The sequence below is a fragment of the Camellia sinensis genome, chromosome 5 (genome assembly GCF_055761805.1).
Source record: "Camellia sinensis isolate YWXY chromosome 5, ASM5576180v1, whole genome shotgun sequence".
Classification (NCBI taxonomy): domain Eukaryota; kingdom Viridiplantae; phylum Streptophyta; class Magnoliopsida; order Ericales; family Theaceae; genus Camellia; species Camellia sinensis.
Genome location: NC_138965.1, coordinates 18,640,368 through 18,784,546, shown reverse-complemented (window position 1 = coordinate 18,784,546; position 144,179 = coordinate 18,640,368). Strand labels below are relative to the sequence as shown.

At 36.7% G+C, this 144,179-nt stretch overlaps 5 protein-coding genes and 1 pseudogene across 37 annotated transcripts in view; 4 read left to right on the top strand and 2 right to left on the bottom strand.

Annotated features, from left to right (window-relative positions):
* Window positions 1-56,685: 56,685 nt before the first annotated feature.
* Window positions 56,686-58,067, top strand: LOC145790462 (spermidine hydroxycinnamoyl transferase pseudogene; annotated as a pseudogene).
* Window positions 58,068-62,792: 4,725 nt separating this feature from the next.
* Window positions 62,793-71,548, top strand: LOC114308217 (kinesin-like protein KIN-7E). Of its 23 annotated transcripts, none has more exons than XM_082868325.1 (15): window positions 62,843-63,116; window positions 63,469-63,561; window positions 63,898-64,071; window positions 64,171-64,592; window positions 64,925-65,014; window positions 65,112-65,212; window positions 65,336-65,449; window positions 65,544-65,625; window positions 65,712-65,779; window positions 65,889-65,954; window positions 66,110-66,234; window positions 66,394-66,727; window positions 67,936-68,829; window positions 69,557-69,876; window positions 71,103-71,548. In XM_082868325.1, the coding sequence occupies exons 4-15, from the start codon at window positions 64,367-64,369 to the stop codon at window positions 71,422-71,424; spliced, it is 2,742 nt and encodes a 913-aa protein (XP_082724451.1). In that variant the 5' UTR covers window positions 62,843-63,116; window positions 63,469-63,561; window positions 63,898-64,071; window positions 64,171-64,366; the 3' UTR covers window positions 71,425-71,548. The 23 variants fall into 23 exon arrangements, with proteins under 23 accessions (XP_028109559.2, XP_082724467.1, XP_028109562.2 ...); XM_082868327.1 differs by having other exon boundaries at window positions 62,873-63,116; window positions 63,469-63,749; window positions 64,265-64,592; XM_082868324.1 differs by having other exon boundaries at window positions 62,877-63,116; window positions 63,469-63,749.
* Window positions 71,549-80,470: 8,922 nt separating this feature from the next.
* Window positions 80,471-86,916, top strand: CIB22 (LYR family of Fe/S cluster biogenesis protein). The gene is made up of 6 exons (XM_028266860.2): window positions 80,471-80,779; window positions 80,899-80,940; window positions 81,970-82,051; window positions 83,141-83,196; window positions 85,522-85,595; window positions 86,705-86,916. The coding sequence occupies exons 1-5, from the start codon at window positions 80,657-80,659 to the stop codon at window positions 85,564-85,566; spliced, it is 348 nt and encodes a 115-aa protein (XP_028122661.2). The 5' UTR covers window positions 80,471-80,656; the 3' UTR covers window positions 85,567-85,595; window positions 86,705-86,916.
* A 5,867-nt stretch (window positions 86,917-92,783) lies between these two features.
* SULA (NAD(P)-binding Rossmann-fold superfamily protein) lies at window positions 92,784-122,964 on the top strand. 5 transcript variants are annotated; one of them, XM_082868319.1, is made up of 13 exons: window positions 92,785-92,945; window positions 93,076-93,144; window positions 116,719-116,794; window positions 117,777-117,836; window positions 118,179-118,297; window positions 119,081-119,125; window positions 119,281-119,359; window positions 119,928-119,989; window positions 120,388-120,490; window positions 120,944-121,004; window positions 121,277-121,347; window positions 122,347-122,486; window positions 122,608-122,964. In XM_082868319.1, exons 1-13 carry the CDS (start codon window positions 92,868-92,870, stop codon window positions 122,716-122,718), a joined length of 1,074 nt encoding a protein of 357 aa, XP_082724445.1. In that variant the 5' UTR covers window positions 92,785-92,867; the 3' UTR covers window positions 122,719-122,964. The 5 variants fall into 5 exon arrangements, with proteins under 5 accessions (XP_082724449.1, XP_082724445.1, XP_082724446.1 ...); XM_082868320.1 differs by having other exon boundaries at window positions 122,590-122,964; XM_082868321.1 differs by having other exon boundaries at window positions 92,792-92,945; window positions 116,708-116,794.
* A 3,619-nt stretch (window positions 122,965-126,583) lies between these two features.
* LOC114319808 (ubiquitin fusion degradation protein 1 B) lies at window positions 126,584-135,587 on the bottom strand. Of its 3 annotated transcripts, XM_082868318.1 has the most exons (11): window positions 135,326-135,467; window positions 135,047-135,097; window positions 133,754-133,831; window positions 130,751-130,775; window positions 130,607-130,639; window positions 130,375-130,496; window positions 130,113-130,243; window positions 129,006-129,042; window positions 128,819-128,912; window positions 127,157-127,416; window positions 126,584-126,947 (listed from the first exon to the last, which is right to left on the bottom strand). In XM_082868318.1, the coding sequence occupies exons 2-11, from the start codon at window positions 135,047-135,049 to the stop codon at window positions 126,852-126,854; spliced, it is 879 nt and encodes a 292-aa protein (XP_082724444.1). In that variant the 5' UTR covers window positions 135,050-135,097; window positions 135,326-135,467; the 3' UTR covers window positions 126,584-126,851. The 3 variants fall into 3 exon arrangements, with proteins under 3 accessions (XP_082724444.1, XP_028122665.2, XP_028122666.2); XM_028266864.2 differs by having other exon boundaries at window positions 128,819-129,042; window positions 135,326-135,587; XM_028266865.2 differs by having other exon boundaries at window positions 128,819-129,042; window positions 135,375-135,567.
* Window positions 135,588-139,830: 4,243 nt separating this feature from the next.
* LOC145790459 (uncharacterized) overlaps window positions 139,831-144,179 on the bottom strand; it is a 5,117-nt gene continuing 768 nt past the window's right edge. The window contains exons 1-5 of one of the 5 annotated variants that reach the window (XM_082868316.1): window positions 143,359-144,179; window positions 142,436-142,512; window positions 141,422-141,469; window positions 140,206-140,254; window positions 139,831-140,080 (exon numbers count right to left, since the gene is read on the bottom strand). The exon at window positions 143,359-144,179 is cut by the window's right edge and continues 768 nt beyond it. In XM_082868316.1, the coding sequence (XP_082724442.1) occupies window positions 140,229-140,254; window positions 141,422-141,469; window positions 142,436-142,512; window positions 143,359-143,579 (372 nt within the window). In that variant the 5' untranslated portion in view covers window positions 143,580-144,179 and the 3' untranslated portion in view covers window positions 139,831-140,080; window positions 140,206-140,228. Of the gene's footprint in view, window positions 140,081-140,205; window positions 140,255-141,421; window positions 141,470-142,435; window positions 142,567-143,358 lie in introns of those variants that run through there. The other 4 variants (XR_014329198.1, XM_082868315.1, XR_014329197.1 and 1 more) reach the window with 4 other exon arrangements.

The window sequence follows — 144,179 nt, the reverse complement described above, 5'->3', positions numbered from 1 at the left end:
CCATGGATGGCCTCCATCAGGCGCTTCGATTCCTCGGCTTCAACACACAGCTTATGCATTCCCAGATGACCTCTCTTATACAGCTTACCCCCACAGATGACGAACTGAACGGCCATTCTTCTGATTGCCCTCTTATCCTTGGCATTTACCCCTGGCGGATATGCTTCCTTCTCCAAGAAATTCCAAATGGCATAATACCAGGGGTTTTCATCCTGAACCTCATCTATAGCAGCAATCGACTCATAGGCTGGCGCAAATTTCTAGTCAATGATGATTGGACGCATCCGGATTCCGAACGGGATGTCTATCATGGAAGATAGAGTTGCTAAAGAATCTGCGAACCTGTTGTTCTCTCTTGGAAGATGAGCAAAGTTTAGCTTCTCAAACCTAGGAATTAACAAGTCCAAGGTCTGGTGATACATCATCATCTTTTCTTCTTTGACTTTCCGGTCTCCTTTTGCTTGAGACACAACAAGGTTTGAATCCCCGATGACGTCCAACCGTCTTGCTCCTAGTTCCAGGGCTGCTTCTAGACCGGCGATGCATGCCTCACATTCTGCTTCGTTGTTCGAGACTTTGAACCGGAGTTTGAAGGCTAGAGGGATACGGGAATTGTCGGGCGCTATCAGCAACACTCCTATCCCATACCTGTACTGATTTGACGCTCCGTCAAAGTACATCGTCCAATACTCATTATCGATGTGTAAAATGGCTTCATCTGGGAATAAGTATTCAACTGCTTCACCTCCTTCCACTGGATGATCGACTAAGAACTCTGCTACTGCTCTTCCCTTGACTGACTTGCGTGTTACATATTTCAAGTCGAATTCGGAGAGCAACAACAACCAACGAGCTAGCCTACCCGTAAGTGCCGGTTTCTCGAAAAGATATTTGATGGGATCGAGTCATGAAACCAACATTACGGAGTGAGCTAACAGGTAGTGCCACAACTTCCTGGTAGCCCATACCAAAGCTAAGCAAGCCTTCTCCAACGGCATATAGCGAGTCTCATACTCTAGCATCTTCTTGCTCAGATAGTAGATGGCTCTCTCCACCTTGTCCTCTAACTCTTGTGCAAGCATACAGCCCATTGTGGTCTCGGTCACTGAAAGGTATAATATCAACGGTTTCCCCGGCTCTGGTGGTGACAACACGGGCGGGTTCTGTAAATATTCCTTGATCTGTTCAAAAGCAGCTTGGCATCGGCCATTCCATTGGAATTTCTTGCCTTTCTTCAGGAGACCAAAAAGTGGTTCACAAGTCAAGGTTAATTTCGAGATAAACCGTCTTATGAATTGCACTTTACCCAGAAAGACTCGCACCTCCTTTTCAGTCCTTGGTGGTGGCATTTCTAAGATGGCCTTGATTTTTGAAGGGTCGACCTCGATGCCCCTTTGTGTAATCAGAAATCCCAACATTTTTCCCGCTGTAACACTGAACGTACACTTCTGAGGATTTAGCCGCAACCGAAATTCTCTGATCCTTTGAAAGACTTTTGTAAGGCGGTGTAGTGGCCCTCTCTTTCTTTGGACTTGACAATCATGTCGTCCACGTACACCTCAACCTCTTTGTGGATCATATCATGCAATATTGTAGTCGCGGCCCGTTGATATGTAGCTCCAGCATTTTTTAATCCAAACGGCATCACTCTGTAGCAGTAGGTCCCCCACGGGGTGGTGAAAGCAGTCCTTTCCCTGTCTTCTGGTGCCATCACTATCTAATTGTAAGCTGAGAAGCCATCCATGAACGAAAGCAAAGCATGCCCCGCTGTGAAATCCACCAACTCATCAATATGCGGCAAGGGAAAGTCATCCTTCGGACTAGCTCTGTTCAAATCCCTGAAATCTACGCACACTCGGATCCTGCCATCCTTCTTCGGCACTGGGACGATGTTGGCCAACCAAGTCGGGTATTCGGATACCAGAAGGAAGCCTGCATTGATTTGCTTGGTGACCTCTTCCTTAATCTTCAGAGCCCAGTCGGGGCGGATCCTCCTGAGTTTCTGTTTAACAGGTCGGGCCTCGGGGTCAAGGGGGATCCGGTGTTGTACAATCTCAGGATCGATTCCAGGCATGTCTTCGTAGGACCACGCGAAAACATCTTTGAAATCTTTTAATAAAGCGACTAAGCGCTCGTGTTCCTCTGAAGACAACGTGGACCCAATCTGGACCAGCCGCGGGTCTTCCTCAGTACCAATATTTACTGTAGTGATTTCATCAACCAGGGGTTTAACAAATCTTTCCTGCTCTTGTTCAATTAAGCGTTGCAAAACCGAAGGAACTTCGTCCTCGTCGTTTTCATCAAATTTTTGAAAGCCTGAGTTAATGTAATAAATCAAGGGCACAGAAAAATACTCAGAAACCACAGCTACTTGATTCTCATTAAGCACATCCAAATCGTCCGATTCCTCGGTTACAACAGACTCGAAAGAGAAAGAAAAAAACGACTTGGACAAGACTGTGGCATCCGGGTTATCATCCCCAGGATTACCAGACTCAGACTCAGTCGAGCTGGAACGTGATTCCGACTCACAAGATTCGGTGGAATCAGATTCCGGCTCACTACCTGGCTCGGTACTGCTGGACAAAAATCCCTCTTCATACTGCCAAGTGAGAGAAGGTGCGATAGATGCATCCAAAATAGTTGCTAGCGGGCCCGCAGCCATTCCATTCTCGATCACGCATACCGAGAAGTTATCCCCCAAGCACTCCTAGTCGATCGAAGGATCTGAAAGTAGACATGCCAGTGCTACCCCCATTTCAAGTTCGGTGTCCTCAGACTGCACTTTCTTACTCTGTTCAACCTCAGCTGATGGGTCTGTCTGCTCTTCGGCAACATCATCCCCGGATAGTTGCAGGTCGAAGAAAATCTCGAAACCAGGCACGCGCTTCCTCTCCGCATTCATCCATGGCTTTGGGAAGCCACAAAATGGGAAGTCCTCCCCCTTCCGGACGAAGCGTCCGTTCAGGGTACCCTGAATGGGTCGATGCATTAACTCAAAAGGCTTCCCTGCCTTCTTTGCTTTGGCTCTCCCAGCCATCTCTTTACCCTTCCTTACCCAGTCCTCTTTGGTGGGCAGATAGCCCAAGCCAAAGGTATGTGGATTGTGCGGCACTTCGGCCAATGCTACGGCGCCTTTCCGGCCGCTCTTTCCCAATCCCATCCCGGGGATGTGTTGTAGCTTGTTCATGAGGTATACAGATTAAGCACTGACATATACTCCCTCATTAACAGCCATGATATTCTGCACAACCCGAGCCTCAGCTAGAGTGAACCCTGATAAAAATACATCCTCCATGCCGTGCTCGATTTCCAAGACTGGTGTAGGCACTTCTAGTGGTGGATAGATTGATAAACTCCCGAAAACAATGGCCACCCCCTTCCCGTGAGGGTATTTTAGCATTTGATGCAAAGTGGAAGAGACTGCCTTGACCTGGTGCAACCACAGTCGCCCCAAAAGCAGGTTAAAGGTTGCGAGAACATCCAAGACATGGAATTCAATGTTGTGTTGTCCTGGACCAACCTGGGTCTGAATTTTGACAGTCCCCATCACCTCCCTGCTAGTGTTATCATAGGCTCTGATCACTTGAGTAGTCGGCACGAAGTCCGCGGGCTTTAACCCGATCGCATATGCCGTCCTTGATGGGCATACATTAATGGCGGATCCCGTGTCGATGAGAACCACTGGCACCCATTTGCCTCTACATTCTACGGAGATGTAAAGGGGTTTGTTATGATTTGCGCCCTCAGGCGGCAGTTCTTTATCTAAAAAGGTTAGTGTCGGGGAACCTCCTCCCGAAAAAACCAATCCAACCAGCTGCTCTGTTGTGGTATCTATAGAGAGTTTGGCCTTGTCCATAGCAGATAGGACAGCCTGTCTATGCACTCGTGAAGCCATAAGCAGTCCCTAGATGGAGATGTCCACTTGTATCTTCTTTAACTGTTTGAGTACAGCCTCCTCTTCAAGCTGTTTCTCCTTCTGTTTCTCAGCTTCTTTATCCTTCCCAGATGCCTCTGGCTGGTCTAGGTGCGGGGGCTTGAAATACCGCCCGCTTCTCGTCATATGGTCAACCTCTCCGACATACCAGGTGTCGTCTGGCTGATGGTTTCCCCAATCTTCATCTGTGTGGGCAAGACATAAATCATCGTCTTCCCACCACATTCCGTCGGCGGCCGACAGACACCTGTCCGGCCCCGGTATGTTTGTACTCTCAGTACTTTCAGCCCATATGCCCGCAGCATCTTCTGTCTTTGTGCACACAACACTTTCGATCCCCTCATGGACTTTGGCTTTCCGGATTCTCTCAGAATCCCAAATCTTTTCTTGTTCTGACTGCGTCCGTGTAGTTTATTGTTCAACTTTCTCTGCATCCACAATGCTCAAGTCTCGAGCGAAATTCTTCATACCGGCGCTCTCCGACAATGTAATCTGACTTCCGGCCCTTCCGGCCACAGCTAATATTCCTGCCCCTGCTGGGCTCTATTCTAGTTGGGACTCTTCCACCACATCCGGTTGATCATCCAGCCATCCAGTGGCCTCTGTCGATTCCTCATAATCAAACCAGTTGACTGCCGCGCCCCCTGATTCTTGGTCATCGAAAAACTGTAGGTTGGCAAAGTCCTCCTGCACAACCGTCAAATCATTTGCCCCTTGCTCAAATCCATCCCCCTAGATCACACACAGCTCTTCCTTCTCTGGTAATTCTATACCCAACCCAATCTGGCCTGTTGACAAGATGTACTCACTCGGATCATAGACTTCCCCAGCAAAACTCTTAGACTGTTCAATCCCAGATCCAACAATTCCATTCTTTTCTGAAGTCTACCTTGCCCCATCTTCAATGGTCACCACCGTCGGCTCTGGTTGGGTTGTGGAGACGTCCAACATGCACAAAGAGTCGGTGCAGTCAGGAAGGAGCACCTCCGGCTTGGGTAGGTGGGATGGGGTGATATAGATACTAGGATCGTAAGATGCAACCCCAGTTTGGATAAAATTGATTCTATTGGGAGGGGGAGCTTGGTTATGCGGTGGGAGAGGATTGGTTGTGACATTGGGTTTGTCAGGAGGCGTAATCACCTGCTTGTCAATAAGATCCTGGATCTCGTGACGCAATCTAAAACAACAGTCGGTGTCGTGACCGTGTTGTTGGTGATACGCGCAGTATTTTGCTGGGTAATGAGAGGGAGGGAGTGGATTTGGTAGTGGCCTCGGCTCCAGGGGCTTCAAATGCTTTTTCCTGATTAATACCCCTAGAGCTTTGGACAGGGGCATGTATAAGGGTGTGAAGGTTCTTTGGCCTCTGGGTTGGTATTTGGTGGTCTGCATGTTGCTTCTAGATGCACCGGAGAAGGGCGTGGCTGCCATGGGTCTTGGAAGGGGAGGGGGAATGGTGGTGACCATGCTCACCTCTGAAGCTCTTGTAGTTGCAGCGCCACTCGGGCCTGCATTGTTGTTACGGTTGAAAGTCCTCCTTGGTTGCTCCCTATCTTGGTCGATCAGACCCTGTTTCATTGCATCTTCAATCTGTACCCCCATCTCGTGTAGATCTGAAAAAGTAGGGAAGGGGAGTACAATCATCTTTTGCATCAATTTTGGCTGGAGATTGCGCACAATCATCCTAATCTGGTCTTTATCGGTGTTCCTTAAAGTCATCATCGAGTCCTTCGCCTTCCACCGGGTTACGAAATCCGAGAAACTCTCATTGGGCTCCTGCCTTGTTGTTTCGAGATCACGAGTAATAATCTCAATTTGGGTGTTGTAAGAGTATTGCGCAACAAAGGCTTCAACCATTTCATCCCAACTCCGCTTGACATCATCCTCCAACTTTGCATACCAGATGGCGGCTACACCCGACAGGCTCCGGCCAGATAGTGAAAGCTTCTGGGGTCTGGTGAGGCCCATTGGTCGTAATATATCTGAGAATAAACGGAGGTGGACCATGGGATCCCCAGATCCATCAAAGCGATCAATTTGCGGCATCTTGAACCTATCTGGTAGTGTCACGGCCACATCGGTATATCCGTCTTCGATATCCGAAATAGCCTTTACCTCCTAGGATTTTTTGAATAGCTTCTCGAGCTTGCTCAATTTCAGTGCTGTGTGGTCTACCTCGAACTCGAAGGGAGAGTCCGGTTGATTGACAGGCGTGGGTGCCTTAGATAGCTGGGGCAGAATTGGGGGCGGAGCTGGCCCTGTTGGTATGTCCGTATCCGCCTGGACATTTGGTGCCTTCTTGGGTGTTGGGATTCCCGGTGGGGGAGGAACTGGGTGTGAAGTAGATGCCCCGGCTTGTTGCTGCAGCCTGGCAATTAATTCTGCTTGCTGGGCCATGATCTCGGCCTGTTGTTTGGCAAACTCATCCCGGCGAACAGCGTCCTGCTACATGGCTCTCATGGCCTCTTGCATCTGACGCATCATCTCCTCAACTCCTGTCGGTACCACCATACTGCCTTGATTTGTCTGAACTATTGGCAGGTCTATTTCTATAGCAACAATCGGGATCTCAATCTGACTGTCTACTGATGGGGTAATCCACTGCTCTGGCAACCTCTACTCGGATACACTGCGTTTCCTTGGCCTCCGTCTGATAACTGGGGGTAGAGAGTGAAACACTGGCTGTCCGTCAACCAGATCCTCGGATCGATTGAGTCGGCGACCTCTTGTCTAGGGTGCTTGGGGAATATCTACTTGGTCGGAAGCAATCGTGCTAAAACCTGCCCTAGTAAAAAGATAAATAAAGCAATAAGGAAATAAATAAACAGATAAACGGACAGCATAACAGCTTAAAGTAAATGCACAACACACAGCCGGGCATAACAACACACAGTCGGTAAGCTGAACACACACTGTCCTCAATCACTGATCATTATCCCTGAATCACTGTCCCCAAAGACCGAATCTAATACCCGCAGATAACTGATTCTCAAACACTGACTGATGCCCGCAGGCCTGATGCCCAAACTCATAAACTGATACATGCATCCCCTGTAGAGACACACTCTGGTAGCACATAACAGATAATTGAGAGCCAAAACACCCCTATGTTGGAGGAGGGTTTCCCTGTCCTATTTTGTCAGGAGCTAGGGTTTCACTACGCACGCAGCAGTTTCAAACAACCTATATCGGGTAAGCAACCTGTCCTAGTTTGGAATGGTCACTATGGATCCAAATATGCACTAGGTCGAATGGTCAAAAAGGGTGCCCCGGTAAAATCGGGGTTTGTGTTCCCATACTGGCAGAGCCCATAACCGGTCAGCCTTATGGTCATGCCTTGACAAGACAAGCCTCCGGCAAACCGTTCAGGAATAGCAGATGGCAAACACGGTGTCCTAGGCGCACCAATGCAAATGCAATGCAAAGAAACACATAAGTGTAGACAAAACAAGATATCATGAGTTCGAGTCAAGTTCTCTAAATTCCCCAGCAGAGTCGCCAGAAACTGTAGACGTCCCCGAACGCCCCGGGAGGGCGAGTCCCCCCCGTTCTGTTCGTATTGGGCTCACTACAGTTCAGGACTCTCAAATTGTCACGGTTCTAAATCTGAACCAAAGAGTCCAAATCCGGCAAATCGTTTTGAGAAAACAGATTTTGAAAGAAGTGCCAAACATGGACTGCTTTGCCAGATACAGAGTCGCCACCTAAATATTTTATTTTGGGGAAATTTAGGAAACCCTGACTCGTTTGCCTAAGGCCGCGTGTCCGTCATCACCAAAGTTGCCTCGGCTCGGGAACTTGGGTACGATTGCTGAAGGTCACTTCGTGAGCACCCCCGCTCGCCTGATCAAAGATCGGCCTCTACTAACCATGATATTTATTTTTGAAAATATTATGCGTTCTTATTCTGGTTATTAGCCTAGATTTACTATGTGATGCGCACAGCATACAAGTATAGACTGGATCGTCTGAATTGGAACAAAGCATCTCGTGTTTGTTTATTTGAAAGTGGTTTGCTACTCGCAAGTAGGCTTAAAATGCAGATTTTGCCACCCTCGAGTGGGCTTAGAAAACATGGTTTCGCCACTATCTAGTGGGCTTAAAACTCGCAATTGATGATTTGTTCCAATCCAAATAACCCAACCTTCACCTACAGGCATTCAGGCAGTTATATCACATAAGCATATAGCCTCATGGTAAGCATGCTATCATGGCAGTCACTCACACACATGCAAGGATGCTAAAGCATAAAAACTTACCGAGTACTCCTAGCCAAAACAGAAGCTAATTAGAAATCCATGCATGATCCTAATTATACAGAAATGCCTAATGCAACACATGCAAAAATGCAACTATAGCAGGCTCAGCTATTCTAGACATGGTATATGAAATGCTACAGCTAACATGTATTCAACTTGGAATTGAAAATACAATGCAGTTAGTATGATGCGCCGAGCCCAGTGCATGCAAAACAGATGAATGAATGCAAACATGCTATCATACTGTATGCTAATTGAAACATGCCCTAATCTAACCATCATAAGCGGGTAAATAAAAGGGAGAAAGACATGGGATTGGAAGACATACAGCGCACACACGCACACTTATTACATTTATGCCCTCGCGCGGAGTGTCTGAATAAATAATATACAGTCCCAAATGAATAATTACAGTCCAAATATGTACAAAATCCTAATTAATTAAAAAATTAAATTAAGAAAGCAATAAATTGGCATGCAAGCCAGGGACTGCCTCAAATCTGCTTCGGATGATGAATGATGCATGCTCGGGTTGCCTTGTGTGAAGAATCCCTCGCGATGCCCCGGTTTACCTCTGTTTGCAATTGTTCTTGGAATGCGTGTCAAGCTCCGGAAGGCTGCCGATTTCTAATTTGCTGCAACAGAGAGCAACAAAGGGGCATGGCAAAGTATTATAACATATGTATGCATGACTACTCTTTAGGGAGTGTAGTCCTCGATCCTCGTGCCAGCAATCACGCATATCGATGCATGATGGCTGAGGAGTTGAATTGTACGACTCAATATGAAATGAATGCACATATAAACACAACAAGACCTAAACTCCATCATGGATAATCCGGAGTCTCGGTGACTGGGAATTGAGACACGTTCCGTCACTCGAAGTACGAAACGTACCTCGTTTCCTGTGCTCGGGCTAACTCCTATCCCAAGCACAATGCAATATGCATGACATGCATGAATGCAACTAATATACAACCTAGCATGCACAATGCTATGAGATGGCATACACAATGCGACTAACATACAACCTAGCATACGCAACGCTATGAAATGAAATGGCATACACAATGCACAATGGACTTACACCAACATGAGTGGACCTCAGCCACACTCACATTAGTAGCCATCAGATGAAAATGAGACACTTGAAATGCGTGCACACATGCACGCAAACTGAGGACCAAGCCTAAGGCATCAAATGCCACTCTACCCAAAGCATGGCAAGGCATGGAACATGATATGCAAACATGCAAATTTCAGCGCTGAAATATGATACAAAACAGCCCCGAAACATGGGAACATGGCACCCGATGCATGGAATGAATCCCGAAATTCGAAACTAGGCACATGGAATGACTTACAGCTATACAAAGCATGCATTATTTGATCATGAAGAATGAAGACAGATGCAAGAAAGTCCCAAAACATGCATATTTCCAGTTTATAACAAACCTTAAAAATAAACACAAATAGGGCTAATCTATCATGCAAAAATGGCCCTAAAAGAAAGATTAAACACAAAGGGACAGCATCTGGCCCCAAATGGCAAAGAACCCTCAACAAAGTTGAAGAGGGGCTCAAAACAAGGCACTTTACAGTTTACATCAAGCCACGAAAATAATCACAAATAAGGCCAAACTATCATGCAAGAAAAGGCCTAAAAGAGAGGTAAAGAGACAAGTGGTAGGTTCTGTTCTCAAACAGAGGAGAGCCCTTCAACAAAGTTGAAGAGGGGCTCAAAAAACGATATTTCAAAGTTTATGGAAAAGTCCAAAACAGCTCAAAAATAGGCCTAAAATACTATGCAAAAATTGGCCTAAAAGAAAGATAAATAAGCAAGTGATAGCTGATGTCCTCAAAAAGAGGAGATCCCTTCAACAATGTTGAAGAGGGGCTCAAAAAAAGTTATTTTACAATTTATGAAAAGTCCAAAACAGCTCACAAATAAGCCTAAAATACTATACAAAAATTGGCCTAAAAGAGAGTTTAAGAAGCAAGAGGTAGTATCTGGCCTCAAACAGTGAGGAGTCCTTCTACAAAGTTGAAGAGGGGCTCAAAATAAGGCACTTTCCAGTTTGGCTCGAAGCCCAGAAATGCTTACAAACAGGGCTAACATATTATGCAAGAAAAGGGCCAAAAGAGAGATAAAAGGGAAAGGGACAGCAGATGGCCTCAAACTGAGAAAAACCCTTAATCAAACATGAATATTAGCTCAAAATAAAACTATTTTTAGTTTATGCCGAAGCCCAAAAATGCTAGCAAGTATGGCTTGGATACAAAGCAAAATAAGGAAAAAAAAAAAAAAAAAAAAGGAAAAAAGGGACTCACCCTTGTAGACCAATGGACCAGCAGCTCTTGGACCAAGTTTGGGAGCTCTTCACCTCTGGAAAGCAACCTCAATTTGCTAGAATGGAGGATGGAGGCCTTGTGCTATAAGGTGTAGAGTAGATGGTGTAGAGTAGATGGTGTAGGACTAAAGAGGTTTTGGTGCTTGGAGTAGAGAGAGAGAGGGATTGAATGCAAGAGCCTTAAACCAATTTTGTAACCCTCTAAAATGCAGCTGGGGGTGCTGGTTATATAGGCAAAGGAGAGGAGAAAAGGGGGGGAAAATCAAATTCAAGTTTCCCCCCCCAAAAGACCCCCTCTCGGATACAGGATCTGGGGGGAAACAGAGGGTGCAGCTGGAAGGAACAAGGTGTGGGGGTCATGGCTGACCAGGTTTTGAGGGTTCAGGTGGTCGGCTGACCACCTCCCATGGCCGGCCGACCAAGGGTCAAAAAGGTCAAGCACAATTACTGGTCGGCCACCTCAAAAAGGTGGTCTCCCATGTGTGCACAACACAACTATGTGGTTGAAACCCAGAAAAAGTGAACCAGGAGAGAGAAAAGACCATTTTTAGAGGGGGTCAAAAGGGTCAGGCACAATTACTGGTCGGCCACCAAATATTGGTGGCCTCCCAGGTGTGTACATCACAAATATGGGGTTTAAGGTTCAAGAAAGTGGCCTTGGGGTGGTCAACATTGGCTTTCAAGTGAGGAAAACGGGCGTCGGAGAGCGATGAACAAATAAAGTTGGCTTTTTAGAACAATTACTGGCCTCCCACCCTCCTACAAGCTTCCTAACTATGAAAATAAGGTCTCCACCAAAAATAAAACAAAACGGATGCAAAACGGAGGTTCAGGGACCGAAACGTGCAGCCCGGGGCCCCGAAAAATGGGCTGTTAAGCACCGGAGGTGGCGTTCGATCACAAAGTTGGTCTCTCGGGCCACAGTGTTCCTCAAAAGGGGGGAAATAAGGTGTATACCAAAAACCGGAGCAAACGGAGCTGGTTTGGCGATCCCGAACCGAGGCACACGGCCGTCGGCTCCGAAAAATCGGAAACCGGGCTCCAAACGGGAAAAATGGCCTACGACCACGAAACGTAGCCCACGGCCACTGAGAGATGATCTACGAGACCACTCCCTCCCTTCGGGAAGAGAAAACAGAGAAAACAAAGCCTGGTTCGCAAACCGAGGCAAGGCACGAAAGAGTCCGGAAGTCCGGAGGCAAGGCTTGCAGCCGAGACTCTGAAACTTTTGAACGAGCACAATATGCAATATCACCAAGCGCTCAATTGGTGACGTCTGAGTCTTAAGGTCGGTCAAAAATGGGGTGTCTACAGGCTCGAGACCATCTGGTATGTCATTCTAGAGCTGGAACATGTGTCATTGTATACCATATTTCATCCTTGTCATGCTTTGGTAGAGTTGCACTTTGTTCCTTAGGTTTGGTCCCTTGCATTTGTGCATGTTTGCATGTACCTTGTTGCCTCATTTTCATCATATTGGCCACTGATTTGGGTGTGGCCGAGACCCATCCATCTTGGTTTAAGTCCATCTTGCATTGTGTATGCCTTATAGTCCATGTTATTACATATTTGATCATTGCATTACGCATGCCTCGTCCATAACATTGCGTATGTTAGTGCATTGTGTATGCATGCCACATAATCCATGTGCATTGAATGCGCCATTGATTAGTTCATAGCATTGTGTATGCCATTTACATGCTTGCATGTCATTCCGTGCATCTTCGCATCACTTAGTTACATTGCATTTAGATCGCATGCTAGAGTTGCATTTGTCCATACATTGTTTGTTGTATTGTGTTTGGAATAGGAGTTAGTTCAAACACGGGAAACGAGGTACGTTTCGTATTCAAAGTGACGAAACGTGCCTCAATTCCCGGTCGCCGACACTCTTGACCACCCATGACGGAGTTGCTGGCTTTAATTGTTTGTTCATGCATTCATTTCACATTGAGTCGTACAATTCGACTCCTCGGCCATTATGTATCGGGATACGTGATTGGTGGCCCGAGGGTCAAGGACTACACTCCCTAGAGCTTATGCAATGACAGGGAGAGTAGTCATGCACACATATGTTGCAAATACCTTGTTGTGCCTCTCTTTTTCCCTTTGTTGCAGAAAACTAGAAACCAGGAGAGGAAACTGGTCGGCCGACCAGATTTTGTGGCTGGCCGCCCACTTTTTCTGGTTTTTCACCACAAAAGTGGTCGGCAGGTGGTCTCCAAGTTCAATAGTTGGTCGACAGCCCTTCCACAGATTCCCAGGGTGGAGTTTCATCTCTCTGGAGCTTTGTGCAAGTTTCTAAAATCAATTGCAAACAAAGGCAAACAGGGGCATCGCAACGCATTTCCCGACAAGGTGACTCGAGCATGCATGCATCCTTTATCATTCAAGGCAGAGCTGAGGCAGTCCGTAGTCATGTAGTTTGCATGCTAGTTTAATTGCTTACTTAGTTAGTTTGTTAATTAATTAGAGTTATGTAATAATTAGCTGTAATCGATTATTCATTTTGGTTGTGTAATAACTAGCTTAATTAGATTGGCTTAGATTAGCTAGTTGGTGTTGTATTATTTATTCGAACCCTCCGTCGAGAGGGCCAACTGTTGTAATAAGTGTGCGTGTGTGTGATGCATGTCTTCCAACCCCACGTCTTTCTCCCTTTTATTTACCAGCTTACAATGTTTAGTTTTAGGGCATGTTTCAATTAGCATCCTTATGCTTCGCATGTTTGCATTCATTCATCTGTCTTGCATGCACCGAGCTCAGCGCATCATACTAACTGCATTGTATTTCAATCCCAAGTTAAATACATGTTATCTATAGCATCTCATATGCCATCTTAGAATAGCCGAGCCTATCTTAGTTGCATTTTGCATGTGTTGCATTAGCCATCTTAACATGAACTAGGATCATGCATTGATTACTAACTAGTTTCTGTTTTGGCTCGGAGTACTCGATAAGTGTTTACGCTTTAGCATCCTTACATGTGTGTGAGTGACTGCCATAATAGCATGCTTACCATGAGGCTAACTGCTTATGTGATATACCTGCCTGAATGCCTGTGGGTGAAGGTTGGATTATTTGAATTGGAACGATTCATTGATTGCGAGTTTTAAGCCCACTTGGGAGTGGCAAATCATCATGTTTTCTAAGCCCACTTGAGGGTGGCAAAATCCGCATTTTAGCCTACTTGCAAGTAGCAAACCGCTTTCAAAAACAAACATGAGATGTTTTTGTTCCAACTTAAACGATCCAGTCTATACCTGTATGCCATGCACATCACGTAGCAATTCTAGGCGAATAAACCGGGATAAGAGCACATATGTTTTCAAAAACAAGATATCATGTTTAGTAATGGCCGATCTTTGATCGGGCGAGCAGGGGTGCTCATTGCATGACCTTCCCCAATCGTACCCAAGTTCCCGAGCCGAGGCAACTTTGGTAATGACGAACACGTCGCCTTAGGCACGAGTTAGGGTTTCCTAAATTCCCCCAAAAATAAAATATTTAAGTAGCGACTCTGTATCTGGCAAAGCAGTCCATGTTTGGCACTTCTTTCTAAAAATCAGTTTTTCAAAACGATTTGCCGGATTTGAACTCTTTGGTGATTTATCAATCTCGTATTGCACTTTGCGAGATCAGATTAAGAACCGTGACATTGAGTCCGAACTGTAGTGGGCCCAATGAACAAAATGGGATTTTCCCAGGACGTTCGGGGACGTCTACACACATGCAACTCTGTTGTACAACTGCCACAACTGGCATTTTTCACCATTTGAGGAACCACAAGATTCATGAGGAGCTCATTTCAAGCAACAATATGGAACAGGAAAATTCTACCATCCATGAAAGTGATTTTCATGTATAGTACATCAAAAAATATAGACCGTTAGATTTAAATAGGATGAATGTTAACCATTGGATGAATAGCTAGTAAAACTAGATAGAAAAAGTAAGGTAGTTTTTCAAAAAGTAGAGTAGTTTTAATAATTTCGAAATAAATAAAAAATAATTTTAACTTACTATTTGTTATAAACATACTTACTATTTGCTATTCACTCACTTACTACTTAAAATATTACCTGCTAAATAGGTCACTTTCATTTCTTGAAAATTGTATTTTATTTTGCATTTTAAATTAATTTTAAATAAATAAAACTAATGACACACCATATTTAACTATTTTTCCTCTATATTTTGTCTTGTTATGATTTGTAAAAAGTAAAATATGATATGTAAATATTAATTTATTAAAATTTACTAATTTTTTTAAATAGTTGTTATTGTGAAAAAATAATTTTTCATATAATATTTAAAATAAATTAAAAAGAAAAAAATTATAAGCAATTTTTTTTTAAATTGTAAGTTATTTGAATTTATTTTTAAAAAAATTAATTTAAAATAGTTACTTTTTTTTTATCTACAATACGTCAAAACAGTAATTACTATTTAAGAATTTGATATTCATATTTTTATTTATTACTTATTGAAAAATCTCGAAATCCACTAGATATTGATTTGTGATTTATGTATCAATTTAAAACAATAAAACAATCTCAATCAAACAATCAAGACAAATCGACACAACGATTTTAACGTGGAAAAATCATAATTGGAGTACCTCCAATTGTGATAAAAAAAACTACGGGCAACAGCCACAAAACAATCCACTAAGAAGATATAAAGGAATTACACAGGTATACTCTCAATTACCTAGCGAATCCACGCCCGAATTGCACCAACCCCTTGTGCCTCTTCCAGCCCCGTCTTCACCTTGGAATTGTCTTGACGATGAGCCACTCCAGAATCCACCAAAGCTTCAGGCTCGAATTCTTCAAAATCCACCGAAGAACAACTCTCTCTTTTGTATAGTATGAACAAATAATCCTTTGATGTATCCTCCTTAAACCATGAGCTGAATACTTAATGAAACATCAAAGAAAACTAGCAAAATAGCCCCAGATATAAACCCTAGAACCCAAGAAAAAGATCCGGAGGCGTAACCCTAGATTTGGACTGAAACACGTATTTATAGAAAACTGTCCCGCTATCTCTGCTCGAGCGTCAGATTGGCCGCTCGGAAAAAGCAACATCCAGTATTTTTGCAGGCGAAAAAACTTCTGGAACTCAACATTCTCCGCTCAAGCGGGGGAATGTCCGCTCGAGCGGATAGGCAACTTTGAATGCATTTTTGCATTTTGCTTCGGGAGTGCTGCCCCTTGACCCCGCCGTGGCGCTGCCCCGGACCCGCCAAGGGGTGCTGCCCCCTAGACCCCCGCGAGCTGATCGGGTAACTCGATCCCCGTCCTAATCAGCGAAGTGGCAATCTTGAAAGAATTAACATCACAAACTTCTCTGCAAGGCACAACTCAGGTTAGATTCGCATATAAAAACTCATAGTCTCACTGAAATAAAAAGTGCGAAAACAAGTACAACCGAAAAGAGTTTTGTCAAACAAGATTGCCAAGAATAAATACCTAACACCTATAAATTTTGTATATTTTATATAGTAACATATATGAATTTCTTGTGAAAAAATCTTTTAGAAACTTTTATAAATTCATAATTTTTTTTTATCAATTTAATATCAGTAATTTTCTTCATAAAATTGATAATTTTTCTTTATAATATGTTTTAATATCTAAAATATTGTAAAGCATAAGTTAAAAATAAAATATACTAAAATAACTTGGAAAGATTTCTCATTTGTCAGTATTTATGAATTGTAATAAATGAATACTTTCTTTTACAGACTACACTTGAAAACAATAATAGGTAATATAGTTAATTAGGAAAATATAGAGGAACTCTCAACTCATAGTCATACATATAGTGAAAAAGATTGTGTTTTTTTCATATTTTTTCACAAAGAATAAGTGAAAGAGAGTGATTTATATTTTACAAATTGAAGATAATTTACAAGTAATAATTTATATATGTCTCTGTCTCTCTTTTATTTTAACATTATGTGATGTTTTTAATTTATAAATTTTAAGATATTGTTGAAAAATCATTTCACTTAGTTAAAGGAAAAGTAGAGCTTTTAAAATTTTAAGGCAAGTTTAATAAAATAATAAGTATAATTTCATTGCCTAGTAACTTAAATCTATTTTATTTATTAGTAAGTCATGTTTAATTAAGTAGTAAGTATAGTTTAATTGAATAATAAATGGAAACTCATTGAGTAATAACTAAAGTCTAATAGAGTAATAAGTAAAAATTTATAAAGTAGTAAGTTGGGTTTAATTGAGTAGTAAGTAAAGTCGAATAAAATAGTAAGTGGAAGTTAATTGAGTAGTAAATGAAGTATTATGTAATAATAAGTAGAAACTCATTAAATAGTAAATGTGGTTTAACTAAATAGTAAGTGAAGTCTAATTAAATTATAAATAGAATCTCATTGAGTAATAATTCAAGTCAACTTATCACGAAGTAGTAAGTAGTAAGTCAAGTCTAGCGAAATAGTAAGTAGAATTTATTTAAGTAGTAACTAAATAGAGTAGTTAAACCTCATTGAGTGTCGCGACCCAAACCCACCCCTATAAGTTTGGCGTCGTAACCGGCCAGTAATCTGAGATTACCAAAGACCTTCCTGTACAATCATAAATAATCGGGGCTAGCGAAAGCAATATACAAAAGCACTAATAGTCTAACGAGTTATGCATCTATATGAACAAATTTTTACATGCAAAAACGTTAATTTACCCACATTCAGTACATAACTTATAACTTAATATCTTATACATAACATATGCACATAATAAAAGTTTATTTCACAATCAAAAGCTTGGCAACGGCCTTCCAGGCCTAACCCCAACTTGGAGACACTCAAAACAACTTGGTAGGCTTCAAAAGGGTAGCTCGGCTAAAGACCCCTTCTAGACTTGACCTCCAGAACGTTCACCTATACATATATATAAAAACAGTGAGTTAAAACCCAGTGAATAACATTAAACTAAAAGGGTTAGTGAACAAATTCCAAATATATCATATCCGTAAAACAAATCTTGACACAATCATTCATATCAGTCTTATAGTAGAACATAACATAATGGTACATCTCATAGAACATATCATATATCGTCTTCCAACTAAAGTAATCGGTTCCGGACCCCGATTAAACACATATCACTACAATGAAGTGGCTAACGAGATCTCGTAATCACATATATGTCATGGACCCGCATTAACTTGTCATCCCCCATGACTTGGGACTTTCTATGGATGCCATAATAGATTTCAAATACAGGACATTCGTTCACGTAAACAAATATCATTTCAGAAATCATACCTTATCAAATCACATTTGGAACATAATGCATATGAACATATCTTTACAATAACGTTACTCACAATGGGCTTCCAGAACGGTTGGTCAAGCAGTCCTTGACTCGTGACCTACAATCCCAAATATGCATAGCACGATACCCAATCATCTTAAACATATTTAGTTCACGTAAGCTTTTAAAAATGGATGACTAGAATCAAGAATTAATTAGATTATTAATTTCCTTTAATCTCTAATTAAAACATATTTAGCCATGTATTAATCAAACTAATTAAATATAAATAATCTAATCATAAACCAATCCTTATTAAGTTCACTAATTACACAATTAAGCCTAAATTAGGCTCATTCACATTAAATTACAATTATTCAGTCATGTTTAAATTACTGGATCAAAAACTCATAAATATGCACACTTTGCAATTTCAACTCCATTTTCAAGCAAATGAAGGCCAAAATAATTGATTTTCACATTTATTTCCATAATCTTAAGCCTACCTCAATTTCAATTGAATTTAATTAATTCTCAATTAAGGCTTAATTTGACTACATCTAATTTTATGAACCTAAATCAGATTTTTAATTGAATTCTTATAAGGCTCTAAATATCAAATTCAACTCATTCTTCCATTTTCGAAACTTAACTTCATGAAACATCCATTTTCTTGAACCCAAGCTCTAATTCATGCTTAATTTCTTCTTAAACTCCATGAATCTTTTTTGAAAATAAGTTTAGAATCATTGTTCTCTTGAAAATATGTCATGCATGTAAGGATTATGAGTTAAATTGATCAATTCTTCAATGTTTTCACATACATGCCGTAAGCTCTCAATTACATGAGCAAATCTCCTATTTAAGGAGAAATTCAATTCATTTAAAGTTACATCTTGGAAGATGATGTATAATCACTACAACAAAAAACACATTTGGCGACTAATTTTGCCAACTAAACTAAATTTAGTCGCAAAAGGTATATCAATTAGCTACTAAAAATTTGTTGGTCGCCAATGGTAGACACATTAGCTACCAAACAATATTTGGTCGCCAAAGGTACATGAATTAGCTACTTAACCTATTTGGTCGGGAGAAGTCCACTATTTGGTCGCAAAAGGTATATCAATTAGCTACTAAAAATTTGTTGGTCGCCAATGGTAGACACATTAGCTACCAAACAATATTTGGTCACCAAAGGTACATGAATTAGCTACTTAACCTATTTGGTCGGGAGAAGTCCACTATTCTGCTACTAAAAATATATTTTGTCGGAATTGTCTTTACTTTTGGCGACTAATTAGGTGTTAGTCGTTAAAAATATAATTTTGGGCGACTAAAGATGATGTTGGTCACTAATTGCATAGTCTTTATAAATTGGAAATTTTTTTTATTGGTTTTTATTTAATTTTTAGCTACTAATTGTGTGTTAGTCATGGAAAAGCAACTTTTCAAAGATATTATTAATGAATTTTTGGCTACAAATGTGTTTTAGTCATGCAAAATATGGGGTTGGGCGACTATTTCAATTTTGGTCGCTAAATCCGAGAATGAGAGAAAGAAATTATTGGCCACTAAATTTTTTAGTCACGGAAAAAAAAGGGTATCATTTGGCAACTAAAACATTTGGTGGCGAAAAGTAATGAAGTGAAACTTAAGAGGTTTTTGGCTACGACCAATTGTAGTCGCCAAAAGTGACCACGACAAAATGACATGGTCGCTAAAAATATGTATTCTATTGCTGACCAAAATATTTAGTCTCTAATAGTTGGTTAAAATTTTCATGTAGAACTTTTAGTGACTAAAAAATTAGTGGCCGAAATGTCACGTTTGCCGACTAATTACGGATTCGTAGCTAAATGTTCACTTTCGGTGACTAATTCTTTCGTAGCAAAAAAAACACCTTCCCCAACCACACGAATGTTAGTAGCCAAAAGTCACATTCGGTGACTAATGGTTTTAGTGGCGAAAAGCTAACATTTGCCGACTAAAAGAAATTCAGTAGGCAAATGTTACACTTTCGGCGACCAAATAAAGTTTAGTCGCCAATACTATCACCGACAGGGTATAGGTGACGAACTTGGCGATAGAACTTTTTAGTCGCTAAATCGTTTCAGCGACCAAATTTTGGACTTTTGGCGACCAATATTTTGGTAGCCAAAAGTGAGATTTCTTGTAGTGAATAGAGCTTCAATATCAAGAATTTGGAATAATTTCTTACCTTAAGTGAACAAATTATGAAGGAACGGCCTTCAATTCTAGTTCTCTCTTTTTTTTTCCTTCTCTTCTTCTTCTCTGTTGAGTTCATATTCTCAAAGTCTCCCTCTCTCTCTCTCTCTCTCTCTACGTGTATGTGTTGTGTGAAACCAGCAACACCCACTAACCTCTCTCTCTTTCTTATTCAATTTATGGCAACACACTAGCTCTTTTGATTATATATATTTTAGGCTTTAATATTATATTACCTAATTGGGATTAAATTCATCTCATCACCTTACAATCTTAATTACACTAAAAATTATACTAATGTGTATTAAACTCTAATTCCTATTCAATTATTTAATTCCAACGTATTAAAATTAGCAAATCAGACAAAATCAATTTTCAATTAAACGTCCCAAATGACTCTAAAAATTCCCATTAGCATATCCATGTACCCAATTTCAGCTTTTGAACCCATTATGGTCGTTAATTTCAGCCCAGAAGTTGTAGCCTCATTAGATATTTTCAAATTAATTCGTATTATCGCATAATTAAATAAAGATAATTGTGACACGCATTTTGGGGCCATTACATTGAGTAATAGTGAATTCTAATTAAATAGTAAGTATAAACTCATTAAGTAATAAGTGAATTGTAATGAAAAATTATAGAATAGTAAGTAGAATTTAATTGAGTAGTAAATAAAGTCACTTCCATTTACTATTTCACTAGACTCTACGTACTACTTAATGAATTTCCACTTACTTCACTGGACTCTATTTTACTATTTAATTAGTTTGCACTTACTATTTTACTAAACTCCATTTACTACCCAACGAGTTTTCACTTATTATTTCATTACACTTTACTTACTACTCAATGAATTTCCACTTGCTACTTCACTATACTCCATTTATTACTCAATGAGGTTTCACTTACTACTTCACTATACTCCACTTAGTACTTAATGAACTTCCACTTACAAACAGTAAATGAGATTTAATTTAGTACTAAATAGAACCTCATTAAATAATAAGATTGATTTAATTGAATAGTAAGTCAAGTTCAATCATTAAATAGTAAGATTGATTTAATTAAATAGTAAATCAAATCAAATCAAATCAAGTGGCTTTTTTGTCACGACCCAAACCCGCCCCTATGGGTTTAGCACCGTAACCGGCTAGTAATCCGTGATTACCTAGGATGGAATGAGGATGCAAAGATGTACTTTAAAACACTTTTCAGAATTTTCAGAAAATAGGGGTCTCGCTCGAGCGTGGCTTTCTATGCTCGAGCGGACATGCAGATAAAGGTCTCCGCTCGAGCGTGACTTTCTCCGCTCACGCTCGAGCAGACTGTAAGCTACAGTAAAAGTACTAGATGCATGGAATTCATGCTCGATGGGCGCTCGATACCCACTCGAGCGTGAGACACAAGTCCTCGCTCGAGCGTGTATTCCTCGCTCGAGCGGACTATAAACGGATGAAAAGTACTGGATACACGCATTTCCCGCTCAAGCGTCACTTTCCCCGCTTGAGCGGACTGCATAAACACAGGTGTAGACGTCCTCGAACGCCCTGGGAGGGTGAATCCCGTTCTGTTCATTTGGGCTCACTACAGTTCAAGACTCCCAAATTGTCACGGTTCTCAATCTGAACCAAAGAGTCCAAATCCGGCAAATCGTTTTGAGAAAATAGATTTTTAGAAAAGAAGTGCCAAACATGGACTGCTTTGCCAGATACAGAGTCGCCACCTAAATATTTTATTTTTGGAGAATTTAGGAAACCCTGACTCGTTTGCCTAAGGCTACGTATCCGTCATCACCAAAGTTGCCTCGGCTCAGGAACTTGGGTACGATTGGGGAAGGTCAGCTATGAGCATCCCCTCTCGCCCGATCCGAAGATCGACCTCTACTAACCATGATATTTTCTTTTGAAAATATTATGAGCTCTTATTCCGATTATTAGCCTAGATTTACTATGTGATGCGCACAGCACACAAGTATAGACTGGATCGCCTGAATTGGAACAAAACATTTCATGTTTGTTTTGAAAACGGTCTGCTACTCGTAAGTAGGCTAAAATGCAGATTTTGCCACCTTCGGGTGGGCTTAGAAAACATGATTTTGCCACTATCTAATGGGCTTAAAACTCACAGTTTTAATGCATTATTCCAATTCAAGTAATTCAACCTCCATCCACAGGCATTCAAGCAGTTATATCATATAAGCAAATAGCCTCATGGTAAGCATGCTGTCATAGCAACACTCACACGCATGCAAGGATGCTAAAGCGAAAAGACTTACAGAGTACTCCAAGCCAAAACAAAAGCTATGTTAGAAATTCATGCATGGTCCTAATTATACAGAAATGCCTAATGTAACACATGCAGGAATGCAACTACAATAGTCTCGGCTATTCTAAAATGACATGTGAAATGCTACAGCTAACACGTATTCAATTTGGGATTGAAATACAAATGCAGTTAGTATGATGCGCCGAGCCCGGTGCATGCAAAACAAATGAATGTATGCAAACATGCTATCACAAGTATACTAATTGAAACATGCCCTAAACTAACCATCGAAAGCTAGTAAATAAAAGGGAAGAAAGACGTGGGGTTGGAAGACATACACACACTCACACACACTTATTACACAATTGCCCTTGCTCGGAGGGTCCGAATAAATATTACAAAACAAATAAATAATTAACTCTTCTAACTAATTAAATATTACATATCTTCTATTTAATTAACAAATTAAATGCAGAAAGAGGATGGCCGCAGCCCCACCTCGGAATGCTAGGATGATGCATGCTCGACTCGCCCCGCCCAGAAACCCGTGCCATGCCACTGTTGCCTCTGTTTACACTGCCTTGCTCCTCTGAAAATTCTGAAAGTCCCCAGACCCATTTTGAATCGCCCTCTTAGTGCTCTGGGGTGTCACCGGCCACAATTCAAGTTCACCAGCCATAGAGATAGGCTTATCGGCCAAAAGTTACACCACCGGCTGGACATTGATGGTCGGTCGGCACTTTATGTGGCCGGCCGGCCATTTCTTCCTGCAGAAACCTATTTTTGACAGCAACAGAGGGCAGACAGTGCATGGTGTAACAACGTCCACGAGGGACCCCGCTACAGTTCGGACTCAATTTGTGTCACAGTTCTTAATCTGAACCAAAGAGTCCAAATCTGGCAAATCGTTTTGAGAAACAGATTTTTGAAAAGAAGTGCCAAACATGGACTGCTTTGCCAGATACAGAGTCGCCACCTAAATATTTTATTTTGGGGGGAATTTAGGAAACCCTAACTCGGTGCCAAAGGCCACGTGTCCGTCATCACCAAAGTTGCCTCGGCTCAGGAACTTGGGTACGATTGGGAAAGGTCAGCTATGAGCACCCCCTCTCGCCCGATCCGAAGATCGGCCTCTACTAACCATGATATCCGTTTTTGAAAACGTTATGTGTTCTTATTCCGGTTATTAGCCTAGAATTACTATGTTATGCGCACAGCAAACCAGTATAGACTAGATTGCCTAATTTGGGAATAAGCATTACATATCCGATTTGTTTTGGAAAAAGGTTTTGGAATTTGCTACTCGCAAGTAGGCTAAAACACGGATTTCAATGAGCTATTCCAACTCAGACAATCCAACCTTCACCCACAAGCATTCAAGCAGTTATATCACATAAGCAGCTAGCCTCATGGTAATCATGCTATCATGGCAACACTCACACGCATGCAAGGATGCTAAAGCGTAAATACTTACATCGTACTCCGTGCCAAAACAAAGAACTCGTCAGCAATCAATGTATGATCCAAGTCCATGTTCAAATGCCTAATGCAACGCATACGGAATGTCGCTAGAGTAGGCTCGGCTAGTCTATGAATGACATGTGAAAACGCACAAGTAACATGTATTCAAGTTAGATTTGAAATACTAGTGCAGTTAGCATGATGCGCCGAGCCCGGTGCATGCAATACTGATGAATGAATGCAAACATGTTGTCATGCTGTTGTGCTAATTTAAACATGACCTATTACTAACCATCAAAGCAGGTAAGTAAAAGGGAGAAAGAAATGGGGGTTGGAAGACATGCACACACGCACCAACACTTAATACAAGTTCGCCCTCGCTCGGAGGGACCGAAAGAATAATACAAATTAACTAACTCGCAAGCTAATTAATTATTACAAATTACCTAATTAATTAACAAATTAACTAAGCTTAGAAAAACAAGGAAAAGGGCCTCGGGAAGAGGGCTCAATGCACGCGTGCTCGGGTCTAGCTCGGAAGTGCACTGCCATGCATAGGCTGCCTCTGTTTTCCCTGCACTGCCTCTTTGAAGACTGCCAAAGTCTCAGAATTGCTTCCCTGGACATTAGGAGACACCACCGGCTGAGTAGAATGGCCACCGGCAGTAGTATGTGATCATCGGCTGTTGGTGAAGCTATCGGCCACCAATGGATTGCCAGTCGGCACTGAACACTGCCGGTCGGCAAAGGATGTCTGCAGAATCTACAATTGACAGCAGCGGAGGGCAAGGCATAGCATGGCAATGCAATTCAAGCAATGTATGCACCAATCCTATCCCTTATCATGTGTATGACTCAAAGGGACATGATCCTTGGTTCTTGGACCATCAATCGGGCATTTCAATGCGTGATGGCCCAAGAGACGAAGTTGTGCATTTTCATGTCAAATGAAATGCAAACCAAATAAGCACATAAAGGCCCAACCTCTATCACTTGACTTCAAGAGGCAAGGCATGCATGTTCAATGCGATGCAACCTAAGCATGCTAGCCAATATGCAACATGGCATAAAAGAGAGCATACAGACATACAATGCACATTAGGTACACAAACTAAGCAACAAAGCAAACAAGCACGCCATAATTATGCAAACCACTAAAGCATGCAAGATGTAATCCAATCACGCAACATGCTAGCAACTTGACCAATGGAATGCAAGGCGAATGCAAGTGATTTCAAGCATGTAACATGTGCAACCAAAGCATGCAAACATGGAATGGTGTAACAACACTTGAATGACATGCAAGGGATGGACTTACACTAATTGGACAGCTCTAAGTTAGGTCCAAAACAGTGGCCAAAAGCTTAAGAAAATGGGACCAAACACACATACACACATGCACATGTTAAGGCCTAACACTTAAGCATCAAATGACAACTTTTAAGCACACTTAAAAGGGAAGAATCATGGACATATGGCGTGCATTATAAGCCTTGAAAATCATGCTATAAGAGGTGCCAAACCAACTTAAACAAGACAAACACTAGCAAGCAAATGCTCCAAGCATTTAAAGCAAGTCAAAGGGGACTTAAACCATGGCTAAGCCAACCAAGCCTCACAAGGCCAAGAAGGCTTAAAACAGGTCCAAGGCAGACCTAGACCATGCAAAGGGACTCCCTAGATGGCATCTAAGTGGCTCAAATTCGAAAGCATGCACAAAGGCCAAAACATGGAGCATGCAACATAAGCTTTCAAAGCATTAAAGAGGTGTCCAAGGCAAGCATACGAGCATATCAAAGGGACTGAAATAACATGGAAAATGATCCCAACCCACTAAATCGAAGCAAGTGATGCATGCAACACACTCATACACTTAAAGCCAACAAACCAAAAATGCAAAGGGGCTATTTAATGCATGCCATGGTCAGCCAAAACAACTAAGGATAGACCTTAATCATGGCAAAATAAGCATGAAAGCTTCACAAAGCCAAGCCTAAAACATGCTAGAACAATGGTTTACAACCTAAGGCATGTTAAGGCAACAAAATGGCATTACAAGGCATGTATGCTAAGCAAGCATGGTGTACCAAAACCAACTAAAAACAGAAGCATATTATGACATAATAAGCACAAAAATCAGCTAAGGCATGGTCAACATGAACCTAAACATGGTGCTCCCTCAAGAGGCCAAAAATGGTCCTTTTTAAGGACAACAAGGAGAGGGGGTGGCCCTCTCCTTCTTGGGACCTCAAGGCACCATCCTCACCTCTGAAATCCCTCAAGATTTCAGTGGTGAGGAGGCCCAAACACCAAGGTCTCGGAGCTCACTCAAAATGGCACAAAATGGAGCCTTACAAGGCTTAAGAGGGGTCAAACAACTCCAAAGCTTGAAGCAACCTTAAACAACTATTTAGAGGGCCTAAAAACAGAACTTTTTTATGTTATACACTAACACAAAAACAGTTGTAAGGTAGGCAAAAATACAATGCAAGAAAGGGGTAAAAAGGAGCAAGTTTCTTACCCTTGAAGACCCTCTTCAACAATGGAGCTCCAGCAGCTTCTTTAGGTTGAAACCAGCTTCAAAACCTCCAAAACAATCCTTTGGCCCTCAATAACCAAGAAAAGGTGTAGTAGTGTGTGTTTGTGTACAATACTATGAACAAACACACCTAGAACACTCAAGAAAGAGATGTATAGTGATAGAATATATATAAATTCCTAACCCTAATATCAGAGCTCTCTAACTATGTTGTCTAACCTAAATCCAAGAGAGGAGACTCTCTCTTATAGAACTCTCTCTTGTAAAGCTTGTCAAATAAGCTTGTCAAGAGAGAAATCCCTCCATACTCGTGTATGGAGGAGAACAGAGTGGGTGCCAGCTATCACAGCTAGCACAAAATATCTACCAAAAGTAGATGAACAGTGATCAGCCATTCAAAATTGCCATTTTGGCAAAATAAATGGCCGACCGGCAACAAAGAGTGCCGACCGGCAGTATACATTGTCGATGGCACAAAATCACTGGCCGGTGGCCTTAAGCCATGGCCGGTGATGTGTGGGGATGCCTCACAAGGCATTCCCTGCCGCTCAAGGCAAAACACAAGTGTTTGGTGCAAAACCAGACACAACACGGTCGAGTCGAGAGATCCTGAGGCAAGGCACGCAACCGAGGCCTTCGGGAACTCATGACGAACACAAACAAGGGTAATCACCAAGTGTTCCAATGGTGACGTCCAAGTCTTGAGGACGGTAAAAAATGGGGTGTCTACACATGGCAAGGAAATTCAAAGCAATGTATGCATGGCCACTCTCCCAATCATGCTATGGACTCATGGGAGTGTGACCCTCGATACTCGGGCCACCAATCACGCATTTCGATGCATGATGGCCTAAGACACCAAGTTTGCAAGTTAATGTAGATCCATGCATAAAAGAGATGAATGCCTTATGCCCTATCATGTTGGGGTCAAGGGCATTGGCGACCGAGGGTTGAGGCGTGTTTCGTCACTTTGAATACGAACGCACCTCACCCCTCATGCTTAGTTTGACACCCCAAACCAAACCATGCAATGCATGTATACAAACATGGCTCAAAAATGCAACGTGGCTCGAGTATGCAACATGAGGTTAAGTTACAAGGCATGCCAAATGCAGGTGACCTATCATGCAAGAATGTAATGTGCCGAGTATGTAATGCTATAATGCGATGCAACCTAACATGTGATGCAAGCATGGTATAATGTAAGCATGTAATTAGAGGCAATATGTCAAACATGCAACTGTACACAAGGAAGGACTTAAACCGAAATGGGAGGCCTCAGCCACACCCCAAAACAGTGGCCAAAAGATGATGCAAAAGGAGACAAATTATGCATGCAAGTGTGCACACGCCAAGGCCCATCACCCAAGCATGGAGGGCTACTCTCAAGAACACTCAAAGGTGATATACATGGACATTAAACACTCATGTTAAACTCTGAAAAGCATGCCAAGAATGATGCCAAAACATGCTAGGGAATTGATGCAAAAATGGAAGGGATTCAAGGCCACAAAAGAGAGCATTGCTCAACACCTACCCCAAGCACTCATGGCGTGAACTAAGCAACCAAAAACAGAGCTTCTATGCATCAAAATACACCCCAAAACCCACTGATATGGTAGCCTCAAATGCCTAAACATGGTATCATACACAATGACTCATTTCTAGGCATAAAAGAACAATCCTTCAAGGCATGAAAGGGATGATGAATGCAAGCATACAAGCATGGATTAGGGACTGAAACAGCATGGGAAGTGATTCCAAATCACTGAAATAACCCGACTAAAGCATGCTCATGACTCACACCCTCAAGGCTCACAAGCCAAAATACAAAAGGGCTACCCTAAACACAGCAAATATGACCAAAACGGTTCCCAACAGACCTCAAGCATGGTAAGACATGGCTAAGAACTTCACAAAGTTAGGCCAAAACATGAGAGCATGGTAGACTAAATACATGATGCACTTATAGGCAAAAGAGAGGAATACAAAGAAAGTATATTAAGCATGGAAGGGGTCACTAATCCGATGAAAAAAAGAGGCATAATATGACCCAATAACACCCAAAAACCTCTGAAATGAAGCCAAGAACAACTAATCATACATGCTACCCTTATGGGCTAAAAAATGCAAACAAAAGAGAGGTCAAGGGAGAGGGGTGTCCCTCCCCTATGCAAGACTTCAAAACCCCTCCTTCACCACCAAAAATCCACTGGATTTCAGTGGTGAGAAGGCCAATACACAAAAGTCCCCAAAGCTTATCAAAGAGAGCACAAAAAGGGCCAAACAAGGCCTAAGAGGGGGAGGTCGACCCCCAACACCAAAATGACCTTAATGAAAGATCTTAAGCATGCAAATACAAGACTTTTTTCAGTTATACACAAAGCTTAAATCAGTATGCAAGATAGGTTAAAGACTAGTGCAAGATTGGAGAATATAAAGTAAATAGTGTTACCCTTGAAGAACACTTCAAGAACAGCAAGCTCAACCCTCTTCTTCTGATCAAAACCGACCCAAAGCTCCAAGAACAAACCCTCAAGACCTCCAAAGTCGAAGTATGGTGTAATAGTAGGTGACTTAGTGCAAAACTAAGAACTAAATACACTTTTAGGCCCTCAAACACACACAAATGAAGAGAAAGGGGGAGATATAGAGAGAGAGAGAGTGATATATATCAAATATATATCATATATGGTATGGTTTTGCTGAACCTCCTCAAAGGAGAGGGAAGGTCTCCTTATATAGACAAGGCAATGGTGCTAAGTTTCTTAGAGAAGCTAATATAAAAGGGTCAAGGGGGTCAAGCTTCCAAGGGAAACTAACCCCAAGGTCCAAGCTTCTTGAGGAAGCTAAGACAAAGGGTCGAGCTTCCTCAAGAAGCTAGACCAAAAGAGGTCAAGCTTCCATGAGAAGCTTGAGTAAAAGGGTGCAAAGGTTCAAAACAGCCACACACGTGTATGGGAAGGAGGGTCCGTGCACTCCAGCTGGCACAGCTGGCATGCACCATGCCTGCAAGAGGCAACAATGTGGTACCGGCCAGAAAATGAGGCCATCGGCCAACTAAATGGTCGTTCGACCAAACACAATGCCGACCGGCCAACACCAATGGCCGGTGGCAAGAAGACACGGCCGGTGGCCTCAAGCCATGGCCGGTGAGGAGTGGGGATGGCCAACAAGCCATTCCCTGCCCTCCAAAGCAAAAACACAAGTGTTTGGTGCAAAACCAAACACAACACAGTCGAGTCGAGAGGTCCTAAGGCAAGGCTAGTAGCCGAGACCTCCGGGAACTCAAGACGAACATAAACGTCGATGATCACCGAGTGTTCAAACGGTGACGTCCAAGTCTTGAGGACGGTCAAAAATGGGGTGTCTACAGTTGCCCCTCTTTGATAGAACTCGAAAGTCATAACAATGACAGGAGTGAGTGTCAAAGCCCAGAGACGACCCATTTTTGACAAGGCCGAAGACTTAGACAAAGCATACAAGCTACAGACAAAGATATGCGCCCAAGGGCAAGGGCGAAATGCAAGAACAATGCACAAAGCCGAGCATAACTTATGATCATGCAAAGAAAGCTGTAACGAAGCATAACAATGCAACAGTTTTAAGCAAGTAGAAACCAAGCTACATTACAATGCAAAAAGGGTGTAAGAGAATTACTGCAATTCTCACTGCGAATACAGTGTGCATGTGTGATAGATACACAAAGCGAACGTGTGATAGATACACAAAGTGAGCATGTGTGGTAGATACACAAAGCAGATGTAGTGTGATGGATACACAAAAAAGGTGAACACAAAGTGTGATAGATGCACTAAGTGAACAAGGTATGATAGATACACAAAGCGAGAGTGTGTGATTGATACACAAAGCGAATGTAGTGAGCATAGTGTGATGGACACAAAAAGCGAATGTGTGATAGATACACAAAGTGAGCATGTGATAGATACCCTATATGAAGCAAAATGTGATAAATACAGTAGCTGAGCACGTGATTGATACACTAAGCGAGTGTGGTGAGCACAGTGTGGTAGGTACAAAGCAAGTGTGTGATAGATACACTATATGAACAAAGTGTGATTGATACACTAAATGAATGAAGTGAGCAAGTGTGATGGATACACAATAGGTGAACACGAAGTGTGATCGATGCACTAAGTGAACAAGTGTGATGGATACACTAAAGGTGAACACAAAGTGTGATAGATGCACTAAGTGAACAAGTGTGATGGATACACTAAAGGTGAACACGAAGTGTGATAGATGCACTTAGTGAACAAGTATGATGGATATACTAAAGGTGAACACGAAGTGTGATAGATGCACTTAGTGAACAAGTATGATAGATATACTAAAGGTGAACACGAAGAGTGTTAGATGCACTTAGTGAACAAGTATGACTGATTTACTAAATGTGAGCACGAAGTGTGATAGATGCACTTAGTGAACAAGTATGATTGGTATACTAAATGTGAACACGATGTGTGATAGATGCACTTAGTGAACAAAGTATGATTGATATACTAAAGATAATGAAGTGTGATGGATACACTAAAGTAAATAACGTGTGTGATGGATACACTAAAGTAAATGAAGTGTGTGATGGATACACTAAAGTAAATAAAATGTGTGATGGATACACAAAATGAGAATGTGTGTGATAGATATAGAAAAATGAATATGTACGTGATAGATACACAAAAGTGAGAATGCGTGTGATAGATACACAAAATAAATGAAACGTAGTTGATACACTAAGCGAATGGAGTGTGATTGATACACTAAATGAATGAGAGTGTAATTGATACACTAAGCGAATGAAGTGTGATTGATACACTAAATGAATGAGAGTGTAACTGATACACTAAGCGAATGAAGTGTAATTGATACACTAAATGAATGAGAGTGTAATTGATACACTTAGTGAATGAAGTGTGATTAATACACTAAATGAATGAGAGTGTAATTGATACACTAAGTGAATGAAGTGTGAAGTGTGATTGATACACTAAATGAATGAGAGTGTAATTGATACACTAAGTGAATGAAGTGTGATTGATACACTAAAGTAAATGAAGTGTGATGGATACACAAAAGTAAATGACGTGTGTGATTGATACACTAAATGAATGAGGTGTGATTGATACACTAAATAAATGATCTTAAACGGAACTTCTTTGAATGAACCGTACAGACAATATCGTGCATGAACGGGAAAGAGACGAGATAGGTACAATGCATGATGCTTAAGGAAAGCAATAAATGGACAAAGCGGCACTTTGGAAAGCACCTCATGAGGTGAGTGGTGGTGAACCGCTCTTCTCCGATAGGGATCTCCCCTTGTGCTCTTCGAACACTTACCTTCAACTTACAGTACAAAGGCTCTGAAATACTGACAAGGGTTCTTCACGTAGAACACTTTGGATGTTGCCTTTCTTCCTGATCATATTCACAACTTTCCCTATTCTCCAACGGGGTGACAGACTAGGCTGGTTCAGTACCCAGAATTGAGGTGAATACACGCTATCTCAACCTATGGGGCTTCCATATAGATTTCAAGCCGAGGACACGCCTCTAGGTATTTAAACCAGACTTTAGTCTCGAAAATCCCAAACCTTTGCGTTCCAGGCAACAGCCATTCGAACTCTAGTTTCCACCATCGCAGTTGGCCTCCTAGGAACTCATTGCGAACACAGCCAAGATGCCTCTGGCAGGGAATGGTACTCAGGGAGAGCACTTCTGATCGCCATTCTGGCTTGAAGTAGACTTGATCTTAAGCTTGAGGCAGAGGCACGCTCATACTTCGGAGCATCGACAAGACCTGAAGAGCTACACACAGAATGCAATCTCGAAACTTACTGAAGTTAAAACAAACTCAGATGCTCGACATTTCCTATTTTCTCTTGCTTTGCAGTCTGGAACCTATATAGCTTCAGATAGGTCCTGATTTTACTGTTCTGACCTGACCTAGGTTGAACCCTGCGGTTTTATAAAAGAATGAATCCTGTTTTGCATAGATGTGGAGAACGGCATGGCACTATGAGCGCAAAACGATTTTATTTTTGAAATTGAGAGATGAGTTCTTGACCGGGGTATTGAGCCTATGACTGAACACAGCGCACTACGACTCAACAACGGAAAACAAAAGGTAAACAACCTAAACACAAACACAGACACTCAAAAACGACTCAAGACAAGAATCGAGATAAAACAAAAAGACACGACACTCAGACGTACACAGGGAGCCTGTTTCTCTGGGTATTGTTTCCCAACCTTTCTCATTTGTGATTCTTACATCGCTCGGCCCTCAAGCTCGGTTTTTCTCTCAAAACCCTTTTCTCGCTTTTCCTCTCAGCGCACATCTCTTTATTCTTTAATCACTCATTTTTCATCCCTCTCCAAGGTGGTTGATGGATAAACAGGAAGTTACGGGCTCTTGCCCCTAGCATTCTGCTAGATTCTCTTTCTTGTTCACAACAGTGAGTTTCTCCCACAGAGGGGTTGCAATGCAACCAAACGCGCAGTAGATCTGCAATTGACATCGGTTGACGATGCTCCGCTGGGGAGTTTGGACGTGATCAGATCTGTCCGGATGAGGGAGTGGAATACCTTGCTCTATTCCAGTTCGTGCTTCGCACTTGGCTTCATACCTCGCTGCTCGAAGGATACGAGAGCTTTCAGCCCTTTTCTGTTAGCTTCCGCTGTGCCCTTCTTGGCAAATAAGGTGCCCTTTCCGGCAAGTATGGCGTCCTTTCTGGCAAATGCATTGACAACGGCGAAAAGACAGGAAGCCTGACTAAACTGTGCCCCTAGTTCATCATTTTGACCATTTTTTGTTTTTGACGTTCTGCTAAAACAATTTTGACCAACATGAGAGTTAGATTAACTTGCTTGTTCGATTTTCTGATTTAAAATCATGCAAGTTAGGTTATGAGCACTGAAAATTTTCATTTTTTGGGTCCAAGAAATGGTCCAGTTTTGAAAAATGAAATAATTTTCGAGAAAATTAGTCAACCTCAGTAAAAATTCTCAAAAACTATTTTTGCAAACGACCACTGCTGGACGAGCACGAAACCTACTCTCGAGATGCACAACCTCAGATCCAAAACAATGGAAAACTGCCCCTTGTCTGAAGGACACTGCATGGCAACGGAAAGTTGCCCCTTGTTTGAATAGCACCGCGGCACACTGTATGGCAACGGAAAGTTGCCTCTTGTCTGAATGGTACCGCAACACATTGTAGTCAGTCCTCAGAGTGACGAACACAACCAAACTCTCGGATACAAAGAAGGCAAAGACAATCAAAACCATTACATGGAGATAATCGAGTTGGAAGTGTTTGTGGCTGGACTTCAGAATGAAGTTGCCTACGTATCTCAAAGATGGGAATCAAGCCTTACGTAGTTCGGGGTTAAGGTACACTCGGGTATTTAACCTCTCTTTTTGCGCTCTCCCTTTTGCCAAGGCCGCCCTTCCGGGTTTTCAACCTTACGAGCTATGTTTTTCTTTTCTTTTTTCATTTCCTTTCATTTCTTCTCTTTTTCTTTTTTTTTTTTCTTTTTCATCTTTTTTCTTCCTTTTCTTTTTTTTCATTCTTTGCATTTTTCTTTTTTTTTCTTGTTCTTTTTCTTCTTTTTCTTGCTCTAACTTTTACCTGGGTCGCCCTTTCGGGTTTTCGGCCCACCGAGCCTCTCAAGGGTAAAAGTGTAGCTTGGTCCATGTCAAATGGTTCTTAGATCCCGAAGTCATCTGAATCCAAGAGAATGGCTGCTGTTTGCTAACGATGCAGAAGTCCATCCAATGGGGGCTAAATTTGCCCCTAGTGTTGTGGATAGGAGCTCAGTTGTCCTTCAGCAATGCCTTCTTCTTTCTTCCCTTCTGGGATTTGGCATTCTTGTCGATCTTCATTAGCTTGAGAAACATCCCAATTTTTTTGACTCTTCGAGCACCTTTGACATTTTTGTCCCTAGTTCGAGGGGTGCTTCTGATCTAGTTTTGCAGGCTTCTTTTGACGACATCTGATCTTCTTGATCTGACTTTTCTTGCCCCTAGTTCACGGGCTGCTTTGAATCTGGCCACACAGGCCTCACATCGTGATTGGCCTTGGAACATTCTGAATCCAAGTTCGACGTTTGAAATCAAAAGGGGTCGAGTCTCGAGGCTGAGAGCGATCCTAAGCTGCACAATCTCAAGAGCGATTCCACACAGGTCTTCGCAAGACCGCGCAAAACATTTTGTTTTTGAAATTTTTTTTAAAAAAGCGACAAATCGCTCGCGCTGAAAATAGTGTGGAACCAATCTGGATCAAGCCAGGGTTCTTCTCAGTACTCATATTAACAAACATGATTTCATTCATTAAGGGCTTAGCATGCCTCTCTTTCTCTCAATTGATCAAACTTTGCAAAACCCGAGGAATTCCTCCCTCTTTGTTTTCACCGTAGTGTTCAAAAAGTTTTGAAAAACTTAGGTCAATGCAATGGCTTCAAGGCACAGAAAAGACAAAGTTTTTAGTCAAATACCGCCACCTCATTCAGAACTTTTGGCACAACTGGCACACGGCAGAAGCGAACACAAGAGTGTGAAAAATCACTGCTGTTCCATTCAAAACAGTTGGCACAACTGGCTCCAAGGCAGAAACAGACTCAAAAGAAAACGAAAAGACAAACACGAAGCAAAATAGTAAAATCCGAGGTAACATCCCCGGAATCACTCGACTCCTATACAACAGGACTGACTCGATACGACAAGACAAACCCCAACTGACTCAGTATAAAAAGACTGACTCTGTACAACACAACAAGACGGACCCAATACCCAAGTCAAAAAGTAAAGTAAACAGCATTCGCAAATGCTCAAAATAGTGCGTGCCATCCCCACAGCTGGAGTAACCTGAGCACCGCCCACAGGTGGTTCATCCCTTGATCACATCACATTATCCCCCCCAAGTTCACTGATCAAGTGCCGATAGACTTTGTTGAGCTGGTGCGGCGATGACCTTGTTGTCAAATAGATCTTTTACATCATGGCGAAGACGAAAGCAACTGTCAGTGTCATGACCGGTTTGTTGATGGTAGGCACAGTATTTAGTGTGGTCATGCTTTGGAGGGATAGGATCGAGTAGAGACCGTTGTTCCAATGGTTTCAGATATCCCTTCTGGAGTAAGGCCTCTAGAGCCTTTGACAAAGGCATATAAAGTGGGGTAAAAACCCTCTTGACTCGAGGTGGATATTTGGTTTTTTGTGAGCTACTTCCGGACGCAACGGTGAATGGGGTAGCTGTTTTTGATGTGGTGGTGGTAACCATGCCCACTTCAGAAGATCTTGCAGCTGCATCACCACTGGTGGTCACATTCGAACTGCGGGAAAACGCCCTCCTGGGCTGATCCTTCTCCTGGTCAATGAGGCCCTACTTCATAGCATCCTCAATTTGTACCCCCATCTCATGTAAATCCGGAAATGTGGGAAAGGGAAGAACAATCATTTTCTGCATGAGCTTGGGCTGGAGATTGCGCACAATCATCCGAAATTGATCTTTATCAGTGGGCCTTAGGGTCATCATTGAGGCCTTGGCCCTCCAGCGGGCCATGAAATCAGAAAAACTCTCCCTAGGCTCTTGCCTTGTTGTCTCAAGATCATGGTTTGTAATCTCGATTTGCGTATTATAGGAGTACTGAGCGACAAAAGCCTCGGCCATCTCATCCCAATTCCTCTTAACATCGTCTTCCAGTTTTGCGTACCAAATGGCCGCCACACCCGACAGGGTCCGGCCAAATAAAGAAAGCTTCTGTAGTCTGGTGAGGCCCATCGGCCTTAATATGTCTGAAAACAGCCATAAGTGCACCATGGGATCCCCGGACCCATCAAAGCGGTCAATATGTGACATTTTAAATCTATCCGGCAGCGTCACAGCTGCATCGGTATACCCATCCTCAAGGTCCGAGATGGACTTGACGCCCTGAGATTTCTTGAACAGCTTTTCAAGCTTGCTCAATTTCAATGCTATAGGGTCGACCTCGAATTCGAAGGGAAAGTCCACTAGGTTGGTAGGTGTTTTGGACAGTTGGGTTAAGATTGGGGGTGGAGCCGGCCATATCGGAATGTCCGTACCTTCCTGGACATTTGGTGTCTCCCTAGGTGCTAGAGCTCCTGGTGGGGGAGGAGCTTGATGTGAAACAGATGCTCCGTTTTGCTGTTGCAGCCTGGTGATTAGCTCAGCCCGCTGGGCCATGATCGCAGCCTGTTGTTTGGCAAATTTCGTCTGGCAGGCAGCGTCTTGCTGCATGAGTTCCATACTTTCTTGGAGTTGACGCATCATTTCCTCCATCCCTGCCATGTTCTGCTGTTCCGGCTAACTGACTGGCATATCTATCTCAGTGATAAAAACTGAGGCCTCAGCCTGACTGTTCACTGGTGGAGTGGATAAGGGCCACTGATCTAGTAACTGCTGAACTCGTGATCTGTGCCTGACTGGCCCTTTTACCCTGCCTCTGGCAAAGGAACACTGATTGCCCTTGAATTGAATCTCTGACCCGACAAAGTCTATCAACACAAGTCCAATGAACCTCGAGGGATATTGGAGCCTTCTGAAGCTATGGTTCCAAGACTACCTAGCAAAAGAGAAAACATGCAGCATCTCGGCCTGATTTCACCAAAACAGATATGAGCAGCCGAATAACTGTGCTCTCTACTGAATTCCGCCCAAAATTCTGCCTGTAAACCGATACCCTCAGGTAAAACTGATTCCCCAAATACTGATGCTGATGCCCGCAAGCCTGACGCCCGAACTTACAAATTGATACATGCATTCCTATAGAGACGCACTCTAAAAGCACATAACAAGCAAGTGAGAGCCAAAACACCCCTATGTTGGGGTAGGGTTTCCCTGTCCTATTTTGTCAGGAGCTAGGGTTTCACTACGCACGCAGTGGTTTCAAACAACCTATCATCGGGTAAGCAACCTGTCCTAGTTTGGAATGGTCACTATGTATTCCGAATATGCACTAGGTCGAATGGTCAAAAAGGTTGCCTCGGTAAAACTGAGGTTTGTGTTCCCATACTGGCAGAGCCCGCAACCGGTCAGCCTCATGGCACGCTTCTCAAAGCGAGCCTCCAGCAAATCGCCCAGGAATAACAGATGGCCAACACGGTGTCCTAGGCGCACCAATGCACATGCAATGCAAAGAAACACATAAGTGTAGTCAAAACAAGATATCATGAGTTCGAGTCAAGTTCTCTAAATCCCCAGCAGAGTCGCCAGAAACTGTAGACGTCCCCGAACGCCCCGGGAGGATGAATCCCGTTCTGTTCATTTGGGCTCACTACAGTTCAGGACTCTCAAAATGTCACGGTTCTTAATCTGAACCAAATAGTCCAAATCCGGCAAATCGTTTTGAAAAAACAGATTTTTAGAAAAGAAGTGTCAAACATGGACTGCTTTGCCAGATACAAAGTCACCACCTAAATATTTTATTTTTGGGAAATTTAGGAAACCCTGACTCGTTTGCCTAAGGCTACGTGTCCGTCATCACCAAAGTTGCCTCGGCTCGGGAACTTGGGTACGATTAGGGAAGGTCAGCTATGAGCACCCCCTCTTGCCCGATCCGAAGATCGGCCTCTACTAACCATGATATTTTGTTTTGAAAATATTATGAGCTTTTATTCCGGTTATTAGCCGAGATTTACTATGTGATGCGCACAGCACACAAGTATAGACTGGATCGCCTGAATTAGAACAAAACATTTCATGTTTGTTTTGAAAACGGTCTGCTACTCGTAAGTAGGCTAAAATGCAGATTTTGCCACCTTCAGGTGGGCTTAGAAAATATGGTTTTGCCACTATCTAATGGGCTTAAAACTCACAGTTTTAATGCATTATTTCAATTCAGGTAATTCAACCTCCATCCACAGGCATTCAAGCAGTTATATCATATAAGCAAATAGCCTCATGGTAAGCATGCTGTCATGACAACATTCACACGTATGCAAGGATGCTAAAGCGAAAAGACTTACAGAGTACTCCAAGCCAAAACAAAAACTATGTTAGAAATCCATGCATGGTCCTAATTATACAGAAATGCCTAATGTAACACATGCAGGAATGCAACTACAATAGTCTCGGCTATTCTAAAATGACATGTGAAATGCTACAGCTAACACGTATTCAATTTGGGATTGAAATACAAATGCAGTTAGTATGATGCGCCGAGCCCGGTGCATGCAAAACGAATGAATGTATGCAAACATGCTATCATAAGTATGCTAATTGAAACATGCCCTAAACTAACCATTGAAAGCTAGTAAATAAAAAGGAAGAAAGACGTGGGGTTGGAAGACATACACACACTCACACACACTTATTACACAATTTCCCTCGCTCGAAGGGTCCGAATAAATATTACAAAACAAATAAATAATTAACTCTTCTAACTAATTAAATATTACATATCTTCTATTAATTAACAAATTAAATGCAGAAAGAGGATGGCCGCAGCCCCGCCTTGGAATGCTAGGATGATGTATGCTCGACTCGCCCTGCCTAAAAACCCGTGCCATGCCACTGTTGTCTCTGTTTACACTGCCTTGCTCCTCTGAAAATTCTGAAAGTCCCCAGACCCATTTTGAATCACCCTCTGAGTGCTCTAGGGTGTCACCGGCCATAATTCAAGTTCACCGGCCATGGGGATGGGCTTATCGGCCAAAAGTTACACCACCGACTGGACATTGATGGTCGGTCGGCACTTTATGTGGCCGGCCGGCCATTTCTTCCTGCAGAAACCTGTTTTTGACAGCAACAGAGGGCAGACAGTGCATGGCAAGGAAATTCAAAGCAATGTATGCATGGCCACTCTCCCAATCCTGCTATGGACTCATGGGAGTGTGACCCTCGATACTCGGGCCACCACTCACGCATTTCGATGCATGATGGCCTAAGACACCAAGTTTACAACTTAATGTAGATGCATGCATAAAAGAGATGAATGCCTTATGCCCTATCATGTTGGGGTCAAGGGCATTGGCGACCAAGGGTTGAGGCGTGTTTCGTCACTTTGAGTACGAACGCACCTCACCTCTCATGCTTGGTTTGACACCCCAAACCAAACCATGCAATGCATGTATACAAACATGGCTCAAAAATGCAACGTGGCTCGAGTATGCAACATGAGGTTAAGTTATAAGGCATGCCAAATGCAAGGTGACCTATCATGCAAGAATGTAATGTGCCATGTATGCAATGCTACAATGCGATGCAACCTAACATGTGATGCAAGCATGGTATAATGTAAGCATGTAATTAGAGGCAATATGTCAAACATGCAACTGTACACAAGGAGGGACTTAAACCGAAATGGGAGGCCTCAGCCATACCCCAAAACAGTGGCCAAAAGTTGATGCAAAAGGAGACAAATTATGCATGCAAGTGTGCACACGCCAAGGCCTATGACCCAAGCATGGAGGGCTACTCTCAAGAACACTCAAAGGTGATATACATGGACATTAAACACTCATGTTAAACTCTGAAAAGCATGCCAAGAATGATGCCAAAACATGCTAGGGAATGGATGCAAAAATGGAAAGGATTCAAGGCCACAAAAGAGAGCATTGCTCAACACCTACCCCAAGCACTCATGGCGTGAACTAAGCAACCAAAAACAGAGTTTCTATGCAACAAAATATACCCTAAAACCCACTGATATGGTAGCCTCAAATGCCTAAACATGGTATCATACACAATGACTCATTTCTAGGCATAAAAGAACAATCCTTCAAGGCATGAAAGGAATGATGAATGCAAGTATACAAGCATGGATTAGGGACTGAAATAGCATAGGAAGTGATTCCAAATCACTAAAATAACCTGACTAAAGCATGCTCATGACTCACACCCTCAAGGCTTACAAGCCAAAATACAAAGGGGCTACCCTAAACACAGCAAATATGACCAAAACGGTTCCCAACAGACCTTAAGCATGGTAAGACATGGCTAAGAACTTCACAAAGTTAGGCCAAAACATGAGAGCATGATAGACTAAATACGTGATGCACTTATAGGCAAAAGAGAGGAATACAAAGCAAGCATATTAAGCATGGAAGGGGTCACTAATTCGACCAAAAACAGAGGCGTAATATGACCCAATAACACCCAAAAACCTCTGAAATGAAGCCAAGAACAACTAATCATACATGCTACCCTTATGGGTCAAAAAATGCAAACAAAAGAGAGGTCAAGGGAGAGGGGTGTCCCTCCCCTATGCAAGACTTCAAAACCCCTCCTTCACCACCGAAAATCCACTGGATTTCAGTGGTGAGAAGACCAATACACAAAAGTCCCCAAAGCTTATCAAAGAGAGCACAAAAATGGCCAAACAAGGCCTAAGAGGGGGAGGTCAACCCCCAACACCAAAATGACCTTAATGAAAGACCTTATGCAAATACAAAACTTTTTTCAGTTCTACACAAAGCTTAAATCAATATTCAAGATAGGTCAAAGACTAGTGCAAGATTGGAGAATATAAAGTAAATAGTGTTACCCTTGAAGAACACTTCAAGAACAGCAAGCTCAGCCCTCTTCTTCTGATCAAAACCGACCCAAAGCTCCAAGAACAAACCCTCAAGACCTCCAAAGTCGAAGTATGGTGTAATAGTAGGTGACTTAGTGCAAAACTAAGAACTAAATACACTTTTAGGCCCTCAAACACACACAAATGAAGAGAGAGAGGGAGATATAGAGAGAGAGAGTGATATATATCAAATATCTATCATATATGGTCTGGTTTTGCTGAACCTCCTCAAAGGAGAGGGAAGGTCTCCTTATATAGACAAGGCAATGGTGCTAAGCTTCTTAGAGAAGCTAATATAAAAGGATCAAGGGGGTCAAGCTTCCAAGGGAAGCTAACCCAAAGGTCCAAGCTTCTTGAGGAAGCTTAGACAAAGGGTCAAGCTTCCTCAAGAAGCTAGACCAAAAGAGGTCAAGCTTCCATGAGAAGCTTGAGTAAAAGGGTGCAAAGGTTCAAAACAGCCACACACGTGTATGGGGGGGAGGGTCCGTGCACTCCAGCTGGCACAGCTGGCATGCACCATGCCTGCAAGAGGCAACGATGTGGTACCGGCCAGAAAAGGAGGCCATCTGCCAACTAAATGGTCGGTCCACCAAACACAATGCCGACCGGCCAACACCAATGGCCGGTGGCAAGAAGACATGACCGATGGCCTCAAGCCATGGCCAGTGAGGAGTGGGGATGGCTAACAAGCCATTTCCTGCCCTCCAAAGCAAAAACACAAGTGTTTGGTGCAAAACCAAACACAACACAGTCGAGTCGAGAGGTCCTAAGGCAAGGCGAGTAGCCGAGACCTTCGGGAACTCAAGACGAACACAAACGTGGATGGTCACCGATTGTTCAAACGGTGACGTCCAAGTCTTAAGGACGGTCAAAAATGGGGTGTCTACAACAGGTTGTACGCTCGAGCGTGAAGTTCCCCGCTCGAGCGTGAGTCCAAATTCTGGAAATTCCAGATTGAACCTCCAAGCTCAAACTCAACTTTGAAAGCATCAAATCTGATCCTTTTGGGCTAATTTTCTGGAAAACACTTTAAAACTCATAGTATGACATGTTTCAAAGATCAATTTGCAAAATCAAAGCCCAAAGATAGTTCAATTGAACCCATTTCCAACAAAACTTCAAGAACATGATGTACATGCAACATGCATATGTTCAATTGAATTCAAAGCTTCTAACACATGGTCAAATGCAAGTTTTAGCTCAAGAACATGGTGAATTCATGGATCAAGACCCAAAATATGAACATGCAAGTAGAAATTGTCATGAAACAACTTCACAACTCAAGAATGTGCACATGCATGCATGAATTCCTACTCAATTCAACAAATTAAGCTAATTCATGCCTTAAATCACTAACCTTACCATGAATCATGCAAGAACAACTCAGATACAAATTCAAGAAGATGATTCTCCTACCTTAGGTCTCAATTCAAGATGTAGGAGCTCAAATATGCAATCCTCTCTTCAATTCTTCTAATTCTCCTAGCAAAACTTGTTGAAAACAATTCTCTCCTAAGTCCCTCTCTCTCTAGTCGGTTTTAGACTTGAGGAAGTGGCTGAAGAAATGTTAATGCTAGCATATAGAAATTAAATAAAAGGCTCATGAACTAGTCCACTAAGTGGCATCTTGGTAAATGACTCACGTTGATGTATTTTAACTTCATTTAATCTAATTTAATCATACCAAATCAAATTTCAATTAAACATACCATAAAATCACATAAATTCTAATTAACATAAGACATTAATCGATTTCAGATTCGGCCGCCGATAAGGCCTTCAATTTGCAATTCAAAGATAAAACATGAACAGATCATTTACCAGTCAAACAGATAGATATGCATTTAAAACAATACACTTATGCAGTCAATTCAGAATTCCAGTCAAATCAGTTACTTAATCATTTTCAGTCTCAGTTTAGCAGTAATCAGTGGTATTATCAGTAAACAGTGGCAAGGGTTGTCACACTTTTTTTCAGTACTAAGTGAACTCTAATCAATTTATTCTCATTCTACTTACAAATCAATAGTAGTGGGGTTTTATTGAGTAGTACTCATGTTTGATTGAGTTGTAAGTCAAGTTTGATGGAGTAGTGAGTAGAGTATGAATGAGGAGTAAGTAGAATCTTATTAAATAGTAAATGTGGTCTAATTTATTAGTAAGTAGAGTCTCGTTAAGTAATAAATAAGATTTAATTGAGTAGTAAGTCAAGTTCAATCGTTAAGTAGTAAGTGAGATTTAATTGAATAGTAAATCAAGTCAAATGAAATGGTGTCTTATTGAGTGTTAAGTCAAGTCTAATAAATTTTTACATTCTGATTAAAATTCATAATTTAATAATTTAAAATTAATATTTTTGTTTATCACTGACCATTCATTGTAGCTCTACTTACAATTTGTTCTAATTTTATTTACCACTCAACAGTTGTGGGGACATAATTTTCAACATGTCCACGTGACTAAGCTTAGGGCCAAGGTGGATTCCATCTAGTGCACGTGCTTTTCGGCGTTGTTCTCGGAGTTAGATTCATTTTAATTATGTAATCAGATGTTAACACACAACAATAATGGAGTCTTATTGAGTAGCATTCATGTTTGATTGAGTTGTAATTCAAGTTTGATGTAGTAACCTAAATATCAATGAGTAGTAAGTTAATTTTCATCGACTAGTAAGTGGGATTTAACTGAATAATAAGCAAAGTCTAATGAAAAAATACGTAGAATCTCATTCAGTAGTAAGTGGGATTTAAAAGAGTAGTAAGTCAAATCCAATTAAGTGTAAGTCATGTTTGATTGAGTAGTATGTGAAATTTGATTGAGTAGTAAATGGAATTTGATTTAGTAGTAAGTTGAGTAGCATTAAGTAGTAAATAGAGTTTGATTGAGTAGTAAAAGAAATTTGATTGGGTAGTAAGTTGAGTATTATTAAGTAGTAAATGGTGTTTAATTGAATAGTAAGTGAAATATAATAAAATAGTAAGTGAACATTCATTGAATAGTAAGGCGAGTTCTTTGCCCTTCCCCACCCATTCTAACCCTCCCTGTGCCATTTATATTTACTAAATATATTTATATGGTAAATGGGTCATTACTGTGTAATGAGCACATCAATGATTGCTATGCGTTTCATGGGGCCTGTTTTGAGTCATATTTTGATAATCCAAACTATTTATTTTTTTTAAAAAAAATATCGACTAGAATATATTTGTAAAAAAATCAAATTAGCCATTTATATTTGTTTTCATTTGATTAAAATGATATTTTTTAATTTGACCAAACTTACTAGTATTGTGATCCAAGTTATTATTTAATTTTTTTCCACAAGCAATTATATAGAGCTAAACTTTATTGTCAAACATGAAAGAATTTGTGAGTCTAAAAAATTATAAATCTAAAAATTACTCTTAGGGTATGTTTGTTTGGACAGATTAGATAAGGGGGGATTGTAATCCATCGGACTGTTAGTCCTGGGATACATTGTCCAGGACTATTTGGTTGGATTGAATTTGTATCCTATGTTTATTTAGTCATTGGATTAGATGTCTGGATTGAACTATTTTTAGTAAATCCAATGTTTGGTTGGACAGACTGGATAAGGATAAATGTTCAAAAGACTATTTTACCCTTATAATTTATAATTTTTATTTAATATATAATTTTAAATTTGTAATATATAATTTATAATTTAACAACACTAAAAATTTTTAATTTATAAGGCCATAATTTTTAATTTATTATTTTCAATTAAATTAAATTTATAATTTATATTTTATTTAATATATAATTTTAAATTAACAACACTAAAAAAATAATTTTATTTAATATAGAAATTTAATTTTTTAACAACACTAAAAAAAATTAATTTATAAGGCCTTAAATTTAATTTACAATTTATAATTTATATTTTTATTTAATATATAATTTTAAATTAACAACACTTAAAAAATAATTTATAAATGTTCAAAAGATTATTTCACCCTTTTCTAATTGTGTTATTAAGTAATAGCATGAAGGTAAAATAGGCATTTCACACATTAGTCCCATGGGATACCAATCTCATAGAAATAATCACACCCCTCCTCTTAGGATACAATAATCCCTCATATGAGGAACTAATAGTTCAAAGGGACTATTAATCCGGAGTAAAAAAATTAAATCAAACAATGAACTATTAGTCCAAATGGACTAATAATCCAATCCAATAGAATAATTTCTCAAAACAAACCCGCTCTTATAAGTTTAAAATTCTTATACAAAAAATTCTACCTAAAGTGGACGGTAAACAGATTGATTCTATATAACTATAAAAATTGAAAGGTAACAATTCAAGTTAAATTGTTATAGGTGAAATCTGATTAATTCTTTATCACCTACGTCTGTCAAATTAATTAATTGTACAAAAACTTATTTGAATGAAGCACAACATACACCTCTTTATGTTGTTTTACTTGAATTTTAGAAAGACAAGATCTTGTTGATATGTGAACCCCAGAATGTCCATGTGCTAACTCAAATTCTTGCTTTGTTGCCTTACTATCTCACTGCGAAGAACAGAGAGAGAAACGCATGAGGAGAGACACTGGGTCGTTGCCGTTGTAGTTGCCGGAGTCGACGTTGAGAAACCTCACCGAACCCTTGCGGACTTTCTCTAACTTCTCTCTCTGCTGCTAGAACTAGAGAAAAGAGAGTGTTAATGAAACAAGTAAGAGCAGAAGCAATAGTCCAAAAAACGTGAAGGATGGTAGAGGGTTTTCTTTTGAAAAATGCTATAGATCTCAAATAATCTACTAAATTTTCTATCAAACTTTTCACATGAAATACACACAAATCTATGGGCGTGGATTTCACAAAGTTTAGTAAAAAATTTGATACATTAGTTGAGATTTCTAGTGTGACTCTTTTTTTTACCAATTGCAACCGATCACTTAGTTTAACTTGAATGACTCAAATCACTCTATCAAATCTAACGATTGAAATATTTTTTCATGTATGGTACCCAAAAACTACTTTTAGGTACCATAGTCAGACCCTATGGAACATCTTTGAAACAAACAACTAGTTTCCCTTAGAGCATCTCCAACGGTTACTCAAATTTTTCATCAAATTTGAGTAAAAAATAGCTCATTTTCCCAATTTGATATCAGCTGCTCCAATGGTGCATCAAAAGCCGTGGGTCAACCGGTTGGTCGACCGGTGAGGGGAAATTTTTTTTTTTTTTTTTTACCTTTGTGAACTGTTTGAACCCACCTATGTGAACTGGGTGAGAGGTTACCGGTTGGTCGACTGGTAAGCTAATTAATTTTTTTTTTTTCTTTTTGGGTTTCCCTCCATTTCTGTTCCCATTTGTTTTCCTATTTCTTTTTCCCTCCATTACATATATGTCATTTTGATTTACCTCAAACAATGATTTGCTTCTGAAAGGTCATATAAACACATTATCCATATGCGAGACAACTCCACACAACCGATACGATCATTTTTAAACCCAATAGAGTATAATGAATACCTTCAAAACCATGATATTGACTTCATTTTCATCCTCTTCTTCTTCCCCCTCTTCTGATGATGAGTCTGATGATGAATATATGGTCACACTTTTAGGGGCTTATGAGCAGAATAATAGTAGTATGCTTCAGATTCTTAAGTCAAGTGATAGCTCAAAGAAAATAGGTGGTTCTGTTGTAGGCCATAGGTATATACACAAAGATAGAAGGCAGGGTCATGACAGATTGTTTGCAGATTATTTTGCCGTAAATCCAATGTATTCACCAACAATATTTCGGAGACGTTTTCGATTGCGTCATCCTTTATATCTGCGAATTTTGAATGCAATCCAAGCACCTAATTCATATTTTGTTCAAAAACAAGATGCAGCTCATGTACTTGGATTATCTCCCCTACAAAAAATGACTTCAGCGATGAGAATATTGTCATATGGTATCGCAGCAGACGCAGTTGATGATTACACACGTATCGGGGAAAGCATTGTAATTCAAAGTTTACAACAATTTTGTAATTCAGTGATTGAAATATTTGGAGTAGAATATCTGAGATCTCCGACACCAACTGGCATTGCTAGATTACTTACTATTGGGGAGGTTCGGGGGTTTCCTGGTATGTTGGGAAGTTTAGATTGCATGCATTGGGAGTGGAAAAATTGTCCAAAGGCATGGCAAGGTCAATATGTAGGCCATCAAAAAAAGCCAACCATTATTCTCGAAACAGTAGCATCTTATGACTTATGGATTTGGCATGCATTTTTTGGAATGCCTGGCTCCCACAATGACTTGAATGTGTTGGACCGATCGCCTTTGTTTTCTGATCTTGCGCAGGGTAAAGCTCCCCCTGTCCATTACACTATTAATGGACATAGTTACAATATGGGTTATTACCTTGCTGATGGCATATACCCTCAATGGGCAACACTGGTTCAAACAATTTTGTCTCCCCAAGGAGCAAAGAGACAACATTTTGCAATGATGCAAGAGTCTGCCAGGAAAGATGTAGAGCAAGCATTCGAAGTCCTTCAATCTCGATTCGCAATTATAGGTGGTGTTGTACGTTTTTGGGATCCGAAAATGCTTGCCAACATAATGAAGAGTTGCATTATATTACATAATACGATTGTCGAAGATGAGAGGGAGGAGCACCTTGATTTCGATTATGAAATGTCATCAACCAACACACCAGTGCAACTTTCCTCTACTCCTACCAATGACTTCCAATCATTTTTGTCTCGTCATTTAGGTATTAGAGATAAGGATGCATATCATGCCCTCCGTAATGATTTAGTAGAACATATGTGGCATCTTCGTGATGAACACTAAATTCACCAAACCAATACATGTACTTTTGTGACTAGTTTTGGAATGGAAATTGAAATCTTATTTGTAATCTTCATTATGAGGCACTATATTAACGAAGTAATTTAGAAGTTATGTGATGATGTGCTGTTGTAATAATCCAATCTTTAATATTTAGAATTGTTCCGTGTTCAGTTTATGAGAATTACAAATAATAATAATAATGTCTGAACCACATAATTTTAATAATCATGTCTTAAATTTTGTGTTCAATTCAGTATTATTAGAACACAAATGATAAAATTGTCATCCATTTATGCACATTTAATAATTATGTCTTAAATGATAATGCTACTAATAATGTATTAAATTACTGATCTTCATGTACATAATTATAATGTCTTAAATTACTGATGTTCATCTGCATAATCATAATTTAATAATAATGTCTTAAATTACTGATCTTAATTTAATAATTCAGCTTTAATTACTGCATAATCATTATTTGTACAAATTTATACAAATTAATTGATGTGTCATTCATTTACTGATGTTGATCTTGCCATTCATTTTTTTCCTCAGTTGAAATGCATTCAACATACAGAGTTAAAAAATACTTAATAATGTTGCCATTCATTTACTTAGTGAATAAATGCATGCACTGCATAACATTCATGACATACTACAGACAATGCATACTTTGAACCACCTACCATTCATTATGATATATCAATTCCTACCGTTCATTAAATTCATTCCACCTACCATGCCTCATTTTACACACCACGGTTGTTGAGTCTTAATTTCCTCACCACCTACCTGAATAATTCAGCCTCTATATGAGCTGAAGATTGTATACAAAATCAGTATCAACAAATTCACTCTATTCACTCTACAAAATCCGTCCACCACCACCTTCAAATTGAGCTGAACCAAATTGTAATCCCAAACTCTGCAGAACAAGAAGGTAATAAGGCAGCATCCCAAAACATCAGCAGAACAAGAAAGCAGCAGCAGAACAAGAAGGCAGCATCCAAAACAGGGTATGGCACGGGTCAACCGGTTGGTCAACTGGCCCTTTGTTATTTTTTTATTTTTTTTTCCCTTTCAGTGTGCATGCTGTATTTGTTCAATTTTATGCTTAATTTGATAAATTTTAACCTTCTCAATAGCATAAAATTCATATTTTAATCAAACTACATTCATGTTCAATATTTTAATTTCAGTATGCACTTCTGAACTTCTCTGATTTTTACATTCATAACTTCAATGTTCAATATTTTACAATCATAACTTCTCTGATTTTTAGTTTCAGTATTTTACATTCATGTTCTATATTTTTACATTGCTAAAGGTTCAATATTTTTACATTGTTCAATATTCATGTTCAGTATTTTACATTCATGTTCAATATTCATAACTTGTCTGATATTTTACATTCATGTTCAATATTTTTACATTGCTAACTTCTCTGATTTTTACATTCATAACATTCATATCTTCAATATTTTACATTCAGAACTTCTCTGATTTTTAGTTTCAGTATGCACTCATGAACAACAAACACTGCATAGCATAAAGTAAAAATTAATGTGCCATGAAGCATACACCAATTAATATGCAGTTCAGTATAAAAATGAATGAAGTAAAAACACTGTAATATAAAAATTACTGTACCATTCTAAGCATACACCAATTAGTGCATAACATGAAGTAAAAACATTGCATAAAAATGCTTTCCATTTCAATATGCATTTTCCATTACCATGCAAAACCAATTAGTATGCATACTGAATGCTTTCATGTTTTTCCATTATAATATGCATTGTACTATTAAAACTACAGAATATCTGAGTTCTAAGTTCATGTTTTCATTAACAAACACTGCATATTTTACATTGTTCACCATAACTGTAATAACCCTCACCACTGATTACCGTTAAACATTGATTACTGATAACTGAACTGATCATGACTGATAATTGGACTGATTAAAAATACTGAACTGACTGACTGAAGTTGGAAACCGAATTGACTGAGTATATGTTAGTTAAATGCATTCTATCTGTTTGACTGTATGGTTATCTGTTCATGCTTATGTGTTTAAACTGCTAATTGAAGGCCTTATCGGCGGCCGAATCAGAAACCGATTAGTGTTCTATGATCGTCTGAATTAATGTGAATTTATAGTATAATTATCTGAAAACTGATTAGGTATGATTAAATTAGATTAAAATAAGCTAATTAAAGAGTTTGACGTAATTACACTTTTGCCATTGTTAGTGGGCCCTTATTATAACATGTTAGAGCCTTGGTATGCTTGAATCAAACATTTTGCTCAGCTCATTTCTTGCTTTTGCCGACTAGAGGGAGAGAGTTAAGGGAGAGAGTTAGATTTCACCTCTTTTGGCTTGGTTTTGCTTGGATATTGAAGGAATTGAAGTATAGATTGCATAATTGAGCTTCCTTGCCTATAATTCTAGACTTGGGTAAGAGATTTAACCTTCTAGTAATGTATTTGCACTTGTTCATGCTTAGTTCTTGAGCCTCTAGTGATTTGAGCCTTGAATTGGAGCCTAGTTCATGCATGCATGTTTGAATTGTTGAGTTTTGAGTTGAATTCATGGTAAGATTGTACATGCATGCTCATATTTTTACAAGAGACCATGAACTCATCATGTTTTGAAAGATTTGGCTCTTTAGAGCATCAAATTGAAGCTTTGAAATGATTTGAATCCATGCATGTTTGCATGTTCTTCATATTCTTGAAAATGGGTTTGAATGTGGTTTTAATTGACTCACCTTTGGGGCTTGAATTCATAAATTGAGCTTTGAAACTTGTTATACATTGAATTTAGTTATGTTTTCCAGAATTTGGGCCCAATAGGTCGAGTTTGGAGTGGTAGAATGCTTGGTTTGAGCTTGGGAGGCAGATCTGGAAATCCCAGATTTGGCTTCCTCGCTCGAGCGAAGGATTCCCCGCTCGAGCGAGCACCTTTGTCCAGGAATCCGCTCGAGCGACCATCGAGCGACCATCGCGCGTAAAATCACAGCATCCAGTATTTTTACTGTTTCGACAGACCGCTCGAGCGAAGGATTACTCGCTCGAGCGAAGCCTTTGATTTTGGAAGCCCGCTCGAGCGGAGAAAGTCTCGCTCGAGCGAGGCTCCCATTTTCAGCAAACTTTGCAAAATGTTTTCTAAGTGTATTTTTGCATCCTCATCCCATCCTAGGTATTCTTAGGCCTAGTTTAAGGCATCTTAATGAGGATATCGTTGTAGAACACACCTAGGCAAATTAGGGATTAAGTTATGAGATTTCCCAACTGTGTAGCTTAGTGTGTTCAACCTGTTAACTGTGTAGGGTTGGCGACTGAGGAGACACGCTCTAGCATACTGTAGCCCGAACTCTGTGAGTAACGATTGTGTAAAGATATGTTCACAAATGATTATCTTCTGAATACTGAACTGAACTGTTTACTGAACTGATATTACTGAATGAATGTATGTCCCTTATTTCTGAACTGTACTGTGGCATCCTTAGTACCTACGGTTTACTGTTACTGTTACTGTTACAGAGATCTCTGTCGGTTCCCTCGTGAAACCACTACTGTTTACTGACTGATGGCCATCATTACTGTTCGGTCTTTAAGACCTACTGTTACTGTTATGCTAATGGATGTACCACATATGACTGTTTACTGTACTGAACAACTGAATTACTGATTGAATTGAACTGTTTTCATTACTGTAAGGACATTCATTCTAAACCCCTTTACGCATTATGTTATTCACTGGGCTTTAGCTCACTGTTTATATATATATGTAGGTGCTCAGCCACCAGATCGGAGCTAGGAGCGTGGGTTAGACTTCAGTTTTGTCAAGCCAGCCTTTGTGCCTCACTGCGAGGTTCCGAGCCTATCTGCTAAGGCTTAGGGGTGTTTTAAGAATTTCCCTTCTGTACTGTTTCACTGTTTTGTATAGACTGACTGTTCACTGTACCGTTAACTAGGGTAGAGTCCCTAGTTTAAATTAATGTAAATATTGTGCATACAGAACTTCTGTACTGTTTATGTATGAATGCATGGAAAATCTTTTTGGCATTCAGACTGTCACAGCTCATTGGACATTGTTTAATTACTGTATTGGCTTCCGCCAGGCCCTGTACTCTGTTTTACTGTATTTCTGTTCTGTAGGCCTTCGGTAATCTCGGATTACTGGCCGGTTACGGTACTAAACCCATAGGGCCGGGTTTGGGTCGTGACAATAACACTAGAACAAAACTAAGCCAACTGTAATTCAGCTTTCATATGTAACACATATTCATTAAAATTCAATAGATATTGACATCATGCCTAGAACTAAAAGATCGAGACCACAAGTTGGTGAAAGTTCCAACCCTCCACAACGCCAAGAATAGCAGCCTCAAAATCAGTAATATCCTACTGATGATTTTCTCAGTGCAAGTCATGAACTAGCCTTTCCAAACTTCTACAGCCGACCTATTGTAACAGGGAGGAGGGTAGATCTGCCACCTCAATATGATGCACTATTAGTTAGTAAACTTGAAGCAATGGGATGGCTAAATTTAATTAATTTACCCCAAAAGGTATATCCACGACTCGTATCTCTATTTTATGTTCACTTAAGAGCTACTCAGGAAGACGATGGAAATTTTACTCTTTTATCATATGTGAAAGGAAAGGGTATACAGTTTGATATTCCTACTTTGGCAAGCATTATTGGAGTTGATGTAGGTAATGAAAATATCCATTATCAGACTGAGGCTGAGTTAGCTAATATTGTTGGTAATGCTACTGATGTATATACTACTATTTGTCATAACAGATTTATTGGGACTAGTTTACAAACAAGACATTTAAAACGTTATCTTCGGATTCTCCACCGGTGGATTGTGGAAAATGTCACTCCAAAAAAAGGACATCACGATGCGGTCCCATATTTTAATGCCTATTTGTTATACTGTTTTGAAGTTGGCCATAAGTTAGATTTGTGTTACATAATTATGAAAGAAATGATTTTCGCAAATCAAGGTCAATTCACAGGCCGGTCATTACTGTTTGGGGCACTCTTGACAAAAATTTTCAAACATTTTAGGGATCACCCGGTAGATGAAATGGAGATCAAAATCCGTTCACCCATTACTCAGTATACAGTTACCCATGCTGGTGCAGCCTCCAATTTAATGGGAAGTGTTAATGCTTCAGAAGATTTAAAAGATGAAGTCCCACCGGATGATGCTCCAGAAGATCCTCCTGCCAATGTGATGCTATCAACTAAACAACCTCCATATTGGACTGAGTTTATGGTCATGGAAGAACAACGTTATAATCAACGCGTTCAATGGGAACATCAAATGGCTAATCAGGTTAATTCATTGGATACTCAGTTTGATACATTTGCCACTCCGCAGAACTCATTAATTCAACAATTTGGTGAGTTCCGTGTGGACATTGAAAGACGTCATGAAGTGGCAAACAATCGCACAGATAGGATTGAGCATCGCGTAAATGACATATACCATCACTACTTCCCTCCTCCACCACCACCACCAGATAATGACTGTTGATGTGTTTGACATTATGTATTTTAACAACCTTTTGTTAGGTCATTATTCAGTTATGATTTTCTGGTATAAATCATGTTATAGTAGTCATGTTATAAATCATCTGATCTACTACATTCAATAAAGGTTCTCTTACTAGTTCCTTATTTGCAAGTAAGAAATTAATTTTAATGCTCTTTGGTTTTTGATATTTCATTTCTGCACTTTTTATTTCTCAATACTTTTCTCTTCATATTATTCTCTTAAACTTGATGATCCATGAGAGAGAATGCATACCTTTTACATTATTAGGTTGAAGTGGACTCTTTTTATTCATTCAGACAAGATAAAAATGTTGTAGTAGTTGTGCTTTCCTGAACATGGCTTAAATTTATTCTTTATGCATTTGCATTTCATAATGCAGTGAAAACATGTGTATTGTAATTTTGTGATTAGTTGCTGAAATCAACATGTAAGTATTGCCTCTTTGGGGTAAAAAGGCCATACCTTCGCTTGTTGACATGTTCTGCATTTGCAAAAATTTATTCCAAAGGTAAATTAGATTCACTCAGAAGAACACAATGCAAACCAAAACACACCAAGATTGACATTCTTGATATTTATTGAATGTTCACAAATTTCATCCATAGTACATCAGGAAGTAAAAACATAATAAAAAAGAACTCCAAAAATTACTAGAAATTATTATATTATTAGTACTAACAGTTGTAGCAACCACAGAGTAGGCAACAAAATCATGCTAATAAATCATATTTAATAAATCATGTTATAAATTATTATTCATAAAATCTGATGTTCAATAAAATCTGTTGTTTAATAAAAATCCATAAAATTTGAACTTTAAAAATGGCAAAAAATATGGCAAAAATCCATAAATCCACATTGAAAATCGAAAATCCATAAATCCACATTGAACTTGAAATATGATGTTCCATAAATCATTATGTTCCATTTAATAAAATTGTGAATACATGATTACTTATGCTTTATGAATAATTGCAATATAACTAACTAATACCACAAGTTAGATATAATATTTTTAGATAATCAAACCAATAGATGAAACCCACTAATACAAAACCTTTCAAGGCAATCTATTAGCTGTTCGAAATAAAATCTGTCGTTGAAGATCTTCGTAGTACGCCCTTTGCATAGGATTTAAAATTGTCATGTCCATTGACATTATTTTATGATCTTCATTTCGTTGTTCTCTTTCATTCATCATAGATAGGAGTTTTAGTTGTTCCTCCCTATCTTCGGCCCTTCTTCGACGCTCTGCAGGTTTCTGCTCACGGTCGATCGCCTTTTGTTCATCTCGCTCAATAGTTCTAGCGGAAATAGTTGATAACACTTCAATAATTTTGGATTGGTTGGCAGCCATTTCATCAAATCTACTATCGTGCGTTGTTTGATTCTTCAACTTCTCTTTCGCTGCCTTAGTACCAATTGGTCGTGTTGATGTATTAGATGGTTGTTCGTGCACCGCATTATTCTGATTGGATTGAAATGCATCAGATTCTCCAGTTGGTGGATTCGAACATGGATAAGCATGTTGCGTGCTTCTTTGGGATTGTGTTCGAAATTCATCTCACTTACAACTTCGGCGCAAAATATCCCAACATGTATCAAATGTAAAGTGTTTTTTCTGTATTGCATGATACATCCGCTTCGCTTCAGCGACCTACAAAAAAAATTACAAAAATTGTAATAACAAGTATACATTTACAAAAGAAATTTGATATTTAGAAAGACAAATAAATTTTACCATGTCTGCCTCAGTTGTTCCACTTTGTTGCCTCAGTTGAATTTGTTCAAGAAAATCACAGAATTTATTAATTGCCTTTTGCATGCTAGACCAACGGTGGGACAAAGAAATACGGTTTTGATTTGATTCACCACTCAATTGTGAATTAAAATAAACAAGTACTCGTTCCCAAAATATAGCCATAGTTTGACTATTACCAGTAATGGGATTTTGAGAGACTGCTAACCAAGATCTACACAAAGTTTCATCTTCTATAATTGTAAACGATTTACCACGAGAAACACAAGAAGTTTCTGAAATAAAATGATTATCGCTATTCTGCGTGTTCTGCTCTCGTGAAGTTTCCGACATAAAATTAATATCACTGTTGGGCTCCAACATTTGTGATTCCTCAAACATTTCAAAATCTTCCATAGTTTGAAAAAAATACAATATATACAATATCTAAGTTACTGAAAAATATTAAAATGATATACACTGAACCTCAGAATCAGATAATTTAATCAGATAATATAAATTAAATTTTCAAGGGAAACAAATTTCTAAATGACACAGAAGAAACAAAGAAACAAAATTCACAGCATGCAATGTAATACTATTTTGAAAATAAAATACTCTATCAACTTGATATACGAAACATATATATTTTATAGAACACATCATCAACGGTAAATTTTCAAAATACTCTGTCTATCCAACGGTAAATTATTGGAATGGCTAATTATTGGAACGGTTAGTTCTTCAAAATACTCTGTCAATCCAACGAACGGCTAGTTCTAAAATATGCATATGAGATAACAATTTCAATTATTTTTTGAAGAGAATTTAAATTTATATCACCCTTCAAATTATTCCAAGTCCACAAAATAACCATTCTCAAAATAAACCTGTTCAAACCAAACCAAACCTGTTCAAACCAAGATTAGACCGGTCGACCGGTTGATCAACCGGCCTGGCAACCGGCTAGTTGACCGGTTCAACTCCAACGGTCACGCACACAGCCCAGTTCACACCAAACAGTTCAAACCCGTCGCAGTTCAAACCCGTCGCATATGGTCAACCGGCCAGGCAACCGGCTGGTTGACCGGTTCAGCTTTGCAACGGTCAGGAACAGTAATTTGGTAAAATCTGGAGCAGCTTCTCAGTTTGATGATTTTTTTGTTGAATTCTCAGTTGGATATCGATTTGGTGAAACGGTTGGAGCACCAAAAAGTGTTTTTTTCACCAAAATTTAAATTTGATGCCAAGTTTGGTTCACCGTTGGAGATGGTCTAATTAATTAAGTTTGATGTTTTTGGCAAAGGCTATTTTTTGACTTTTTAGGTTAAAATTCACAAAATGATAAAATATGTTAAAATAGTTAATAAGATAAAATGTCACATCAAACTCATAATTATTTCATTTTTTCTCTCACAAATATCACATCTAATTACAAAAAAAATCTAACTGTATTCCCAAACATAAAAACTTTAACCTATTAAAATAGCCTAAAATAAAAATAATTTTAGTAATAACTTTCCAAACAGCCACTTTGTTACGTGAAAATGAGCTCATGTGCCAAGTGTGGTTCCATTCCATGTACACTACAAACTTTTTAAATACACTTTAATTTGGAATTGAACTATAACCATTTCTTCTCTCTCTCAACAAAAATGGTGGTGAGCTTGAGAGGTTCTTGCTTGGTTATACCAGCAAAGCCAACACAAAATGGTTGTCTTCCCTTATCAGAATGGGATCAAATAGGTATCATAACTCATGTACCCACTATCTACTTCTACAAACCTCCAAAAGAGTGGCTCACTCCAACTTGCAAGATCATAAAAACACTAAGAGATTCATTGAGCTTGGCATTGGTGCATTTTTATCCATTAGCCGGTCGTTTGAGTTCCATAGGTGGAGGTCGTCTAGTGCTCGATTGCAATGCCATGGGTGTTCAGCTCATTGAAGCTGACTCCGAGTCCAAGCTAGATGATTTTGGCGACTTTTCTCCGTCCCCCGAGTTGGACTGTCTTATCCCTTGTGTTAACTACAAGAGCACCCCTATCCATGAATTGTCATTACTAATTGTGCAACTAACAAAGTTTAGTTGTGGTGGCATTTGCCTCGGCATGACAATATCACATGCAGTTGTTGATGGGCAAAGTGCTATTCATTTCATGTCCGAGTGGGCTAGGCTTGCTCGACGTGAGCCTATATCTGCATCACCATTCCTTGATCGAAAAGTGGTGGAGGATCTGCGAGCTGTTGATCCAACACCAAAATCACCTTTTGATCATGCCCAGTTCAATCAACCACCACTTTTGATTGGGAAAACAAGCAGCGAAGAAGAGAGAAAGAAGAAAACCACGACAGTGATGTTGAAACTGACAAAAACCCGAGTTGAGAAAATCAAGGACAAGGCTAATGAATGGTGGAACTGGACTAGTAGTGGTACTATACTAGTACTATTTGTCGTGCTTATACTCATTATGAGTCGATCACTGGACACATATGGAGATGCGCATGCAAGGCACGCGGGCACAAAAGTGAGCAACCGACATCATTAGGTGTGTGTGTTGATTCGCGCAGGCGTTGCAAGAAACCACCATTGCCACAAAAGTACTTTGGCAATGCAACTCTAGATGTGGTCGTGACTGGCTGAGCTATTGTCAAGACCATTAGGTTATGCTTCAGGTAGAATAAGAGAAGCAATTGAGAAAGTGACTGATGAGTACCTCAACTCAGCCATTAATTTTCTCAAGAACCAAACAGGCTTGTCGAAGTTTCAATATCTACATGCAGTAGACCAAGAGAGTAAGCCTTTCTTCTATGGAATCCTAAATCTTGGAGTGACAAGTTGGATGAGCTTGCCAATGTATGGGGTAGATTTTGGTTGGGGAAAGGAAATCTACATGGGTCCAGGAAATCAGGATTTTGATGGTGACACTTTGTTACTACCAAGTCACAACGAGGATGATCGTTGGTTGTTGCATTGTGTCTTCAAGTGGATCGCATGGATGCTTTTAAGAAGTTCTTTTATGAAGACATTGTCTAGAAATTGATCAGCAGCAAAGAATAAGAGCATCTCCAACGGTAATAGGCATTTTACATAGAGAAAAACTAGAGATCATGAAAAAACTTTCATGAAAATGATCATGAAAAATTTATGATCCTTGGATTACCTTGATTAGTGTGTGGTGCTTTATTTTAAATGTAATCCAAAGGTCATGAATTTTTCATGATCATTTTCATGAAAGTTTTTTCATGATACCTAGCATTGCTCTTTTACATATCTAAACATTATTATAAAGTATATATTTTATTTTACCTATCAACTATTTCATATTTTTACTCCAACCATGCTCTTTATTTTAGCTATTCATCTAAATATTATTAATTTTATAAAATGCCACATCAGCAACAAAGATGGTGGGAAATGATCCCAATAATTAAATATATTTTGCCTAGCCTTGAAGGCTAGATACATGTAGCTAGTGAATGTGAGTTGAGTTAAAATGCCTAATCATATGCCTAGTGCATTGTTGAAAAAAATGAGTTATATTAGGCATTTTAACTAACAAACATTATATACCTAGTGGGTTGGAAATACTCTAAGGGTTTAGAGATTACAAGAAAAGTACTATTAATGTAATGTTGAGTATGCCAAAATGAAGAAATAAAGATGCAAATATCTAGTAAACAACCAATGCTTAATAACAAAAAAAAATATTCAAAATCCAAAACAGGGTTAAAAACAATCCGAGTTAAATTGAGTAATAGGTTGTTCAAGTATAATTTGATAACTAAATGAGTTTAAAATTATGTTTAAATTTGCTTGTTTACATAACGAGTCAATCTCGAACGAATTTTTAACGAACTGAACATAAGTCGACCTTGAGTAACTTATTTCTTTATAATGCATATAAATTTATCAAGACAAGTTGTTTAAGCCTTATTTGAAAACTTATTGAGTCTAAAATTGTGTTAAAAGTTGACTTATTTACCTAACAAGTTGATCTCGAACAAACTTTTAATGAGTTGAGAAATCGCCACATAACTTGTAGAATATACGATGTAAAGATACTAAAATTCTAATTATATTTTCAAAATTGAGAGCGTGAAAATCCAACAAAATTGGAACCTTAATTAATAAGATTTTTTTTCATTTTTTATTTTTTGGTTCTTGAAATTAATAAGATGAATTATAGACCTAAGGTCAAACTGGGTTTGTACAGACCCTAAGTTGGGTAACTCAGGCAATGCCCAATTTGGGTTTTGCTCAAATTTAGCCATGAAAGCCCAATTTGGGTTTTGTTGGACGGACCATAGCTTAGCTGGGATAAGTTGCCCAGGAAGTTGAGTATTTTGAGGAATTGAGTAGTAAAAATAATAACAAAAATATAGAGGTGTAAATATAGTTTGTGCATAAGTGCAATTAATGTCTAAGTTTTCACTTGTACTAAAACGTAGACTCATTTACGCTTATAATTTTTTAATTTTTTTTTTTTTTGTTTATCTATATATTCTGAGATTATTTTGCATTGATTTAGATTTTGTTTGACTATAATTTAAAAGGTAGTTTGTTGATAAAAAAGAATTATTTTACTAAAAAAGAATTTAGTTCATTTGGCAATATATTTTTCATTAAAAAAAAAACTACATTAACCTTAGAAAATCATTAGTAAAACCCAGAAAAAATATCAAACAAACTTTTTTTTTAATAGAATTATTAAAAAGCTAATTTTTTTAAGGAAAAATTACAAATCAAATGTATTTTTTAAAAATAATTACATATATATGAAAAAATTAAAATTTAAAAAATTTACCATTAATCTGGAAAAAAAAAATTCAACCTAGATTTTTATTTTCCCATCTTTTAACCAATAAACAAACTTTTTGACTTGTTTTAAAAAGTTGATTAAAAACTTACTTTTTAATTTTTTAAAAAATATATATATATAAAGAAATAAAAAAAAATTAATATAACTCAAAATAAATTAAAAATTAAAATTTAACTTTTAATCAAATACTCAAAACAGTCATGTAGCTTAAAGCTAGCAAAAGAGCCAAAGTCAAAAAACTTGTAAAGCGTTAATCATTTAGCCATTGATTTCTAAGAGACGTGTAAAACATTAATCATTTCGGCCACTGATTTGGATCCACCGTGTGGGGTGATCACTCAACTCAATTCACACTATCTAAAAAATAAAATTAAAAAACTCAAATCAATATTTTTTTTTAAAAATAATTAATAAACTCCTTCTCATGTGATTACAAATTGAAAAAATTTACAGTAATGAGATTACAAATTGAAAAAATTTACAGTAATATTATATAGAATAATGTGACAGATTGTGAAATTTTTATTTGAAAATAACGTCTATTATTTTGATTATAATTTACAAGGATGATACTATCACATCATTTTTGTAATAAATTATGTAGGAAAAAATTCTAGTAGTTTAGCATTTTTCAAATGTTTTTTTAAGAATAGCTATAAAATTAGTTTATTTAATAAAAATAAAGATTATAAAAAATTTAATGCTAAAAAGTTTTATTTGTTTGTCGGAAAGCTTTTGTGCTCCTCCTAAGGAAGTATTGTGCCCGTTATTGTAGGGAAATGGGCTTCTACGATAAATATTCGAGGGGATGAGATGACTTTACTTTTATTGGGACAGCAAATAACATTGCTTGGAATGAGTTTTTATTTGTTTTTATTTTTTATTTTTTATTTTTTATAATTCTCCTAAGGCGGATATCAAGGCCCTAAAGAATTTGCTAAAATTTGTAGACAATTACCATCATGCGTCTTTTAAGTGGGGACATGACAGGAATTCTCACTTTCTCTTCACTGTAACTCGTGTGATCCTGTCTTATAAGAATTACTCACTTATTTTGGTCAATGCAGTGAGATTTGTGAAACTAATCATACATTTACACTTGCGCCTATAACTATAGGCTGACTACTTAAGACCGTAATATAAGTAACTCAATACTTTATATGAGGGAAATGAAAGCAGGATTCATTCGAATCCTCCCACATGTTCCATATTTTTTTAGCAGTTTCTAGATATCTTTATCATTAATGCAACATTCATTTTGCTCATTTATGGAGTTGTATTTAGTACCTCTAAGACATTTTAAAGATTTTTTAAAGTGCTAAAGTGGGCTTTTTAGCATGAGTGAATTAGTCAAATAAGTTAATTTTTTTTTATTAAAAAACCAAAACAATCTTTTTTTTAGTTAATATAAATTCACTTTTAAGCTACAATCAAATGATGTCTTAGATGCTCAACAAATTTTGTAAGAAAACTCCAAAATATAAGAATCAGACAAAAAGTCGTATAAAAAATAACATAAAACAGGATTCTTAACTCAAGTTTTATCAAAATTCATATGGGTGACTCTAAACACAATTACAACACTCATATAAAATAGTAAAAAAAATTTTATCAAGAATACTCAATTAGAATAATATGATAGTAATATTTTTTGAATAATAAGGTATCTTGATGATATTTTGGTTTGAAATGCCAATACTTCAATATATCACATTATTATGTATAAATTTTATATTTACTTTTTTATGCTTGTTACTTTGTATGTCATTATTGAAAAATACACAAAAACAAAAACAAAATGGCAATCTATTTTTTAATAGTCATATAAAAAGGTTAAATAATGAAAAAATAGTAATCTATATGTAGTGGATGCTTGTTCGTTAAGAACAATACTCTCATATTTTTGCTATTTTATGTGACTAGATCAGGTAATTGTGCTTAATTAGCTTATTCATTGGAGACAGAAAAAAAAATGTTATTTATCACGACTTTTTATTGTGAAATTTAATTTAAAAATATATGTGTGATATAAATTTAAAATTAATGAGATGTGAGTCACACCCAGAATAAGTCTATTAATTTACTTTTTTTAGATAGTCAATTTCTTACAATTTAATTGTAAGTCATACTCATCCACGTATCGTTAATGAAATTAACGCAAATCAAAAGTGAAAAGATTAAAGTGAGATTTTAGTGAAAATGTGGGAACTAAAATAAAATTTTGATAAAAGTGTGAAGAAACTAATAAAATGAAAAAATGTCAAGTTTAACTCATGTGATAATTTTCGTTAGCTTGTTAACTATAGATTGACAAAAAGCAAAGATGGAACCAAGATTTCATCATCGGAAGATTCAAAAATATGATATATAAACTATACATACACACATATAAAATTTCAAATATTATAGAAGTAATCTCTAATAGAATAAACAAATTTTTTAGATAGAAAATAAAAAAAGAATGTAAGATGATAGAAGAATATGATACATATCTTTTATACTAAAGGGTTATTTTATTTATAAAATAAAATATATATTTTAAAAGTATGAATGGTAAATAGAATTTTTCACAAAAATAAAGGATCATCTTCCTTCATAGTCTTCTCTTAGTTGACATTACAAATTTATAATAAAAGGATTTTGCTAACAAATACCTTAGGAACATAAGAAAAAAATAAAATAAATGTAAAATTCAATAAACTTTTCATCAATTTGATAACACTTTTTACTCATTTTAAATTTTTTACCATATTTCAAAATATTTTTTACACTAACTCCAACATTGACATTTGCCAAAGTAACGAATTACACCTGAAAATACAGAGGAGACTGTTTGGGGAAAGCTAATATAGCCACAAAAAAAAAAAATTAAAAAAAATTATTACCATAAATTTAACTATTCTTTATACTTGTTGGTTAGTGTTCTAGAAAAAAAAATTAAAAAATTAATTAAAATAACGTTGGGTAAACAATTATGATAGAGAGTTGTAATTTTAAAGACGTTACAGTAATTTCAGTTACTTCACACCAGAACAAAATTCAGACGTTGACGCACCAGCAACTCCATCGCCGATCTGCGTTCATGCTCTCTCTCTCTCTCTCTCTCTCTCTCTCTCTCTCTCTCCATTTTTGGATTCTAAAAATTACACAGAGAGAGCTATCACAAGGGTTAAGCTTTGGCCGATTCTACTGTTCTATCTAGTCTCTGTTTGTTTTAAGCACAATTCACTTTATTCGACGCGTAAAGTTTGACTACCTTTCTGGTGAGCTTCAAGTTCACACAACCCACTAAATTTTCTAGTTTCAAATTCTGGGTTTATTTTTAACATCAAGATTTACACACTATTTTGAATTTCTGTGTGTATATAATTCGATTTGGAGGAGCATTTCTACCAAAAATTCCCCATAAGTTTCTTCAATTTTTAAGATTTACGCACTACTTGGAATTCGATTTGGATGGTTTGCAAAAAAAATTCTGATACTGTCCTTCAAATTTTCCGGTAAAATTGTTTTAAATGCGTAAAATCACAGTTCTCTCTTTTGTTTTCTATCTAAACTTTTTCTAGGAAATTTAACGGTTACATTCTGATTCATTTGGATTTTTCCAATTTACAGGTTGGAATTTGTAGAGCAGAAGCTTCTGACCATTCAATCTAAACCCTATCTGAACTCTGAGTTCATTACCATCCTTTGAAAACGACAGAGAAGGTAAACTCTCCCTTAATTTCACATTTTTTCTGTAAAACAAGATAAGTACATATATGTGTGTGCGTGTGTGTGTGTATGCATATGTTTGGGACCACCATGTCTGCAAAATTTCAAGCTTTCACCAGCCCATTAGAAATTGAGGGAATTGCTGGCCAGTGGTAACAGAAAAAAGTATTTATAAATCAGAGGTAAAGTCTATACACTTTAATAATTAAAATGCCATACTGTTTCATGATTTTTAGCCGACCCCATTTGATGGGACTTAAGGCTTGGTTGGGTTTGGTTTGGGTTTACTGTTTCATGATTTTGTAATTTTTTTACTGTACCACTGTACAGTTATTTCACCTTAGAAATTCTGTAAAGCATTGTTACTTCGTCTGCAAGCATAGATGGTCCCCGGAAAGTTTTCTGTTCTGCTCTGAACCTTCAAATGGAGCTTCTAGGGTTGTTGCCAAATATTAAGCAAAGAAAGATAGCTTTATCTCAACTACCAGTGATTAGCACTTTTAGGTTAGTTTGTTGGTTGTTTAGTTTATCCATTATTATTATTATTATTATTATTATTATTATTATTATTATTATTATTATTATTATTATTATTGTGTGCAGATAATGTGATTATGGGAAGTTCAGATTTGTTTATTAAGGCTAGCCCAACAACCTTGTGTTAACATCTTAACTGTCTTGCATGATTGGAAAGCAGGCAATAGAGTGAGTGAAATGGTGCTAATTATTTGAATAATGGGTTATTAAGTTTTTGGATTAATGGAGGTGGGTTTGTGAAAAAAAAGAGGGAGGGTGAGAAATGGGGGCAATTGGTGGGGAAGAGTTGACCAAGTGGGAGGAGATGCAAGGAGTGGCGAGTGATGGCAGTGAGGAGAAGATTCTTGTATTGGTTAGATTGAGGCCTTTGAGTGAGAAGGAGATTGCAAGGAATGAAGTCTCAGATTGGGAATGCATCAACGAGACTACCATTTTGTTCCGGAACAGCCTTCAAGAGCGGTCCATGTTTCCAACTGCTCATACATTTGGTAAGGAAATGGCCATCTACCTATTTAATTTGTTCTCATTCTGGATTCAAATATTTCTTTGCATTCATGGTGTTTGGGTTTGATCTAGAGCATATCGGGTCATCAAGTATAAAACAAAATTCACTCTACCTGTTAGAAAATATTTAGTGACTTGGGTTAGGACATTTAGGTACTATATGACGGCTCGTGTATTCATAATTTAGTTACAACTTTTGGAAATAGATGTTTCTGTTATAATTTGAGAATTGCACAGGATTTCTATTTGAAGATGTACATTTTTTTTCTCCCTATTTTGATTTAACCTTCTTTTATTGTTGTTTTATGTTGGATAGATGGCGTATTTAGTGGTGACTGCTCGACTAGGCAGGTTTATGAGCAAGGAACGAAGGAAATTGCTCTTTCAGTGGTCAGTGGTATTAACTGTAAGTATAATTTCATGTTCTGGTTTCCTCTTGTCATAATCTTACTGATTGTTTGAATGAAGTGAAAGTTTTTCACCTTGACAATTTTTCCTTTCAGCAAGTATTTTTGCATATGGGCAAACAAGCAGTGGAAAGACACATACCATGATTGGAATAACAGAGTACACAGTAGCAGACATTTATGACTATATACATAGGGTAACAAATAAAATGTTTATTTGGTGTCGTTTTCTGTTTCATTTTTATATTCCATTATGTTCTTTGTTTTTAAACACATATAACTGTAATATTCTTTCTTTTTCCCCCCTCTACGATCTCCAGCATGAAGATAGAGCATTTGTTTTGAAGTTTTCTGCTATGGAGATCTACAACGAAGCTGTAAGAGATCTCCTTAGCACGGATAGTCTTCCACTCAGGGTCCTAGATGATCCAGAGGTAAATGTCTATTTATTTATTTATTTTCAGTTTCATCCGCTGAATATATACTTATATATAGATATAAATCTTTTATGATTTGTCATTCCTTTAGAAAGGGACTGTCGTGGAGAAACTTACAGAGGAAACTCTAAGGGATTGGAGCCATCTCAAGGGTCTTCTATCAATTTGTGAAGGTAAAAGGCATCCCATGATAGTAATAGCGGTAATAGGTATTATGAAATAGTGCCTTGTCTTTATGTATAAAATTGCATTCTTGCAGCTCAAAGAAAGATAGGGGAGACTACCTTGAATGAGACAAGCTCTAGATCTCATCAAATTCTTAGATTGGTGTGCTGCTCCTTCCCATCCCCTTTCTGTTCAGTGCAGTTATTAGCTAAGATTTTTTTGAAGTGCTTTAGAATATTTTACTTACCCCTTATGGATTTAATATCTGCAGACAATTGAAAGTTCTTCCCATGAGTGTTTAGGCAAGGACAATTCGACAACACTTGCAGCTAGTGTGGTATAGATAAATTAACTTCCTTTTGGATCACTCTTTGTTGAACATAAATTTGCCTAATCAATGTATTTGGATAGTTTGTGTCCTCCAAATAAATTTTAGAATTTTTTTGGCAAATGGTCAGTAGCCGTAAGTAAATTTGGTTTTTGTTGCTGCAGAATTTTGTCGATCTGGCAGGAAGTGAGCGTGCATCTCAGGCATTATCAGTTGGGGCTAGGCTGAAAGAAGGCTGCCACATCAACCGTAGTTTACTGACTCTAGGAACTGTTATTCGCAAGCTAAGGTTTATTGATCGTCCCATTCTTGACATGTTAACTCTTTTGACTTCCAATTGGCACTTGAAAAATATAGATATATCATTGCTAGAGGTTGTCATTAGCTGTCAGCAAGACTAGATTGTATGTAGAGAACCAAGTAAAATCGCTGTTATTGTTGGATGCAGCAATGGAAGACATGGGCACGTCAATTACAGAGACTCTAAGCTAACACGCATACTGCAATCCTGTTTGGGAGGCAATGCTAGAACTGCCATCATTTGCACTTTGAGCCCTGCACGAAGCCATGTTGAGCAATCTAGAAATACTCTCTTGTTTGCCACTTGTGCAAAAGAAGTGACTACAAATGCAAAGGTTAACGTAGTCATGTCTGATAAGGCCTTGGTGAAGCAATTGCAAAGAGAGGTGGCTCGATTGGAGAGTGAGTTAAGAACTCCTGCCCCTTCTTCCACTTGTGATCATGCGGCATTACTGAGAAAGAAAGATCTCCAGATTGAAAAGGTTATGACTGTCCTAACTCATTTCTCAATATAAGCATGTTAAAATGTTAAACATTTTTATTTGCCCAAAATAAGAGGTATCATACACTTGATTGCCGGGGGGGGGGGGGGGGGGGGGGGGACTGTTTTCTGCAAAGCAATGAGATATAAAAATAATAAAGGACTCATAAAAGCTTTGGAAATGGTGAGCAATGGGGGTTGAATCTGAAATACCAAGGAAATTGTAAAAACTGTAAAGGGAAATGAGTGGATAAATGGCACCAAAACATGTTAGAGAATAGGTTGTTCCATTTGAGATCCAAAGGCATGTCCTCTCACTATTCCTTGTGCATCTCCACATCTAGGGGGAACACGTTTGGAGCCTCTCAAGAAGCTCCAGTTTTTTAACAAAGCGACTTTCTTGGTGCCTGTCATTAAACAATGATACTTAGTGGTGTCGTGCAAATATTTTTTGCCTCTCATAAATCCAAGACAGAAATGCTGTAACCAAATGCATCCACCTCATAGGCCCTGATTAACTTAATGAAGCTTGACAAGTGTGAATCAAGTTGTTGGAATGGAGTAGTGAAATTTCCTTTTAGATAATAAGGAATAAATGACAAATATTTTGGCACTACTTGTGCTGCCTAGGCCTAATAAGCTTCTCACACTCCACTCTTTTTTCAAATGTTCAAATGACAAGATTGCTTCTATTTTCAGTCGAATCCCAGACATGCCTGTCACTCTTCCACCATCATCCATTGCCCTTCAAACCATGATGGGATTTTGTATCACTGAACTGTGCTTTGTTCTCCGTTTGGTTATTAAGATGGAGAGGGTTAACTTGCAATTAGATGGGCAATCTTGTTACCTGAATTTATTTTAAACCCGACAATGGAGCGTGAGGAGCTTATGTGGAGCAGGAATAGCACTTCACTGTAAGAAAATGTCATAAATCATACCAATAATAGTTGGGGACTTTCACAATGTGAGGGTAACTTGGGATGGACATATCTTTGGCCTAGGCCTGTCTCATTTGCTTATCCTTCAACTGTAAAGGTGTGGAATCACAAATACATTTTAATGTGATGATTAGAGTCACCCATGTATTTAGCTGTAATTCTGAGATTGACTTCATGTGTTTATACAAAGACTTGGCATATAAAGGCCCATTTATACGAAAGTTACTTGTTGCGTTTACAATGTGTCCCTGGTTTTTCTATAACACAGTTGGAGAAAGAGGTGAGGGAGCTAACTAAGCAACGAGATCTTGCTGAATCTCGGTATGAGGATTTGCTGCTCATGGTTGGAAATGATCAAGCTTCAGGGAATGATGAAGATGATTCTGTGTCCATGGGTGCTTCTTCGCTGCTGTCAGATAGAGGTAAGTTTGTAAGATCCAGTGCGTGTCAAGGCCGTGAGGTATTTGCACTGGGAAGTGGAGAAGATCCTGATGACATCTGCAAGGAAGTTCGATGTATTGAGATGGATGAATCCAACAAGGACAAGATCTCTGAAACCCTTGCCTTATCAACTGATGATGCTGAAGGAATGTTGGCATTGACGCCCGTGCCCATATGTAGCAATGTGGAAGATGCGGAAACGGAATCCACCCCACCTAGAGAAGTAAGCCACATTCAAAATAATTTGACTTATAGGACATTGGAGCAGAGAATCCGCAATGTACAAAAGACCATTGATTCTCGAGTCAGCCCATACCCTGATGACCCGTCTCCTTGGTCTCAGGCTGCAGGTATTTCAAGTTCTAGAAGTCGGAAGTTAAGTAGGAGCTGGAGTTGTAGAGCTAATCTCATGGCTGGCTCGTCATCACCATACTTCAACATGGCACGAGAAAGTCATAATACACCACCCAATGGTTTTGAGACAAGCTTTCCTGGAAGACCAGGAGGATTCCAAAGGATGCTTCCTCAATTAAATTATGATGCTCCAAGGTTGTCGAGAAATGATTCTCAGTCTTCGATTGGAAGTGCTTTTATAGATGAGCTAAAAGCTCAGAAGAACATGAATTCCACAGATGAGGAAATTCCTAGCATTGATAATTTTGTCGCAGGACTGAAAGAAATGGCCAAGGTTGAGTATGAAAAGCAACTTGCTGATTGTCAGGTTAGAATGCGCCCACTTTTCTTTGCTTCAATATCCTCCTGTGAAATATTGTCATTTTTTGTGGTCACTGTCTATAGCTTTCTGAGAATTTGGTTCCGATCAATGAGTGGGCATTTGGCTTACCTTATACACCAATTCTGCTATGAAACTTTATGTATTGATTGGTGCAAACCATCAATGTTTGTTTTTGTGAGAATATTCATCCAATTATTGTATGCCGCGATTTATAAAACATCAATAACCTTTTGCCTATCATTACTTAGGAGTAGTTATTTATTATTATTGTATTATCATTTTGGGGGGGTTCAAGTGCAAGGAAAGGAATTTAAGGTTGTGTTGGGATCTAGGATTTGATGAGGGTTTTGTGGAAGGAAAGGAAAAGGAAAGGGAAATGTGACAAAAATTTAGCTTCTATTTATTCACTTTTCCGTTTCTATTTTCTTTTCCCCACAAATTCATCCTCAAATCTTTGATCCAAACACAGCCTAAGGGTTTATTACGTATTGACATGTCATGTAGCAAATGGAAAGCAAATTGTGTGCTATCATTTTCATTTACTCATTTAGTGTGGCATGTTTACCTAGGCTAGCATACATGTAAATATTTCTACTAGCTTGACCCATGTCATTAGATGACTATAATGCATGTGTAATTCAGTAACTTTGAAATGGTCGGCGTTTTTTTAAGCTTGTGCTCCATTTGATATGGTTTCCTATGTGCATGCTAGGTTCAGGGGATGGAACCGAAGGCTGAAAACTCTGGAAAGAATGTCAAGGATGTTGGATTAGATCCGATGCAGGACACACCAGAAAGTCCTGCAAGTTGGCCTCTTGAATTTGAGAGGCGGCAAAAAGAAATTCTTCAACTTTGGCAATCTTGCAATATTTCATTGGTCCATAGAACATATTTTTTTCTGCTGTTCAAAGGTGACCCGACAGATTCTATTTACATGGAGGTGGAGCTTAGGAGACTTTCTTTCCTCAAGGAAGCATTGTCTCGGGGTAATCATGTAGGGGAAGATGGTCAGACTCTCACATTGGCATCAAGGTCCACCCTCTCTCTGTATCTTGAATGCATACATGTTAATGAAATCATTTGATTTTCTAGCATCCACATTATTTTTCTTTCAGGCTCCGTTTATTTAGAAAGAAACAGATGATAGAAAGTGAAATGAAAGAAGGGAAAAAGAAATAAAAATTTATTTTCTTGCATGCATTTGAATAGATGGAAAATCTTGCAAGAAAATGATGAAAAAATGTAATCACTACATAACAAGGAGTTATGGAGAGAAACATGGGCAAAGAGGGAAACAAAATAAACATTGTCAAGGAAATGCTCAATCCATTACATGTTTCGAGTCTCGGTTTTTGGGTGTTTTGTACAGCTGGGTGTCGAGAAGGGTGAATCCAGATTTATTTGTTATCTTAGATTTTATTGATGATTTAGTTTGCTAGGTCCCCGTTTTGCGGGATTCGTTTTGTATTCTTTTAGCATCTTCTTGATGCTGTGGTAATAAAATTTATTTATCAAAAAAAAAAAAACATTGTCAAGTTCTATGAGAAAAATAAATTTCCCTATATATTTTACAAGAAATCATAAGCATAACTAACAAGTTAATTTGAGTTGTTCAGGAAACTTTAAATTCATTACTTTTGAGGACTCTCTATCTAAACAAACAAATAAAAAATTAATTTTTTTCTTTTTCTTTCACTTGCCTATATTCTCTATCTAACCAAGGTCTTCTTTGGATTCTTTCAAAGATGGCCACCCGCTTTCCCAACTTCCTCTTGTGCAACATTGATATTGTTTTTTGCCTTGCATTTATTTATGCTCCATTTGTTTCCGCAGAAAACATTTTCCTCATTTTAGCATTTGGTATGACGGAAAACAAAAATCAATAGAAAATATTTTTCATGATCAATGGAAAACAAGCCTTTTTGGGTAGAAAATATTTTCCACTTTTGGAAGGCATAAATTGTTTTCCAATCATATGTCTTATCAATTCTACTGCACTATCACCACCACCACCGTCACCACCACTACCGCAACTCCACCCCCACCTTCACCACCACTGCCACGACCACCAGCACAAAAACCACTACTAATACAGTCACTTGCACATTTGCAACCAAACATAAGAAAACATTTTCTACAAAAATAATTTCGTAGAAAATGTTTTCCATTGAAACAAACGGAGCATTTGTGTGTCAGCATCTTACTAAAACATGTTTTGTATGGAACATTACTAAAACATGTTATGTATGGAGTGACAGCTTGAAGGCCCTTCGCCGCGAGAGAGAGATGTTAAGGAGGCTCATGTACAAGAGGTACTCAGCAGGGGAGAGAAATAGACTATACCAGAAGTGGGGCATCAGTTTGGGGTCAAAGCGGAGGAGGCTACAACTGGTCAACTGCTTGTGGAGCGACGCAAGTGATATAAACCATACTACGGAGAGTGCTATGATTGTTGGAAAGCTGATCATGTTCTCTGAGCAAGGAGAGGCTCTCAAGGAGATGTTTGGGCTTAGCTTCACACGTCCATGCACAAGCAGAAGATCCTTTGGCTGGAAAAACAGCATGGTTTCTCTTTTGTAAGTTTGTTTTATGATCAGATGCATATAAGATTAGAGGCTACTAACTCGATTGTATTGACTATTTGATATTCATTTGTGATTGAAATTGACAAAGATTGTCCACAATGGTGATGGATTTGTGAACATTTTGTAAGTTTCCTCAGGTTAGAACCCTGAAAATTTGTTGGTTTTATGTGCATCTTCGGTCACATATATTTCATGTGTATAGAGGCTATTACCTGATGTTGGTTCTGTTAAGGCACCAATTATCCCAACAATAGATATCAAAGCTATCCAATACTTTTCTTCGCATGGAACTCCAACCAATCAAAGGGAATCTAAATTCAACAGAGAGATTTGAATTCAAGACATTTCTTAATTTGAGTTCTTAGTTATGTCAAAAGTCTATATCAAGCCATCCAACAAGTTCTCCCAATGCGTATTTCTGTAAAAAGGCTATTATTCGCCATTTTGCTAATTTAATTGAGAAAGTGAGATTCTTCCATAGAACCAAAGGCCCCCGACATAATTCCCAAACTATGCGACGTTTGGTAAAATTGTTTGTCTTCAATATGCAAATATTATTGTATGCTCTTGTGCAATGCCCCAACAACTGGACTCCCACAATCGTTGTGGTATTGTGTGTTTTGTGACATTGTCTTAGGAACTCTAAAACTTATGAGGATATATTATGTCTCAAAAAGAGAGAAAAATTCAAATGAAAAAAAGATAATAAAGATTTGAAAATTAAAAGAAGTTTTTTTTTTTTCGAACATGGGAAGCATTATATTAATAAAACAATAACAATACATAAACAAGATTCCAAATGATCATCTCAACCAAACAAAAAATAATAATAATAAAAAATAAATCCATCAAAAAAACAGTTACGATTTAGGAAAAATTACTAATCTACTCAAAGATGTGGTTTGGAAAGTAAGGTCTCTTTGAAAGCCCATTGTCTCCGTTGATGTTGTCCCTGTCGTTGCTGCCCAACTTCGCCGCCGCTGTCGCCGCCATTGGAGAAGAAAGTACACCCACAATGATATAAGAGAAGGTTTGAGATAAATTATACTTTACATTTTTAATAGAATACCCAATGCACACTTTGATCTATAAACTTTGTTTATTTATTTATTTTAATTTGGTCCATCAACTATTGAATATTTGTCAATATAATTCAGCTAGTAACCACCGTCTAATATTATAACAAAAATGTCACGTGACATTGATATTTTTTCACTTTTGCCTCTAAACTATACACTTTCCTGCATTGACCATTGGCCACGTTTGGTAAGTTGAAAAAAAATTAAAAAATTAAAAAGTTATTTAAGAAATTAAAAAGTTATTATTATTTATCAAAAATCAAAAATTTCGACTGCACAACTTTTAATCATAATTTTCTCCTACACATTAATTTATATAATTTTTTAATATACATTTTTTTATAAAAAATTAAAAAATTAACCCAAACATCTATATTTTTTTCTTCAATTTTTTAGTTCAAAAAAATAAAAAGTACACTTATTTAAAACACCCCTAAAAACTCCTCACTGTGCAAACTAGTAGGTAAAAAATAAGGATAACGTTTGATACAGTTTTTTAAATATCCAGCATTGTTGTTTCTACGCTGACTTATGTGCCACATTGCATTTTTTGTTGGGAGTAGCCCCCCGATTATCTTCTCCATAACCGTCAAAATTTCACTTTGAGGGTCCCGTGGGACCTTACAATAGTGGTGTAAATCATTCATCTCATGTATCTTAGATTTCGTTTAGTAAGTATTTTTTTTAGTTAAAATGTCAAAAAATCGTTAAAAGAAATTAAAAAGTTAACAATTCATATTAAAAAGTTAAAAATTTTCTTTTCTCTCTATTTTTTACACATCTTTTCATAAAAAGTCAAAAAGTCATTCCAAACATACTAATTTTTTTTAGCTCATATTTTAGCCAAATAATTACTAAATTAACATGTTCCTAAACGAGGCCTTAATATATATATATATATGTAAAAAATTAATTTGATTAAAAATAGATGGGGACATTTGTGTTTTGTTCTACGCTCCATTTATTTGAAAAGAAACATATGATAGAAAATAAAAATGGTTAAAAAGTGAAGTGAAAGAAAAGAAAAAAATGAAAATTTATTTTCTTACATGTATTTAAATAGATTAAAAATTGTGCAAGAAAATGATAGGAAAAAAATATAATCATTTCATAACAAAGAGTTATGGGGAGAAATATGGACAAAAAGAAAAACAAAATAAACCTAGCCAAGATTTATGAGAAAAAATAAATTTTTCTATATATTGTGTTAAAAATTGTTAGCCTAATTAACAAACTGATTTGAGTTGTTTAATGAACTTTAATTTTCATTATTTTCTAGGACTCTCTATCTAAACATATTTTTTATTTTACCTATATTATTTAGGGGTATTTTTTTAAGGTCCCTGATATTATGATTTTATTGTATAAAGGACATCAAATATTTTCATGATGTCTAAGGTCCCTCAATATCAATCCAGAGAAAATTCAAGTCAGAGAAAATTGGTCCAGAGAAATTTTGGACTTCCCTAAACTTCTCACTGTAAATTTCTCTGCCCTTTTTTTTTTAACATAAGAATTCCCCTACCTCAACTCACTTCCTTGCTATACACTGTACCTGAGATGGTCTACAAGACAGCTAGAGCCATGGGGCTATATTCTAACGTCAATGTGCTTTACAATTTGAGCTGTGTTTTCCCCCCATTGATTCTGGTTTCTTCTACCTTGTTCAGCTACATTTTTGCGAGGTGAATCGGTGGATGAAAAATGTAAACCAGAGGGTGTTTGACATATTCATCAACAATGAAACAGCAGAAGTTAAAGCTGATGTTATTGCTTGGAGCAACGGATACGCAGTTCCAATGTACTGAGACTATGTTGTTTTGGTTCCAAAAGTAAACAATGGGGAGAAGGAAGACCTGTGGCTAGAGCTACACCCAAACATGAAAACAAAATCTCAGTACTATAACGTCATTTTAAATGGAGCTGAGATCTTCAAATTAAGCAACTATGATGGAAACCTTGCTGGGCCTAATCCCCCAAAAAAGATTGTGGCTAGTTTGCCACCAAAGAAACATAACCCAAAATCATCAAAGAAGATTACCTTGATTATGGTTGGATGTATTCTTGGCGGGCTGCTAGTTTTTCTTATTTTCTCTTTCCTCCTTTATATGAACAGACCAGTTGGTGGATGATCCGAGCAGCTAACATGCCGACGAAGCAATATCACCCTTCTCTCCAGAGAAATTCAAAATTTCTCTAGCTGCATGGTTAGAAAAGAAGGTAAACTTAATCAATATTAAAGTTGCATCACAAGTTAGAACTGAAATTTCTCTGCTTTGAACTGAAATTTCTCTGGGTTGGTCCAGAGAAATTCTCTGGTTTGAACTGAAATTTCTCTAGGTTGGTCCAGAGAAATTCTCTGATTTTAGCTCAGCTTTAACATGATTTGGATCAGCAGTTGGTTGGTCAATTTTGTTTATGACTGGGATTATTGTCAAGTTAGATTCAAAAGCAAGATAAAAGCTATCAACAGTTCACTCTATTGAGAGAATAAACAACAATAGGAACATATATATATATATATATATAAATTAAAAGCTAGCCCTAAGCTCTAATGCAAAACCACACCAAGAGGACTTCGGGGTAGCAACGTAGATGTAACAAACTATCTTGAATCACTACTTAAACATAAAACTCATTGGAACATGATAACTTGATTTTTTGTGTTCCATAAGAGCATGCATCAAATGAAAAACTTGCATGGCTGCCCAATCAGGATAAACATGAATATTGGTCTGATCCTTTGAATTTTCTCTGGGTTGAATCCAGAGAAAATTCAAATTTCTCTGGGTTGAATCCAGAGAAATTTGAGAAATTCTTGGGGCATGAGCTCCAAGACAGACCACAACCTTGCAGCTTCGGTAGAGTTGGATCCCAATTTGGATGTTGAAGCTTCATTGCAGTCTGCCAAGTACTTTCCAGAAACGTTTTCAAGCCTTGGATGCGTAGCAACGTAGCAAGTCGTCGTAGCGGTCTGAACAAAAATTCAAATTCATTAACACACTTGCACCTACTATAAATACTTACAATAAGATATATAATTAAGTGTATATCGTCAAAAATTTCAGCGAGTGATTAATAAACACTACCTGAGGAATTGTCTTCAAGAACTTGGAAGCCAAGAAGAACACCAGATCTGCATATTTTATCGCTTCAATTTTACAACCTCAAGACTCAACTAGATGCGTATATATATATATATGCATGAATCTCAGGTTTAGAGAATAGTAGCGACCTGTTATGAGGCCGGGTCGCGGATCCAGGCGGTGCGGAGGTCTGTGACGGTGGCAGAGTGGAGGGAGGAGTCGGAGGAGAAGGTGTTGAGGAAAATGTCGTAAAGGAAGGTGGAGGAGGTCGTAAAGGATGGTGGAGGAGCAAAGCTTGTTGCCTTGGATCTGCAAGACAGTGGGTAAGAGGAGAAGAGAGAGAAAGAGAGAGAGAGAGAGAGAGAGAGAGTAGAGTAGAGACAAAGAGTCAAATTTCTCTGATATATGTTTAGGGACCTTAGACATCAAAAAATAATTTTGTGGATTTCTTTCATTACGAAAAGTGGGAGAGGGACCCTAGACCAATTTTCCCTATTATCTATCTAAAAAAACTGAGCTTTATGGAATTAATGGTAAATATAATTTTTTAAACTAAAACTGTTCATTTTATAAAATAAAATGCGGTAAGTTAATTTACGTATTGATATCCGATTAAACTAATTTTTTGTATTTATATATTTTTTTTCAAGACCTATAAACAATTCAAATCACTATTATAAAGCTGCATGGGTTCACAAAAATGGAGTCTTAATGATTTCGGAGAATATGGAATTTTGAGGAGAAGTGAGACCTTTTCTGTTTGAGAGTATTTGACAACAGTTTTCAGCCTCCGTTTGGGAAGTGAGTTAGCTTTTTAACTTTTTGACCTTTTTTGGCTATTTTAGCCTAGGCTAAAAAGCTTGGTTTGGGAAGGACTTTTTGGCTTTTTTGATTTTTTTTGTAAGATAATATTGTAATGATTATGGGTTGCATATGATGTTTTATTTGTTGTGGCTAAAATAGCCTATTTTGCCTTTTGTGACTATTTTAGCCACAAACTAACTTGCCAAACAACACCTCAAATAGATCACATTGATGAAAAAATCAACAATTAAAGGATTAAATAAATCTAAAGTTTAAGGGCCAAAATGAGAATAAGTAAGGTTTGTTTAGTTATTTTAGTTGAGATTAAAAAAATATAAAGTATAAAATAAATTAAATAAATTAATAAAATAAAATATTATATTTAAATTATAATTATTTCTTTTTTTCCAAAAAAAATCAACAAAATAAAAATAAAATAAAATAAAAAATAGATAAACAAACTTTTTGGTTCCAACTCCATAAGGTCAACCTTTACCAAATGACAATTAGGCAGGTGCAAAGGGTAACTTACCCATCTACTAAACTAATCACCGCATCAATGTGTAAGAGCATTGTTGTTAGTACCTTATAAATTATTTTGGACCTTTTAATTTTTAGTCCTTTTTTTTATTATAATAATAACTTCAAATAAAATTACTACAAGGAATATCATTAATTTTGGAACACCCCGTCTCACAATTAAACCTACACATTCACTATATCATGAATTAGGGTTTATGAGAGTATCTACATCCATCATCAACTCATCCATTTTTCCCAAATTCCACCTTCAAAACTTGTCCACCCTCAAAACCTTCAAAATCCTTTGGAAGCAATATTCTGGGGGTAACGGTGGTAATCATTTGATTACTTACATTTTTCCAACTATGACAATGAGTGAAAATTTTTCTGGTAATTACAACTCCATAAGACGAGAGGAGTCCAACAAAGCTTAGAGCAAGTTCATAACTTTGATATTATTCTTAACTTAGAGGAGATTGCCCTTGCAAGGGTAAGTTTCTTGAAAAAAATGACAAAAATAATAAAATATGTTTGTCATTTTTTCAGGACTGAATTCCTGAACATATGACCGAAATTCAGGAACACAGGCCCGAACATTGTTTATTTGTTCGGGAGCCTATAACTAAACATTGATTTTGAACTTTTTGTGATATGGGATGAGTCCAGAATGAAGAAAACTCGAAGAACTTAATTGTTTTAAGAATTGGGAATCGAATATTTTAATCTCCAAGAAGTGATTGTATGATAGGTTAAGATAAGTAAAGTTGGTAACAACCATAGACAAGTTTTGTATTGAAATATCCCCTAAAAGATTATTGTGACTTAAATCAAGAGCTTGGATTTGAGAGCAATGGAAAATATCATATGGGAATTTAGTTAAATGAGTAAACACAATATTCTTTTTGTTCTTCTTCGTAGGTTTTGAAGAGGATGAGACTCTTTTTTTTTTTTTTTTTTAATAAGTTTTGTTATGGTTTTTTGGAAGGAAAGTTTTATTGGGGATGTAGGTGTGCGCATTCAAAGGATGAGATATTTAAGGATAATTTTGATATTATTTGAAGAGAGAAAAAATTTTAAAAGTTTCAAAATTTATAAATAAAGGTCCAAAGGAATAGAAGATCAAAAATAATTTATAGGGTGATTGCATAATATACAATAAAACACTACAAATACTATAAATTACATATAATAAAACACTACAAACACTATAAATTAATCCAAGAGTGGAGAATCTTCATGAAAACTTTTTATAATACTTCTTTCATTATACCTAGCATTATTGTTATAACGCCCTCAAAAAAGACTTAATCCAACCATTCAATAAATCCATAAAACATAATAGAACTATCATCTTTTTATTCATTAGAGTTTGTATTACGATGGATATTACATGTTAGCAACAAAATGAATGCCCTACGGCCTTACAGCTTTCCAAGTCATCACTTGGTTACAACAAAAAGAGCCCTAACTCTATACATAAAAAGTCCTAGTTTTGAATATACATTTAACATCAAAACGAATAACAAAAGGATGTCTTCAACTCCAAAATCCAAGCTAAGATCTTGGAGGCGACATATCACCTGTATCTGAAAAATTGTGTCCTAAGTAGCGTGAATTAAAGCCCAGTAGAGATATGCTAAACAATATATGAGAATTAACTAAAACATTAGCATCCAATAAATGTTTAGCACTTGAAAACCAAGTTACACTCTTTCCATAACCAATCAACATTGACATTCATATTTCAATCCACTTCCATTTATTTATCCAAATCAATTCATTAACATGGTTCATTTTTATCCAAACAATTTAAAATGAGATTACAACTCATATCATCAACACTTCAATTATTAACATCATTCAAATGTATATAAGATTTCGGGACTTTCACCCTGGACGCTCCGGCCAACTTAATTATCAATGGAGTCCATCCTCTATCGCCTCCCAAACAATGTAGTACATCCCCTATCTCCTCCCAAACAATGGAGTACATTCCCTTTCTCTTCCCAAACAAAGATACATATATAATGTATTTAAACACGTTGTCACATACAATGACCAATTAAATCATATATTCAATGTGTTAATCCAACCGTCATATTTAATGACATAATCCAATTAATTAGTTTCAATTTATCTAATCATCATACAGTTTCTACAACAATCATGGCTATCCTCCATCGATAGCCTAAAATAGTTATTTCTAAACAGATAAATAAATTTATCAAACAAATAATTTATTAACTTTTCTATAGGTGAGTAATTTATCAATCCAACTACACCGTTTAATCACATATTTTCCCAATTTCATTATTCCCAAGCCAATTTCATATTTTCACATTGATTTCACTACTTAAACAAATAATTTATATAATGCAAATTAGGGCATTCTCCCTCTTTTCTCAAATGTTGCCCCCAAGGCTAAAATTTACCCACATTATACAAACAACCCCATTTTCAAGATCTCACATACACATATGAAACCCAACAATAGGAACCCCTCTTTTATAATTTCAACTCAAACCCTAACTTCACCCAAAATTCTCAAATCACACCATTTATACAAAATGACCAACATCTATGTTAAAACCCATATAGGAGAGTAAATATCCCTACCTCAAGAAGAGAAGATGAGCCAAGTAAGAGATTAACTCCAAAGATGACGAAACCAACTTCTACTCGGATGAAAATGGAGTTCTTGAAGAGCTCAATCTTTTTATCAAATGGAGGAGGGTGAGGAGATCACTAGATCTAGATCAAAATGTAGAGAGAGAGAGAGTATTTTAGAGAGAGATGCTCTCAACTTAGGGTTTTAGAAAGTTTTAAAGAGAGAAAAGATAGAGAAATCACTTTCGCGATCTGATATACGCACAGTCCGCTCGAGCGGAGAGTTTGACGCTCATTGCGCTTGAGCGGGTCGAATTTATGTGTTTGACGCTCGAGTGTCAAACACATAAATTCGACCCGCTCAAGCGCAATAAAGGCCGCTCGAGCGCAGCGTCAAACACATAAATTCGACCCGCTCAAGCGCAATAAAGGCCGCTCGAGCGCTAAGACACAACAGCAAAGCATTACCTGCTCGAGTGCAATGAGACCCGCTCGAGCGTAAAATACACTCGCCTAGTATTTTACAGGCTTCAGACAGTCGCTCCAGCGCCAGAGGGGCCGCTCGAGCGTAAAAAACTCTACTCGAGCATAAAAAACACATCTATAGTATTTTTGCAGACGCACAAAGTACTGAATGATTGCAAATCCCGTTCGAGCACAAGAAGGCCCGCTCGAGCAGAAGATCAAAATTTTAGACAGTAACATTCTAAACCAAATAACAATTAACTTATTCTAAACACGTTCAAGACATTCAAAAATCTAAATTCAGAAGATAAGAAGAAAAAAAGATATAAATAACGACATCTTAGGGGTTGTTTGGGATGACCTAAATAAGTGTACTTTTTATCTTTTTACGAAAAGATGTGTAAAAAATAAAAAAATAATATGATAAAAAAAAATAAAAAAATAAATTATTTTTAAATTGCCAAACTTGACCTAAACTACCATACCTGAGCCCGAAAAGCATAAAGCCGGGTCAAAAACTGAGATCACTATAATTGTGGTATTACTATCACCACTCATATCTAATTCACGAAAAACGACGACGGATGGCAGTGCTCGTCCTCATTGCCCGAGTCTGAGAAAATTAATTGCATTTGTGAGGCAGAGGACGGAGAGAGAGAGAGAGATGAGTGCAGCATCGCACCTGGCGAGGAGGGCAGCACAGAAGGAGAGAGTAAGGATCCTGTACAGGAGAGCCCTCAAAGACACTCTCAATTGGGCTGTTCATCGTCATCTCTTCTACCAAGATGTATCTATCTATCATCTCATTCTCTAATCTCTAGGGTTTCGATCCCGCTTTGTTTATATATATAGGTTTTAGCTTGTAATCATCATGATCGATGATAATGGATGGTTGTTTGTTTTCAGGCATCGGAGCTCCGCGAGAGGTTTGAGGCCAACAAAAACGTGGTTTGTTCTCTCCATCGCACTTTAGATTTCCCCTCAATTACTCCTAAAAAATCTCATCTTCATGTACCAAATGGTTGTGATTGAATAATGTGCAAGCACAAATTGATACGAGTATCGGGTGCGGGTCTGTATCCAGTGTCAGACCTTCATAAACTAAGATATTCGGATCTTGGGATATGTATCTAACATACGGAGATGTGTCGTATATGCATATATATTGCATATTGTATAATATTCTCAGATGAGATGTTATAAATTATGTAGAAATATACTAGAAATTAAATAGGATTAAAGAAAAATATGAGATTTCTATATCTAATTCATGTGAGAGGCTAAAAATATTGCTTTACTAGCAAATTTGAGTCTCTTCATCTTCATATATTATAACAAGTTAAAAGATTTGACTGTCTAAATTGGATACGGGTGCCGGACACATATTCCACACCTTTATCCTTGTCATATCCGGTGGACACAGGTACGTTGTGGGACATAGAAGAGTCCATGTAACACAGGTTAGAACATTAATCACCTGCAAGCACTTATATTTTCAGCAGTCTTACATATCCCTCTGTTTTACAGTGAAATGGTTCAATTGGAAAAGCTAAACTTTCACTAGTGGGTGCTGTAGCATTCGCCTATTGGGCACAATTTTATTGCTGCATTTGGAACAAACATACTTGTTTAAACCCAAGTTGTAAAATGAGGAATTCTGGTATGAGTCAACCATATTACTCGGATAATGCAGGGAATGTTCCATTTGACCCACTTAATGTGGTGATATTACTGTATGGCTGAATACCAGTATGAATGATGTATTTTTCTTGTCAACATTGCGTGAAGCAGTGACCCAGAAGATTTGTAGCCTTTGGAGGCAGTGATTATGATAGAAATGATAATTTTATAACATCATGATGATTGCTTGAGTTGCTTTACTTTGCTAAAGTATTTGGTTGTGTTTAAACCATGTATTTTACTATGTTTTGTGGTAATGCTATTCACTGCACATTGCTTGCCTTGGCGGTTTCCCAGGAAAATCTTGAGGCAATTGATAGATTGATAGCTGATGGTGAAGCAAGCCATAACAAGTGGAGGCACCCTGATCCTTACATTGGTAAGTACTCACACGAAGCTTTATTTCTGTGAGTGCATTGATGTTAACTACTTGATAGAACCCTTTAGAATGATATGACACAAAGTGAATAAGAGGACAAGATACTTGATGATTTTCTAAGAAATGCATGATTTGAGATGGATATATTTTGTTCATTTTGAAGATTAAATGCAGTAAAGTATTTAATAGTTTAACAAGCATCGAAGCTGATTTCTTGGCTTCTTGTTTTTAAGGGGTTTGCTAGAAGATAAATTTATTGTAGAATAGAACTATCTAGAAGATTCAAAAGTAACAGTTCAAGCCTTCTTTTGTAATCAATCATCTCATTAAGGTCAAGAAGAGATGGTCTTATGCTAAGAAGCATGGACACATAACACGACATGGACATGCCGACACAAGGGGACGTGTGCAAAACATATAATCTTATATATTTGTCATGTCATATAAGAAGATAAATAATTATTATATGTCATATATATAAATCAATAATTTTTAAAAACTAAAGGAGGAGAGTAAGTATAAATTTATATTGTTTGTGGTTTATCATTGGATTCCAAGTTATTTTATTGAAACTTGTAATGTATTTCATATGTAGTGTTGGAAAGTGTCTAAAAAGTGTTGTGTCATGTCGGTGTCAGATATGACATATTATCTTTTGAGAAATGTCTGTGCTTCTTAGGTCTTATGTTTTTCTTTTTTCTCTCTCCAGTCATTCATCATCTCTCTTATTAGGGTTTCATTCTCCATAGAGTGAGATATAGTGACTTATTTATGATGATGTATAATCTTCATATGAGATATGGTTTAGGGTCTCTCCCCTCTGTTGTGCTGTGTACAGATGCAAACTTAAATCTCCATGCCTTGATGTTAGAGGTTTAACTGTTTAGCTTCTTAACTATGTTCTTTACTGTGTTATGTTTTGTTTATTTTCTGAATTTTTTTTCCATTTTCTTTTAACTCTTATTTAAACCAAAAGTGATTATGTGAATTAAAACATAGATAAATTGTTGCATTTGGTGCTTATTATTGTGGCTGGACATTGTATCCACCTATGCAGTTTGAAAGCTCACCTGCCTTTTCCTTGAACAGTTCCATGGGCTCCTGGTGGCTCCAAGTTCACCCGAAATCCAACACCGCCTGCTGGGGTAATTTATTTGAAAATTTCCTTGTTTAGTTTCTTTCTTATTTTCTTTAGATAATTTTCATTTTTTAGTTCCATTTGTTTGACTAGTCCAACATATGATTAATGAATAGCTTGATTTCTTCTAAATTCTGCATATTTGCTTTATTTAACTTTCATGAAAATTATTTTTATACAAAAAGATTCTGTGTATGAAATAAGATCAAAGTTCTGATGTTTGTGCATATATCTAAGGGTTTGCCTTCCTTCAGATGCCCCCTCTCCCTTCCTCCTTTCCTTTCCCCTTTTTTTCAGTCGGAAGAATGCTTAGAACTGAGGGCATTGCATGCTGTCACATTATGTTGTGATGTATGCTATATTTTTTGTGCATGTGCCATTCATTTAGGAGAGTGTTGCACGATTACATTTTTAGTCCCATGGAGATTTGTTTAGACAATTCATTGATCTCCTGAACATTGAGATCTACTATGTTTGAGTTAGAAGGGATTTGTTATTTATATGGTAATGATGATTCGTAGACTTTTTGGTCGTTATAGTCTCCCAGGTGAGTTGGTAATTGGGTTCTATTTCTTTGTTACAGACTTCTATATGTCTCTCTGGTTCACAAAAAATTATTGTTATTAGATATTTTTAATAACTAAGACTTTTATTGTGATTAGTTCTTCTTCTTCTTCTTCTTCTTCTTCTTCTTCTTCTTCTTCTTCTTTCTTTCTTTCTTTTTTTTTTTTTTTTGATAATTGAGAACTGATCCTTGGAAGGGGGCCCTTCGGACTCACCCCAAGAGTACAAACTCGGGATATGTGCAACCACCGGCTAGCCTCACATATTGGTCTAAGTAGGACATCGGGACTTAAACCTAAGACCTCTTGGATAGAGCCTGGGCAACTTGCCATTCGCGTTGACCATCACAAGTAGTAGGGTTAGTAATCTTGGTTTCCTACAAGTGCAACTGATACTGCTTTGACAGGCAATGCAATCATGAATGAAAACTTAACATTTGTATATTTTCTCTTTGAGAACATTAGCATTTGCAAACAAAATAGCACATCGTTGGAAGTTTTTCCCCTTGTTTCTTTTGAAGAAATTTGGGCTTCTATTGTGTCGAAGTATGAGGTCTTTGCCTCTGTTCCCAATGTTGTCAAATGGTATCTGAGACCAAGATTTAGTCACACATGTATGTTGCTTAAGCTAAGGATAGTGAAGTGTCTGAGGGTGATTGTTTAGGTATTCTTGGTGGATCGTATGATGCTAAAAGTCAAGGATAAGTTTTAGCCCATCTGAGGAGTATGATGCAGTAGTATTTTTCATTAAGAGGATATCAAAGATTCATAGCTCTTGTTTTTCATTGAAAGAGAATATTGTAGTGCTGAATGTTTGTAGTAAGGTGGCTATTACTGTAGCAATATTGTTTGCAATTACTGTTTGGCGGTGTATTGTTTGTGCTATTAGGAACATAATTGTAAATTTTTTATTTTTTATTTAAAATACTATATATGATTAAGATTGTATCTTTTTATTGACTAGGATTTGGAATTGTTAGGGTTAGTAGTCTTGGTTTCTTATGAATACAAGTTGTGAAACACGAGTACTTATAGATGGGAGTCAGATCTGTATCAGGACTCATAGATATGTATCCATATTTTAAAATCTATTTTGTTTAACTTTGGGAAGTGTCAGATACTTTTCAGGTCACGTGTTCAAAGTATTATGAAATTGAGATTATAATAATTTTTGCATAGCATTAGTATATAATTTTTAGGGTAAATGCAATAATTGCTTTTCTATACTTTGCTTACTTCTTAAGAAAGAAAATAGTGTAGGAGCACCAAAGGTGGAAGGGGTGAGAGCCGAGGCGGTCCTAGTAGCAGCTACTGTCATAGCAAATTGCACCCAATAGGACATCTTTTCTAGATCTTTAGTTTTGTCGTAGTAGTGTTGATGGTCTCCACTGCAAGCAAATTTACTTTGTCAACCCGGCACATGGTGTTAATTTTTAATGTCAATTCATGGATGAGTCCATTCTGACCTGTACAGGAGTTGGCTTACATTTTATATCAATCGGCAACTGTATGTATATCCACAGGAACAACAGCAGCGAACCAAATTGTTACAGAGAAAGACTTCATTTTCTTAATCATGGTCTCACCATTTTTTTTTTTCTTCTCCCCGTACATGTTATTTTACTTCATTCTTGTGAAATATAATATCTTTATTTGTATGTTTCAGTAGAGTCGATAGTGAGCTGTCAGTCATGCTTGGAAATCACAGGCTTTACAATCTGTTTCTAAGCTCTTTGGCTCATTTCTTATTATTTTGATTTCTGATGCAGATTGAGATAATATATAACTACGGCCTGGAAGATCATATCGAATGATCCCTCTTCTTCCAAGACAATAAATAAAGGTAAAGCATCAACTGTCCATTTTGCATCATTGTTCTTTGCTGCACTTCAATGGTTGGCCATGGGCTGCAACCATATGGGTTGTTTACTCGAACTGGTGAAACTGGGAATTAGTTTCTACATGCAGCATTTGGTTTTGGTATTCTTATCTTGTGCATTTATATATATATATATATTTTTTGCTACAACCAGCCTTGTGCACAGGTGGTACCTACCTCAGTTGGTCTACCAAGTTCAAATATCTTTATTGGCCCTGTTTGGTAGCAGTTATAAGTCTACTTTTTTAGCTTATTTGCTCAAAAAAATATTGAACTGATGGTGTTTGGTTGCAATTTTAAATTATAGTTTATTTAACTTGTATTTACTTATTTGAAATCCTTGAATATATATGGACAAAAGTACCCTATCTTTTTTTCTTAATTATAACTTTGGAGGCCATTCTGAATATATACACAACAAAAATCCTATGCAACAACTTATTTAATCAAACGGGTTAAACTTTCTTCACTGATAATAAAAAATGTAGTAAACATGCTACTTATTTTAATCGTTTTAAGCTAACAATGACCCTGTTTGGTAGGGTTTATTTACAGCTTATTTCAGCTTTTAACTTAATTTAAGCTATTTTGATATGTTTGGCTCAGCTTAACAATACAGCTTATAGCTTTTTGTAAGTCAAAAATCAATTTATTTTTTGAGTGGGGGAGGAGAAGCTTAATTTATAAGTTAAAAATCAGCTTATGTTCACAACTATAAGTTATAAGCTGTTAAGTTATAAGCTATAATTACTTTCTCACAGCTCTACCAAACGGGGCCAATATAAAAACTATAGTCATAAAAGCTACTTATGTGTTGTAGTCCAAAAATGCTAGAGGCCCCAAAAATTCTACCAAAAGTTTTACCAAATGTCTTGCATATGTGAGACATTTGATAAAATTTTTGGTAGAATATTTGGGGTCTCTAGCATTACTTGTTGTAGTCTGGTCCTATATCCCCTCCCGTGAAACATATGTTAGAGCCCCAGAATGATGATTGTGGAAGAATCTCTCTCTCTCTCTCTCTCTCGTAATTTCGTAGATTCTGATATTGTGAAATTTTGCTGCTGATGCAGATCAAGGTACAAGATGGCAGGGGAGAATACTTGGGTTATCTTGTTTGTGTCATTCTAGTTGAAGTTAGATTGTTTGCTTTGAACATTTTGATAATCTCAGTTGTTGCTGAATTTGGTTATTTTCTTTGAATTGATAATCTGACTGAAGAAGTGTTTGCATGACTTCAAACAGAACTGATCGAATCACACTTGCAACCATCCTTTCCAATTTATTTGCCTTGCCCTCGTAAAGTTCTTTGAGTATTTATTATTTATTATTTTGGGTCTTGAATTATATGGATGTTGAAGAACATCAGAGGAACAAGAGAATTTAATGGAAGTGTGTATTTCCGTGCACCTCCTGTTATTGTCTGAAATTGCACTCTAATCCATTGGGTTAACAAATTTCTTTTCTTAACCAAAACGTTTAGGATAGATTACAGTTTGACCCCTAAAGCATGCTTTATTATTTTATTTTTTTACTTTTATTATTAAATAAAAGATTATCTCAATTTAATTTTCCTAATATGATTCAATTACTAATTGTGGTGAACTCTCACAAAAAAAAAAAAAAAAAAAAAATGTAACATGGCGATATAGCAGGGATTGGTGGCTATTAAAAAGGGTAAAAGAAGGGTTGATGGCAATATAGAGGATATGAAAGAGCAATTTAGAGGCAAAGATACAGAAGAACGGTAAATGAAAATGAAAAAGTGATATGTATTATGGTAAATTTACAGATAGATTGCACTCATTTGTAAATTTAAAAAAAAACAAATTTATTACCTTCTTGTAATTAAAACGGATTCCCAACCAATTACTGGATGCAACAATGCTAGAGGGTCACAATTTTTGTGGCCATAATGGTTTAAAACTATCAAAACGACGTCGTTTTGACAGTTTTGAGCCATTGTGACCACAAAAATTGTGGCCCTCAAACATTTTTCTTACTGGATGGGGGTGTTTGGTATGGATTATTTTGACCAATTTATAGATTCTAGTTTTAGAAAATCTATTTTGGATTGTTTGATTAATATTTGGTCGATTTGATTAAACTTATTTCAAGCAGTTTCTGATTCTAATAACATATTTTAACTTAAAAAAATTGATTCTAACAAGTTGATTATCCCTACTTTTGATTATTAGCTTCTGTTGTGGTAATATTAATTTAAGGTTATACTCTTAATTTTTTATTTTTTTATAATAAAAAAAAGACCCAAATGGATTATGGATTAATTTTTTATTTTATTTATGAGAAATACGCACTAGTAATAAATAACAAAAAATAAAAGTTCATTCAATTTACAATTAATAAAGGTTAATTCAATTTGCAGTTAAAAGGGGTAAAAATGACATTTAGACACCAAAAAACTATTTCATAGCTTATTTACCAAATACTATTTTGTAATTTAAATCTATATTCTAGTAGCTGTACCAAACAGATTAACAATTTCAGATTAAAAGTATAATCTATAATCCGTTAAACTATAATGTATAATCTGTTTTAATATCTGTAACAAACACCCCCAATGTCACTTTATTATCTCATTTTTAAGGCCATGTTTGTTTACCGACGTGGTGGTCAGATTGGATTGTTATGGCTGTGGGTCCCACCCACAGCTTGTTTGGTGATGACTTGAGAGAGGAGATTGATAGTGCAAGGGGCTTAGTAAGAGATTAGCTTGGCTGAATTTTGGGTGAGCTTAGTAAGAGATTAACAATCTCTTTATTAATCATCTTCTCACTAATAATCCCATTAATCAGCCAAACAAATGTAGTCTAAAGTGGTATGGGTTAGATTGCTTAACTATCAAAATTATTTTATTTTCACCTTTTAGAGTAGGGTGTTTGTACAATTTTTAATAGTTGAGTTTTAATATGTGATTTTAAAATTGATATACCATAATAATTGAAAGAGTAAAGTGTAATCAATATATAATATTTCACAACAAATTACGATTTAAATGTTTCTTATTTTAATGTTTGAAAAGGGGACGTGGATATAATTTTGAATAAATTATAAATATACTTTTTGAGATTTGATTAAAATACAAATCACTTTTTATAGTTTTAGAAATTACATTCTACCCTCTGAGATTTTTAATTTCATAACAAATCACTCATTTTATTAATAAATCATCAAATCAATTAACAGTTCTTAATCATGTTAGAAATATGTTTCAATTAATAATTTAGGTAATTTTATTATTGTATAAGAGAGCAATTATGAATTTCATTTTTTTAGTTAATTCTATTAGATAAAAAATTCTAATAATGGGTATTTGTAATTTTTCAAACCACATGAGACAATTTGTATTTTAAGCAAATTTCAGAGTGTGTATTTGTAATTTATCCTATAATTTTTAAGGTAAATTATAAGAAATTCTATTTCAACACACTTAATTATCTCAATCCACTTCATTTCTCAAAACACACACTTTATAATTTAATTAGTAATTAGTTTTCTCAATATACACGCTAAATGTATCAATTATACCCTTCACTCATACTATTGTACACACACTCGTTCAACCCTCCTTTAACACACTTGTCCCTCATTCCACACACACTGCTCCTGCCACAGTTTAGAAATTTGTGGACCCATAGTGCTACAACAGTCAAAGTGAAAACTTACAGTAAAGAACTTTGCTCTATTGAAGACCTCCATTGACAACACCATTGCAGAGACTCCATTGCATTGTTGAAGGTAAGGCATTATTCAATTTTGTTATTGCATTTATCATTTTGTTATTGCATGTACCATTTTCAGACATCTGTGGACTCCATTGCCATCAAAACCGTCATTTTTTCTTCCATTTTTCGCGAGTTTGAGCTTCGGCTCTGGTCTTCCGAAATTAAGAGCTTATTTCGGAATTTTATTTCCGAATAATGTTTGCTAATTCTCTGAAAAAAACCAAAAATATCAATGATTGTATTCCGAATTTGACAAATTAATTTGGTTATGTAGTTCCAAGTAGAAAACCTAACAAACCTTCAAACTCTAAACAGAATTGAGGCTGATGACCCAATGGAATTTAATCGATTAAGGGATTTAATCAATATTCGCAAGCTCTATGTAAAATTGAATGGAGAAAGCAAGGGGTTCACTGTAGATTCTATTGGTAGATTAAGAAGCTTCCAAACATTATATCTATTTGCGAGTACGGACATTGTTTAGAATCCTACACTGCAACCACTTTCTCACTGCCATCACCTCCTTCAATTGAAGTTACATGGAAATATAGGAAACCTACCAACAGAGATGCACGAATTCTTACCAAATCTCAAATACCTCTTCTTGAATGGATAGAGCATGGAAGAAGGTCCTATGCCATCATTGGAGAAGCATCCAAAGCTGACAATTCTTGACTTGCTTTGCTATGGAGTAAATAAATTTGTTTGCACTGTAGGAGGGTTCCCTCAACTTGAAATTCTAATTCTTTTCGAGTGTTCTGTACATTGAGATTTCTTTATTCTTAAACGATGTGTATAAAAAAAAATTCATATAATTTTATGGATGTTACTAGATGTTTATTATGATCATTTTTATTTAGAATATAATTGTCATTAAATTAATATTTCATTAAGTGTGTGCCTTGAGTTAACAATGGGTGTAGAAATAGAATTTTCCGTAAATTATACTCTTTTTTTTTTTCTTTTCATATTTGGTTATATTTTCACTTTAATTCTTAAAGTTTTTCTTTTATTTTTGTTTTTATTTCTTTCTTATTCTAACCCTTTATATTTCAAATTTTTTCTAATTTATTTCAAAAATTAACTTATATCCAAAATTAAAAAGAAAATGACACATTGATAGTCACACAATATAATATATATAACTTATACCTTTGACACAAATTTAAATCTCCATATAATAATATTTTTTTTATGTCATATGACAACTAACGTAATATTTTTTTTTAAATTTTAAACAAAAATTAATTTTAAAAATAAACTAAAAAATTTAAAATACTCCTATAAAAGATCAAAGTGAAAAAATAAAATAAAATAAAATAAAATTAAGACCAAATTAAAAAAAGAGTTTTTATTAATAAATCTCATTTAAAGGTGTTCCAACTCAATAAGTCTACCAAGGAAAATTATAACCTAATTAGTCCCATGTATTTATACTTTTATTTCATGAGGTTTTTTTTCCCTAATTTATATTATATGTTGGACTATTATACCCTTATATCTATTGCTGATATGGATTATATAGAAAAATTATATACACATTTCCTTTTTGTTGCTATCTCTATTTTGGTAGTTACCATTATTCATGTTTTTCTTTTTGATCAGTTTTCATTCACATTTGTGGTATTGTTTCATTGTGCTAGGATCTCGAAACTTTTTATTTGGTAGGGTTTAGAAACTCTAGTTACATATGGTAGTGAAATAATATTATGTTCCTCCATTGTTGTGGTGAAACTTTGTGTTCTTTCATTATCACTTTGTGTTCGGAATTCTGTGTTCGTTTATTGTTGCTTTGTGTTTAAAACTCTATATTTCTTCATTGTTGTAAGTTGAAACTCTATTTATGTTCAGTCAATTTTGTTACAAACATATTCTTCAAAGGTGGGTTTGGTTTGATTTAGATTTGTGGAATTGTGAGATTGCATAGATTAATGATACCGATAATGATAACGATAAAGATAATGGTGAAGATGAGGATGTGGGTGATATTTTTTTTGTTATTAGAGTGATTAGGTTTTTTTTTTTTTGGATTTCTAATTCTATTATTGGCATTATTTCTATTTTTTTGTCAATAAGTGTGAATGTTCACATTTCACATTATTTGAAAGTCTGAGAAATAAGCGTTGGAATATAAATATGAACATAATTATATATTTTGCAAGATGTGAATGTTCACATATTATTGGTTATTTGTTACTATACTTGTCGTTTAAATAATCCTTTTTTGTTACCATTAAACAAAGGTTAAACAATTGAAATAGTTTTTTTTTTTCTTTCAATTTTATTTCATGTTGTATTGTAAATGTTCACATTGGTATGAATTTAATTTTTCTAATGTTAGTTGTATATTAATTGTAAATTGTGAACATTCACATTGTATTTTAGTATGATTTTTTTTGAAGTTTTTTTTAAAGTTAGTTACATTTTGTTATTTTTTTACTATACTTATCGGTTGAATAATCATTTTTTTTATCATTGAACAATCAAAATAGTCAATTTTCACTTTTTTTAATTTTATTTTATATTTTCACATTGCAGTGTGAATGTTCACTTTAGTCTGGGTTTATTTTTTTTTAACACTAATTGTATATTAATTGTAAATTGTGAACATTCATATTATATTTTGGTATAAGTTTTATTTTTTGAAAAGTTAGTTGTATGTTTGTTGTTTTTGTTACTATGCTTGTTAGTTGAACAATTATTTTTGTTACTATTGAACAATTGAAATAGTTAATTTTCATTTTTTTTTAAATTTTATTTTATGTTTTCACGTTGCATCATAAATGTTTACATTGGTATGAGTTATTTTTTTAAGGCTAGTTATATGTTAATTATAAATCGTGAACATTCACATTGTATTTTGGTATGAATTTTAATTTTTCGAAGGTTAATTGTATGTTTATTGCTTATTTTGAACATTCACATTGTACTTCAGTATGTGTTTTGTTTTTTCAAAAGTTAGTTGGAAACATTCACATTACATTTTGATTTTCATTCAGAGTTTTTACTGTGTTATTTTTAAAATTTTCAACTTATAAAAATGTTCAAAATTTATAATTTGAGATTTTATATATGGAATGTGAGAGAGATTTTCTGTTTAGAATAAAGGAAGATTTTCTGTTTAAAATGAGAGAGAGATTTAGTTTTAAAATAAAAATATGTGCAAAAAATTAGAAAAGACAATTTAGTCATAATACATTAAACTAAACTTAATAAAATACTCAAAAAAATATGAATTAAATAAAACAAAACGCATAAAAAAAGAATTTATCAAATGACCTTTAAAAAAATATCAAACATAAAAAAATAAAGCGTAATTTACCTAATTTTAAAGGAGACCATGGGTGGTGTGGCTAGCAATGGAACACGAGGAGGCAGACTTTTATAACAAACCAACAGGTAACAAATGACTGGCTGACGAGGCAGTCATAATCTTCACTTCGCTCGGGGAGAGAGAGAGGGAGAGATAGACCTTCAAAGCACTTCCAATATGGAACTCTGTGGTGCTACCTCTTTCGCTTGGACTAACTCTATCACTACCTCTCTTCACATTACTCAGCCCTTCTCAGTGACTATCTCTCTCTCTCTCTCTCTCCCTCTCTCTCTCTCTCTCTCTCTATATGTATATATATATCTATTTGTTCATACGAATGTGTTGGATTTTTGTTTGAAACGCGAATCTCTTTGTTGTTGTGTAGATTTATGGGGCTAAGAGATTTAGGATTTGGTGCGTCACCAACGACGCTGGCTCTGCTCAATCCAACGAGGTAAATGCTTTCTCAAAAAAAGCACTTTATCTCCTTCACAATTTCCTTTTTTTTTTTTTTTTTTTTTTTCCTTTCTCTGATTCATTAGTCTAATGCATTTACGGTTATGTATGTATGTTGAATATTTGAATTTTGAAAGAAAGGCAGTATAACCGGTGGATGAAAGAATTAAATCATGATTTTGGAATATTATGAATTTAGAAAAAAAATTTGGCTTCGTTGGGTTTTTAGAGTTGTAATTTGGAAATGTGATTGAAAATTTATTAATTCAGCTGTATTATAAGTATTTTTCAAGACATTTAATTCTCTAAAGTTGGTGTGAGGCCAGCAATAATGGCGAATTCGTGATAGTCTGTGGTGCGTCAAATGGCACGAAATAAGGTGGGGTTGGGTTGTGGTCTAATTCTTTAGGTTATGTGAAGTGAAAGACCTTCATATTCGGGCTGAACATGGATATGGCCTGAAATTATGGCTTAATCTATCTATTCGCATACTGCAGTTCACTAGTAGAGACAAGTTAGTTTACTCCACTCCAAGAAGTACGGATACAGACATGTGACACGATACAAACATGTGAAATTTTAATAAATGCAAGCGACACAACATGTTGGAAATACATGCAAAATATATAATTTTATATATTTGTTATATATTTTTAAATATTTAATATTTATTTTATATCAAATATTTAATTTTATTAAATTTATCAACCTTAGATATGTTATTTTAGTAAAAAAAAAAAATTTAAAAATTATTTTCTTAAAAAAATGGCCCTCAACGTGTCCTTAGCGTGTCCCTAACTAGTCCCCAGCGTGTCCGACTCTCTACAAAGTGTCTAACACATGTCCGAAGTGTGTCTGTGTTTGACATGTGTCAGACACCTGTACGTCCCCTCCGAAGAGGTGTCCGTGCTTCATAGATTCCACTTGAGTATAAACTGAGGTAGGCTGGTTGATTTTTCTAGATGAAATTCACTGGGACTGTGATTTATCTTGTCTTGCTGGTTACTCTGCAAACAAAGACGAGATAGTGCATCAAGGGTAAAATATCCATTTTACTTTCCAAAACTTTTTAATTAGCCTACATTTTTCGCAGCAAGGGGTATTATAAAGCTTTTCAAATTAACCTCAATAAGCTGTCATGCGTGGTTGAAATTATTGTCATGTGCATTTCATTTGCTTTGCATGTTCTAATAGACGAGTGATCTATGATAATCTATGACAACTGTGTTACTAAAAGAATGAAAAGAATTATTTTGCTTACCAATTAATGAGGTAGAGGTCATGTATATATAATATATCATGATACAATTTAGGAAATAATATACACAAGGTGAGATTCCTACAATTAAAATAATTCATATTCTAATTTCCATATTTAAACAAAATAGGTTGATTCATATATTCAACACTCCTCCTTAAGTTGGCGTGAAGATATTCAATAAATGGAGCTTGTTAATGGAAGACTAGAACAAAGTTGGTTCTACAGATTTTGTGAACATATCTACCAACTGTTGAGAAGAAGAGACAAAGGATGGACGCATAATGTCAATCCGAACCTTTTCTTGAATGAAATGTATGTCAACTTCGATATGCTTGGTACACTCATAAAGCACAAAATCATAGGATAATATAATGGCAGATTTGTTATCACAAAATAAAGAGGAAGTAACAGTCTCCTTAAAACCCAACTCTGCCAGAATAGAGCGAATCCAAAGAATCTTATATGTTCAATGTGCCATAGTTCGATACTCAGTCTACAGAAGACCCAGAAACAACCGCATGCTTTTTACTTTTCCGTGAGATAAGATGATTGCCATAGAAAGTGCAAAAGGCAGAAGTGGAACGCTCAGTCCTAGATCCTACATAGTCGACATTAGTGAAACAGGAGAGCCCAGATTGGAGACCAACGGTAAAGAACAACCCCAAGCCAGAAAAAATCTTCAAATACCTCAAAATATGATGAACCACGTCAAAGTGCTCTTTATGAGGTACATGCATGAACTGACTCACAACACTAATCACAAATGTCAAGTCAGGTCTAGTGTTGATCAAAGAGGCGTCCAACGAGACGCTGATACATGCCTGGGTCATCTAGCAACTTACCAAACTCTGATGTGAGTTTGACATTAGGATTCATAAGAGTAGAAGCAGGTTTACACCCTAACATATTAGTATCCTGAAGCAAGTCAATGGTGTATTTTCTTTGAGACAATGAGATCCCCTCCCTGGAGCGAGCCACTTCAATTCTTAGAAAATATTTGAGACATCCTAGATCCTTAATATCAAAATTTTGGCCCAAGTCCTTCTTTACTTGACCAATGTCGACGGAGTCATCACTTGGGAAAATAATATCATCCACATAAACCAACAAGATTATATATTGACTTGCAGAATTCCGACGAATGAAACAAGTGTGATCGGAGTGTCACTGAACAAAGCCCATAGATATAATAACAGAACTGAAGCGACTAAATCACGCTCATGGAGACTGTTTCAGACCATACAAGGATTTGTGTAACCGGTACACTTTTTCTGAATACTCCCCTTCAACCTGAAAATCAGGTGGAGGAGCCATGTCAATCGTCTCAAGAAGATCCCCATGGAGAAATACATTATTGACATCAAGCTGATGAAGAGGCCAAGAATGAGATACTACAAGGAGATATAGAGACGTACACAAATAAGCTTGGTGACAGGGGCAAAAGTGGCACTAAAATCCTTTCCAGGAATTTGTGTGAAACCTTTGGCCACTAAGCGAGTTTTGTAACGGTCAACTGAGCCATTAGCGAGGTACTTTATGGTGAACACCCATATGCAACCAACCATGCTTTCCCCAGGAGGTAAAGGTACAAGATCCCAAGTGTGAAGAGGCCAAGAATGCTTGCTGCAAGGGAGATAAAGAGACGTATAGAAGTAAGCTTGGTGACAGGGGCAAAAGTGGCACCAAAATCCTTGCCTGGAATTTGTGTGAAACCTTTGGCCACCAAGCGGGCTTTGTAACGGTCAACTGAGCCATCGGCGAGGTATTTTATGGTGAACACCCATATGCAAGCAACTGTGCTTTGGTAAAGGTACAAGATCCCAAGTGTGATTTTGTTCGAAGACCGCTATCTCAGTCTGCATAGGCGCTACCCATTTGGGATTTTGAAAGGCCTTAGACACAGAATAAGGAATGGACTCCAACTTAAGCTTGCCAAGAAAAGAACAGTAAGAAAGGGAAACTCTATCATATGAAAGATGTTAAGAAATTGGATGATTAGTACTACTCAAATAACTTAAACGATTTAGAGGATGTTGATCCTGATGTGGGTTACGACGAGGAGATGGAGGAGGAGCTAAAGCAGAAGAGTTACCTTACTCAGAGATCTGGAAAGGCAGCAAGAGGGGCCGAGTGCATGGGCGACGATAGTATACTTGCAATGGGGGAGGATGCAAAGGTTGAGAAGGAGAAAGGAGGACAACTTCATTCTCAACCTCATCCAAAATGGTCACTAGATAAACAATAGAAGTAATAGGAGGAGAAGCCTGCAAAGAAAGGTTAGTACCAAAAAAGGAAGATCCTCACAAAATGTAACATCCAAAGTGTGATGAAGGTGACGAGATACAGAGTCATAACACCTATACCCTTTGGCCCTGTTTGTTTGGGGTTATAGGAAGGGGATTGGGATTGATAATAAGGTGGGATCCACTATATGGGGTGTTTGTTTTGAGAGATGGGGGAGGCGATTCCTAATCCCTTGGTATTAGGATAGGCCTTGGAAGGGGGATTGGGATGGAGGAGGTGGAGATAGTATTAGAAAAATAGTCCCAAGGACTAGAATTTTTTTTTTTATTTTTTTTTATTTTATATGTTGGGCATTTTATTTTTTAACATTAATGTTTAATTTTTTGTTAAGTAAAAATCTTTGTTTTATTTTCTTCTGAAATTTTTTAATTTTTTTACATGTTGGGTTTTTTTTTTTTTGAACATTAATGTTTAATGTTTTTGTATTTTTTTATTTGTTTTATTATTTTATATTTATTTTATATAAAAATAATTTAACAATCCCTACACTAACAACTATCATCAAAACAAACACAACTTTACTTAATCTCCTCACTATCAATCCCCCTACTATTAATCCCCTCCATTCTACCTCTGAAAACAAACGGGACCTTTGGACATAGAAGATTACCCTAAGAAGATACAACGAATAGATTTATCATTTAACTTTATACGAGTGAGACTCCGATTTTGAACAAAACATGTACACCCAACGACACGAGGTAAGAGTGGAAGCAGAGTGGTAGTGGGTATAAGGATATGAAACGGAGTGAGATCATAAATCCCCTCCATTCTACCTCTGAAAACAAACGGGACCTTTGGACATAGAAGAGTACCCTAAGAAGATACAACGAATAGATTTATCATTTAACTTTACACGAGTGAGACTCCGATTTTGAACAAAACAGGTACATCCAAAGACACGAGGTAAGAGTGGAAGCAGAGTGGTAGTGGGTATAAGGATATGAAACAGAGTGCGATCATACAACACAAAACTAAGAGTCCTATTAATGACGTAAACAGTAGTAAGGACAACCATATGCCAATAAGACTTGGGAATACCCATACCCCAAAGAAGACACCGGACAACAGACATAATATGACGGTTTTTGCGTTCAACAACACCATTTTGTTTAGGGGTCCGAGGACAAGTAAATTGTTAAAGAATACCGGTTTAATTAAGATGTAAACGAAATGCATTAGAAATATATTCCCCACCATTATTAGAACGGATAGTCCTAACAATTGTATGAAACTGAGTTTTAACCATATGTAAAAATTGGACAAAAATGGAAAATACGTCAGACTTACGACGAAGTAGATAATAAACCCAATTGCACCTAGTGTGATCATCAATAAAAGTCACATAATATCTATGACTAGAAAAGGCGGTGATAGGGAAAGTGCCCTAGACATCAGAATGTATAAGATTAAAAGCACAAGGAGCACGAGTCATATGAGGGATATAGCTAGTATGGATATGCTTAGACAACTCACAAACAACACAATGAAATTTAGAATCTTTGCAAGTTTTATTAAATGAAGAAAAAAGTTGACATAAATACTGAAAAGTAACATGACCTATATGAGCGTGCCATAATTCTAAAGTTTGAATATTAAAAACACAAGATATGGAAGTAGGCAAAACAGAGGCTTGAAAATTAGCTAAGGAAGAAGAGAAAGGCTCGTCCGGTGGATTCCCAAAGTAGTACAACATATCACGCTCATAGCCCTTGCCAAAAATCCTCTTCGAACTAAGGTCCTATAACAGGCAAGAAGATATTAAGAAAATAATAGCAAAATTAAACTGTTTGGCAAGATGACTAACGGATAAAAGATTATATGCAAAATTTGGAACATGTAAAACAGATGATAAAGTAATGGTAGAGGATAAAGACACTACACCCTTATGACGAATAGAGGAAAATGAACCATCAACAAGACACACAGATTGGGCAATAGTAGTAGGGACTGGCGAAGAACGAAAAACTCACTCATTATATGATCATTAGCCTTAGAATCCAGAAACTATGGGGGATTAGTAGACTGAACATGGAAAACAGTAGAAATACCTATTGCAAGGGTGGCAGCAATGGTAGATGATGGGCCATGAGAACTGGCAGTAAGAGATCTATGTTGAGCCTGAAGCTGACCAATCTGAATTTGTAACTCTTGTGAATTAGGGAGATGAGGAGACCCAGGAGCAGGAGTAGCGGAATCCACTAGAGCTGCAGTGCGAGGGGTGCCAGCACCATAAAGGCGAGAGGAACATTGCCTCAACTCAAGATGAAGTTTGAAGCAACAAGCCTTAACATGACCAGAAGCGCCATAATGATAAGTAACCGGACCAATATAACCTCGAGAACCAGACTTTGCAGCAAGAGTCATCTGATCAGATGAAACTGGAGACAGGGGAGAAGGATTTGGCTGAACCAGACGTCTATAACGCTCATCACTATCAATAGTGGCAACAACCTCATAGAGAGAGGGCATGAGTGATGTGTTTAAAATCTGAGTTTGAAGGGATGCAAATTCAGAGTGAAACCCATAAATGGCTCAATGATAACACTCACAAGGATCAGTATAGCCTACCTGGTATAAATACTATTATGGCAAAAATTGGCCATAGTCGTATTTAGTTTTATCTTGTTTGTCGTCTTGTTAGATATTTTGCAAAAGGTGTTTTGCATTATCTAAAGTGTGTACCTAAGTAGAGAATCTTTGTGTAGTGGAGCATCCAATAATGTGTCGATGAGGCCCAATGAGTACTCGACAGTATTGCATCCTACCTCTACAATTCTCTATAAATAGATGTCATAAGTAGTGTTCAAGCATCAAGAGAAGTTAGAACAACTAAACTTGGTACTTGAACCACACAGTTCTCATTTGTGAAATGATGTTCTGCGTTCCTTCATTCCCTTCACCAATGTTGACTAAATTGGCGAACTCCTCGGTATATTTCATGCGCCATTGTGTCCACATCAATTTCTCGGTTTCCCCAAGCAAATTTTCAATGAACATAATTTTGTCTCGTACATCTGTGAAGCCTTGCATAGAGACATGCGCCTTAGTGATTGATTCCCATCTCATAAATACATCATCAAATTTTCCAAGGGGATGAGGTATTATGAACATAGCGCCAGTCTGGTGCATGGCTGATGGTAAATTCCACCATTCATTCTTTGGGTCACGTCGAAAATGCATTCTAGATCCTTCGCCAGCATATGAAGGTCTTTGAGGAATATGAATGTTCATGGGTGCATTTCCAGTTGCAGGTGGGTATCCTGGGGGACCCATCATTGAATCCTGTGGAGGATTGTAGTTGGAGACGGCTGTAGATGAGGATAGAACATATTGAGGATTCATCCTGGTATGTTTAGCAATAAGTTTCTCAAATTCCTTTAGATTGACTTTACTGGAAAGACAGACTCTATCGTAAATTACAGCAACATTATGAGCTAGTTCTTTGGTACTGGGTTTCTCAGTATGGGCTAAATCAAGATAGCTTAGGCGTGATGTGTCAGATTTCTCATACCACTCCTTTATATTTTGTTCCCAAATATTTGTCATAACTTAATATTGACTAGAATAAGATTATACATATTAGTCTGAGTGTTCGTTTATTACTGGTCTGAGAAGGAAAATACATCTAATGAAACTACCAAGGTCTTTAATGATTTTCTTAGGTATTATGGAACTCACCTTTTTGAAGGGCTTACTGTGGCCACCTGCCTTGTTGCCTTCTTACGTCTTTTGTTCTTCAAATACCACAAGATAATTATTAAACCTTAAGATAGCTTTAGCATTAATCCCTTCCTTTGCCCTGGCAATAAATTAACATACCAAAAATAAGGATCAAAAACAGAGAAGATTAAATCTGGATAAGAATATAAGAACTAGAAAGAAAACATTCAGACCTGAGATTTAACTTCAAACTTCAAACTTTGATTACAGCGAAAGACTTTGGAATTTCAAGTACCAAGTTTAGTTGTTCTAACTTCTCTTGATGCTTGAACACTACTTATGACATCTATTTATAGAGAATTGTAGAGGTAGGATGCAATAATGTCGAGTACTCATTGGGCCTCATCGACACATTATTGGATGCTCCACTACACAAAGATTCTCTACTTAGGTACACACTTTAGATAATGCAAAACACCTTTTGCAAAATATCTAACAAGACGGCAAACAAGATAAAACACTTTAGATAATGCAAAACACCTTTTGCAAAATATCTAACAAGACGACAAACAAGATAAAACACTTTAGATAATGCAAAACACTTTTTGCAAATATCTTACAAGACGACAAACGACTTTATATATAAATCTTATCCCAACAGCTTTTCTCAGTGGAACTGAGTATTGATTGAAGTGGGATAAAATATTATTATTCACATAGGGACCCACCATGTCTTCCACCATCAGTAGCGAAAGAGACGCATCAGCATGACGACATCAAACAGCTCATTGTCTATCTCTTTGAGGTCACAGGTTTGTTGATAGACTTCTGGTAGCTTGTCTCCGTACAGGTTGTCATTGGTAGCAGCTCGGGTGACGGCTTCCAGCTTGAGTTGTTGGATTTTGACCAGTTGTTGAAGAGCTGTTCTTGCTTGTGAAATTGCATCATCTTCTTCATTGGACAATAAGGCTTGGATTTCTGCAAATTCATCTCCAGGGATTCCATGGTCATAGGTGAGACGGTCTTCAAGTCGTTGGAGGAGTGACTGATATTCTGCAGCATGGGGATGAACTGTTGGATCAATCCAGCGATTCGAGGGTTCTGTTTCTGTGAGAATGATTCGTTCTTCTCGTTGCATAGCTGGATAAGTTCTTCGATTTGGTGTAGGCCGGCTAGAACCTCCATATCTTCCGGTGCCTCCTCTGTTGGCCATTCTGAAATTGAACAAAGAGTAAATACAAATCTGGATAAGGCATCAGCTAAAGTATTATCAGAACCATTAATATGTTCTAATGTTACTTCTATGCCTAGGCCAGTGATATAATCAGTGAAGGCTATCCATCTTGTTCTTGACGGCTTATGTTCAACAGTCTTGTTAAAGAAACTGATTATGGCCTGACAATCAGTTCTTAAAGTGAGATGAGCTTTATCAAGATAATATATCTTAAAAGCTTCAAGAGAATTTATGCAAGCATAGATCTCAGCATCTATGGTAGATTTAATCGGATTAAACTTTCCACTTGCATAAGCACAAATTCTTTCAGTAGAATGGGGATCCTTGAGTGCCTTCTTCCACTTGTAGATTCCTCCCCATCCTTCCATGCATCCATCTGTCTCAAGGATAATGACACATCCTTCAGGAGGAATTGATAGATTTGGTAACTTCTGGATATGGGCCTTGACCTCCTTAATCAGGCTCCAGTCCTGAGCATTGAGTCTTCGTTCACCATTTGGACTAACTTTCGAATAAAGTGGGCTTAGCATACGGCCCAAATCCTTGATGTAGCTGCGCGCATAATTCAACAAGCCCAACCAAGAGCGTAGTCCCTTGGTTTCTTTGAGAGCCTCATCTGGAAAATTGGCCACCTTTGTGATGACATGAGGTTGTAACTTAATTTCCCCATGGCCAATTGTTGAACCCAAGAAGTCCATTTGAACTGCAGCTATCTTCATCTTTGTTGGGCTGAGAATCAACCCATTCTTCTGGCAGATTTCAATCATAGATTGAATATGCTTAACATGAGTTTGCTCGTCTGGTGAGAAAACCAAAATATCATCAATGTAAACAGCAATGAAATCATCTGTTCCTTTAAAGCATATATCCATCTTCCTTTGAAAAGTTGCAGGAGCATTCTTCAATCCGAATGGCATTACTAACCATTCATAGAGTCCCAAAGGAGTCCAGAATGCTGTCCATTCAATGGAATCTGGATGCATTGCAACCTGATGAAATCCACTCTTTAAATCAAACTTTGAATAAATACGACTATGGCCAATTTTTGCCATAATAGTATTTATACCAGGTAGGCTATACTGATCCTTGTGAGTGTTATCATTGAGCCGTTTGTAATTGCAAACCATTCGCTCCTTTCCTCGCCTTTCTTCTTTTGTGATAGGATCAATATATGTGCCTGAGTTGACAATAAAAGCAGTCGTCCGATGCCTGCTTTTGCTGGGTCTGATGACTTTGAGTTCCAGCAATTGATCAATGTGCTTTCTGAAACTTGCCTTCATTGCAGGAGTGACGTGCTTCATTGGTTTATCATCAATCACAAAATCAGAATTCTTCAAGTCTAGATTGCAAGTAATCTGATTTAATGACCAGTGCTTCATGGGATCTTCTCCAATTATTCCACAGTTGTGCAACTGCTTCATTAATTTTGGATATCTTTCTTCAAAAGTAGGTCCAGTAGGATTGCGTACTACTGAATGAAATATCCATTCTGTTGAAGGGTCGTAGTAATGATCCACTATGAAGTCTTCATCTGCTTCTGCTTCCATTAAGTTAACAGATTGCCGAGTCTGGATTGTAATCACATTTTTGTAAAATGTGACATTATCTCCTTCTATTCTTACTCCACCATACATTGCTCTGATGAAGTTACATCCGATGATCATTTGAATTCTTCCTCCAAGATGAAAAGGGAAGCTGTATGTGTAAGGGATTCGAAACCAATTATCCCCAATATACATTTTTCCACCTTTGAGCTTCTTGTTGGCCTTCGACTGTGAATTTATCCCATTAAATTCCACAGTGTATGTATTATCTTCAAGGGCTTCTACTGGAACAGATTCTGAGTCTACAACACATGTTGTTGCTCCAGTATCAAGAATCGCATTTAAAGAAATCTTTTGTATCCCTGGAATTTCCAGTTCTACAATAAGATTATACAGCATGTTTTTCTTCTTTTCCTTGACTTCACCTTTAGCAATTGCAATTGTTTCCATCATAACATGGAGTTGATCTGTTTCTTCTGCTTCTTCTTGTAAAGCTTGTAACTCTTCCTCCTTGAATTTGCCTTTATTTCGAAGTTCCTTTTCGTCTTTCTCCAATTGCATTATTAGCCTGAGCTCCTCAAGCTCGGTTTTGTATTGGATTGCCTCTTCACGGAGCCGCTTCATTTCAGCTTCACACCACCGGATATACTCCTGTTGTTCCTGGAGTAATGGTTTCTGATTATAAGGAATGGGTGGCTTCTGCATGTTGAATTTTGAAAAGCTGAAGTAGTGGTTAGCACATAGTGCACAAGTTAAGGCATTGCATTTAGAACAAAATGCCTTAGACTGAGCAGCTATGTTTCGCTTGCAGGTTGTACACTCGGGTCTTCGATCATGGGGTAATGGATCACACTGATTCCATTCATGCTGACAATGATAGATTTCTGGAGGTACCTTCACCTGTGCCCTATATCCACCTTCTTTTCCAAGCCAGTAACTATTATCTGATTCCCGAAACATGTAAATTGTTTCAACCAGTCCTCCGCCAATTTGTTCAGTATCATCAATTCCTTCAGACACTGAATATATTGCATCGGAATCATCATCTCCTGGTTGTACAGAGATTACATCATAATCTTCTGGTATTCCAAGATTTTCAAATAATGCTACTCTCTTGACATTCTTCTTGTCTTTAGTGCAGTCACGAGCATAATGTCCTTCTTCTCCACAGAGATAACATTTACAATGCTTCGACTTTTGCAGATACTTTCTTTTGTCAATTCGAACATGAGAAGAATGTGGCTTTCCTTTATAAGTTGTTGCTTTTCGAATGCCATACTTCCTTTCTGGTTCCTTGTAATACCCTGGAATAGGAATTTCTTTACAAAATTCCAGGTTTCGAAGAGACTTCTGAAACGCTGCATTCTTGCATTCAGTTTCCAAGTATTTGTAAGCAAACAAAATTCTTGGAGCAACTCCAATAGTATTCCCAGCGTGTCGTTCATGAAATGCCTTCCTTATTCTTTCTCCAAGATCTCCAGGCATTTTTGACCATAGCTTCTCAGATAACTCTTCTCCGACAAAGAGTCTTCCCGATCTTGTGGCAAGATGTAAATAATCATTTAAAAATTTGATTATATCTTTAACATCCCGACAAGATAATTTTTCAAGATCTCGATAAGCTTCTTCTTGCATCAGGGTTGATCCCTGATATGGATCTTCCAAGGAAAACACAGTTCTCATTTGTGAAATGATGTTCTGCGTTCCTTCATTCCCAGCTATGCAACGAGAAGAACGAATCATTCTCACAGAAACAGAACCCTCGAATCGCTGGATTGATCCAACAGTTCATCCCCATGCTGCAGAATATCAGTCACTCTTCCAACGACTTGAAGACCGTCTCACCTATGACCATGGAATCCCTGGAGATGAATTTGCAGAAATCCAAGCCTTATTGTCCAATGAAGAAGATGATGCAATTTCACAAGCAAGAACAGCTCTTCAACAACTGGTCAAAATCCAACAACTCAAGTTGGAAGCCGTCACCCGAGCTGCTACCAATGACAACCTGTACGGAGACAAGCTACCAGAAGTCTATCAACAAACCTGTGACCTCAAAGAGATAGACAATGAGCTGTTTGATGTCGTCATGCTGATGCGTCTCTTTCGCTACTGATGGTGGAAGACATGGTGGGTCCCTATGTGAATAATAATATTTTATCCCACTTCAATCAATACTCAGTTCCACTGAGAAAAGCTGTTGGGATAAGATTTATATATAAAGTCGTTTGTCGTCTTGTAAGATATTTGCAAAAAGTGTTTTGCATTATCTAAAGTGTTTTATCTTGTTTGTCGTCTTGTTAGATATTTTGCAAAAGGTGTTTTGCATTATCTAAAGTGTTTTATCTTGTTTGTCGTCTTGTTAGATATTTTGCAAAAGGTGTTTTGCATTATCTAAAGTGTGTACCTAAGTAGAGAATCTTTGTGTAGTGGTGCATCCAATAATGTGTCGATGAGGCCCAATGAGTACTCGACATTATTGCATCCTACCTCTACAATTCTCTATAAATAGATGTCATAAGTAGTGTTCAAGCACCAAGAGAAGTTAGAACAACTAAACTTGGTACTTGAAATTCCAAAGTCTTTCGCTGTAATCAAAGTTTGAAGTTTGAAGTTAAATCTCAGGTCTGAATGTTTTCTTTCTAGTTCTTATATTCTTATCCAGATTTAATCTTCTCTGTTTTTGATCCTTATTTTTGGTATGGAATCTGGATGCATTGCCTCTTCACGGAGCCGCTTCATTTCAGCTTCACACCACCGGATATACTCCTGTTGTTCCTGGAGTAATGGTTTCTGATTATAAGGAATGGGTGGCTTCTGCATGTTTTTAAGATATATTATCTTGATAAAGCTCATCTCACTTTAAGTAACTAAACTCATTCCTACAGCAATCATTCCATCTCGATCTACTGACGGTTCCGTTGAGGAATGGTATGAGAAATCTGACACATCACGCCTAAGCTATCTTGATTTAGCCCATACTGAAGGGCTTACTGCGGCCACCTGCAAACCATTCGCTCCTTTCCTCGCCTTTCTTCTTTTGTGATAGGATCTAAAGGTGAAGTCAAGGAAAAGAAGAAAAACATGCTGTATAATCTGGCCGCTAGATACACCAAATCTTCTTGACTCATCCAATTAAGTCGTTGGAGGAGTGACTGATATTCTGCAGCATGGGGATGAACTGTTGGATCAATCCAGCGATTCGAGGGTTCTGTTTCTGTGAGAATGATTCGTTCTTTATGAATGGTCTCTCAATCTGTGTCTCTCCTACACAGAGTACTGCTTCTTCAGATCTATGAACATAAACTCGATGATGTGCATCATCTCGTCTGGTCCGATATAACACCTCTGCTGGTGCTATATTTGCTCTGTCAGCCATTGATAGTGCAAATTCATCTCCAGGGATTCCATGGTCATAGGTGAGACGGTCTTCAAGTCGTTGGAGGAGTGACTGATATTCTGCAGCATGGGGATGAACTGTTGGATCAATCCAGCGATTCGAGGGTTCTGTTTCTGTGAGAATGATTCGTTCTTCTCGTTGCATAGCTGGATAAGTTCTTCGATTTGGTGTAGGCCGGCTAGAACCTCCATATCTTCCGGTGCCTCCTCTGTTGGCCATTCTTGGTGAGTATGATGATTGTGATGCGGTTCATGTAACCCACTTGGTTATGATCCTTCAAGGAGTAACAGAATATCTCACATCCAGAGGCGTAAGGGCAATCCCAGGCAAACGGGTACACATACAGCTTCCCTTTTCAATTTATTGATAACACGAGGCTTAGTTGGCCGTCTATCCAACACACCAAATGTTGGATTCGCCTATGAAGTCCAAGGAGCATAGCTTTCTTCTTGTATGAATGGTCTCTCAATCTGTGTCTCTCCTACACAGAGTACTGCTTCTTCAGATCTATGAACATAAACTCGATGATGTGCATCATCTCGTCTAGTCCGATATAACACCTCTACTGGTGCTATATTTGCTCTGTCAGCCATTGATAGTTGTAGCTGAGTTTCCGGTGCAATTTCTTGCTCCAGAGTATGTGATGTTGAAGGTCGTCCTCGTATTCTTTGAAGTGCATTTCTTGCTCTTCGTTGAAGGACATAATTCCTCCGCTGGTCTTGTCTGTATGCTCGAATCTGATCTTCAAACAGGGGTGCTCCAGGTGTTGCTGTTGTTGTTTGAGGGCGTTCTGTTACCCTAGGAAGAGTAACTGTTCGGGTACGTGATCTTGACACCATTTAGATATGCTTTAGCTTAAGCTTATCTAGTTCGTCTTGCAGCAACTTGTTCGGATTCCGATGTACCCTGAGTAATCCTCTTGACTCCTTTGGCTTTTCCTTCGGTCCTAGAGAGAGATTCTCTAGTTTGGTTATCAAATCTTCAGGAACAGCTTTTGACTTCTGAGTCTCCAAGGCTCTGATTCTTGCTTCAAGTGCTTGTACCTGTTTTGACAATTGAACACACAACTCAATTATAGTGTTATTTTGTCGAATGAGAGTCTTGAGTCCCGCTGGTACTGTGATATTTCCAACAGTAGATGAAAGGCCAATTCCTGGTGCTTCAGTTGATTCTGATAACTTCAAGGCCGCTAGATACACCAAATCTTCTTGACTCATCCAATTAAAGATCCTTTGATGTGATGAAGCAATTCTTCCACCTGATTGAGCTTGCTTTGTAAATCTCTTGTTAACTTTAAAGCCTGTTCTTCAACAATTTTGGGTTGTTGGGCGATTTCGTTTACAAGAGTTGTGACTTCTTTGCGAGTTAAGGGTTTGTTTTCAAGGCAAACTTGAGTTAAGGAATTGATTCCTCTTTCAAGTTTTTCTAGTCTTTTTGTGAGCTGATGAATAGAGACCTCTATGGATTGTATCTGAATTTGCTGACTTCTAAATTCCTTTAGATTGACTTTACTGGAAAGACAGACTCTATCGTAAATTACAGCAATATTATGAGCTAGTTCTTTGGTACTGGGTTTCTCAGTATGAGCTAAATCAAGATAGCTTAGGCGTGATGTGTCAGATTTCTCATACCATTCCTTTATATTTTGTTCCCAAATATTTGTCATAACTTAATATTGACTAGAATAAGATTATACATATTAGTCTGAGTGTTCGTTTATTACTGGTCTGAGAAGGAAAATACATCTAATGAAACTACCAAGGTCTTTAATGATTTTCTTAGGTATTATGGAACTCACCTTTTTGAAGGGCTTACTGCGGCCACCTGCCTTGTTGCCTTCTTACGTCTTTTGTTCTTCAAATACCACAAGATAATTATTAAACCTTAAGATAGCTTTAGCATTAATCCCTTCCTTTGCCCTGACAATAAATTAACACCTTTGCCTTGATATGCATAAGATTATCTTTATCAATAGTTCAGTTAGATACAACATTTAAAAACTAAATATATTAGTTTAGTATGAAAAGTAACAATCATCAGAGGCCTTTGCTATCCTGAAAGAAAGTTTAAGCTGCCATACTAAAGAAATAACTAGCTCTGATACCAAAAATAAGGATCAAAAACAGAGAAGATTAAAGCTGGATAAGAATATAAGAACTAGAAAGAAAACATTCAGACCTGAGATTTAACTTCAAACTTCAAACTTTGATTACAGCGAAAGACTTTGGAATTTCAAGTACCAAGTTTAGTTGTTCTAACTTCTCTTGATGCTTGAACACTACTTATGACATCTATTTATAGAGAATTGTAGAGGTAGGATGCAATAATGTCGAGTACTCATTGGGCCTCATCGACACATTATTGGATGCTCCACTACACAAAGATTCTCTACTTAGGTACACACTTTAGATAATGCAAAACACCTTTTGCAAAATATCTAACAAGACGACAAACAAGATAAAACACTTTAGATAATGCAAAACACCTTTTGCAAAATATCTAACAAGACGACAAACAAGATAAAACACTTTAGATAATGCAAAACACTTTTTGCAAATATCTTACAAGACGACAAACGACTTTATATATAAATCTTATCCCAACAGCTTTTCTCAGTGGAACTGAGTATTGATTGAAGTGGGATAAAATATTATTATTCACATAGGGACCCACCATGTCTTCCACCATCAGTAGCGAAAGAGACGCATCAGCATGACGACATCAAACAGCTCATTGTCTATCTCTTTGAGGTCACAGGTTTGTTGATAGACTTCTGGTAGCTTGTCTCCGTACAGGTTGTCATTGGTAGCAGCTTGGGTGACGGCTTCCAGCTTGAGTTGTTGGATTTTGACCAGTTGTTGAAGAGCTGTTCTTGCTTGTGAAATTGCATCATCTTCTTCATTGGACAATAAGGCTTGGATTTCTGCAAATTCATCTCCAGGGATTCCATGGTCATAGGTGAGACGGTCTTCAAGTCGTTGGAGGAGTGACTGATATTCTGCAGCATGGGGATGAGCTGTTGGATCAATCCAGCGATTCGAGGGTTCTGTTTCTGTGAGAATGATTCGTTCTTCTCGTTGCATAGCTAGGAATGAAGGAACGCAGAACATCATTTCACAAATGAGAACTGTGTTTTCCTTGGAAGATCCATATCAGGGATCAACCCTGATTCAAGAAGAAGCTTATCGAGATCTTGAAAGATTATCTTGTCGGGATGTTAAAGATATAATCAAATTTTTAAATGATTATTTACATCTTGCCACAAGATCGGGAAGACTCTTTGTCGGAGAAGAGTTATCTGAGAAGCTATGGTCAAAAATGCCTGGAGATCTTGGAGAAAGAATAAGGAAGGCATTTCATGAACGACACGCTGGGAATACTATTGGAGTTGCTCCAAGAATTTTGTTTGCTTACAAATACTTGGAAACTGAATGCAAGAATGCAGCGTTTCAGAAGTCTCTTCGAAACCTGGAATTTTGTAAAGAAATTCCTATTCCAGGGTATTACAAGGAACCAGAAAGGAAGTATGGCATTCGAAAAGCAACAACTTATAAAGGAAAGCCACATTCTTCTCATGTTCGAATTGACAAAAGAAAGTATCTGCAAAAGTCGAAGCATTGTAAATGTTATCTCTGTGGAGAAGAAGGACATTATGCTCGTGACTGCACTAAAGACAAGAAGAATGTCAAGAGAGTAGCATTATTTGAAAATCTTGGAATACCAGAAGATTATGATGTAATCTCTGTGCAACCAGGAGATGATGATTCCGATGCAATATATTCAGTGTCTGAAGGAATTGATGATACTGAACAAATTGGCGGAGGACTGGTTGAAACAATTTACATGTTTCGGGAATCAGATAATAGTTACTGGCTTGGAAAAGAAGGTGGATATAGGGCACAGGTGAAGGTACCTCCAGAAATCTATCATTGTCAGCATGAATGGAATCAGCGTGATCCATTACCCCATGATCGAAGACCCGAGTGTACAACCTGCAAGCGAAACATAGCTGCTCAGTCTAAGGCATTTTGTTCTAAATGCAATGCCTTAACTTGTGCACTATGTGCTAACCACTACTTCAGCTTTTCAAAATTCAACATGCAGAAGCCACCCATTCCTTATAATCAGAAACCATTACTCCAGGAACAACAGGAGTATATCCGGTGGTGTGAAGCTGAAATGAAGCGGCTCCGTGAAGAAGCAATCCAATACAAAACCGAGCTTGAGGAGCTCAGGCTAATAATGCAATTGGAGAAAGACGAAAAGGAACTTCGAAATAAAGGCAAATTCAAGGAGGAAGAGTTACAAGCTTTACAAGAAGAAGCAGAAGAAACAGATCAACTCCATGTTATGATGGAAACAATTGCAATTGCTAAAGGTGAAGTCAAGGAAAAGAAGAAAAACATGCTGTATAATCTTATTGTAGAACTGGAAATTCCAGGGATACAAAAGATTTCTTTAAATGCGATTCTTGATACTGGAGCAACAACATGTGTTGTAGACTCAGAATCTGTTCCAGTAGAAGCCCTTGAAGATAATACATACACTGTGGAATTTAATGGGATAAATTCACAGTCGAAGGCCAACAAGAAGCTCAAAGGTGGAAAAATGTATATTGGGGATAATTGGTTTCGAATCCCTTACACATACAGCTTCCCTTTTCATCTTGGAGGAAGAATTCAAATGATCATCGGATGTAACTTCATCAGAGCAATGTATGGTGGAGTAAGAATAGAAGGAGATAATGTCACATTTTACAAAAATGTGATTACAATCCAGACTCGGCAATCTGTTAACTTAATGGAAGCAGAAGCAGATGAAGACTTCATAGTGGATCATTACTACGACCTTCAACAGAATGGATATTTCATTCAGTAGTACGCAATCCTACTGGACCTACTTTTGAAGAAAGATATCCAAAATTAATGAAGCAGTTGCACAACTGTGGAATAATTGGAGAAGATCCCATGAAGCACTGGTCATTAAATCAGATTACTTGCAATCTAGACTTGAAGAATTCTGATTTTGTGATTGATGATAAACCAATGAAGCACGTCACTCCTGCAATGAAGGCAAGTTTCAGAAAGCACATTGATCAATTGCTGGAACTCAAAGTCATCAGACCCAGCAAAAGCAGGCATCGGACGACTGCTTTTATTGTCAACTCAGGCACATATATTGATCCTATCACAAAAGAAGAAAGGCGAGGAAAGGAGCGAATGGTTTGCAATTACAAACGGCTCAATGATAACACTCACAAGGATCAGTATAGCCTACCTGGTATAAATACTATTATGGCAAAAATTGGCCATAGTCGTATTTATTCAAAGTTTGATTTAAAGAGTGGATTTCATCAGGTTGCAATGCATCCAGATTCCATTGAATGGACAGCATTCTGGACTCCTTTGGGACTCTATGAATGGTTAGTAATGCCATTCGGATTGAAGAATGCTCCTGCAACTTTTCAAAGGAAGATGGATATATGCTTTAAAGGAACAGATGATTTCATTGCTGTTTACATTGATGATATTTTGGTTTTCTCACCAGACGAGCAAACTCATGTTAAGCATATTCAATCTATGATTGAAATCTGCCAGAAGAATGGGTTGATTCTCAGCCCAACAAAGATGAAGATAGCTGCAGTTCAAATGGACTTCTTGGGTTCAACAATTGGCCATGGGGAAATTAAGTTACAACCTCATGTCATCACAAAGGTGGCCAATTTTCCAGATGAGGCTCTCAAAGAAACCAAGGGACTACGCTCTTGGTTGGGCTTGTTGAATTATGCGCGCAGCTACATCAAGGATTTGGGCCGTATGCTAAGCCCACTTTATTCGAAAGTTAGTCCAAATGGTGAACGAAGACTCAATGCTCAGGACTGGAGCCTGATTAAGGAGGTCAAGGCCCATATCCAGAAGTTACCAAATCTGTTAATTCCTCCTGAAGGATGTGTCATTATCCTTGAGACAGATGGATGCATGGAAGGATGGGGAGGAATCTGCAAGTGGAAGAAGGCACTCAAGGATCCCCATTCTACTGAAAGAATTTGTGCTTATGCAAGTGGAAAGTTTAATCCGATTAAATCTACCATAGATGCTGAGATCTATGCTTGCATAAATTCTCTTGAAGCTTTTAAGATATATTATCTTGATAAAGCTCATCTCACTTTAAGAACTGATTGTCAGGCCATAATCAGTTTCTTTAACAAGACTGTTGAACATAAGCCGTCAAGAACAAGATGGATACCCTTCACTGATTATATCACTGGCCTAGGCATAGAAGTAACATTAGAACATATTAATGGTTCTGATAATACTTTAGCTGATGCCTTATCCAGATTTGTATTTACTCTTTGTTCAATTTCAGAATGGCCAACAGAGGAGGCACCGGAAGATATGGAGGTTCTAGCCGGCCTACACCAAATCGAAGAACTTATCCAGCTATGCAACGAGAAGAACGAATCATTCTCACAGAAACAGAACCCTCGAATCGCTGGATTGATCCAACAGTTCATCCCCATGCTGCAGAATATCAGTCACTCCTCCAACGACTTGAAGACCGTCTCACCTATGACCATGGAATCCCTGGAGATGAATTTGCAGAAATCCAAGCCTTATTGTCCAATGAAGAAGATGATGCAATTTCACAAGCAAGAACAGCTCTTCAACAACTGGTCAAAATCCAACAACTCAAGCTGGAAGCCGTCACCCGAGCTGCTACCAATGACAACCTGTACGGAGACAAGCTACCAGAAGTCTATCAACAAACCTGTGAGCTCAAAGAGATAGACAATGAGCTGTTTGATGTCGTCATGCTGATGCGTCTCTTTCGCTACTGATGGTGGAAGACATGGTGGGTCCCTATGTGAATAATAATATTTTATCCCACTTCAATCAATACTCAGTTCCACTGAGAAAAGCTGTTGGGATAAGATTTATATATAAAGTCGTTTGTCGTCTTGTAAGATATTTGCAAAAAGTGTTTTGCATTATCTAAAGTGTTTTATCTTGTTTGTCGTCTTGTTAGATATTTTGTAAAAGGTGTTTTGCATTATCTAAAGTGTTTTATCTTGTTTGTCTTCTTGTTAGATATTTTGCAAAAGGTGTTTTGCATTATCTAAAGTGTGTACCTAAGTAGAGAATCTTTGTGTAGTGGAGCATCCAATAATGTGTCGATGAGGCCCAATGAGTGCTCGACATTATTGCATCCTACCTCTACAATTCTCTATAAATAGATGTCATAAGTAGTGTTCAAGCATCAAGAGAAGTTAGAACAACTAAACTTGGTACTTGAAATTCCAAAGTCTTTCGCTGTAATCAAAGTTTGAAGTTTGAAGTTAAATCTCAGGTCTGAATGTTTTCTTTCTAGTTCTTATATTCTTATCCAGATTTAATCTTCTCTGTTTTTTATCCTTATTTTTGCCACATGCAGTATATTCATCTTGGAGTTGTGAAAACCCGTTTGCTATTCCTGCGCCGACCATGGAATCTATCCATGTTCTAACGGAAGGTGGTGAGTATGATGTTGGCCATTCTGAAATTGAACAAAGAGTAAATACAAGTCTGGATAAGGCATCAGCTAAAGTATTATCAGAACCATTAATATGTTCACATCAGCATAACGACATCAAACAGCTCATTGTCTATCTCTTTGAGCTCACAGGTTTGTTGATAGACTTCTGGTAGCTTGTCTCCGTACAGGTTGTCGAAGCATTGTAAATGTTATCTCTGTGGAGAAGAAGGACATTATGCTCGTGACTGCACTAAAGACAAGAAGAATGTCAAGAGAGTAGCATTATTTGAAAATCTTGGAATACCAGAAGATTATGATGTAATCTCTGTGCAACCAGGAGATGATGATTCCGATGCAATATATTCAGTGTCTGAAGGAATTGATGATACTGAACAAATTGGCGGAGGACTGGTTGAAACAATTTACATGTTTAGATCATGCATTTTCGACGTGACCCAAAGAATGAATGGTGGAATTTACCATCAGCCATGCACCAGACTGGCGCTATGTTCATAATACCTCATCCCCTTGGAAAATTTGATGATGTATTTATGAGATGGGAATCAATCACTAAGGCGCATGTCTCTATGCAAGGCTTCACAGATGTACGAGACAAAATTATGTTCATTGAAAATTTGCTTGGGGAAACCGAGAAATTGATGTGGACACAATGGCGCATGAAATATACCGAGGAGTTCGCCAATTTAGTCAACATTGGTGAAGGGAATGAAGGAACGCAGAACATCATTTCACAAATGAGAACTGTGTTTTCCTTGGAAGATCCATATCAGGGATCAACCCTGATGCAAGAAGAAGCTTATCGAGATCTTGAAAGATTATCTTGTCGGGATGTTAAAGATATAATCAAATTTTTAAATGATTATTTACATCTTGCCACAAGATCGGGAAGACTCTTTGTCGGAGAAGAGTTATCTGAGAAGCTATGGTCAAAAATGCCTGGAGATCTTGGAGAAAGAATAAGGAAGGCATTTCATGAACGACACGCTGCTGAGCAAGGCGTTTGGACACGAGAGGCAGCATTTGCTGGTAACTTAGTCAAGGGCTCATATTGAGCTAATTCTTCCCAACAAGCCTGAAGGTATTCAAAGAATTCTAATATAGAAAGACCTAAGGCAGACTAGGAAACACGAGTAATATCCTAATAAAGCTCAAAAACGCGAGTATCTTTATGAGCATGAGCATACATCTGTGACAAGGCATGCCATAGATTGGGAACTGTGTCGCAATAGAGAAACATGTGATAAATACGATCTTCTATGGAGTTGAACATCTATCCCAAAATAGTACAGTTATCAATATCCCACTTTGCACAGGTAGGATCTGTTGCAATTGGCTTTGTAGTGGAAGATAAATGAGCTTTTTCCTTGCCCCCTAAATAGACTTTAAGGGAGCCGTTCCAGGCGGCAAAAGTTTTCCCATTTAACACCACACTCTTAATACGATGAACAAGAGTATAATGAGAAAGAGAAAAATCAAAACTAATTGGAACAGGCTTGGTGGGTATATCAGTAAAGGATGGATCAGTCATGGTGGGAGAAGAGAGGCTGAAAAACACACAAAGATAGCAACACAGTCCAAGAAAAAATAAGAAGCTGGAAAAAACTTAGCTTATCCAAATAGATGTTACTGAATAAATCCAGTAGCCCAAAAGAATAAAAGGACAAACAAAAGGGCTTAATACATTAGTCCAATCACCCCCAAGAAGGAAAAAAAACAGCCACAAACCACCTAAAGAGGCAGTCAAAGCACGTAAGACCAAAACCAGGTCTGGTCGGCAACAACCAGAGCCTTGGCAGGGATAAAGAAGGCCTGCCGTGGTGAAGACAAGGAAGGAGAGGGGCTGCGGAGGCTGGGTTGAGGATGTCGGAGGGAGAAAAGGAGTTGGAAAGGGTTGTCGGAGGTTGGGTGAAGGCTGGGAAGGGCTGTCAAAGGGAGAAAAAGAGCTGAAAAGGGCTGTCGGAGGTTGTGTGAAGGCTAGGAAGGGCTGTCCGAGGCTAGAGAGAGGAAAGTAGGCAGTTGGTGATGATGGGTGGTTGAGAGAGAGACGGCTAGGGAGGTTCTGATACCAAAAAGAATGAAAAGAATTATTTGACATACCAATCAATGAGATAGAGGCCATGTACATATAATATATTCATGATACAATTTAGGAAACAATATACACAAAGCACGATTCCTACAATCAAAATAATTCCTATTCTAATTCCTATATGCAGACATAATATTTTGATTCCTATATTCAACATCACTTTCATTGTTAAAGTTATTGTAGCCTCCATTTTTATTTGTATTGCTCATCAAAGAAAGCATTAAGTTGAAAGGAACAGCTGAACATACAATGTAGAGCAATCATGGTCTGCATGTTTGCCTTTCTCAGCTCATCAAAGTTACACTAGTATCTGGTTTCCCTTTCATGCTCAGAGTGGATGTAAAATGTATCATTTGGCTCATTCACTTGGCAGGCTTGGTTCATCAATAGGTTGATCATCTGTTGGCTGGTTTAGTTAGGTTGATAATGCATTCACTAGATGCACATTTTTGGCATCAAGGATTGTAAAGTTGATTTTTTGTATGTCATACTGGATGTTTTTGGTTCCTTGTAAATTTAATAAATTTTTGCAGTTTTCTTGCAGGGTACTGAGATGACTGTCTCGGTAACAGGAGCTACAGGTTTTATAGGTAGAAGACTGGTACAAAGGCTGCATGCAGGTTATGGTTATTCCATATAATCGTAATTTTATCAAATTAAACCATAATATAATTATTTTGTGGTTGTATGACAATCCATGAAATTCAGTGGATCCATTTTGGTCAAGTTCATTATGATGGCGTGAGTTACATTATTTTGTTTTTTATTAATTAATTTTATTAGATGAACATCAAAAGGGGATGCTACCTATGCACAAAACGAAGCCTAAAGCTGTTGTGAACCTAAAAAATAACAAATAATAAAGGCCTTTGCATAAGACTCAAAGGTCAGCCTATACGTTTCTTACATATCAAGAGCATCCACAAGATTTAAAAATTGATCTAGATTAGGGAGCACCCTACTTAAATTCCAACTACACAAAATAGCCAGAAATGAGCTTCTTTCAATTGAATCTTCTCTCAATCTGTACAACAACTCCTCAACTCTTTGAAATGTCCTCTTTTTTCTCTCTCCAAAGAATCCACATCAACACACAACGGGGCCAAAAGCTGAGCCTTTTATCCTACGTTTCCCCACCCTACCTCTCCAACACCTTGAATGACCCCCAGGACATTACTAAGGAACACCTAATCAATCCCAAACATATTCAAATGAATACCTGATGTTCCCTAGCCATGCTACAATGGATGAGAAGGTGAGATATGGACTTCCCATCTTGCTTGCAAAGGCAACACTAATATCTATTATGCCTCCCCCTGCATGTAATCTGCTTCAGAAGCCTCTTAAGGGAAGGTCTTCTTCAACAAATCTTCCCCACCATCAATGTTTGCCAGACTTTTCATGCTGTCTCCCTTTCCCACATTAAAATCAGAACACCCCGCAAAATCATCCCAAACTTGACGAATGCCCTATATGATTTTCTTTTAAAATTTGCTTTTAATGTTCTCTGATGCAATGGTAATTTTTAATTGAAGCTATAGACATTCATGCCTTCTGGCATTTAACCATTATGTGTTCACTTTTATTACCTTTGGAATGCAGATAATCATAGAGTTCGTGTCTTGACGCGATCTAGATCTAAAGCTCAAGTAATTTTTCCGGGTAAGAAGGTAATGATTACATTTGTCTGCATAAATCCTTACAAGATGTTAGCATGTGACATTAATGATATAGTGGAGCAAAACTATATCTGATTTTGCCTTCTGACAAAATGATGATGATAATCAGATTTGCTACAGGCAGAGTACATTTGGTCTCATTTATCTTGCATTGCAGTGTGTTATTTCTCAACTTCCACAACATAAATATTTTCTTTTATTTATTTTTGAAGTTTTAAAACTGTTATTTTTCGTGTTAACACAATAACATAGGTTTTTTTTTTTTTTTTTTTTTTTCGTGTTATTTTTCATCATTTCCTTCTTCTGTGTCCTTGCAATTATATAGTCAGGGACTTTCCAGGAATTGTGATTGCAGAGGAGCCAGAGTGGAAAGATTGTATTCAAGGTTCAAATGCTGTTGTAAATTTGGCTGGAATGCCCATAAGTACAAGATGGTCTCCTGAGGTTAGCATTTCAAGCTTATTTGATTTTTAAATTGTGCTCTCTATGCTACAAGCGAGTCGTAGCTTTGACCAGACCTGTTTACTATATACAAAGTTTGCTTTTATATTATTATTACTATTTTTTTGAAGCTATGCGCTATATATACTTTTGTAGCCCTTTTCTTGGGTCCGTTAACATATGATCTGGCATCAGTTTCTGTCTTGATCATACAAAATTTTGGGGCTTCAGTGACAATTCCCAGCTGGACTTGCAATCTTCAAGGTGGATGTGAAGTATTGTTCATCATGTTGATAGTTTCACGGTCTAAAACATATTGTATAACAGTATATACGAGGGTTATTACTTGATGTTGCTAAGCATATGGAGGAAATTTTATTTGTGAGACTGCAAATAGCCAGTCAGTCGTACAAGATGCATGCCTACACTTATTGTCATTGGTATCTTTATGGTTTAGTCTATTAACATACTCCAAAAATGATGTTTATCTTGCCTATTAACCAAATTATGTTGTGCATTTTCTGGATACCACTTGATAGGGCAATGTATTTTAATTTTATTTTATACTTAAATTTGAATGAACATCCCCCACCGTGAAAGGTTACGATGAACATGATTTTGACCTGATTGTTAGGATGCTGAAAATTTTGAATGTACTTGCACAAGTAAGATTGTAATGCATCAAAATCCATTGAGCATGTCCGTCTTTTCTACTAGATCACATAGTTTTTTGTTTTTTATTTGTTTGGAAACCATATATATTTATTGACTTCTTATGTACTGCAGATCAAGAAAGAGATCAAGGATAGCAGGATAAGAGTAACCTCAAAGGTCACCATCAAGATTTTCTCGTCTCTCTACGTACTGAAAAAAGACAAAATTACGTTCTTGTTACTTTGAAAGATCATTACAATCTCAGCCGCAATGATTGCTTATATTTTCGCTATACTGGTTTGTCACAACGAGAATTTTAATTCATTATGAAGGTTGTAGATTTGATAAATGGCTCACAAGATGACGTTCGACCTATAGTTTTGGTTAGTGCAACGGCATTGGGTTATTATGGTATGTGTTTAAAAACATCATTTCCTACTCATATATTCATTTGGCTGTCAATTGAAATGACACATTTAATGTTCGTCATACACCAATCGGTCTATTTAAGAAGTGCCCCTGTACATTGGCTTAAGTGGTTGAGAATAGTGGTAAAGTTGGAAAAGCCCTAGTTTCAGTTCTTATTGCTCAAACTTTTAATTTATCTTTTGCTTTTTTAAATGAATCAGGGTTCATATTAAAAGAAGGGCAAATTGGGCGAGTTCTGATCCAAAAGAAAATTTTATAAATGGAGAACTGTTTATTATTATTATGTTAACTACTGAGAAAAAGGAGTAAAAAAAGTTAATAGCACATGTGATGGAATCAAACTCTCTGATTGAGACCTAAACCGGTTTTCTTTACCTTCAGTGTAAATATCTGATAAGAACATTGTGGTTCAATAATGCAATTGATTGCTTTCTGTTGGCTTTATATTTTTCCCTCTTCTGATATTGTTGAAGCTATATTTACATTGAATAAGCACCTTTGGCTTCACCGAATATGATAAATTTTGCTTTTGCATTTTACAAATGTTCAGGCTCTAGTGAAACAAGAGTATTTGATGAGCAAAGTCCATCAGGAAATGATTACTTGGCTGAGGTAAAACAAATGATTTATCTTAGAGTCTGTTTGGTTGGATGTATTTCAAATCAAGGATTTGAGGTTGAATTTTATAAAAATATTGAAAAACTACCTATTATAGATGGATAGAAAAACTGGAAAAGATGTATTTAGTAGAAACTTTGTAGCTGAAGGGAGAATTCTTTACATGATTTCAAATAACTACTTTTGCATAGGTATTTCAAATCCATCATGAGAAAGCTCTTTAACATAATCTTGAAATACTGAAGTAAACTATCATATCTAAATTTGCGCTATTCTTCTTGTTTTCTCCCTTGAATGATAAAATGCCAAATCCACAAATACAAACGGAGCCTTAGTCTTGCACTTTTGGTGTGTTTGATCTTGCATTTTATCAACACAATATCTCTTGCCAGGTTTGTAGAGAATGGGAAGCGTCAGCCCTCAGGGTCAACAAGAATGTTAGGTTAGCACTTATTCGCATTGGTGTGGTCCTTGGTAAAGATGGTGGTGCTCTAGGTATGATTTTGTTTTGTCTTCCGAGTCCCTTTTCTTCATTTTGGGCTTGCAAAGTCAACTTCACAATGATGTCTTTTTATTCGTATATTTTGGGACATGATATTCACACTGCTTTTAGTCTCTTACATTCCCCTTGTGAGAGACAAGATGACAAAAATGGAGTGTGAGAGGCTAAAGATTGTCAACTTAAAAGATCCATATGGCAAATTTAGATTTATATCTCCTCAAATGCTCTAAATAAATGGAAGGAAACCACAAAAATAATTAGATGACATTCATCTCTAGTTGTTATCTAATTAAGAATCCTAAAAAGTGCTGCTACAATTGTTTGGTTGAATCTACTCAGAATCACCAAAGCATACATATTTTAAATTTTTGATACTTTTAAAATTACTCAATTTGCATTTTTTAGTCTCCCCTAAACAAATTGTTCTTTTCTTTGATCCTGTGCAGCCAAAATGATCCCTCTGTTCATGATGTTTGCTGGTGGACCTTTGGGTTCTGGGAGACAATGGTATTACACTTAATTTCTGTTGTCCCTAGGATTTGTTACACAATCTTGTATGCTACACAAGTTACTTGGAATTCATTCTCAAAAAGCAGCACATTTATTTCCAAAATGGTGACCAAAAACTTTACAATGTCATTTTTTCCTTTGTTTCTTTTGATTCTCAACAATCTGGTGAAGATATTTAGGCATTTATTGATGTTGATTTAAACTTGGTCCTAATATATTTGTTACACTGGCCCTAATTTCAGAAATTCATTCTGCTCTTGGTTGTGTAGGTTTTCCTGGATTCATTTGGACGACATAGTGAATCTAATATATGAAGCTTTAACCAATCCATCTTATAAAGGTAATTTTTTTTAATTGATTAATACCAATTTTCACACGACTCTTGAGATAAGGTTAAGGGCAACTAACTCCTAAATGCGGGAGTAGAGCTTACTTTTGTGATACTAAGTCTGCAAAAGCACAAGAGCGAGCGAACAGTTTGAAAATTTCCGTGGGAATTTCCTGTATATATATTGCCTCACCAACTGAAGTTTGATTTTTCCTTTCCATCCTATGATTGTGGCTATCTGACGCCTTTGTGTTTTCTGGAAACCTGTTGCGGGCCTTGTGCAAAACCAGAAATTTTACTTTCATCACCTTTTTGGGTAATTTGGGATTTTTAGATGTGAGAGATTGGCAGAATACCCGTTTGTGTTTCTTTCACTTCTTGCTCCAGCTCTCATGTTTATTTCTCTTATATGCATTTTAAGATGCAATTGTCGACATCATGCATCCGCCATTCATTTTTATTCATGCCTGGTTGCCTTCTAGATTTTTTCCTTGGAGTTTCCTCTCTCTATATATTGCCTACTTGCTGGTTTTTGTTATTGGATTGGCTGATTTGGAAAGAAAAGAAAAAAAATGCACCTATTTGGATTAGTTAATAGGAGAGAAATGGAGTGAAGCGGAGAGAAACTAATCTCTCTTAAAACCCCCATTTTGGATCTCTTCAAAAGTGGAGTGATTGGGAGAGAAGAAAACCAATAGAGTACTATTTTTTTCATAATACCAAAACTGCTCCTTTAGATATAGAAGAAATTAAAAAGCTCACTTTGGTAATATAACATGAAACAAATTTTCTTTTCTTGTTTAACCAAACAAAATAGGAGAGAAATCGTTCTCTCTCTCTCCTAACTTTAGCAATAATTTTTTTTCTTCTCTCCGAGTTCTCTAACAATCTTTGCCAGTGCTCATGTTCAATTGACTCGAACCGGGCATATGGTCTTTGTTATTGGCATGCAATGACCATGTTTTAGGAATTTCCTATTTTTGGACCGAGTCTAAGCAATTCGAATGTCAGGAGTTATCAACGGAACTGCACCTAACCCTGTCCGACTGGGGGAGATGTGTGAACAACTGGGATCTGTCTTGGGCCGACCCTCCTGGCTGCCCGTACCTGACTTTGCACTCAAAGCTGTCCTCGGAGAAGGTGCCACGGTTGTAAGTATCTCTTAACTCTGTCACACTAAATTTCTGTCATCTTTTATTTTGTTTTGCTCGTGTACTCTTTTCATTGTTCACATTGTGCTAAAAATCCGATAAGTGAGGTCCATCCTCACAGGTTCTGGACGGACAAAAAGTGGTTCCGGCTAGAGCGAAGGAGTTGGGCTTCCCATTCCGATACCCGTATGTGAAGGATGCATTAAGAGCCATTATGTCACAAGAAAGTTAAGAAGTGTGACAAGATCAACTTGCATATATTCTTTGTTCTTTTGGTTAAGGATTTCTGGCTACTCCCAAGTCAGATTCAAGTTCAATCACATTTAAGTGAAAATTGAGTGTGCTTATTGATTTATATGAATCTTTATGACAATTTAGATCTGAATCGAAGTTAACTCCTCTAAGCCATCCATGCACAGATGACGATGTCGATGTTATTTGTTGATGTTCCTTATTTTTCAGACTATGTTCGTATTTAGCCTCTGTTATTGGGCATAAAACTAGGTATTTTCAAAGCATAGAATAATTAGACGTCAACGGGTTTATGTTATGGCTATGTTTGTGGGTGAAAAGTAGCGGGAAAGAGAATAACTTTTTCAAATTTCAAGAAAATAAAAAATATAATATTTAGAAAATTTGTCCATAAATTCCTCTTAACTTCTTTTTCTTGTTAAAAGGACAAAAAAAAAAAAAAATAGTATTTTCCAAAATCTTCTCATAATTATAAAATCTTGTAGGAATGACAAAATTTGTTATTTAGATATTTTATTTGATCATTATACCATCTCTTTCTTTTATAGTACTATCTCTCTTCACCAACTCAATGGTTGTTAATCGCTTTCACCATTTTCATCATCTGTCGGTGTTGTTTATCCTTATCGATGGCCAACGACCACCATTTTTACCATCAAACCACCACTTTCTCAAATTTGATACTTACGAACTTATATTTGAGATCAATAACTTCAAATTTTGTATATCTGAGGTTAGATTTGATAATGTAAAAAAAAAAGGATAAATTATAAACACACCCTTGAGATTTACTTGAATTATAAATTACCCCTTGTGATTCTATAAATTACATTATGCCTTCTAAGGTTTCTAATTTCATAACAAATATGCCTTTTTATTAATAAATCATCAAGTTAATTAACAATTTTTAATAATGTTAAAATTTTATTTCAATTAATAATTCAGATAATTTTATTATTATATAGGTGAATAGTTAGAAATTTTATTTTTTTAATTAATTTTGTTAAATAAAAAATTTTGACAATGAGATATTTGTAAATTTTCAAACCATAGGGGGCAATTTGTAATTTAAGTGAACCTCAGGGGTGTATTTGTAATTTACCCTAAAAAATGAGAAATCTAGAGATTACAATGAAAAATTAAAAGTTTTTTATTTGTTTATTCATAGAGCTAAAAGAAAAATTTGACTCTAGTTCATTCATTATGTACTCTGTTTTTTCGAACAGTAAAATTGTATTCTAGTTAATGATATGCTAATCTGCTTAACGATAATAAAATTTTACTTGGAAACACACTGCGAGAATGGCTTTACAAGAGAGAGCTGCATCATGAACCAAAATAAAATTTTATTGTTCAAAGAACAGAGCATCATAGAAAGAAAAGAGAGATAGAGAGATTGATTTCGAAAACAGAGTATCATGAGAAGAAGAAGAGAGAGAGAGAGAGAACATAAATGGTAAGTGACACGCACAGAGAACACGAACTGTTAGAACCAAAGAGAGAGAGAGTGAAGGATTTTAGATTTGAAGTTTGCAAACTGCAAACCGTCATTTTCTGGTAACGACAACGACGATGAATGATCTCAAATCTGCAGTCGTAGACACGACACGCAACAGTGGCGATGAAGATGGTAGAGAAAGAGTTCCATGGAAAGTGCCAATGGTGCCGGTGGAGAGCATCAGTGGTGTCAATGGAGATTGACAGTGGTAAAGACAACAAAACAAGGAAAAAGAAAGACTATGAGAGAGAGTGTTTACAAATCTGATATATATATATATATATATATAAGGATAATATAATAAAAGAAACAAGTTTTAAAATATTAAGAAGTTTTAAAATGATCTATATAATTCTTATTCTTTTTAATGACAAATTAGACAGTAAAGAATTTATCATCAAATCTGTCTATATTTTTAGCGGTGATAACATTTCATCATCGAGACCTATTATCATTCAAAAAGAAATTATCACGTAACGTTAGTATTCAATAATGAAATTATCATCTGGAAATAGTAAATTCCGATTTCTAGTAAATTATCATGTTGGTAGAGGTCAACCACTACGAATTCCAATTTATAGTAAAAAAATCTCAATTTCAATACAATGGTTGCATAGGTCATAACCAAAACATGCAGTAGTATACACCTCCATTTTTGAGGTGTAATATAGAATTTTCATGTTCCATATACTATTTTGTTTTTTTTTTTTTTTTTTTTGTTAGTAGCAAGAGTCTATCAAAATTCAAAATGAGATGTCTTCAAATCGTCGTGTCATATTATTAAGACCTCAAGGGTGCGTCTGTTTGGACGGACTGGATAAGAAGAGATTGCAATCTATCGGACTATTAGTCCTAAGATACAATGTCCCGGGACTATTTAGTTGGACTAAATTTATATCCTATGTTTGTTTAGTCATGGGATTAGATGTCTGGATTGGACTATTTTTAGTTATCTAATATTTGTTTGAGATATTATGAAGAATGATAAATTCTCAAATAAATATTTTATCCTTTTCAATTATTTACTAAGTAATAGCAATATTAAACATAGCTTTAATATTTTAATTATTTTTAGCTAGATTAAATAAAAATTTATTTTATTTTATTTTTTGCACAATATTTTAATTATTTTAATTTATTATTTTCAATTAAATTAATTTTATAATTTATAGTTTATATTTTTTATTTAATATATAATTTTAAATTAATGACAATAAAAAATAATTTTATTTAATATATAAATTAAATTTTCAACAACACAAGAAAATTTAATTTATAAGGCCATAATTTATAATTTATTATTTTTAAATAAATTTAATTTATAATTTATATTTTTTATTTAATATATAATTTTAAATTAACAACACTAAAAAAATAATTTAATTTGATATGTAAATTTAATTTTTTAACAACACTAAAAAAAATTAATTTATAAGGCCATAATTTATAATTTATTATTTTTAATTAAATTTAATTTATAATTTAAATTTTTTATTTAATATATAATTTTAAATTAACTACGCTAAAAAAATAATTTATAAATGTTCAAAGACTATTTTATCATTTTCTAATTGTTTGCTAAGTAATAGCATGGATGGTAAAATGAACATTTACCAATTCCATGATTTCTATCCCACCTCTCCCATGGGATAGGATAATCCCATATTTGTAAGACTAATAGTCTGTCCGGAGTAAAAAAAATGAAACAAACAATGGACTATTAGTCCGGTGGGACTAATAGTCCAATCCCAACCCCTAATCCCAAAACAAACACACCCCAACTGTCTTGAGTTTAAGATTAGGTTTTGGTGCCATTGATCACATGAACTTGTGTACTTCAGATCCCTAATCGTCACAGAAAGTGAGAAAGTCTAGAATATAGAGAGAATCGAACACATAATGCATTGATGTGAAATAAAATGTTTGCCACTATATATGTAGACAAATTTTGCCTCACATTTGTGCATTATATATCCCTTTCTCTCTAGGGTTGATCAGAAATAAGAAGGAGCCAAGTTCGATCGAAATAGGAAGAAGCCAGATTCGATCGAGCATTCTAGGGTTCATTTTAACACGTACATAGCACAACTGTTCCAGAAATAAGGAGCTTGATCAGAAATAGGAAGGAGCCAGATTCGATTGAGCATTCTAGGGTTCATTTTAACACTTAACTAGCCCATATAGGGGGCACAATTGGTATTTTCAAAATCAGATATTGACAGCAGCATTTCTCAGTGGTAATGTCATGACCAAATTGTAGTAAAAATTCAATACCAGAAGACCAAATTTGTTAAACCTAACAATAATAACAATAACAATAACAGAGAGAGAGAGAGAGAGAGAGAGATGTCAGTCTCAATAAGGTCCCAATAAGATACACATTGGTAACAACAATGCAAGGGCAGGACAAAGAAGTGAAAAAGAGGTTTACATTGGCCCAATCGCAACACATCATAAACAAAATGTATAAGTTAATTTTTTTTTTTTTTTAAATTTTCTTCTTCATTTTGAAACAAGAATCCACTGTTCCATTTGCTTGATAGTACAATATCTCAGCTTAATATGATCCTCAAAGCACGGCGAAGAACAGTATAATGTAAAGGCATTGATTTTAGTCAACCCTTCAGCAAGTACTTTCTACCTGTAAAAGGCTGGAACTTCGGTTCTTCTTTCTTCGGGGGCTGCTCTTGCTTTGGCTCTTTTGCAGCTTCCTGCAACATTAAAAAGCCTCACGGGTTGAGACTATGGTTTTAAACAACAGTAGCGAGATAAGTACTGATATCAGCCAATATATCATTGATATTGGTATCAGAAGTCCAAAATTCTAATATGTATTGGCCAATATTTAAAACCCTGGTTGAGATATTTTGATATCCTTAAATCAAGAGTAGAGCAGTTTATGAAGATGAAATCACTGTACCTTTTGTGGATCCTTTGTGCGATTTACATTTCCGCCAAAAACAAGCTTCCCCTGAGTTTCACGAGTGGTGCCTTGTGAAGTAGACCCTGCAGAAGAACGCTGCCCACCACCATTGGCAACGTTTGGTCGCTTGTCTTTGGACCCAAAGGAAGAGGAAGATACAGATGGAGGCTGGTAATTCAAGGGTTTCCCATCCAAACGTCTCCCTGATCCTGTAAATGGGTTGAATTTTGGCTCGGTTTCAGCTGGAGCCTCTTGACCTGCATGAACAGAAATTATTTTTCTTGAGGAACTGTTTAAAAAAAATGATTAAAATAAAGAAAGAAATAGTTAATAGAATCTACAATTTAAGCTTGAAAATTCAGTTTCAAAGATGATAGGCAGTTTCCAGCAATTACCAAGTAAAACAAAAGGTTAATATCTTCATCCAAACAATAAAAACTTAAGAGCATCTCCAATGGAGATGTTAGAATTGTGCGTATTACTTTTTGTTAATTGACAAAAAAATGGTAAAAGTGGAACTCGATGCTGTGTGTCAAGTGTTTGTTAATTTACGGAGTGAACAGGTGCTGCAATGAAGATGTTAAAATTGTGTGAACTAGTGTGTTAATTGATAAAAAGTGGTAAAAGTAGGGACCCAATGCAGTGTGTCAAGTGTGTTAAGTGTGTTGATTGACGAAGTGAATGGGTGCTACAATGAAGATGTTAAAGTGTGTTTTAAAAAATAAAAAAAAAGAGAAAAAAAAATTGAGTGTAACAACACTACATTTTTCTGTCTAACACCTGACCATAAAATACTCTTAGCACACCATCCTAGCGAGGATGCACAGACACCTCACCATATTAGGGCTAATCTACTACAGGAAAAGTACAAGGATACCAAACAAACCCAGACATTTGAACATCAATGCAGTGTGTACCTTAACTTTCTCAATATGGGAGCATTGATTTGAATCATGCACAAGCATGCATGAAGATGTGTATGATGACCATGTCATCATCCCTATTGTGGTCATCCTTATTCTAGTATTACAAACGGTAGATCTATTTGCCAAAGCATTTATGGTTACTAATAAAATAAATGCAGAATTTGATGCTTCTCTTAGATATATATTGCCTTAACAGCAGTCAGTAGTTAAAATTGAACAGGCAATTCATTGACAAAGATAAGTAAATGAAAAGCATAAACCCTAATTTCTTCAATTGAATTTAATTTGTCCGAACTTCTAATTGCTTGGGAAAAAAGTAATAGTCTCACTAAATTAATTCTTAATTTGTAATTGATAGTGGACTTGTGTCATAGTTTTATTTTTTGGAGCCTTTTGCTTATGGTAAATTCATATTATGTTGTAGGGAAGATTAGCAGAGTATGCAAGGCTTGAACTAAACATCTTTCACACCATGTGGTGTTTCTCAGAAACAAAAACTGGACATAGATCTCGAAATTTTGTTCCATGGGTAAAGCAGGTTGTTCAAACCTATCAAAAAGAGACATGATGTACTCCTCAGCATAACATACCCAAATATTCAACAAATTAACCATAAACCTCACCAAGTTTGAAACAGGTGAACACCACAAAGATGAGATGATATGGGCATGTCAAGAATGGAAAAAGAAACTTGCATAGATTTAATATGTGAAGTAAGTCAACACATTTGCACCTTTGGCCAGTGCCTTGCTTGGAGGAACAGCGGCAACAAGTTTTTCAGGTTCCTTGTAATCAAGGGGAGGTGCAAAGTCCACCTCGCAGTCTGTCTCAATGATACTTATTGCATGAGAAGGCTTTGTTTCAATGATATCTATGTAGTACTTCTTATTATTGTATGCCACCATAATACTATCTCCTGTTGTTAAGCAAGAAAAGTTCCTCAGTGTTGTCTCCAAGCTGCATGAGGTAAGAACAAATGATTCAAATTAGAAGATCTACTCATAATAGCCTCCGTTTGGGAAGTGGGTTGGCTTTTTGGCTTTTTGACTATTTTAGCCTGGGGCTAAAAAGCCTGGTTTGGGAAGGGCTTTTTGACTTTTTTGACTTTTTTTGTGAGAGAGGAGTGTAATGATTATGGGTTGGATTTGATGTTTTGTTTTTTGTGGCTAAAATAGTCTATTTTGTTTTTTGTGGCTATTTTAGCCCCTAACCCACCAAAACCAACTTCCCAAACTATGCCATAATATAAAATTGGTTCAACATCTTTATCTGATATCAGAACTTTTTATCCAGACAGGTAACACCAGAACATAAAACAAAATAGAATTCCTAACTCCCTCAAAGCTTCAAAATGTCATAGAAATCTCATGGGGCATCCCTGGTTCCTTTATTAGTCTCCATTCGAGAGATGAGTCTCAAATTGTCTACCTTCTCCTCCCTCTCTTCTCTGGTTGTGGTGGTGATTGACAGTTCAAAGGTTGCTCAGTAAGGCTTGTTCCATGTATATTGTTTAAAGGCTTCTTGCTACATTATCTGGTTCAAGTCCTAACCAAATTCGTCGTCTTGTTTAATGGATGATGGTGGCGGGCACAGTGGTGGGTGTTGTAAAGAGAGAGTAGGCTAAGAGGTTGGGTAAATCTTTTTTTTGATCCAAACCTAGATGCTTTTTCCCAATGATATATCCCCATTCTTAAGTATTGAAACATCTGGAGGTGGAATAAAAAATTTACATAAGGGCAAATAGGTAAGTTCATCATTTCCATTTATTAGCACTGACAAAGGCTTGACAAGAGGGTTATATTACATCTTGACCTAAAGTAAAAGCTTTTGATTATCACAATTGAAATTACAGGGACAAAGTGGAATTTGAGAAAAATTCTTGGGGTGCTAGGTATAATTTACAGAGTTATATATGTTCTTTTACTGGTCGGGATGACAATCAAATTGCATGAAGGCCAAATGATGCCAAGGCCAGGAAACATCATTCTACTAATAACAAAATCAAAGCACAAAGATCATAAACTCACATGGCCTTTGGATTGGATATATCCAAGAAGTCTTTTGTATGGGGTTGCAGCTTAACATATGTCCCTTTTGGGAGAGTCATATTTTTCACTCGCACAATGTCTCCTTCTTGTAAGAGCAGATTCTCCATCATCTACAATGAAGCAATACATAGGGTGTTTCAATGGAGAATAAATGCAAAAAAAGACTCCTCAATGACACTGGTACACAGAAAAATATACCAAAACCACAAAACTTGTATACAAAACACTACTGGTTGCCTACCCAGTAAGGCATATATATCATGCCTTCTTCTGCAATGAACTCAAGAACACCACAATGAGAAATGCGCTCAGTAGCAGCATTGCGAAGTTCAAACAACATAGGATAATCAATATGAAGAGATGCTGCAGAATAGAGTCTTATATTAGCATTTTAGATGATAATAGGAAAAAATTTTGAATTAACCACAAAAGATAATAAGCCATCATAAAAAATTTCAAATAAATCAACTAACCAAGACGGTCAAGGGCTGAGGGAGGCATTATAACTGCAACAACATAGTGAAAAGATAAATAAATAAATAAAAATAAAATAAAAAATTAAGACATTTAGAAGGCTAATACACGCACACACAAGTGTTTAGAGTTTGATAACTTACTTTTATCACCATTTTCAATCTGTGGCTGCAGGATTGAAAAGAAACAAATAAATTAGAAATTCGAATATGAATAAGTAAAAGACAACATACAATTACAGCCTTTTTCCCCCTTTCCACTGTTTTCCTTTTATATTTTTTATTTTCCATCTCTCTTTTTTTTTTTTTTTGATGTGGCTGGACACGAAAATGAGTAAAGAAAGACATGAAGGCCTTCAAGGGAAATGAAGGAGCACATTGTTAGAATATAATAGAATATTATAAATTTGTGTTATTGAGTTAGAGTGTGTTTTGTACAAATTAGAGTCCTATTAGAGGCATGATTGTGTTATTGAGTTAGAGTCCTGTTAGAGACATAATTGTATTTGTATTTTCCTTTTTGGTTTAGGATTTAGGGCTATATAATCTAAAATCTGATTGTAATCTTTGATACATTGAATTTTGCATATACAGAAAAGTTTTCAGGATTCTTACATGGTATCAGAGCCTGGTTCAAAACCCTAATCTGAAGGATTCGAAACCCTAGCAACCATCTCTGTTCGTTTTCGTCTGGTTCGAAATCAACCCATCCATCGTGATTCGTCTGTTCGTCGCAATCCATCTGGGTTCAGGTCAAGACCCATCGTCACAACCTGCTGGTTGTCTGTTTCTGCCTCTTTCGTGCCTTGCGCGATGGTCTGGTCTGCTTCTCTCCTCACAAAGGTCTGCTTAATGGTTCTTATATAATTTTGGGTTGATTCGTCTCGCTCTGTCTGTGGTTTGTTGCTACTTTGCTGGTTGCTTTGTCGCATCTGCTGGTTGCTTCGAAGTGATCTCAGTGCTTCTCTTTCTCTACATGGGATTTCTAGCTATTAGTTCTTGACTTCTAGAAACTTTTTTGTTTGAGTTACTGAATTTTGGAAAATCTGGTTCTTGGTTTATTATATCTTGACTCATCTGATACTAGCTTTGGTATCTCTAAACTGGTTGTCAACAAGTCTGGTTATTCTGTTCAAAAAAAAAAAAAAAAAAAAAAAAGAAGAAGAAGAAGTAGTCTGATTTTTACTCTTTTACCCAAGGTTCTCAGAAATTATAATTTGATCCCAAAGTTTCAAGTTTCTTGGTTCTTTAGTATCATCATGTCGGATGATAAAATTCAGGCTATCAGCTGTAGGCTCACTGGTGCCAATTATGGTTATTGGTCCACTGTTATGAAGAATTTTCTTACGGGTCGCAAAAAATGGGGTTATGTGTCTGGGTCTATACCACGTCCTTTGGATCCAAAACAGGACAATTATCTAGCTGCTTGTGACACATGGGATTGTGACAATGCTCAAATTCTGACTTGGTTTCATAATTCTGTAGAAGATCGCATTGGAATGATGTTCTCCAAATATCCTACTGCCAAAGAGGTGTGGGAATACTTATTTGGTGTCTATCAACAGTCTAACTTTGCCAAACGGTATGAGCTAGAGTCCGCTATTTAGCATGCTCGTCAGCGGGATAAATCTATTCAGGATTTTTATGTTGAGATGACGGGTCTCTGGGATCAGCTTGCTCTTATGGAACCTCCCCGTCTTACAGCCCTCGATGCTTATGTGCAGTTTAGGGAAGAGGGTCGTTTGGTGCAATTTTTAACGGCTCTCTCTCCTCAGTATGAGGCTATCCGCGGTGGCATCCTTCACCGTTCTCCTCTCCCTTCTGTGGATGCTATTGTTCGTGAGCTTCTTTCCGAAGAAACACGTCTCAAAATAACCAATCAGACTGTGTCTCCTTCAGTCTTCTTAACACAGCCACCCCTATTGGCACCTCCATCTGCGTCTCCGCCCCAGTCTTCTGTCAAACCCACAAAGGGGCCCTTAGCATTAGATGAGTGTGCTTTCTGCCATCAAAAGGGTCACTGGAAGTACAACTGTCCTAAGAAGCACCGTCAGTCTGCTCAATCATCTCAGCCACAATTCCGAGGTCCTGCTCCGAGTACTTTTCACCCTCCTGCTGCTTATACTTCATCTGCTCCGGCTTCTGATCCTGACTTGGCTTCCCTGAGTGCTCAGGTTGCACAACTTCAGCATATCTTGTCCACCTCTCAGTCATCCCCATCTGCCTCCGCTCTCACCTCTTCTCATTCAGGTTTGCTTGGGTCCTCTTCAGGATCGGGTATCCAAGAAGCAGATTGGGACCGGCCGTAGAGTTGGAGATCTCTATGTGGTGGAATGCCTGCATCTTCCTCAGTCTACCTCCCCCGTTGCACTTTCATCTTTTCAGTTAGATTCTCAGTCGAGTCAGTTATATCTGTTGGGTCTGTCATACTGTCTGCTGTGTCTGCAGTCTCTATTCCGTCCGTTTTATATGTTCCTCAGTTATCTGTCAGTTTATTATCTATTAGTCAACTGGATGCCTTCTGAGATTGAATCTGAATCTGAATCTGAATCTGAATCTGTCTCTGACTCTGAAACTGATGTTCTGGATGCCTTCTGAGATCGAATCTGCATCTGAATCTGTATCTGAATCTCACACTACCGCTCGGTTTCAGTTTCTTCTTAGCAAACTCTCAGTGTTTTCTGCTAAAACACCTTGAGTTTGAGCGGGGGTGTTAGAATATAATAGAATATTATAAATTTGTGTTATTGAGTTAGAGTGTGTTTTGTACAAATTAGAGTCCTATTAGAGGCATGATTGTGTTATTGAGTTAGAGTCCTGTTAGAGACATAATTGTATTTGTATTTTCCTTTTTGGTTTAGGATTTAGGGCTATATAATCTAAAATCTGATTGTAATCTTTGATACATTGAATTTTGCATATACAGAAAAGTTTTCAGGATTCTTACACACATATGGTATCATCTTAATTGTTAATTTTCCAGAATTCATTTACATTTACATTTGATTAAAGCGTGCCATGAATTTGGTTGAGGGCATAGAAAAGATGACGAAACATAAAACTGAAACAGTATAATGAATAAAATCAAATTAGTTAAGTGAATCAAACAAAACAAAACAATTATCATGTTGAGAAAAGCTTTCCTACCTTATCAATAAAAGATGCAGGGTAACATCGATATGTTTGCTCAAATGATGTTCCATGATATCCATATCCATCAAAATACTGCAATGTGTCCCCACCAATGGAATGAATTATGACAGTGATAATGATATAAACAACAACTACAATAATATAGTAACTGTAATAGTTATTAACTGTTATTTTTATTTTTATTACAACATCTAATGAAATGAATTAAGACAGTGAACATAATTAAACAATATCTATATATATTGAAATAACTAAATATGCACTGATTTGGGCTACAAAATATAGTAATTAAAAGTGAAGCAATGAATATAATTCAAACGTGTCCATAAACAAATAGTTATCAAATGGAAATTTACAGTAATGTCCATAAACAAATAGTTATCAAATGGAAATTTACAGTAAGGGATATGTAATACATATAGAAGCTGTATACAGATTGTGCAAAAATCATAAAAGCATTAAACACAAAAGGACAGTTCTCTTTTTCATCTTCTTCTTTCTCTTCTTTCTTTCCCAAATAGTACATGGATCATAGTTAAAAACAATTGGAATGTATTCTACCACATATGACAATACAGTCAATTCTAGTCTGCCATGAACCAAAAAATGCTCAAAACAAAATTCTCTTTTTGACGATTTCATACATTTTTTAGATTAATTAAGTAATATATCTCAGATATCATGTCTAGAATTATAAGTTTAACCAACAAGTATCTGTAAAGTTCATGCAATACTATCAAGCCAATGTAGGTCTAATACTAATACCATGTATGTAGAAAAATTGAAAATCGACTACTCATGCAAAAATATAATTTTTTTTACTCACTTTAAATTTCAACCTCAAACTGATAATATCTAGAACCAAATTTAAGCACCGATTTGATGGCAATAAAAAAGAGGAAAACAATAAAAAAATTCTCACTTTCGCAACCAACAATTGCTCTAATGCTCTATTTGGTTCAATGGAATGAGTTGGAATTGAATGGAATGGAATGATCATTTTTTCATATGGAATCACCATTCCCTTGAAATGATAATGATGCTTCTATTTGTAATGCATTTTGTCATTATTTTTTTAGTCAACCAAACATTTTGATGGAATGATCATTTTTTCATTCCGTTCCATTCCAGTGAACCAAACACTACCTAAATTTGTCCTCAATATACTAATAAGTACTTCCAAAATTTAAAAAGCAAAGACAAAAGCAAAAACCTCAGTGAAACCAATCAAATATACTCTTCAAACTAACAAAACTATTATCAAGAAATCACAATTACAGAACATACCATATTTACTGTCTGGATTGTATCAGCACAGAAACAACTGCCTCAATCTCCCTATTTGAAAAAACAAAACCCTTGATCATCAAAATCAAATAAAATCACAGTAACAATGAAGTAATTTAACAATATTTGACCAATAGATACAATTCAATAAACATTGTATAGACACAAAAATGTATGAAAAATGTGAAATTGTTCAAAATTTTCTGGTCTCCAATCAGATACGGATCAATATATATATATATATAGAGAGAGAGAGAGAGAGAGAGTGAGAATAGCTACGAGAGAGAGTGGAAAGCTGTGATCTTTGATGGAGATTTTGAATACAAACCCTTGGGTTGAGAGAGAGTGTCGAAGGAATGAACGAATTTTGCAGTGTCGTTTAAGGAAGATTTTTGTACACGAAACTACTGAACCGTAGAGTGATATATATAGATATAATAGGAAAGAAAAGCTAAGATGCGCTTTGGTGCGTGGTGTTCACGCCATGTCTATGATTGTCACGTGTGATCCAGACACTAGTTGAGGTTCTAATAAGGAAGGCATATTAGACTATCGTATTGTTAGCGGCTTGGATTTATTAAGGTGTCGTTTGGAGTAGGTTGGTTTTTGGTTATTTTAAGTTTTGTTTAGTATGATTTAAAAAAAATTAAAAAGTTACTATTCTATTTAAGTCACATTATTTTATTTAAATTACATTATTTTTTAACACATTTTTAATATATCACTTTAAACCCAACTCATACCTAATTTATATTTCATAAAAAGTCGAAAAGTACACTTATTTATATCATCCCAAACCGCCCCTAGGCTAAAGCTTGGTTTGGGAAGGACTTTTTGATTTTTTGACTTTTTTGACTTCTTTTGTGAGAGAAGAGTATAATGATTATGGGTTGGATGTGATATTTTATTTTTTGTGGCTAAAATAGTCTATTTTATCTTTTGTGACTAAAATAACTAAAAAAGCCCCAAATAGCTCTTCCCAAACGGAGCCTAAGGCTCGTTTTAATAATTTGAATAGCTCATTTTAATAATTTGAATTATTTAACATATAAATTTATTGTGTATTTTGTATCTGTAATAATATAATTTTTTATAATTATAAAATATTTGATGAATTTTATATATTAAACAATTTAAATTATTAAAACAAAATATATAATGAACCTTGCGAATCCAACAGTACGCTCGAGTCCACGGATTGAACCCATTTTCAACTCAATCCACTCCTACAGGCCAGTTTTGGATCACTGTGTGTATTTTTTTGGGTGTTTATTTTCGTTTTTAATAATAATAATAATAATTATTATTATTTTTGATGTTAGGGATTCAAAATAATTTTTTTAAGTTCATCTTAAAATTTAAATTAAAAAAATAAGCCTTTTTTTTTTTTTTTGACTTTAGTAATTTTTTCTTTTCAAATTTTCTCTATTTTGTAAAAGTTTGTAGGATTGTCTAGTTTAATAGATCTAAAATGTTACTTGGTTCTAATTTTTTGAATTTAATTTTTTATCTTTCCTTTTTTTTCACTAATTTTTTTTAATTTTTTTAAATATTTTTTTAGTTTTTAGATACATTTAATACAAATATAATTAAAAAGTATAATTTTGTGAATTTTAAAAAAAAATACTAAATACTAAAAATATAAAAAAAATTACAAAAAGTCAATACATTTTCATATTCTTGTGTATTTATTAATTTTCTTACAAATATTTTACTTTTTATGTATATTTAGGTGAGGTGCATTTAAAAAGTTAAAAAAATTACTTAAAATATTAAGAAAATTCACTTTAAAAAAAGTACAAAAAATAAAAAAAAATCAATTTTCAAAAAATTGGAACTAAATAAAAGTTTAACTATATATATTTTTTAATAAAAGAAATCATTAAAATAAAAACCCATTAACCCAGAAGAACAAGCAACTAAAAAGTTGAGCCAAAGGAAGTTGTAGTTCTGGGGAAATCCAAAAATTTTCAACTTATTTCAAGTTTGACCAAAAAAAAAAAAAAATGTGACTCAAAACATGAGAGTATTACAATTAGGAAAAATTCGTCTAACGTCTCTCTCTAATTTTTAGTGATGGAGTGGTCTATAGTATTTTTTTTTTGTAGCTTAAGATCCTGCACTCACACCCATATATCTATATCACACTCATTCTCTCTCATCTCTTCTCTCTCCCGTCATAGCCTCATTCGCCTCTCACACCACTACCGACTTTGCCACTGTCTCTCTCTCTCTGAATTGAGAATGATAATAAAATTAAAGCAAATAACAATGGCTTCTTCAATCTTAGGATTTTCTTCTCTGAATTCAATTTGCTCATCTAAATCTCACACCCCTTCTTCTCTTTCTTCAAGCTTTCTACTTGGGTTCCTTCATTTTCAAAGCCTTTGGCAACCCTGTCAATCATTTAGCAAAGCAAGGGTTTCATCTTCATGAAAATCTTTGAGATTTCTTCTCAGAAATTTCTCTGATGCATTTTACTTTCATCCTTAAGTCTATTCATCTTCAACTCGATTCATCTTCGTTCGTAATTAGGGTTTCATTATCACCACCTCACTCTGGTAAGTGTTTCTATTCCTGAACTAGTTTTTCTCTATAATACAGTTCATTTCATTTTATAATATTCTTCAATTAATTAGAGTTTCTATTTCGTAATAATATTCAAATTAATTATGGTTTCGATTGCATTTTGTATCTTCTTGAAGCTTGTTATGTGATTATGTCTATAATTTTCTCTTACATCTTGATTTTCTTTGATGACATTAGATTCACTTTACTTTATTTGCTTGCTTGATCTTGTTGAAGCTAATAGTTTGGTTGAGATGAATTTCTCCACAATTTTTTTGCCATTAGTTTGGTTGAGATGGATTTTCTTTGGTTTTTCAATTGATATTTCTTGTTTGATTTTCACTGGTTAGTTTTCTCTATGTGATGAATTTTCTTTAGAATCAAAATTTTCTCTAATCACAATTATAATCACATTAACTTATGTGTCTTAGTTGATTTTCTCTAGTATTTGAATTTTCACTGACAATCAAATTATATTGCTTGTTTGATTTCACTTGTTAATTGTCTCCTTGTGTGCAATTTTTCCCTTGAGATGAATTTTCTCTAACATCACAATTTTCTCTGAATAAATTGGATTCACTTTACTTTATGTGCATGGTTGATCTTGTTGAAACTTGTAGTTTGATTAAAATGAATTTCTCTACAATTTCTTTGTCATTAGTGCCTTGATTGATTTTTATGGCATCTAAATTTTCCCTGACCCATCAAATTATGTTGTTTGTTTGATTTTCACTGGTTAGTTATCTCCTTGTGTGTAGTTTTCTTCTTGAGATGAATTTTCTTTGGCATCACAATTTTCTCTAAGCACATTAGATTCACTTTACTCTATGTGCCTTATTTGAATTTCTATGGTTAGTTGTTTATTTGATTTTTCAATTTTCTCTGGCATTTTAATTTTTCCTGACCACATTAAACTCCCACTAATTTATGTTATTTTTTCGATTTTCACTGGTTAGTTGTTCCTTAAGTTGAATTTTCTCTGGCATTTGAATTTCCCTGAAAACATTAAACTCTCACTAATTTAGGTTACTTGTTTGATTTTCACTGATTAGTTGTCACCTTATGTGTAATTTTCCCTTTGAGAGGAATTTTTTCTGACACTAAGATATCCTCTTTAGATTAATTTTCTCTTGAATACGTTGGGCTCTCTTTTCCTCTATGCCTTGCTTGATTTTCTTTGACTAATTGTCTCTTTGATTTTCTCTCGAATTCTCTATAGTATTTCAATTTCCCATCCCTGCATTAAACTCCCACTAATTTATGTTGCTTGTTTGATTTTCGCTAGATTTCTAGCTTCGATTTTTTTTTTTTTTTGTTGATATTTTGGGATGTGTAGTGTTTGCTATTTTTTAAATTGTAATTAGATTTTGTATTTTAAGTTCTTTGATGAACTTAGCATTGTGTTTTCTTAAAAAAATTATATAAAAATTGATTTGTGAGTAGCTCAATTTCCTCTGGTTTGTTCAAAATACAGAGAAAATTGTGAGCAAATTAGACAAAATTAGTCAAAACACAGAGAAATTAGCAAGCAAACTAGAAAAAATTCAAACCAAAAAAATTTAAAAATACAGAGAAAATTTGAAAACATAGAGAAATTGAGCAAAGCAGAAAAATTTCAAACCATCGAAATTTTTCTGAATCAAAATTTCTCTGTAAAAATTTAAGAGAACCCAACTACTGTGAAATTATTTCATATTCTTTATGTTATAAAATTTTAATATGAGAGACGTTAAAAAAAAATTCCCCTCACTATTAAGGTAGTCTTGATTGGGTTTTTGATGATGTGTTTACAATTCAACTCGAAGTTTAGAGGATTTGTCTAAACTCAACCCGAGTCCAGTCTCTCGGCCAAACTTAAGTTGATGTTAACAAATTTGCATTAAGCTTGAGTTATATCAAACACAACCCAAAAAAAAAAATTGAAAAACTCTAGGGCCCTGCGGATTGTGTTGTCCTAAACTAATATATTAACTCTCTTGAATATCAAATCTACAAAATAAAAAAAATAAAAAACTCTTTGGAATATAAATATATGTTTTTTTTTTCTTCTAACACTACAAACATAAAACATAATATTAAACTGTAGAATTTGATTATATTACATTCAATGCAACGTTGGAAAAATAATTCGGGTTGCTTAAGTTGTGAGAGTCTCTGCCCAAACACAAGACGAAATTAATTCGGATAAACAAATTTCAGCACAAACTCTAATCAAATTTAAAATTACAATATTTAATCTATAAAAATTTGCAGTTGTGGATGTTACAATGCTAATAATATGTGAATGCACAAATTCCCCCTTCCAAATTCACTATGTAATTTCAACTTGGGACATTTCTATCAATTCACAATTAAAAAAAAAAAAAATATATATATATATATACTGCCTAAGGCCAGCCTTAAATTCAGGAACAAATGATCAGGGCCTCTTCTCACATGTATGTTCTTCAGTGTGCCTTAGCATGCCTGCACAAACAAACGCACTTGATCAATGACAAGGAACAAAGACACATCTAATTGAATAACACCAACACAACATGATCCTTCTGTTAATTTGCATCATACCACACTTCTTTCATTGAAATCTTTACCTGTATGCACAAAACAGCATGTTTCACTTTCTTTCTCTGAAATCTTTACCTGTATGTACATAGTTTAGACCCTGACGAGACCCAATACATATTCTAATTGAGAATGTGTTTACAAAGTAAATAGAGCAATACTGAATATCAATATTTAGATGTATTCAGTCCTCCCAAATCTTCAATAGTTAATAAGAAGCTATGACATTATTTTGACAATAACCTTATCTGACAAAAAACCAAAAAAAGTCTTTACTTTGCCCTATTTCAGCATCAAAACCGCTACCAGACCAATTTAACATACTAGTTATATGCATAAGTGTGATTCTACATATCAGAATGCAAATTTCTAAGATGACCTCAAACCATATGTTGCACAATTATAAGCAGTTTTGTACCAACAAAGAATGAGTGATATAGTTCATGGTTCAACTTGAAGGGCACACAAGAACAACACAAGGCTGAAAAGAATGTAAACTCCAGTAATTGAATGCGCATAGTTTGAAAGAAATGTTTGGGAGATTGAATGACCTAAAAGAATCCATGTGTCACACCTCGGAAAAGTTGGAATGGCATAAAATTAACTAAAGAACGGATTATTAAGAAAAATAGAGGGTGTTGGTTGATCAACTACATGAAAGGCCGGCTTTTGACTTTTATACTGTGTTTGGATCTTGTGTTTGAACATGAATTTGTAGAGGGAAAAGGAAAGGGAATGGATTGTGGTAAAAATATGGATCTATTTCATTCATTTTTCCTTCCACAAATCCTTTTTAATTCCAAACACAGCCTAGTAAGTTTTATATTCATTGAAAAGCAATTGCGTACATTCTAGCATATTCTTTTTTTAGATATTTCTCCAAAAAAATCTAGTCACTTTTTTTTTTTTTTTTGGACCTTTTCCTAAGCTAAAAGATGGATTCCAAAGTCAGCTTCTTTTTTAAAAATCTTCAATGCCCAGAACCACCTTTTTTAACTATGAGTTATCGATGTGTAGGTTGCAAAACAATACGTAGAATTTAAATCTAACCTAAGAAGAAACTGACTATATGAAAATGAAAACAGATAGTTCCCATTTCAATGGAATTGATTCCAATTAGAGAGAAAAGATCAGCAATGTAAAGATACTGGTATGAGGAGCAAGTAAACAATACAAAAATGCATACATATCCTTTCAACAGGATCTCATGAAGAAAAAAAAAATTTGCATGAATCATGGACTCACTCGAAATAGTAGAAGAATCAAATCTCTCAGCAATAGTACTAGAAGCACCTTTGGCAGAAGGTAAAAAAAACTCAATATTAGAGTCAGGGCTAATAATGGCAGCACATTTTCATCCGTATGCACTAAAAACAGAAAGTTACATGATAAAAGAGTGGTGTGTGGTGAATTGAACCAAGAGAAAGAAATACCATAATTTTTTATTTATTTATTAATATCAAAAGAGGGATAATCTAAGGCAAGTAACAATCTAAACTATCCTGCAAAGATGCCATTTGGATCAACTACATGGTTTTCCCGATTGTTTGATTTGAATTTGACCTCAAAAAATTTAAGCCTAGTACATCCCAGCTACAGTTTCATCTAATAAGTCATCAATATCACTGAGATATCTTCAACACAAACTATTAAAAGTTAGCAGCCGGGAGGAGAGGGGGGAGGGGACAACATGAACTTGAATAAAAAAATTAAATTAAAAAAAAAAAAATTGAATATGGCAACTCACTCAAAAAAAAAGAGGTGAAACTTGATCTTTATTTAACTCTTGCATGTAAAGAACACAGATTGTGCATTTTAAATCTGAGCAGTAAGCAAAAAATTCTCTCAACTTCCAAAAATTAGGTGATGCGTGGTATTTATTGAAGGATATTAGCTAACATACTTAGTCAAAGTATGTATTATGAATTATCTTTTTCTTTACACAATATTTCAGTTCCCACATTTTAATAATTAAAAAGTTATTTCCTGTTCAATATCCCTCTTCTATTCAATTATACAAAGAAGCTTTCAAATTAAATTCTCTTCACGCCTACGGAACAACAAATTCTTGGAACAGTAGACACCATGTAACCATCAAACAGCTTTCAGTTTAAAAGTCTTTACAAAATAAGCACCCCTTCCATTGCTTGGAAAGCACCAACATTTATAGTCATAAGATAGAAGCATTGCCGACATGTTGAAGCATTAAAGCATCTAATTAACCAAAGACTAAACCATAAGTCGCAGAAGCCTCCATACCTTTACATGAAGGAAACAAGAACCAAAGTCCAAATCGCAGTTGTGACCTGCATATCAGCATCACATGTGTAGTTGACCTGCATATCAGATTCCAGTATGTAGTTGACTTATCCCCAACACAATTGCATCATTGGAAAAAATAATGGGGATGTTGATTTTATCAAGGGTTCAAACAATTGAAAAAAGCATAGTCCTTGAATCAACTTGGTAATCACAATTTTATGAAACGAAGTTGCAAGCTGCAAAATATTTACATTCTTCGACCAGATATCTATATACTCCAGCATTTATTTTTTTGAATTATCCTCGTTACTGAGGTGGCCCTTGGCCAGAGGTAAGGTTGTTCCATTGTGACCCAGGCGTCACAGGTTCAAACCATGGAAACAGTCTTTCAACATGTAGGGGTAAGGTTGTGTACATTTGACCCTCCCCAAAACCCTATAGTCTTGTGCCCTAGGACTACCCCTTTTAATGATGTGACAGTTTGAAATTCTGCTTTCAACAGCCTGAATGTAAAACTAAGACAATTTGATATTGAAAAGGCTTTACCCATTTTTCTCCAGCTAGTCTCACTCAATCCTATAGTTCCATTATACTTAGCTCATACTACTTGAAAGTTTATTTCTCCAGTAATACATCTGAAACTCGTACTCTACAAACTTCACTAACTAGGCAAACCGGACAACAAAGGGTCGATACGGGCCTTAACGGGTGATAAAACTTTCTGCTACTCTCAACGGCCTCTATATAAGCACTGCATTTCATAATCCCTGAAATGGGTATGAACAACTGCACCACCATTTTGTACTTGTCTATTTCAACCAACATTCACAATATATATATATATTCTTCACGCCTGCAGGCTGCATACATTTCTATTCACCAAATCAAGTTACGCAATTGTAAACCTTGACTGATCTCACCTTGAAACAGAATATGGAACAACAGAACCCACAACAAAAACATAGAAGAGTTCTTTACCGAACTTTTTCCACAATAACCTGAGCCTCCCAGCCTTCACATTGTATATGGCACAAAAGTAACTAAGAACACAAACTGACCACCCCAGAAGGCCTTTTGCAGAATAACAACTGTACAAAGAGAAAATGATAATTTCAAAAGTACCAATTATAACATCTATCATTAGTTGCCTGCATAATAGAAAATTTGAAGATAGGTACTTCAGCTTAAAAGAATGTGAAGACAAATGAGGACTCTGATGACTGTTCCAGAGTGAAACAGTTCTACGGAGAGAGAGAGAGAGAGAGAGAGAGAGAGAGAGAGAGAGAGCACAGGAAAAGGGAAATTGATGCTAAATTTACAAGGGCTAATTTGGTCCCTTCACAACTTACTGACCAAATGCAATGCACTCATATTGCTACTTGCATCAATTCATCACCAAATTTCACACACAAAACTCTTGCACAGAAACAACACTTTGAGGGAATGCTGGTAGCAACTGGTAGGGATCCTATGCTAAAAACCAGCACAATTGGCAGCACATGGTAATTGCCTTCAATTCATATTTACAAATGTTACTTTGGGCAGTCAAGCAATGTTTAACAGCAACAAGATCAGGCATGCTGTGGAATGAGCACGTGAGCGGACTTGTTAGGAAAGAAGAATGAGCCAATTAGGGGAAATTATCTGTATTAATGGAATGGTATAAACTCACCTTTTCTAGTTAATGTAGCGCTTTAATTATCCTTTAAGGTCCATTTGAGGATTAACCCACAACCTTTAT

Coding starts and splice junctions, on each gene's coding strand:
- SULA (XM_082868319.1), top strand. CDS start 92,868: ATGGAACTCTGTGGTGCTACCTCTTTCGCTTGGACTAACTCTATCACT. Junction 119,990..120,387: donor GAAATGATTACTTGGCTGAG/GTAAAACAAATG, acceptor ATCTCTTGCCAG/GTTTGTAGAGAATGGGAAGC. Junction 122,487..122,607: donor TCGGAGAAGGTGCCACGGTT/GTAAGTATCTCT, acceptor CCATCCTCACAG/GTTCTGGACGGACAAAAAGT.
- CIB22 (XM_028266860.2), top strand. CDS start 80,657: ATGAGTGCAGCATCGCACCTGGCGAGGAGGGCAGCACAGAAGGAGAGA. Junction 80,780..80,898: donor GTCATCTCTTCTACCAAGAT/GTATCTATCTAT, acceptor GTTTGTTTTCAG/GCATCGGAGCTCCGCGAGAG. Junction 83,197..85,521: donor ATCCAACACCGCCTGCTGGG/GTAATTTATTTG, acceptor TTTCTGATGCAG/ATTGAGATAATATATAACTA.
- LOC114308217 (XM_028253758.2), top strand. CDS start 64,367: ATGGGGGCAATTGGTGGGGAAGAGTTGACCAAGTGGGAGGAGATGCAA. Junction 65,780..65,888: donor CTCATCAAATTCTTAGATTG/GTGTGCTGCTCC, acceptor TAATATCTGCAG/ACAATTGAAAGTTCTTCCCA. Junction 69,877..71,102: donor ACTCTCACATTGGCATCAAG/GTCCACCCTCTC, acceptor ATGGAGTGACAG/CTTGAAGGCCCTTCGCCGCG.
- LOC114319808 (XM_028266864.2), bottom strand. Junction 127,417..128,818: donor AAGCAAGGCACTGGCCAAAG/GTGCAAATGTGT, acceptor CTGTTCATGCAG/GTCAAGAGGCTCCAGCTGAA. Junction 126,948..127,156: donor GCACAAAGGATCCACAAAAG/GTACAGTGATTT, acceptor TTAATGTTGCAG/GAAGCTGCAAAAGAGCCAAA.